At 44.4% G+C, this 144,179-nt stretch overlaps 1 protein-coding gene and 1 pseudogene across 5 annotated transcripts; both read left to right on the top strand.

The window, feature by feature from the left end:
- Positions 1-39,625: 39,625 nt before the first annotated feature.
- On the top strand, positions 39,626-115,287 carry LOC100666599 (core histone macro-H2A.1). 5 transcript variants are annotated; one of them, XM_010590790.3, is made up of 9 exons: positions 39,626-39,756; positions 48,301-48,505; positions 72,391-72,497; positions 72,909-73,106; positions 83,779-83,886; positions 93,192-93,282; positions 97,980-98,069; positions 101,057-101,231; positions 114,503-114,793. In XM_010590790.3, the coding sequence occupies exons 2-9, from the start codon at positions 48,334-48,336 to the stop codon at positions 114,666-114,668; spliced, it is 1,107 nt and encodes a 368-aa protein (XP_010589092.1). In that variant the 5' UTR covers positions 39,626-39,756; positions 48,301-48,333; the 3' UTR covers positions 114,669-114,793. The 5 variants fall into 5 exon arrangements, with proteins under 5 accessions (XP_010589092.1, XP_010589081.1, XP_003404552.1 ...); XM_010590779.2 differs by lacking the exon at positions 93,192-93,282 and adding an exon at positions 91,361-91,460; XM_003404504.3 differs by having other exon boundaries at positions 83,776-83,886.
- Positions 112,742-113,394, top strand: LOC111750925 (large ribosomal subunit protein uL22-like; annotated as a pseudogene).
- Positions 115,288-144,179: the final 28,892 nt, after the last annotated feature.

The raw sequence follows: 144,179 nt of genomic DNA, 5'->3' as shown, positions 1-144,179 counted from the left end.
CCTTCTCCAGGGACTGATCCCTCCTGAAAACATGTCCAAAGTATGTAAGACGCAGTCTCGCCATCCTTGCCTCTAAGGAGCATTCTGGCTGCACTTCTTCCAAGACAGATTTGTTCGTTCTTTTGGCAGTCCATGGTACATTCAATATTCTTTGCCAACACCACGATTCAAAGGCGTCAAACTCTTCTTCGGTCTTCCTTATTCATTGTCCAGCTTTCACATGCATATGATGTGATTGAAAATACCATGGCTTGGGTCAGCCGCACCTTAGTCTTCAGGGTGACATCTTCGCTCTTCAACACTTTAAAGAGGTCCTTTGCAGCAGATTTGCCCAATGCAATGTGTCTTTTGATTTCTTGACTGCTGCTTCCATGGCTGTTGATTGTGGATCCAAGTAAAATGAAATCCTTGACAACTTCGATCTTTTCTCCATTTATCATGATGTTGCTCATTTAGTAGACAAAAAATCTGCTTGGAGGTTGGGGGATGAGAAAAGTTAAAAGCTCTAGGAATGATAGGAGTAGACACTGACAATCTCCTACCTTTCTTCCTGAGAACACTAGCAATCTGGGCATAGAATCCAGGCTTGGCCCCTGGCACAGGCTGAGAAACCAGCTTGGGTTAGAATGAAAAATGTGGAGACTTAAGGAGCGTCAAATGTATTATTACTCTCTCTTTTAGAACTACTGCAAATTCCTGAAAGTAGGCTGGGCAAGAGACTTAAAATCTAAGCCATTGATGTCTCAGAGCCAGAATAATAAGTTCCCATAGTCTCTAGGTGCTGAGAAATAAAAGACATGTTAGTGTCTCAATTGGAAGCTATGGAGGGTCGAAACCTATGAACAAGGGCAAAGACATAAATTGAGTCTTTTCAAAACATCACTCAACCTAGCCGCAACCCAGCTCAGGCTTTGATTAGATTAAGGTGATCAGTTACAGTAGTAGCTGGCTTGATCGTGCACATTTAATTGCAACCTTTCTTTTCTTATCACGTTTCTCCACTTCCCTACTGGGAACACAGTCTACCTTGAAGAAACACTGACACAGTGCATTGAAGTTAATGTAGGCCATAAGGATATCTCAGTGGTAGAAGGAGTGGACTGTAGCAAATGCTGTCAGTGCCCTGATCATATTCCTTTGGGCCATATCATTAAAGCGTAGAATGGCCTTTCAACTGTTTGATGGCTCTGTCTCGATGCTGGAGCCCACACTACCCACGCACACACCAAGCGAGAAAGGCTAGAGAATTAATGTCTCTTGGGAACAGTCCTTAGTCAATGGCTGATGGGAGTTAGTGAATAAATATCTCAGCTACCTCATCCTTCAGGTGGGCTAACTCTTAGGCATATATTCTACACTACCAGAATTCCCCAGCAAAATAAAACTCCAGTTACCTGCAGTGGAAACTTAACATGAAATGTACCTCTCTTGGCTGTCTTTGTTCCTAATCTCACTTTCCCATTCCATTACCAATGCTTTCTGAGATCAGATTTTAAATAAATTAATTGCTCTTAAATTCTTGCCACAAGGTCTACTTCTGGAAAAACCCAAGGTAAGAAGGCAGAACACAGGATTAATAAACTGAAAAACAGATTGATAGAAAATATCTAAACTGAATCACAGAGGGAGTGGTATGAATGACTTTATGACAATGAATTTGATAACATGAAATGGAGGAACTCTTTAAAAAACATACTAAAACTAACACAAGACCAAATTTAAAATATTATCACCCCTATTTCTGTCAAAGAGACTGAATTTGTTATCAAAGTCCTTCCTACTAAAGAAAAGCTAACAAAAAACCTTCCAGATCAAGACGATTTCACTGGTGAATTCTATCAAACATTTAAGGAAGATATAATACAAATCTGACACAAAGTCTTTTGAAAAATAGAGGAAGAATGAACACCTTCCCGACTCTTTTCATGAGGCCAGCATAGTATTGATTTTAAAAAAAAAGACCAAAGCTTTACAAGAATTATAAGCCAACATATCTCATAACAATGATGCAAAAATTCTTAACATAATATCTATCAGCAAATCAAAACCAGCAGTATATAAAAAGTAATAATAAACCATAACAATGTAATGTTTCTTCCAGGAATACAAGGTGGATTTCACATAAACAGTAATGTATTCCACAATATTAACAGAATAAAGGAGTAAAAGCTTATGATGATCTCAATAGATACAGAAAAATCTTTTGACAAATTTTAACACCTAGTTATGACAAAAATTCTTAGGAAATTTGGAATAGAAGGATATTTCTTCCATTTGATAAAGAGCATCAATAAACAAACCTATAGCTAACATCATACTAAACATTTCCCTTGTATAATCAGGAAAAATTAAAGATGTCTCCTCTCATCTGTTTTATTCGACATTATATTGGAGGTCCTAGTCAGTGCAGTAAGCCAATCAAAAGAAATAAATATCACTTATACTAGAAATAAAGAAGTAAAATTGCTCCTATTTGCAGGTGATATGATTTTTTTTCATAGGAAATTTAAAAAATTAACAACAAAAACTACTAGACATAATTAGTAAGTTTTACAAGGCCTGAGGATAAACGGTCAATATGCAAAAATCAATTGTATTTCTGTATATTAGCAACAAATAACTGCAAGATGAACTTTGAAATTGTGTTTAACATAATGGCAAATAAAATACTCAGATGCATTTAACAAAAGACTTGAAAAACTTTTACTCTGAAACCTACAAAACACTGCTGTGAGAAATAGAACATCTAAATAAGTGGATAGATAAACCATGCTCATGAACTGGTCAATTTAACTTTGTTAAATTATTGAGTCTCCCTAAATTAATCTATAAATCCAACATAATCCCAATCATAATACCAGACTTTTTTTTTAAGTAGAAATTAACAGCTGACTCTAAAGGTATATGAAATGCAAAGGACTCAGAATATCCAAAACAGTCTTGAAAAGATGAACAAAGCTCAGGAACTTATACCACCTGACATCAAGAATTAGTACAAAGCTGTAGCAATCAACACAGTTTACTGTTAGCATAATGACAAATAAACAGATGAATGGGACTGAATAGAGAGCCCAAGAATAGACTTGCATTTATGTGGTCAAATTATTTTCAATAAAGGTGCCAAAGCAGACCAATGGAGAAAGAGAAGTCTTTTTTTTCAGATGGTGCTGGGACAACTAGATATCCCTATGCAATAAAATGAAGCTCAACCTCCCTATTCATACTACACACAAGATTTAATTTGGGATGGAACATAGACGTAAATGGAAAAGCTAAAACTATACAGATACTATGGAAAATATAGGAACATATCTTCATAACCTAGGAATCCAAAAACCAAACCAAACCCAGTGCCGTCGAGTTGATTCTGACTCATAGCGACCCTATAGGACAGAGTAGAACTGCCCCACAGAGTTTCCAAGGAGCGCCTAGTGGATTCGAACTGCCAACCCTTTGGTTAGCAGCCGTAGCACTTAACCACTACACCACCAGGGTTTCCAACCTAGGGATAGGCAAAAAAAAAAATTAGATTAAACCAGGAAGATGTAACCATAAAATAAATAATGGATAAAATGGAATTTATCAAAATTAAAAACCTCTGCTCATGAAAAGTCATCACTAATAAAATCAATAAGAAAGCCACGGACTGGAAAAAATATTTGCAAAACATGTATATGAGAAAGAGCTTGTATCCAGAACACATAAAAACTTCTACAACTCAGTAATGAAAAGGACAAAACCTAACAAAAATGGTCAAAAGGCTTGACAGACATATCAAAAAGGAAGGTATATGAACAGCCAATAAACTAATAAAAAATGCTGAACATTATTAGGCATCAGGGAAATGTCAAGGATGAGGAGAAACCAAAGCTCTCATATTGCTGGTAAGAACATAAAATAATACAACCACTTTGCAAAGCTCTGGCAATTTCTTATAAAGTTAAATATACACTTACACTTTGAGCCAGGAATTCCAATCCTAGGTACTTATCCAAGAGATATAAAAACATATGTTCACAAAATAACTGTACAAGAATGCTCAAACAGCTTTGTTCACAATAAGTAAAAAAACAAAAAATCCAAATGTCCATCAACAGAAGAATGAAGAAACAAATTATGGTATAATCATACAATGAACTATTGATACACAGAGATATTATCATGGGCAAAAATAGCTGAACACAAAGGCATATGCTGTATAATTTCATCTAAAACAGGCAAAACCAATCTAAAACAAAAAACATCAGAAAAATAGTTGTCTCTGGGGTGCAAGTCAACTGCAAAGGGACGTGAGGGAATTTTCTGAGGGGATAAAAATGTTCTGTATTGTGATAGAGGTAACAATTACATGGTGTATCCATTTGTTGAAATTGTAGAGTTAAAATATATGCACTTTGTTTTTTGCACATTTTACCTTAAAAGATCTGTTAAAAACTCATCTTCATCAAGTCGGGCAGGGGGTGGGGGGAGCGGGAATGGTTAGAAGTAAAAAATAGAAAACATAAAAGAATTGCAGAATTTGGACATTGTTGTAGCTGGGTTATGAATATGTATGTACTACATACATGGGGGTTAATTATGCTCTCCTGTTTACTTTGTGAATGTTTGAAATTTTCCATAATAAAAACTGTTTGCTATGAAGGTAAAATAAAAGAATTTGAAATAAACAAAACTGAGAGAATTAATTGCCAGCAAGCCAATGTTCAAAGAAACACTAACAGGAGTTTTTTCAGGAAAAAGAAAAATGATACATATGGAAGCATAGTTATGCAAGAGGGAATAAGTGCCAAAAAAAAAAAAAGGTAAACGTGGATAAATATAAATGAATATAACTGTAAAAAAAAAAAATCCTAGTATTGTCTCATGGAGTTTAAAATATGTAGAAAATTAAGATTTATGACAACAAGAATGCAAAATTTGGCCTAATTCAAAATGGATCAAAGATCTAACTATAAAACCAAAAACTATAAAGATCATTGAAGAAAAAATATGATTAATGCTAGAGGCCGTAATACAAGGCATTAACAGAATACAAATCATAAGTGAGTAACAGCACACAAACTCCAGAAGATAAGCTAGATAACTTGGATCTTCTAAAAATTAAACACTTGCACTAATCAAAACACTTAACCAAAAGAGTAAAAGAGAACCTACAGACTGGGAAAAAAAATTTGGCTATGACAAATCAGACAAAAGCCTCATTTCCAAAATCTATAGGAAAATCCAACACCTCTACAACAAAAAGGCAAATATCCAATTAAAAAATGGACAAAGGAAATGAAAAGACACTTCACCAAAGAAGACATTCAAGTGGCTAATACAAACATGAGGAAATGCTCACAATCACTAGTCAGTAAAAAAAGCCAAACCAAACCTAGTGCCTTCGAGTCGATTCTGACTCATGGAGACCCTGTAGGACAGAGTAGAACTGCCCCATACGGTTTCCAAGGAGCGCCTGGTGGATTTGAACTGCTGACCCTTTGGTTAGCAGCCATAGGACTTAACCATTACACCACCAGGGTTTCCCACTAGCCAGTAAAAAAAAAAAAGACGAATGCAAATCAAAACCACAATGAAGTACCATCTCACCCCAGCATTACTGGCACAAATAAAAAAAAACAGAAAATAACAAATGTTGGAGAGGTTGCAGGGAGATTGCAACTCTTACGCACTGCTGGTGGGAATGCAAAATGGTACGACCATTTTGGAAAACGATATGGTGCTTCCTTAGAAAGCTAGAAATAGAAATACCATATGATCCAGCAATCCCACTCCTAGGAATATATTCTAGAGAAATAAGAGCCTTCACATGAATAGATATATGAGCATCCACGTCCATTGCAGCATTGTTCACAATAGCAAAAAGATGGAAACAACCTAGATGCCCATCAACAGATGAATGGATAAACAAACTATGGTACATACACACAATGGAGTACTACACAATGATAAAGAACAATGATGAATCTGAGAAGCATCTCACAACATGGATGAATCTGGAGGGCATAATGCTGAGTGAAATAAGTTGATCACAAAAGGACAAATATTGTATGAGACCACTACTATAAAAACTCATGAAAAGGTTTACACACAGAAATAAATAATCTTTGATGGTTACAAGGGAGGGAAAGCGTGGGTACGAAAAAAAACTACATAGACAATAGATAAGTGGTAACTTCGGTGAAGGGTAAGACAGTACAAAAAACTGGGGAAGCCCGCACAACTTGTCCAGAAAAAGAAAAAGAATGCAAAAGTTGGGAAAGTGTACAATTTAGTTAAAATATTCCAAGATCTTGGCATTATTAGGAAGACGGCTATATATATATTTAAAATATATATAAGTATATATATATTTTAAAGCCAAGGATACATCTTGTAATATCTAAGGTGACCACTAAAAGAATTGTAATAGATCATAGAATAACAAGGAATAACTGGGATCATAAAAAAAATTATTAATCCAAAAGAAGGCAAAAACTGAGAAAAAGGAACACAAAACAAATGGGTCAATTAGAAATCAAATGATAAGATGGTAGATATAAATTCAATTACATCAGAAAAAATGTAAAGGACTGATATTCCAAATAAAAGAAAAAGTGATCAGGCAGGATTTTAAAAATACCTATATGATGCTTACAAGACATATATTTTAAATATGAGGACACAAAAAGATGTAGAAGAACGATTTTAGAAGAAGAAATATACCATACAAACACTAAAAAAGAAAGAAAAGCTAATGCAGCTATATTAATATCAGACCAAGCAAGTTTTAAGAGGCATTATAAAAAAGTAAAGTGTAATAATGGCAAATGGCTCAATCTACCAGGTAACATAATACTTAGTGAAATATTGAAAGAGTTACCAATGATAAAGATGTTCACTATAATCCCTTCCATTTAACATACAGGACAGTCTAGCTGGAGCAATTAAGACAGTTAAAAAGAAAGAAAAGGCATAAAATGTATAAAAGAGAAAACTGTCAGTGTTTACTGACTGTATGATTGTAATGGATTGAGTTGTGTCCCCCCAATACATGTGTTATAAATCCTAACCCCTTTGGGAACCCTGATGGTACATTGGTCAAGAGTTCGGCTGATAACCAAAAGATCACAGTTTAAATCCACCAGCCACTCCTTGGAAACCCTATGGGGCAGTTTTATTCTGCCCTATAAGGTCGCTATGAGTAGGAATTGATTCAAGGGCAACAGGTTTGGATCGGTGGTTTTAGAGCTCTGGTGGCGCACTGATTAAGAGCTTGGCTGTTAACCAAAGGGTTGGCAATTCGAATCCACCAGCTGCTCCTAGGAAACCCTACTGGGCAGTTCTACTCTGTCCTATAGGGTCGCTATGAGAGGAATTGACTCGACAGCAATGGGTTTGGCTTTTTGGTTTTATAGTGGTTATAATTCCATTTGGGAATGGGTTTTTCTTTTTTCTTTCTTTCATTTTTCTTTTTTATTATTGTGCATTAGATGAAGGTTTACAGAATAAACTAGCTTCTTATTGAACAATACACATACTGTTTTGTGACATTGATTACCAAACCCACAACATGTCAACACTCTCCCCTTCTAGAACTTGGGCTCCCTATTAGCAGCTTTCCTGTTGCCTCCTGCCTTCTGGTCCCTGCCCTTTGGCTGGTGTGCCCCTTTAGTCTCATTTTGTTTTATGGGCCCGTCCAATCTTTGACTAAATGGTGAACCTCAAGAACAACTTCATTACCGAGCTAAAAGGTTTTCCGGAGGCCATACTCTCAGAGTTTTTCCATTCCCTGTCAGACTAGTAAATCTGGTCTTTTTTTTTTGTGAGTTAGAATTTTGTTCTCCATTTTTCTCCAGCTCTGTCTGGGACCTTCTACAGTGATCCCTGTCAGAGCAGTCGGTGGTGGTAGCCAGGCACCATCTAGTTGTGCTGGACTCAGTATGGTGGAGGTTGTGGTAGTTGTGGTCCATTAGTCCTTTGGACTAATCTTTCCCTTATGTCTTTGGTTTTCTTCATTCTCCCTTGCTCAAGACATGGTGAGACCAGTGGAGTATCTTAGATGGCCACTCCCAAGTTTTTAAGACCCCAGATGCTACTCACCAAAGTAGAATGTAGCACATTTTTTTAATAAACTATATTATGCCAATAGAGCTAGATGTTCCCCCAAGGCCATGGTCCCCACAGCCATTAGACCAGTAATTCGGTCCCTCAGGGAGTTTGGGTGAGTCTATGGAGCTTCCATGACTTTGCCTTGTACAAGCTGTGCTGGCTTTCCCAGAATTGTGTAGTGTCTTACCCTTCACCAAAGTTACCACTTATCTATGGTCTATTTAGTGTTTTTCCATCCCTACCCCTCCCCTCCCTTGTAACCATCAAAGATTGTTTCTGTGTATAAACTTTTTCATGAGTTTTATAATACTGGTCTCATACAATATTTGTCCTTTTGTGATCAACTTATTTCACTCAGCATTATGCCCTCCAGATTCATCCATGTTGTGAGATGCTTCTCAGATTCATCATTGTTCTTTATCATTGTGTAGTACTCCATTGTGTGTATGTACCATAGTTTGTTTATCCATTCATCTGTTGATGGGCATCTAGGTTGTTTCCATCTTTTTGCTATTGTGAACAATGCTGCAATGGACGTGGATGCTCATATATCTATTCATGTGAAGGCTCTTATTTCTCTAGAATATATTCCTAGGAGTGGGATTGCTGGATCATATGGTATTTCTATTTCTAGCTTTCTAAGGAAGCACCATATCGTTTTCCAAAATGGTCGTACCATTTTGCATTCCCACCAGCAGTGCGTAAGAGTTGCAATCTCCCTGCAACCTCTCCAACATTTGTTATTTTCTGTTTTTTTTTATTTGTGCCAGTAATGCTGGGGTGAGATGGTACTTCATTGTGGTTTTGATTTGCATTCGTCTTTTTTTTTTTTACTGGCTAGTGGGAAACCCTGGTGGTGTAATGGTTAAGTCCTATGGCTGCTAACCAAAGGGTCAGCAGTTCAAATCCACCAGGCGCTCCTTGGAAACCGTATGGGGCAGTTCTACTCTGTCCTACAGGGTCTCCATGAGTCAGAATCGACTCGAAGGCACTAGGTTTGGTTTGGCTTTTTTTACTGACTAGTGATTGTGAGCATTTCCTCATGTTTGTATTAGCCACTTGAATGTCTTCTTTGGTGAAGTGTCTTTTCATTTCCTTTGTCCATTTTTTAATTGGATATTTGCCTTTTTGTTGTAGAGGTGTTGGATTTTCCTATAGATTTTGGAAATGAGGCTTTTGTCTGATTTGTCATAGCCAAATTTTTTTTCCCAGTCTGTAGGTTCTCTTTTACTCTTTTGGTGAATTGTTTTGATGAGTGTTAAGTGTTTAATTTTTAAAAGCTCTCAGTTATCTAACTTATCTTCTGGAGTTTGTGTGTTGTTAGTTATGGTTTGTATTCTGTTCATGCCATGTATTAGGGCTTCTAGCATTGACCATATCTTTATAGTTTTTGGTTTTATAGTTAGGTCTTTGATCCATTTTGAATTCGTTTTTGTGTATCATATGTGGTATTGGTCCTGTTTCCTTTTTTTGCAGATGGACATCCAGTTTCGGCAGCATCGTTTTTTAAAAAGACTCTTTTCCCCATTTGATAGACTTTGGGCCCTTGTCAAAGATCAGGTGACTGTAGGTGGATGGATTTACATCTGGGTACTCAGTTCTGTTCCATTGGTCAATGTATCTGTTGTTGTACCAGTACCAGGCTGTTTTGACTACCTTAGCTATATAGTAGGTTCTGAGGCCAGGTAGTGTGAGTCCTCCTACTTTATTTTTCTTCTTCAATAGTGCTTTACTTATCTGCGGCCTCTTCTCTTTCCATACAAAGATAATGATTAGTTTTTCCATCTCTTTAAAGAATGCTGTTGGTATTTGGATCAGGATTGCATTGTATCCATAGATTGCTTTGAGTAGAAGTGACATTTTCTCAATGTTTAATCTACCTATCCATGAGCAACATTGCAAAGAATGGGAATTCCAGAACACGTAATTGTGCTTATGAGGGAACTTTACATAGATCAAGAGGCGGTTGTTCAGGCAGAACAAGGGGATCTCATTGGCTTAAAGTCAGGAAAGGTGTGCGTCAGGGTTGTATTCTTTCACCATACCTATTCAATCTCTATGCTGAGCAAATAATCTGAGAAGCTGGACTATATGAAGAAGAATGGGGCATCAGGATTGGAGCAAGACTCATTAACAACTTGTGTTATGCAGATGACACAACCTTGGTTGCTGAAAGTGAAGAGGGCGTGAAGCACTTACTAATGAAGATCAAAGACCACAGCCTTCAGTATGGATTGCACCTCAACATAAAGAAAACAAAAATCCTCACAGCTGGACCAATGAGCAACATCATGATAAACGGAGAAAAGATTGAAGTTGTCAAGGATTTCATTTTACTTGGATCCACAATCAAGAGCCATGGAAGCAGCAGTCAAGAAATCAAAAGACGCATTGCTTTGGGTAAATCTGCTGCAGAGGACCTCTTTAAAGTGTTGAAGAGCAAAGGTGTCACCTTGAAGACTAAGGTGTGCCTGACCCAAGGCATGGTATTTTCAATTGCATCATATGCATATGAAAGCTGGACAATGAATAAAGAAGACAGAAGAAGAATTGACGCCTTTGAATTGTGGTGTTGGCGAAGAATATTGAATATACCATGGACTGCCAAAAGAATGAACAAATCTGTCTCGGAAGAAGTGCGGCCAGAATGCACCTTAGAAGCAAGGATGGCGAGACTGAGTCTTACATACTTTGGACATGTTGTCAGGAGGGATCAGACCCTGGAGACGGACATCATGCTTGGCAGAGTACAGGGTCAGCGGAAAAGAGGAAGACCCTCAACGAGGTGGATTGACACAGTGGCTACAACAATGCGCTCGAGCATAACAACGACTGTAGGGATGGCTCAGGACCGGGCAGTTTTTCATTCTGTTGTACATACGGTCACTATGAGTCGGAGCCAACCAGACGGCACCTAAGAACAACAACAACAATCCATGAGCATGGTATGTTTTTCCATTTATGGAGATCTCTTTAGGTTTCTTGCAGTAGTGTTTTGTAGTTTTCTTTGTATATGTCTTATATCCCTGGTTAGATTTATTACTGTTTTACTTTTTCAGGGGCTATTATAAATGGTATTGTTTTCCTCATTTCCTTTTCATCATTCTCTTTATTGGTGTATAGGAATCCAACTGATTTTTGTATGTTTATCTTATATCCTGCTTCTCTGCTGAATTTTTTTATCAGTTCCAGTAGTTTTCTCATGGAGTCTTTTGAGTTTTCTATTTTTTTTTTTTTATGTATAGTATCATATCATCTGCAAATAGGGGCAGTTTTACTTCTTCCTTACCGATTTGGGGAAACCTAGGTGGCATAATGTTTAAGAGCTTTGGCTGCTAACCAAAAGGTCAGCAGTTAGAATCTACTAAGTGCTCCTTGGAAACCCTATGGGGCAGTTCTACTCTGTTCTATAGGGTTGCAATGAGTCAGAATTGACTCGATGGCAACAGGTTTGTTTACCCATTTGGATGCCCTTTATTTTCTTTTCTTGCCTTATTGCTTTAGCTACTGCTTCCAGCACAATGTTAAATAGGAGTGGTGACAAAGGGCATCCTTGTCTTGTTCCTGTTCTCAAGGAGAACATTTTCAGCCTCTCTCTGTTAAGATTGATGTTGGCTTTTTGTTTTGTATAGATGCCTTTTATTATGTTGAGAAATATCTCTTCTATACCTGTTTTATTGAGAGACTTTATCAGGAATGGGTGTTGGACTTTGTCAAATGCCTTTTCTGTGTCAATTGAGATGATCACGTAATTTTTTCCTTTTATTTATGTAGTGGATTACATTGATTGCTTTTCTGATGTTGAACCATCATCCTTGCATACCTGGTATGAATCCCACTTGGTCATGGTGTATTCTTTTTTTGATATGATGCTGAATTCTATTGGTTAGAATTTTGTTGAGAATTTTTGCATCTATATTCATGAGAGATATTGGTCTGTAACTTTCTTTTTCATGCTGTCTTTGCCTGGTTTTGGTATCAAGGTTATGCTGGCTTCATAGAATGAATTCCTTTTCTGTGTTCTGAAATAGTTTGAGTAATACTGGTGTAAACTCTTTTCTGAATGGTTGGTAGAATTCTCCAGTGAAGACATCTGGGCCAGGGCTTTTTTTGTGTGTGTGTGGGTGGGGGGGGGGCTTTTATTACCTTTTCGATCTCTTCTCTTGTTATGGGTCTGTTCAGATTTTCAAAATCAGTTTTTGTTAGTTTGGGGAGGCAGTGTGTTTCTAGAAATTTGTCCATTTCCTCTAGGTTTTCAAATTTGTTGGAGTATAGTTTTTCATAATACTCTGTTATGGTCCTTTTTATTTCAGTTGGGTCTGTTATAATGTGCCCCATTTCATTTCTTATTTGAGTTATTTGCATCCTCTCCTGTTTTTTCTTTTGTCAGTTTTGTCGATTTTGTTGATCCTTTCAAAGAACCAACTTTTAGTTTTGTTGATTCTTTCTATTGTTTTTCTATTCTCTATTTCATTTATTTCTGCTCTGATCTTTATTATTTCCTTTCTTCTGGTGGCTGTGGGCTTCTTTTGCTGTTCTGTTTCTATTTGTTCAAGTTGTATAACTAATGTTTTGATTTTGTTCATTTCTTCTTTTTGATTGTGTGCACCTACTGCTATACATTGGCCTCTGAGCACCACCTTTACTGTGTTCCAAAGGTTTTGGTATGATGTGTTTTCTTTCTCATTTGATTCTAGGAATTTTTTTTATTCCATCTTTGATTTCTTCTATTACCTAGTGGTTTTTAAGCAGGGTGTCATTCAGTTTCCATGTGTATGATTTTTTTTCCCTTGCTCTTCCCGTTGTTAATTTCTCCTTTGGTGGCGTTGTGATCATAGAAGATACTTTGTATTATCTCAGTGTTTTGGATTTTGTTGATGGTTGCTTTATGGCCTAAGATGTGGTCTATTCTGGAGAACATTCCATGTGTGTTGGAAAAGAATGTGTACTTCACAGCAGTTGGGTGGAGTGTTCTATATATGTCTGAGGCCAAGCAGGCTGATTGTGGCCTTTAGATCTTCTGTATCTTTGTTGAGTTTCTTTCTAGATGTTCTGTCTTTACTGAGAGTGGTGTGTTGAAGTCTCCTACTATTATTGTGGAACTATCAATTTCAGTGCTGTTAGAGTTCGTTTTATATATTTTGCAGCCCTGTCATTGGGTAGATAGATGTTTATTATGATTATGCCTCCATGATGGATAGATCCTTTAATCATTACAAAAAGCCCTTCCTTGTCTTTTATGGTGGATTTTGTTTTAAAGTCTATTTTACCTGAGATTAGTATTGCCACTCCTGTTCTTTTTTGGTAGCTGTTTGCTTGATATATATTTTTTCCATCCTTTGATTTTTAATAAATTTAAGTTTTTTTCCTAAGGTGTGTCTCTTTTAGACAGCATATTGATGGATTCTGTTTTATTATCCATCCTGTCACTCTTTCTCTTTATGGGTGCATTTAGGCCATTTACATTCAGTGTCATTATTAATAGGTGTGAGTTATTGCTGTCATTTTGTAGTGCTGTGGTGCTGACATTTTTTTTGTTCCTCTTACACTCCTGTGCTGAATTCTTTTTACTTGTGGATTTTTTTTCATGGCTTTTGTTTTTGTAGATTTTTTGTTTACTGAGTCTTTTCTTCTTTATTTTTATGAGTAGGTTAACTTTCTTTGTGGTTACCTTGAAATTTACCCTTATCTTCCTGAGTTTGAACCAGTCTATTATTACTTGGTATCTCCTTGTCTACATCTCCATTTGAAAGTTCTGTACCTACACCATCTATTCCCTCTTTTATTGCTCTGATAGTGTTGGCATTTACAGATTAACTTCTCTGGTTCCCTGTTATAGATCTTTTAGTTTTGATTAATCCTTGAGAGTTCATTACCTAGGTTTGGTTTTTACATGTTCCCTTAACTTCTGTTTACCTGGAAATATTCTAATTTCACCATCATATTTGAGAGAGAGTTTTGTGGGATATATTATTCTTGGTTGGCAATTTTTTAAATTTCAAGGCTGTATATATGTCAGCCCATTGCCTCCTTGCCTGCGTGGTTTCTGCCGAGTAATCAGAGCTTAGTCTTATTGTTTACCCTCTACATGTGACTCTTCATTTTTCTCAAGCTGCTCTCAAGATTCTTTCTTTGTCTTTGGTTTTAGTGAGTGAGATTAAGATAGGCCTTGGTGATTTTCTTTTGGGGTCTATCCTACATGGAGTTCGTTGAGCTTCTTTGATGATCAGCTTTTCATCTTTCATGATATTAGGGAAGTGTCTGTCAGCAATTCTTCAATGATCCTCTCTGTGTTTTCCATTTTCTCCTCCTGTTCCGGAACTCCAATCACTCACAATTTTTTGCTTTTGATTGTATCCCACATCGTTTCAGGGATTCTTCATTTTTCTTCATTCTTTTCTCTGATTTTTCCTCAAACAAAATGGTATCCAAGTATTTGTCTTCAATTTTGCTGAGCCTGTCTTCCATTGTTTCAAACCTGCTTCTCAAACCTTCTATGACACTGTAAATTTTTGAAATATTTTTGTTTATCTTTTGGATTTCTAATTGGTGTTTTTGTATGATTTCTAGCTGTGAATTTATTTTGACATTTTGTTCCTGTATTATTTTCCTGAATTCTTCCATTGTTTTGTCTATCTTTTCCATGATTTTGTCTATTTTTTCCTCATCTTTGTCTGCTTTTTCCCTCAACTCTTGGATAGCTCTGAATGTTAGCGATTTTAATTCCCTGTCTGGTAGCTCCAGTGCCTTTTCTTCTCCTGGAAGGTCTTCTGGTGTTTTATTTTGGATGCCTACAGAAACCATACTGTCCTGTTTTCTTAATAGGTTTTGATATTGTCTGCTGTCTTCAGGACATTCAGTAACTATTTTCTTCATTTATTGATTGTAGATTTGTTTGTTTTGTCCTAATTTTTTGTTTCATTTGGTTATGTCTGAGGAGGCAGGTGGGGTGTTCTTTGTTGTTTGCTTGTCTGTGGGCATGATACTTCTCACCTCCTTGCCCAATGGGCAGGACCAGTCATTGAGCTATAGTGCAGCAGGGCAGGTCCAGCAGAGGGGAAGTAGCTGGGGTGGGTCATTTGTGGCATGTACTGGAGCTGACAGGGTGGGACCAGGGGTCAGTGCAGGGCAGGTTCTGGTAGACCATGTCTATGCTGCTCGGGGTGTGATGCTCAGTGCACAGTGCTGATAGGCAGGAGGGAGGGTGGAGGTTGTGATGTGTGGAGCTAAGTGGGTACACAAAAGGAGAGAAAGAGGATAGAGAAACAGGAGCCAAAAAAAAAAAAAAAAGTGCTGAGTGACACAGACCAAGGTAAGCCATGTGCTGGTGGCTTTACAGCCATGCAGTGAGGCACAACCCATCAAGAAGGGACAGATACGGCACATGCAGCTAGGTGGGCAGGAGAAAGGAAAGAAAGAGAGAGAGAGAGATAAGAAACAAGGTAAAAATAAAGAGAGAGAAAGGCATACATGGACAGGTGGTCAGAAGAAAGGAATGTAGAACAAGACAGGAAACTGAGGAGAAAAAAAGAAAAGATGCTAGGTGTTTGGGAGGAAGGAAAAAAAGAAAGAAAGAAAGAAATATTCCCCCATGGAGCCCACTGGCATGGCAGCATGGTCTGGGGAAGTGGTTCCCCAGCTGAGCAGTGCTTCACAGCTGGTCAAGACAGAGCAAAGACGGCACACAGAGCCAGGAGTTCAAGACAAAGGAGGAGGTAAGAGAGAGAGAAGAAACCAAAAGAAGCCAAAAAAAGCAACAACTGCAACCAAAAAATGGCACTGAAGGAGCCGGCCAGTACGGGTGGGGCAAATCCCAGCAGCAAGAAGCTGGGACCTCTCCGAGTGACAATGGCCCACTGGAAAACCACAGACGCTGAGCAGGAGGAAGAAGGGTGGGGGTGGGAAAGCGTGTGTCATTTGTTACCAGGTGCTCTGTCTCCTGCTGGAAGCTCTGTGGAGCTGCCTTCCTGTATTTCCCATCTGCTGTTCTCAGTGGCTGAGGAGTCCAATATGGTGAATCCCTGGCTTCTTAGCTAATAGGGGACCTCCACTCTGTATCTTTCCTCACTCTGTTATCTGTCAGTTTCTTATTCCATTTCATGCTTGGTTGCATTCTTTATCCCTTCATCTGACACTAAGGATTCCAGGATTGGCATTTATCTCTGGTTTACTTAGCTTTTTAGGTCTTTGCTGTGGAGGGACAGCATGGTGCTTCTGTCTATAGTGTCATATTGGCTCCGCAGGAATGAGTTTTCTTTGTTATGTTAATGAGCCATTATTAGTGTACAGTGTGCCTTAAATCAATCTCTTTTGAGACACTAATGAGGAGATTAAGTAAGGAAGCAAGCAAGAAAGCAGAGATGGGGAAAACTGGACACATGGAAACAGGGAACCTGGAGTGGAGAATGTGAGAATGTTGACACATCACAGGGTTGGCAACCAAAGTCACAAAACAATTTGTGTATTAACTGTTTAACGAGAAACTAATTTGCTCTGTAACCTTTCACCTAAATAACTTTTTTTTTTTTAATTAGCTTTTTATTTTCCCCAGAAATCCTGAGCTTGGTAGCATTTATAAGCCCAGAAGCCCTAGCAGGCACGTCCTCATCATCTGCCCCTTATATATCTACCTACCATGTCCAAATGCACAGAAAATGTAAGAAGGTGTGTGGAGAGTGAGTTGGGTGTTTTGGTTTCAGGGATGCACTTTTGAAGAGTATGCAGAATCCAAAAAGCAACAGGTTGGCAAGGTCAAACAGTGCTATGTAGACATAGGAGGTCACACAAGGAAGAACATGACTGTGAATATCTCAACTGGGTTACACAACACAAATGGAGTAAATGCATTAACACTGGAGACTAGAGGGAAGGCTCCTTCATTTACTCCAGTTGGCCACTCGTGGAGATGTTGTTATGAGCTGCTGTCGAGTCAGCCCCAACTCACAGAGACCCCATGTACAATGGGACGAAATGGTGCACCATTCCCTTGATCAGTTGTGGATCAGGTCCTTGTGATCCACTGGGTTTTCATTGGCTGATTTTCAGAAGTAGTTCACCAGGCCCTTCTTTCTAGCCTGTCTTATTCTGGAAGCTTTGCTCAAACCTGTTCAGCATCATAGCAACATACAAGCTTCCACTGACAGATGGGTAATGGCTGCACATTAGGTACATTGGCCAGGAATTGAACCCAGGTCTCCCTCATGAAAGGTGAGAAATCTACCAATGAACCACCACTGCCTCACACTCACAGAGAAGGGGTTAAGTTAAAACCAAAAAAAAAAAAAAAAAACATTGCCATCCAGTTGATTCTGACTCATAGCAACCCTATAGGACAGAGTAGAACTGCCCCACAGTTTCCAAGGAGCACTTGGTGGATTCAAACTGCTGGTCCTTTGGTTAGCAGCCGAAGCTGTTAACCACTACACCACTGGGGTTTCCGTTGATAAGTTAGCTTATTTAAAACATTAGGACACTCCTAAACACTACTATTTTTTTTACCAGAAATGAAATTAAACTTTCAAAAGAGAATACTAAGGGCGTCCTCAGAGACCAGTTACCAAACAGAACAAACTGAGGTTCTTACAGAACAGACAAATCAATTCATGCTCTACTGGCCAGGAATCAAAGCAATAGGCTATGCATGTCAAAAAGATTGGTTGAAAATGATACGACAAAAAGAAGATATAAAAACAGCCAATGAATATATTAAGGAATAATCCACTTCACTAGCATACAAAACCAAACCCACTCCCACTGCCGTCGAGTCGATTCCGACTCAGTATACAAAGAAATGTAAATTAAGAGTTGGCACAGGTAAAAAAGATAGTGAAAAAGCTGATCACACAGAATACTGGTAGGAAAGTGGAAAATGGTTACGTTTATAAGTTTCAGGTTGCAGCACAACCTCCACAGCTGCCAAATTGTCACTGGGTCACTCTTGACTGCAAGGTACAGTTGTATTTAGGCTTTGGGAGCCAGAGACACCAAGAATGAGACACCTATAGGTATATCCACCATAACCTGAGGCCCAGAATGACCACAGACTGCTGGAGGGCCTCTAACCTAGAGCTTGACCCTCACATTTTGTTTTTTTCTTAAAAGGGAAAGAGTCTGCGAAAGGCACAGAAACCATTTCAAATATTTTAAAATAATGTTTTAAAAATTCCAGTTTGTTCATTTGGTGATCCCAGGTCCTGTAACAAAGGCTTATAGCGTATGTGTTGGTAACTTCACAGAGCACCTTGGTCTTGAGGGTATTTTTCAGCTTCAGCTGCATCACTCTGACTTAAACAACTCACTGATACCATGTTTGTTAAAACTGGATATGGATGTATTCTAGATCACATTTCAATGTGCTACAGACCAACAGAGCAAAAAAGAAGAAGACGAAAGCAGAGATGGGGGAAGAGAGAAGCCATACCACATGAAGATCATCAAGGAACCAAGAAACAGAAGCTAAAAAGAGACAAGGACTTTATCCCAGAGTTAAAAGACAGAGAAAAAAGCCTTCCCCTAGAACTGGTGCCCTAAGTTCAGACTTCTTGCCTACTAGACTGTGAGAAAGTAAATTTCTGTTTGTTAAAGCCACCCACTTGTGGTTATTTCTGTTATAGCATTGTCTAGATAACTAAGACAATGATTGTGCAAATAGAAAAAAAAATTTAAACCACAAATGATTAGAATAATGAATAAATTTAGGAAGATAAAAGGACAATGCACAAAACTCAACTGTATGTATGCTAGAAAATAAAAAATGGAAAATAAATTTTTAATGATTCATTTTATAATACCATAAAAATATCAGATTCCTAGAAGGAAATCTAGTGTAAGACATGCAAGATCTCTGCACTGAAAACTACAAACCATTATTAAACATAATTTTAACACAACTAAAGAAATGGAGAGCTATAACATGTTCGTCGATTGGTATAAATTCAGTATTTAATTTTTTGGGGGAGAAAAATAGATCTAAATCTAGCCAATTATAGCTAAGGCCATCTTTTTTTTTTCCACTTTTTTTTTTTTTACTGTGCTCTAAGTGAAAGTTTACAAATCAAGTCATTCTCTCATACAAAAATTTATATACACCTTACCATATACTCCTAGCTGCTTTCCCCCTAATGAGACAGCACACTCCTTCTCTCCACCCTTTATTTCTGTATCCATTCATCCAGCTTCTGTCCCCCTCTGCCCTCTTCTTTCCCCTCTAGACAGGAGCTGCCCACATAGTCTTATGTGTCTACTTCAGCTAAGAAGCCCACTCGTCACCAGTATCATTTTCTGTCTTATAGTCCAGTCCAATCTCTGTTTGCAGAGTTGGCTTTGAGAATGGTTCCAGCCTTGGGCTAACAGAAGGTCAGGAGACCATGACCTCCGGGATCCTTCTAGTCTCAGTCAGACCATTAAGTCTGGCCTTTTTATGAGAATTTGAGGTCTGCATCCCACTGCTCTCCTGCTCTATCAGGGATTCTCTGTTGTGTTCCCTGCCAGGGCAATCATCTGTTATAGCCGGGCACCATCTAGTTCTTCTGGTCTCAGGCTGATGTAGTCTCTGGTTTATGTGGCCCTTCTGAAACCCTGGTGGCATAGTGGTTAAGTGCTACGGCTGCTAACCAAAGGGTCGGCAGTTTGAATCCACCAGGCGCTCTTTGGAAAATCTATGGGGCAGTTCTACTCTCTCCTATAGGGTTGCTATGAGTTGGAATCAACTTGACAGCACTGGGTTTGGTTTTGGTTTTCTGTCTCTTGGGTTCAATAATTACCTTTTATCTTTGGTGTTATTCATTCTCCTTTGCTCCAGGTGGGTTAAGATCAATTGATCCATCTTAGATGGCCACTTGCTAGTGTTTAAGACCCCAGATGCCACTCACCAAAGTGGGATGCAGAATGTTTTCTTAATACATTTTATCATACCAATTACCTAGATGTCCCCTGAGACCATGGTCGCCAAACCCCTGCCCCTGCTACACTGGCCTTTGAAGCATTTGGTTTATTCAGGAAACTTCTTTACTTTTGGTTTAGTCCAGTTGTGCTGACCTCTCCTGTACTGGGTCTTGTTTTTCCCTTCACCAAAAATAGTTCTTGTCTACTACCTAATTAGTGAATACCCCTCTCCTACCCTCCCTCCCCACTCTTGTAACCATCAAAGAATATTTTTCTCTGTGTTTAAACTATTTCTTGGGTTCTTATTATAGTGGTCTCATACAATATTTGCCCGTTCGCAACTGGCTAATTTCACTCAGCATAATGCCTTCCAGATTCCTCCATGTTAGGAAATGTTTCATAGATTCATCATTGTTCTTTATCAATGCGTAGTATTCCATTGTGTGAATATACCGTAATTTATTTATCCATTCATCCGTTGATAGGCACCTTGGTTGCTTCTATCTTTTTGCTATTGTAAACAGTGCTGCAATGAACATGGGTGTGCATATATCTGTCCCTGTAAAGGCTCTTATTTCTCTAGGATATATTCCAAGGAGTGGGATTGCTGGATCATATGGTAGTTTTAATTTCTAGCTTTTTAAGGAAGTGCCAAATCGATTTCCAAAGTGGTTGTACCATTTTAAATTCCCACCAGCAGTGTATAAGTGTTCCAATCTCTCCACAACCTTTCCAACATTTATTATCTTGTGTTTTTTGGATTAATGCCAGCCTTGTTGGAGTGAGATGAAATCTCATTGTTTTTTGATTTGCATTTCTCTAGTGGCTGACGATCATGAGCATTTCCTCGCATATCTGTTAGCTACCTGAATATCTTCTTTAGTGCAGTGCCTGTTCACAGCCTTTGTCCATTTTTTAATTGGGTTATTTGTCTTTTGCAGTTGAGTTCTTGCAGTACCATGTAGATTTTAGAGATCAGATGCTGATCAGAAATGTCATAGCTAAAAACTTTTTCACAGTTTGTAGGTAATCTTTTTATTCTTTTGGTGAAGTCTGTGGATGAGCATAGGAATTTCATTTTTAGGAGCTCCCAGTTATCTAGTTTCTCTTCTGGTGTTTGTGCATTGTTAGTAATGTTTTGTATACTGTTTATGCCATGTATTAGGGCTCCTAGTGTTGTCCCTATTTTTTCTTCCATGGTCTTTATCATTTTAGATTTTATACTTAGGTCTTTGATCCATTTTGAGTTAGTTTTTGTGCATAGTGTGAGGTATGGGCCTTCTTTCATTTTTTTGCAGATGGATATTCAGTAATGCCAGCACCATTTGTTAAAGAGACTGTCTTTTCCGCATTTAACTGACTGTGGGCCTTCTCAAATATCAGCTGCTCATATGTGGATGGATTTATGTCTGGATTCTCAATTCCATTCCATTGATCTAATGTATCTGTTATTGTACCAGTACCAGGCTGTTTTGACTACTGTGGCGGTACCATAGGTTCTAAAATCAGGTAGCGTGAGGCCTCCCACTTTGTTCTTCTTTTTCAGTAATGCTTTACTCATCCGGGACCTCTTTCTTACCCATATGAAGTTGGTGATTTGTTTCTCCATCTCATTAAAAAATGTTAATGGAATTTGGATAGGAATTGCATTGTATCTATAGATCGCTTTTGCTAGAACAGACATTTTTACAATGTTGAGTCTTCCTATCCATGACCAAGGTGTGTTTTTCCACTTTTATAGTTCTCTTTTGGTTTCTTGCAGTAGTGTCTTGAAGTTTTCTTTGTATAGGTCTTTTACATCTCTGGTAAGTATTTTAAAAAGTATTTTATCTTCTTGGGGGCTACCGTAAATGGTATCGATTTGGTGATTTCCTCTTCAATGTTCTCTTTGTTGGTGTAGAGGAATCCAACTGATTTTTCTATGTTTATCTTGTATCCTGATAATGTGCTAAACTCTTCTATTAGTTTCAGTAGTTTTCTTGAGGATTCTTTAGAGTTTTCTTGGTATAAGATCATGTCATCTGCGAATAGAGATACTTTTGCTTCTTCCTTAGCAATCTGGATGCCCTTTATTTCTTCATCTAGCCTAATTGCTCTGGCTAGGACCTCCAGCACAATGTTGAATAAGTGTGTTGATAAAGAGCATCCTTGTCTGGTTCCCGATCTCAAGGGGAATACTTTTAGACTCTCTCCATTTAGGATGAGGTTGGCTGTTGGCTTTGTATAAATGCCCTTTATTATGTTGAGGAATTTTCCTTCAACTCCTATTTTGCTGAGAGTTTTTATCATGAATAGGTGTTGGACTTTGTCAGATGCCTTTTCTGCATCAATTGATAAGATCATGTGGTTTTTGACTTTTGTTTTATTTATATGGTGGATTGCATTAATGGTTTTTCTAATATTAAACCAACCTTGCATACCTGGTATAAATCCCACTTGGTCGTGGTGGATTATTTTTTTGATATGTTGTTGAATTCTATAGGCTAGAATTTTGTTGAGGATTTTTGCATCTAAGTTCATGAGGGATATAGGTCTGTAATTTTCTTTTTTTGTGGTGTCTTTACCTGGTTTTGGTATCAGGGATATGCTGGGTTCATAGAATGAGTTTGGGAGTATTCCATCTTTTTCTATGCTCCAAAATACCTTTAGTAGTAGTGGTGTTAACTCTTCTCTGAAAGTTTGGTAGAACTCTGCAGTGAAGTCATCCAGGCCAGGGCTTTTTTTTTTTGTTTGGAGTTTTTTATTTACCTTTTCAATCTCTTCTTCTGTTATGCGTTTATGTAGTTGTTCTACCTCTGTTTGTGGTAGTTTAGGTAGGTAGTGTGTTTCTAGAGATTCATCCGTTTCTTCTAGGATTTCAAGTTTGTTAGAGTACAATTTTTCATAGTAATCTGATATGATTCTTTTAATTTCAGTTGTTCAAGTTGTAGGGATAATTCTTTGATTTTGGCCCTTTCTTCTTTTTGTATGTGTGTATTTACTGATATAAATTGACCTCTGAGCACTGCTTTTGCTGTGTCCCAAAGGTTCTGATATGAAGTGTTTTCATTCTCATAGGATTCTATGAATTTCTTTATTCCATCCTTTATTTCTTCTATAACCCAGTCGTTTTTGAACAGGGTACTGTTCAGTTTCAAAGTGTTTGATTTCTTTTCCTTGCTCTTTGTTACTGATTTCTACTTTTATAGCCTTATGGTCAGAGAAGATGCTTTGTAATATTTTGATGTTTTGGATTCTGCTAAGGCTTGCTTCATGACCTAATACATGGTCTATTTTAGAGAATGTTCCATGTGCACTAGAAAAGAAAGTATACTTGGCTGCTGTTGGGTGGAGTGTTCTGTATATGTCTACGAGGTCAAGTTGGCTGATTGTGGGATTTAGATCTTCCGTGTCTTTATTGAGCTTCTTTCTGGATGTCCTGTCCTTCATCAAAAGTGGTGTGTTGAAGTCCCCTACTATTATTGTGGTGCTGTCTATCTTACTTTTCAATGCTGATAGAGTTTGTTTTATGTATCTTGCAGCCTTTGCCCATTTTTTAATTGGGTTATTTGTCTTTTGCAGTTGAGTTCTTGCAGTACCATGTAGATTTTAGAGATAAGATGCCGATCGGAAATATCATAGCTAAAAACTTTTTCGCAGTCTGTAGGGTGCATAAATATTTAATATGGTTATATCTTCTTGGTGTATTTTCCCTTTAATCATTATATAGTGTCCTTCCTTATGCTTTATGATGGAATTAACTTTAAAGTCTATTTTGTCAGAAATTAATATTGCCACTCCTGCTCTTTTGTGATTGCTGTTTGCTTGATATCTTTTTTTTCCCATCCTTTGAGTTTTAGTTTGTTTTTGTCTTTAAGTTTAAGGCATTTTTCTTGGAGGCAGCATATAGACGGATCATGCTTTTTTATCCATTCTGCCACTCTGTCTCTTTATTGGTGCATTTAGTCCATTTACATTATGGATAGGTATGAGTTTAATGCTGTCATTTTGATGCCTTTTTTGTGTGTTGTTGACTTTTTTCCCACTTAATTTTTTGTGCTGAGTAGTTTATCTTTATATATTGTCTTTTCCTCTTATTTGTGGTTGTCAATTTTGTTTTTGCTGAGTCCTTATTTTTTTCTTGTATTTTACTTTGATCAGTAGTATTGTTAGTCCCCTTTGTGGTTACCTAGCTAAGGCAATCTTGAAGAAGAAAAACAAAACTGGAAGATTTACACTACCGGTTATCACAAACATCATATTATAAAGCTATATTATTTAAGAACATGTATTATGGGCAAAAGAATAGAAAAAACATATTGGACATCCATAGGCCAAATAAATAAATAAAATAAACCTTGACCTAATGAGACTGACTGCAAGTAAAACTGGGGAAATCTGATTAAGATCAAAGGGTTGTATCAATGTCAATATCCTGGTTATGATATTCTATGATAGTTTTGCAACATATTACCTTTGTGGAAAACTGGGTAAAGAGTACAGAGGATCTCTCTGTATTGTTTCTTAAAACAACATGTGCAACTACAATTATCTCAATAAAAATTCCATTGGGGGAAAAAAGCCAATTAAGACACTGAAAAAGTAAAGGCAAACCATAGTGTGGGAGAAGATACCTATAATACATACTAAGGACTTGTATCTAGAACATATAAAGAACTTCTTTAAATCAATAAGCAAAGGACAAACAGCCTAATAGGAAAAAAATGACAATAGTTTTTGTGTGCTTCAAAAATATATATAACAAAACATTTGCCATTTCACTCTTTTTCTTGTGTAAAATTCAGCGACATTAATTACACGCACCACGTTACACAACGATCATCACCATCTGTTCCCAAATATTTTCACCACACTTAACAGAGACTCAGTGCCCTTTAAGCAATAACTTTCCCTTCCTCCCCTCCCACCCATCCTTGGTCAACACGAAGAAACTTTGGTCTCTGTATATTTGCCTATTCTAGATATTTCATGTAAGTGGAATCATACAATATTTGTCTTTTTGTGTTTGACTTATTTCACTCAGCATAGTCTTTTCAAGGTTCATGCATGTCTGTCATAGCATGTATCAGAACTTCATTCCTCTCTATGCTGAATAATATTCCCTTGTATGCATATACCACGTAATGGTCTTGAATAGACACTTTATAAAAGAAAATGTCCAACAAACATAGGAAAAGGTGCTCAATCTCATTAAACATCAAGGAAATGCAAATTAAAGCCACAGTATGATAGCCCCTACGCACAGCACCAGAACAGCTAAAATGAAAAGATAGACAATGCAAGTGTTGTGGATATAGAGGGATTCATGGGAGTGTAAAAGACAAATCCACTTTGCGACACTGGCAGTATCTTCTAAACTAGACCCAGGTTCAGTTCCGGGCCGATGTACCTCATGCACAGCCACCATGTGCCTGTTAGTGGAGGCTTGCGTGTTGCTATGATGCTAAATAGATTTCAGTGGAGCTTCCAGACTAAGAAAAGGAGAAAGGCCTGGTGATGGACTCCTGAAAATCAACCAGTGAAAATCCTATGGATCACAACAGTCCGATCTGCAACCCATCACGGGAATGGCACAGGACACGGCAGTGTTTCATTCTGTTTCGTATGGGGTCACCATGAGTCAGAGGCCGACTCAATGGCAGCTAATAACAAATATATATTATCTATTGTCAAATGATTTTTTTTTTTTTATTGTCAAATGATATTGCATAAGAAGCAACTACAAAACCTCGGAACCATACACTGATAAACATTTATTTTTGCTCACTAATCGATGGGTCACCTGGACATTTTTTCCGTCTTGGCTAGTCCTACAGGGCTTACTCATGCCTTATTCATCCAAGGGTCAGTCAGTCAACTTTGCTTCTCTCGATTGGGCCTTCTCAGATTCCTGGGGCTTTAGCTCTGATGACTTTCCTCCACGTCATGTAGCAGCAGGTTAGCCCAGATTTTGTCTCAGGTTACCTGGGGGCATGTTCTCATGGCAATAATAAAGGAACAGGAGAGTGAAGGAACAGAAGTGCACAGTGCCTCTTGAGGCCTGAACTCGAAACTATCACAGCATCACTTCCCCACATTCTGTTAGCCAAAGCAAGTCACAAGGCCAGCCCAGATTTAAGGGGTGTGGATATAGGCTCTACTTCTTGGTGGAAGAAATTACAATTATAGTGCCAAGGACATGATTATAGGTATGGTTGAAGAACTGATGCCATTTTTGCATTAAATCTATTACCTCCTATGACCCAGTATGGAAATGTGCGTGTGTGTGTGTATGTATACATTCTCAAAAGACATATCCATGAATACTCACTCATAGCAGCACTATTCATAAAGCCCGAAACTGTAAACTATCCAAATGCTTATAACAGTAGAGTGAATAAAGAAATTTGGGCACATGTATCCAATAAAGTATAAATGCAATGAAAAAGAATGAATTACTACTAAATACAATGATGTGGATGAACTTCAAAGATGTAAGACTGAGAAAAAGAAGCCAAACACAAAGGAGTACATACTATATGATCCATTTATGTGAAGTTCAAAACAGACAAAACAAATCTATGATGTTGAAAGTAAGTATAGTGGTTACTCTTGGAACCTAGAAACTGAAAGGGAGCTTCTGGGACGCTGATAATGTTCTTTCTGTCTTTTGGTCTCGGTGCTATTTATGCTTTGTGAGAAATTCAGGGAGTTATACACTTATGATTTGTGCATTTTTCTGCATGTATCGTGCAGTGATTAAGAGTCCAGCTGCTAACAACCGAAAAGGTCGGCCGTCCGAATTCACCAGCCTCTCCTTGGAAACCCTATGGGGCAGTTTTACTCCGTCCTATACTGTTGCTAGGAAACCCTGGTGGCGTAGTGGTTAAGTGCTATGGCTGCTAACCAAAGGGTCAGCAGTTTGAATCCACCAGGCGCTCCTTGGAAACTCTATGGGGCAGTTCTGCTCTGTCCTGTAGGGTCGCTATGAGTCAGAGTCGACTCTACCGCACTGGGTTTTATAGTGTTGCTATGGGTCAGAAGCAACTTGACAGCAAAGGGTTTTTTTTTTTTTTCATGTCATACTTCAGTAAAAAGCCAATGATATAACCCCAAAGAAAGTAAAAACTAAATAATAAAGAAAAGAACAGAAATTAATTAGAAAATAAAGCACAATAAAGTAGATCAACAAAGTTGTTTCTTTGAAAAGATTAAATTGAGTTTTGGCAAGGTTGATCAAGAAAAAAATAGAAAACGCACAAATAACCAATATCAGAAATTTTAAAAGGCACATTCTCTTAGTTTTCTTTTCAAAGGCTGCCATAACAAAACACCAAAAGCGAGTGGCTTTAAAGAACAGGAATTTATTGTCTCAGAGTTTTGGGGGCTAGGAGCCCAAATTCAGGGTCAGCAGAGCTAGGTTCTCTCTCTGCCAGCTCTCAGGGAAGGTCCTTGTCTCCTTCAGCTTCTAGTAGTTGCAGGCAATCTTTGGCTTTCCTTGCTGCTTGTAGACATATCTTCTCAAGGCATTTGTCTTCCCTCATGTGTGTTGCTGATCTTTTTATAAGATACCACTCAGAAATGATTAGGATTAGGAATCCCTTTATCCCACTATGACTTCATTAATGTAACAAATGAAAACCCCTATTTCCAAGCAGAGTCATATTTACAGGTATAGGGATTAGGGCTTCTGAATATCTTTCCTGGGGGACACAATTCAACCCATAACATCTGTGCTACGTCTTGCTGATTTTTTTTTTCCAGTTTGTCATTTGGGTTCTGATTTTGCTTATATATATTTTTTTAACCATGCGAAATTTTTGTTTTTGTTTTTAAATCAGTCAAAGGAAGAGTATTGGAACAATCTTTTCAGATAATTGTGGATACTTTTCTCTGATTTTACACTAAAACTCTGCAAGTGGCAGTTTCTTAAAGGTTAGTAGTTACGTGGAATCTGAAAACACATCATTTTTGCATTCGGTGACGTTGAAATATACTGGTCTGTCTTGCAGTCTGAATGAATCTTTTACCTACAGGTGATTTTGTAACATCACACATTGGTCATTTGGGAAATATTGTTTCGATGAGTTATGCATCTCTTCCAAATGGTGACACGTTTTATCATATGACATCAAAAAATCTTTCAGTTAATGCTATCACTGATCTCGTCGGAAAAGCCTTGATGTGTTGAGAAACTGTCCAGCTCATGGTGGCAAATATGAGTTTTCCATAATTCTAATTTTACTCATTCACTAAGGACATTCTTAATTTTTAAGTGAAATTAGCTTTTTTTTTTTTTCTCTGTGTGAGTGCATTGTGGTGAAGGATTTCATGACTGCTAGTATACGGTTTGAGGCTACTGCTTTGATTCGCGTTAAGGTGCCAAAAGCTTTCCTCACCACTGCTTTTATAACTTCAGTAAAAAGGTCGACACAGTGAAAAGAACAAATAAAGCCCCAGTGTTACTGTGAAAGGCCCATGGGTGTGCAAACAGTTTGTACTCCTCTACTAATTGACAGGTTAGTGGTTTGAATTCACCCATCAGTAAAAAAAAAAATTTTTTTTTTTTTTTGCTGCAGAAAAAAGGCCCGGGAATCTGCTTCCGTGAAGATTACAGCCAAGAAAACCCTATGGAGCACACGTCTACTCTGTAACACATGGGGTCTTCATCAGTCAGAATGAACTTGAGGGCAATGGGTTTGGTTTTTGGTTTTTTATTATTGTGAAAACAGTTTTGACCCCCACAGGCCCCATGAAAGGGTCTCAGGGATCCCCCTACCCCACCCCCGGGGTCCACGGGCCCATACTTTGAGTACCACTGCTCTGCAGGTATCCTAAATCCTTTAAACTGTATTTTCAATCAGCTCTAACCTCAGGGAAAGAGAATATTTAAATCACTCAAAGAGATGCCTCTAGGCAAAGAAAGAGGTAACACGCCCCCTCCCTCCTCACACACAGTCCAAGAAGGTTTCCCTTTGCCCCTTTGTTATGCCCCATTTCGAGGAAGTATTCACCTGACTAAACACTATACTTCCCTCAAAGCAGGGTTGATTGCTGACTGTGAGGCATTAACTGCTTAACAAAGACTGAGGCGTTGCTGAAAACACGGGAATGTGTCAGATGTTGCCGCCAATTGCAGATCAAAGGAAGAGAGCTTATCTCTGTAGTAATCAAATAAGGAAAAAAGCCTTCAATTTGCAAAAATGACAAATGCAATAAAGCTCAAAGTTGCTTGCGGGGCAGAGGATGGTGGGGGAAAGTATAAGAGGTTCACCAGAGGCTTCCTTTCCTGGGGGTCCTCTCTGCACCCTACACGCTTCTAGGCTTAATGTTGTCGATCAGAAGTTGAGGAACTCATTGGAGACCTGCTCCCTGCCCTTCTCCAGACAAGGTCAAGATAGGCTGAGGGAAAGGGGACACTCACACTCAAATGACACTGATCATCAGAGACCTTGGGGGAATACTCAAGGTAGGGCAAGGAGGTGCTGGGGAAATACAGGAATGCTCAACCCTCTTCACTGGCCCTTACCAGTTCTACTTCTCTGGAGGGCTATCTGTTAAAGCTTTTTAAATATGCACCTTTGATCCAGCAATTCCACTTCGAAAAACTTATCCTCCAGAGTCAGCTGTGCACCAAGATGTACGTCTAAGGATATTCATCACATTGTTATAATAGAGTTGGAAACAGCGTAATAAATAAATAAAGCAACAAGGAACTGGTTAAATAAACAATGGTACAGCCTCAGGATGGTCTCAAAGTATGGTCTGTGAACCCCGGAAGGCTACTGAGATCTTTTCTGGGAGTCTGCAAGGTCAAAGCTACTTTCATAATAATAGACCCGTTGCTGGCAAGTTGATTCCGACTCATGGTGACCCATGTGTTAGAGAGTATAACTGCTCTGTAGAGTTTTCTAGGCTGTAATCTTTACAGAAACATCACAAGGACTTCCTTCCGTGGCACTACTGGGTGGGTTTGATCCTCCAACCTTTAGGTTTAGTAGTTGAGGGCAAACCATGAGCCACCCAGGGACTATTTTCATTGTAATACTAAAACACCCTTTGACTTCTTCACTGTGTTGACCTTTGCACCTATGGTGCAAGAACAATAGTGGGTAAAACTGCTGGCAATTTAGCACAAATCAGCAATGGCACCAAATAGAATGAAGTAAGACAACTGCCTTGAGGAAAAGCACTTACATGATTGAATTTCAGGCTGAACTAGCTGCTTTTTTCATGGGACACCGTTTTTACTTAAAAAACGACGATAGCAGGGCTCCATTACGACTTCGTGAACCCTAGCATTTGTGTTTTTGTAGGCCCTTTCCTCACAAAAACATACAAAAATGACATTTTACAACTGTACTGGCATAAAGACAAATATATTAATATTATATATTTAATGTATTTTTGACCTATAAAAACTAACCTTCATTTTTTCCTTCTGATTTTAAAAGAAATTAAAACATTTGTGTGGGCTCAGAAAGTACTATGGCCTCGGCACCGTGCCTGATGGGGAGTCGGCACCAGCCAACAAACTATGTTTATTTAGACTTGGCTTGCTGCAGGGCTGAATGCTCCATTAAAAAAAAAAAAAAAAAAGCCACTCATAATATAGGGTCCCAGACAGAGCTGGAGAAAAACGTAGAGCAAAATTCTAACTAAACAACAACAAGAAAGACCAGACTTACTGATCTCACAGAGACTGGTCAAACTCCTTGTCTTAGTCATCTAGTGCTGCTACAACAGAAATACCACAAGTGGACAGCTTTAACAAAGAGTTTATTCTCCCAGGGATGTGACCTGGTAAGGGTGTTACAATCCCGCCCTAATCCTCTTCAACATAAAATTACAATCACAAAATGGAGAACCACAGAATACTGGGAATCATGGTCTAACCAAATTAATACACACATTTTGGGGGGGGCATAATTCAATCTGTGACATTCCACCTTTTGGCACCCCAAAAAATCACATTCTTGCAACATGCAAAACATACTCAGCCCATCATATATATTATAGCAAAAGTCTTAACTCTAAGTCCAAAATCCAAAAATTCCTCTTCCTCTGTGAAATCTAGAATACAAGTTATCTGCTTCCAAAGTACAATGGTGGAAGAGGCACAAGCTAGACATTTCCATTACAAATGGAAGACATTGGAAGGAAAGAAGGTATAACAGGCACCAAACAAGTCAGCAGAACATATTACATTAGCCCTCAGGGCTTTGAAAATAATCCTCTGTTCTCTGAGACCATTTACACAACAGCCCTGCCCTCCAGACTCTAGGTATTGGTCACATTCTCCAGATTCTGAGTGGAGGCCCCTTGGCCCTGGGCTTCAGCTCCGCCTTCCGGGCCCACCAGGACAGCAACTCTGCTCCCTCCGCTTTAGGCGCACCATTCTCCTATTCCATCTGAGTGATGACTCTACCCTTAGAAACACCAAAGGCCGTGGCTCCACCTTTTGGGACCCCAGAGGTTGGGGCCATACCTTTTGAAACTGAGCTCCTTGTGTTCCTTGTCTCTTCAGCTTCTGCTTCCTGGTTTCTTGGTCTCTTGGATCCTCTGGCCTCACATCCGCATCTGCCCTGCTGGGGCAAGTGTTCCAAAACTCTGTAGCTCCACCAATAAGTGCCTGGAGGCACCCCACTCTGCCAGGAAGCCTCCTGCGCAGAGGCACTCAGCTCTCTCGCTCCGTGGGTCCGCTCCAGCTGTCTGACGATGGTCTTCTTGGTTGTGCTGCTGCCAGTTCTCTGCCGCCGCCACTTCTCTATCACTGCAGGTTCTCTGCTGCTGCAGGTCCTCTGCTGCTGTGGCTCCTCTATCCAACCACAGTTTCAAAACCACTTCCACATTTTAGGTATCTGTTAGTGCAGCACCCCACTCTCTTGGTACCAAATTCGGTCTTAGTCATCTAGTGCTGCTATAACAGAAATACCACAAGTGGGTGGCTTTAACAAAAAGAAGTTGATTCTCTCACGGTACTGTAGGCTAGAAGTCCAAATTCAGACTGTGAGCTCCAGGAGAAGGCTTTCTCTCTCTGTCAGCTCTGGAGGAAGATTCCTTGTCATCAGTCTTCCATTGGTCTAGGAGCATCTCAGAGCAGGAACCTCAGGTTCAAAGGACGTGCTCTGCTCCTGGCACTGCTTTCTTGGTGGTATGAGGTCTCCACCTCTCAGTTAGCAGCCACGTGCTTAACCTCTGAGCCACCTGGGCTCCTTGAATACTCCCTTAAGCACAGTTCTAATATAGGTTATTAATATACTCATTTTTATACCAATGCAGTTACCTTTGTGGAGGAAGAGGCCCACAAAAGCAAAAGTGCCTAGGGCCCACAGAAGTCCTAATGCTGCCCTGTACATGTGGCAGGCATTTTCTTGAAACTGAATGAAATAAGCCTATCACTTCAAGGGAAATAACTGTGATATTATGTTATACTATTACGAACAATAAATTTGAGTTTTCAGGCAAAAATTCAAGTTTTGGTAAATTTGTACCTGCCACCGTGAGCTTGATAGGTTTCCAATACTTAAAAGCCTTTTGGATGAGATTTCTGATACTGTGCAATGACATGTACTGATACCTGGAAGATCTGTATACCTCAGTGAACCAATATTTTCCAAATGACTGATGTTCCTTTTTATAAAATCATTCACAGCGAAAAGGTCCATTCAAGGTGTAAGACAGACCACTGGATTTTAATGTAACTGAGTTTAAAAATTTACAGATTGGTTTCTATATTGTAATCAATCTTTAAGGAACTACAACTTCTTGAGTTTTAGTGTAGCATCAAAGAAGAAAGGAGCCCTGGTAGAGCAATGGTTAAGTGCTCAGTTGCTAACCGAAAGGTCGCCAGTTCAAACCCACCGGCTGCTCCACAATCTGCTGGCGATCTGTTTCCGTAAAGATTTCAGCCTAGGAAACCCTATGGGCAGTTCTACTCTGTCCTATAGAGTCGCTATGAGTTGGAATCAACTGCAAGGCACAAAACAACAACCTCAAAGAAGAAGGTCCCATACGATCCAGCAATCCCACTCCTTGGAATATATCCTAGAGCCTTTACACGAACAGATATATGTACACCCATGTTTATTGCAGCACTGTTTACAATAGCAAAAACATGGAACCAACCAAGGTGCCCATCAATGGATGAATGGATAAATAAATTATGGTATATTCACACAATGGAGTACTACGCATCGATAAAGAACAGTGAGGAATCTGTGAAACATTTCCTAACATGGAGGAACCTGGAAGGCATTATGCTGAGTGAAATTAGTCAGTTGCAAAAGGGCAAATATTGTATAAGACCACTATTATAAGAACTTGAGAAATAGTTTAAACTGAGAAGAAAACATTCTTCTGTGGTTACAAGACGGGGGAGGGAGGGAGGGTGAGAAAGAGGCATTCACTAATTAGATAGTAGATAAAAACTACTTTATGTAAAGGGAAAGACAGCACACAATACAGGGGGGGGTCAGCACAATTGGACTAAAGCAAAAGCAAAGAAGTTTCCTGAATAAACTGAATGCTTGGAACGCCAGCATAGCAGGGGCAGGGGTCTGGGGACCATGGTTTCAGGGGACATCTAAGTCAATTGGCATAATAAATCTATTAAGAAAACATTCTGCATCCCACTTTGAAGAGTGGCATCTGGGGTCTTAAACGCTAGCAAGCAGCCATCTAAGATGCATCAATTGGTCTCAACCCACCTGGATCAAATGAGAATGCAGAACACCAAGAACACAAGGCGATTATGAGCCCAAGAGACAGAAAGGGCCACACGAACCAGAGACTACATCACCTTGAGACAAGGAGAACTAGATGGTGCCCGGCTGCAACCGATGACTGCCCTGATAGGGAACACAACAGAGAATCCCTGAGGGAGCAGGAGAGCAGTGGGATGCAGACCCCAAATTCTCATAAAAAGACCAGACTTAATGGTCTGACTGAGATTAGAAGGACCCTGGTGGTCATGGCCCCCAGACCTTCTATTGGCCCAGGACAGGAACCATTCCCGAAGCCAACTCTTCAGACATGGATTGGACTGGACAATGGGTTGGAGAGGGATGCTGGTGAGGAGTGAGCTTCTTGGATCAGGTGGACTCTTGAGACTATGTTGGCATCTCCTGCCTGGAGGGGAGATGAGAGGGTGGAGGGGGTTAGGAGCTGGTGAAATGGACATAAAAAGAGACTGGAGGGAGAGAGCGGGCGCTGTCTCATTAGGGGGAGAGTAATTGGGAGTGTGTAGCAAGGTGTATATGGGTTTTTGTGTGAGAGACTGACTTGATTTGTAAACTTTCACTTAAAGCACAATAAAAATTATTAAAAAAAAAAAAAAAGAATAAGGTCCCCAGGTGGCACAAGCAGTTTGTGATCAGCTGCTAGCCCAGTGATGCCATGTAAGAAAGGGCTGGCAATCTGCTTTGTAATGATTAGAGCCAAGAAAGCACTACAGAATAGTTCCACTCCATAACATTTAGGGGTACCATGAGTCCGAATCAACTCAACTATGTTTGGTATGAAAGAAGAATATCCATAGTTCTCTGAAATGGTTATTAAAATTCTCTATTCTTTCCCAAATACATATCTGTGGAAGGCTGGGTTTCCTTCATACACAACCAATTGAATACAGAAGAAGATATGAGACTGCAGCTATCTTTTATTAAGCTAGACATTATAGAAATGTACAAAATTGTGAAACAATGTCCCTGCTCTCACTAAATAGTTTGTTTGGAAAGATATAGTTTTTTTTTTATAAATATATTATTTATGTGAATATATAAGTGGTTTATAGGTTAACATCTAAAAAATAGTAAATATTTAAAATTTTTCTTAGTTTTAATTTCTAACAGGACAAATGTTGACAGATACAAGACACATAATAAAAGCTCATTGGGGTCCTCAACAATTTTTAAGAAGGTAAATAGGTTCTGAATACAAAAAGTTTGGAAACTGCTGTTGTAGGATAACTACCTGATAAAATGTTCATAAAAAACCATTAAGCAGGTAAGAAGCACTAAATACAGTAGGAATCCGTCTACGTTTAATATTAAATTGGCACAAATACGGAGACTGGAAGGGAACAGTGGTTCTCTCCTAGTAGTGTGCTTAGGGGGATTTTTATTTATTTATTTATTGTTTATTATTATTTTTTTCAAGTCTTCCATGGTGAGTATGCATTTATTTTGCAATTGGAGGAAAAACAAAACAAAAATAGAAGCAGGTGAAACTCCTTGATTCAGATTGGGGGAGGGGGCAGGCCACTGAAGTGGAAGAACTGAGAGGGCAAGGTGCAGGAGAGAGTGGAGAGATAGAGAAAGCCAAACTTCTGGAGAGAGGTAGGGATAGAGCTGCCGGGTTGAACAACTCTGAGGGACAACATTCCTAGTACATTCTATGAGGGGTGGGGCTGGCACCAAGATTAGCTCTTGGAGGAGTACAGACTTTAACAAGCAAGCGAAAGAAGCAGAGCAGGGTAAGATAGATGCCAAGGCACACGAAGATCTCTAAGAAACCAGGAAGCAGAAGCTGAAGAGCCAAGGGCCTTCTTCCAGAGCCAACAGAAAGAGAAAGCCTGTCCCTGGAGCCAGTACTCTGAATTTGTGCTTCTCGTCTCCTAAACTCGGAGAAAATATCAGTTTGTTAAAACCACCCACTTGCGGAATTTCTGTTATAGCAGCACCAGATAACTGAGACACATGGGGCAGTGGTGATGACCAAGTGGAGACAAAAAGAGGTGCTCTCCATGAGAGGGCTGGGCAGGGGCTGGGCACAGAGGAAACCAAGCATCCCGAAGGTCTCTTTTGAGGCTGGACCATCAGGGCTCCGAGCCAGATGACTCAAGTTCGAATCTCAGCTCCAGCTTACCCTCTCTGTGACCTTGGACAGCTTTCTTGGCTTCCCCAATCTACGGTGTCCGCATCTATAAAATTGAGGTAGTAATGCCCCAGAAGCAGCCTGCCTGTTAGGGTTGTTGTAAGGGTGAAATGACATTGATATATGTAAACTGGCACATGGGAGTGTGCAAGGAGTTGGAGACCAAAGTCACAGAGACACCAACTGGGAAACCAATGGTGAAGGTGGTTCTATTGGACATTGTCCTCTGCATTCGACCTTGGACACTAATGGACCTCGGGTTGAAAAAGCCTCAGGTCTGCCCACCACCAGGACACCGGCAGGCAACACAAGTCTCCCCCTCCCCACACAGTCCTGGCTTCCTCCACAGCCCAGCTTTATGGCTTGTTAAGTTTTTCAGGAAAAGGAGCCCTTGTGGCACAGTGGTTAAAGCTCGTGACTGCTAACGGAAAGGTCGGTGGTTTGAACCCACATCCTGCTTAGCAGGAGAAAGATGTGGCAGTCTGCTTCCATAAAGATTATAGCCTTGGAAACCCTATGGAGCAGATCTACTCTGTCCTATAGGGTTGTATGAATTGGGAACGACTTGACGACACACAACAACAAATTTTCCAGGAGTCCTGTTTACATTTTGACTAGGGCCTGGGCAGTGTTGGTAACACACCCAGAGGGTATCTCTCCTTGGGAAGGAGCCTGACATAGGCTTGGTACACGGCAGGTGCTCATCAAGTTTGCTGAGTGAATAAATAAAGTCCAGCATCCTCCCTACTTGCTGTAGCCCACAGAAACCTCACCTGGTGGCCCCTGCAGGTGCTTGACAGAAGGATCCAGGGAAGAACAGAGCAACAAGGGGATTACTGCCCCTCCCCTATCACCTCTACTCAGCTTCCCCTGGAAATCCCCACACATGCTTATGACTGTTTTGGGACCTGAAGTGTTATCACTTCTCCAGCGTCATTGTCTGTTAGTCTTCCTTGTACTCATTCCACTCCAGCCTCACACTCCCTATTCCTTGACCATTTGGGACATGCTCCTGTCTCAGGGCCTTTGCACTTGCTGTTCCTCATGCTTGGAACACTCTTCCCCCAGATATCCATGTGCCTTGCTCTGTCAATTCCTTCAAATTTTTGCTTAAATGTCATCTTCTCAGGGAGGCCTTCTTTAAAATTTGAAACTCCACCTCTATCTCACTCTCCTTATCCTATTCCCTGCCTTAATTTTCTCCACAGCATTTACACCATCTGACACATTACCTCTATTGTTTATTGTCATTTTTCCCACTAGACTGCAAACTCCAGAAGGGCAGGCATTTTTGCCTGTTATATTCACTGCTTCATGCCCAGCACCTGAATTCGCATACAGACATACATCCTTAGCACTTATTAACTGAATTAATAAATGCATAAACAGCATGTTTTGGAGGCTGATTTGGAAAATTTTAAAGGGCAGTGTAAAGCATTATTGTAAAGGGGAAGAAGTTCCAAACCTCAAACCAAACTCACTGTATTAGAACTGCTCATAGTGTTTCTAAGGCTGTAAATCTTTTTTTTTTTTAATAATTTTTATTGTGCTTTAAGTGCAAGTTTACAAATCAAGACGGACTCTCATACAAAAATTTATAAACACCTTGCTATATACTCCTAGTTGCTCTCCCCCTAATGAGACAGCACACTCCTTCCCTCCACTTTCTCTTTTTGTGTCCATTCACCCAGCATCTGCCCCCCTCTGCCCTCTCATCTCCCCTTCAGACAGGAGATGCCAACATAGTCTCGTGTCTACTTGATCCAAGGAGTTCACTCCTCACCAGTATCATCTTCTATCCCATAGTCCAGTCCAATCCCTGTCTGAAAAGTTGGCTTCAGAAATCGTTCCTGTCTTGGGCTAACAGAGGGTCTAGGGACCATGACCTCTGGGGTCCTTCTAGTCTCAGTCAGACCACTAAGTCTGGTCTTTTTACAAGAATTTGGGGTCTGCATCCCACTGCTCTCCTGCTCCTTCAGATGTTCTTTATTGTGTTCCCTGTCAGGGCAGTCATTGGTTGTACCTGGGCACCATCTAGCTCTTCTGGTCTCAGGCTGATGCAGCCTCTGGTTTATGTGGCCCTTTCTGTCTCTTGGGCTCATAATTACCCTGTGCCTTTGATGTTCTTCATTCTCCTTTGCTTCAGGTGGGTTGAGACCGATTGATGCATCTTAGATGGCTGCTTGCTAGCATTTAAGACCCCAGACCCCACTCTCCAAAGTGGGATGCAGAAAGTTTTCTTAATAGATTTTATTATGCCAATTGACTTAGATGTCCCCTGAAACCATGGTAAGGCTGTAAATCTTTATGGAAGCAGATTGCCACATCTTTCTCCCGCTGGTGGGTTGAAGCGCCTATCTTTTGGTTAGCACCTGAGAGGTTAACCTGAGGGCTGGGAGGAGATTTGATTACCTTCATAGATTCCCTTGCACAAAGACCTTCTTTAACCTCACATCAACCCTTCGGCGTGTGTATTAGTTTCCAAATTTAGTCCACAGCTGGGTGTTGGGGTGAAAAGGAGGGTTAGAGGGGAGGGCCCTATTAAGTACTTGGTATGAGGCACTAATGCCTTGAGGCCAGTAATCAAATTTAGGAACACTGTGTTTGGATGCATTTTGCTGTGGCCTCTCCTTCTACTGCTTGTCTGCAGTTTTATGTGGGCAATGCTAAAGAATCACTATTTATACTAGTAAATGCCAACTTGAGTCCAATAGCAAACGTTTGCTGAATCAAAGCAGCTAACCACTTTGATGTGCAAAGCAGGTCCAGACTTCAAGGGGTGCCTATGAACAACTCCGTGGCGGGAGGGAGCGGGTGGGCAGTAGCTGGCTGTGGGGCACACAAAGGCTTGAGGATGGCTTGTATCCAAGGCAGGGGCAGATTAACCAATGAGCAAAGTAGCTCTGGTTTATATCATATTAAGCAAGGTATGCACGGGTTTACTTGTGTTTACTTACGTGTAGTGAACAATTTCACATGGGTTTCACAGGTGAAATTGTTCACTACAGATTCGTAAGTACGCACAAGTAAACCCGTGCATACCTTGCTTATTGGGTAATCCAGCCCTCATCCGAGGACTGTGGGGGCGCTGAGGTGCGTGGGAGATTGGCCCTTGGTTGGGGAGAGAAACGCGCTCGCAGGTAATAGCAATTGTGCCTCCCTCCCTAAGTTAAGGAGCCCTGGTGGCGCATTGGTTGAGTTCGGCTGCTAACCAAAAAAGGCTGGCAGTTCGAATCTACCAACCGCTCATTTGAAACCTTACGGGGCAGTTCTACTCTGTCCTATAGGGTCGCTATGAGTCGGAATAGACGCGATGGCAACAGGCTTGGGCCCTGAGTTAATGGAAAGGCTACTAGGGCCAGGGCCAGACACACAGCAGGGGCTCCGTAAACGTCACTCGAGACCCAGAGGCTGGGAGGCGTCCTGGAGAAGCGCCTCTCTCGTGGGCCTGACCATTTCCAAGGATTTAGCTTAGGGCGCGCCTTGAGCTCAAGGGCTGGACAGTGCGATGAACAGCCGGGCGGGCTACCTGAGGGCAGAGGGCCAGATGACTGGGCCTCGGTCCAGTCGGGGGACAGACAAACCGACATCCAGGGAGCAGAGCGCGGAAACCCCCGCGGGCGCAGCAGCGGAGTGGGGTCAAGGCCGGGGCGATCGGGTGGCGCGGGGAGGGGTGGCCGGACGCGGGGGGGACGGGATGGGATGTGACGAGCGGCGCGCTGTGCATTGTGGGAATCCCGGGGCCGCGGCGACTGGTTCCAGTTCACTCGGCTGCGGACCAGGCGGAGGGGGCGAGCGCGGGGCGTGCGGGCGGGAAGCGAGGAGGCGGGCGGGCCAGCGAGGAGCGCGGAGAGAAAAGGCGCGAGCGGCCGAGAGGGCACAGGCCGAGACACCTTGCTGCTGCAGCCGCCTCCGCCGAGCCGCCCTGTAAGTGCCGCGCGGCTCCCTAGCCGCGCGCTGGGTCCTCCCAGCTTGGGTCCGGCCGCGGGTGCCTGGGAGCGGCCCGGCCTGGCGCGCACCAGGGCGGCGCGCGGGCTGCGCTCGGCCCGCCGGTCTCGGCGCGGCCCTCGCCCGGGCCTCGCGCGCGCAAGGCGCCCTACCGGGCCGTCTCGGCTGCGCGGGATTCCCTTTGGTTTTGTTCAAAAAGGAAACCCGGAAATCAACTTCTCTTAGAAACGCATCCTCCTACCTGCGCCGTGGCGCTTTTGTGGGAAGGAGACAGTTCTGGCCGCTCCCCAAGCAGTCCCTTCCAGGGGCAGGCCGGCGAGCTGGGCCGGCGGAAGCCCCGCGGCGCAGGCTGGCCAGCCCGGGCCCGGACGCCTGAGAGCTGTTGTGAGCGGAGTTGTACTTGGTGAGGCGTCCCCCCCTCCCCGCGGCCCGCGAGTTGCCGGTCCCGGCACAATAAGTCGGGCCCGGGATCCAGGGGGTCGTGGTGTAGGAGTCTAGCTCAGTACCTGCTGATGGGCGGGGAGTGGGTATTGGGGGATACTTGCTGGCTGAAGCTAGACTGGGGCGGGTGGCGGGCGACTATCCAGGGATGGCCTTGAGAGGGGCCACGGGAACCCACGGTGCTCTCACTCGGCTCCTGCTCACTCAGCCTTTTGTTTGCTTTGTGGCTAAGGGTTTTTTTTTTTTTTTTTTGAGGTGACTCTGGAAGGCCATAGGTTTCCCGGTTGGAGAAGGCCGGGAGGGAAGAGACTTGCTGGGGGAGGGGTGGAGTGAGGAGGCGAGAGTGAGCAGGATGCTGTCGGTCATGTCACCTGACAACAGGTGTGCGGAATGGCGCGCCCCACCCCCTCTCCTGCAGGGACCACAGATCACTCACGGATCCATCCTGTCATTAGATTGCTTGTAAGGTTCTTCTGAACACGATTATTAGGGAAAATATCTCCGAGTTTAAAAGTGAGAGACTGTGCAAACAGCTGAGGCAAACCTTGAATTCAAACAGTACAATTACTATGAAGTCCTTGTAAGACTTTAATGACCCAATAAACAGCATATAAGAAGAGAGAATTAGAGGGGCACTCCTACTAGCTACCCTCTTTTCTTCTAGTTTTCTGGTTTGAGGTTTTACCGTTAAAGAGGGGGAAAGTGCTTTGTTCCAAGGCTTCTGCTCCAGGGAATCGGGGAGTGTTGAACAGCTTTCGGTTTGAGTGAGAGACCCAAGTTGTAAATTAAGTGGAATCCACCTACTGAGGCTGTCTTTAGGGTACTAGTCTGCTGTCAGAGGTGCTATTAACTCTGAAATGGATATCTCATGCCTGCAACTGGAATTAATACCCCATGTAGCTCATTGATCATTCGAGTGGGAATTGACTCCACGGCAACAGGTTTGGTTTTTTTTGGTAGCCCCTTGTATACAACTAAAATTGGGCAGCAGCAGCAGCATCTTGATTTTGTATAAGAGCTTCTCCCATGGGGATGAATGTGTTTTTAAAAACTTTTTTCCTTTTAAAAAACTGAAACGCTCAAGTCTTTAAACTCTTTATTTAGTTTTACAAGGAGAAAGTGAAACCTCTTTTCTGTGCTTTTGTTTTTGATCTGTAACTATTGCTATTGCTCCTTCCTTGATATGGGCATTCAGGAGGAAGGCGAGGAGTTGGCGGGGGGCATAAGTGAAAATTATTAGAGGCCGGGCCTTTAGAGTGAGGCAGGTGGCTCATGTTTTACTAAACTTTGGGAATTGTCAGGAACATCACACAAGATGTTCTAATGCACAACCATAAGTTGTTGGTTTGGTGTATATGGAATGGGTCAGGGTCAGGGGGTATCACACCTCAGTCTTCTGTTTCTGCTAGTCCTGGAGACAGCAGAACACCTGGGAGAGTCCCTCATCCCCCCTCCATAGATAGGCTCTGAGTATATATATTCTGGGACCTGCCTCTAATACCTTCATTGCTAAAGTTGCTGCAAGTTGTTTAAAGGCTATTTATTTAAATAAATGAAAGCACAAACTTACAAAATCCAACAAAATCTGTATGTGGTGTTCATCAGAATTGTTTGAGTGTCCCCCCCACCCCCAAGAATGCATTTTGGGATTTTAAGTGCCCCATTCCTGGAACTCTGGTAGTACAGTGGTTAAAGTGCTCAGATGCTAACCAAAAGGCCAGTGGTTTGAACCTACCAGCCACTCCATGGGAGAAAGGTGCGGCAGTCTGCTTCCATAAAGATTCACAGCCTTGGAAACCCTGTGGGGTAGTTCTACTCTGTCCTGTAGGGCTGCTTTGAGTCGGAATCTACCCGAGGGCAGTGGGTTTGGTTAGGGTTTATTCATGGAACCTGGGCTGGGCAAGAACAGGGGCGAGTGGGGCCCATATCTGTCCTATGGATCCTTCCCAGCGTTGTGCCCTGTAGGCTTAGAGATACATTGGACCCTACCTTAGCTCTTAGGAGTAAGCCCCAGTGGGTTGGCTCTTTGTTTCAGAGCTGTACAGCTTGTTTGCTTGACTCCAGCCTGCCAGATCTGTGTGTTGCATTCTTTCAATAAGTATTTCCTTGATCAGGCACTGGGGACACAGCCATGATCAATAAAATGGTAACCTTGCCAGCAGTGAGCCCTTACCTAACATGGAAGGGCCAAGTAAGCGTTGTCTGGGCAGAGGAGGGAAGGTGGGGAGAAATGTTTGAGACCTGGGCAACCACACGTGCAGTCTTAGAAGAAAGCGTAGAGGTCATATGGGGACCTGCCTGAGGATCAGAATGGCTGGCTGCTAGTGGGGAGTCAGGTAAGGCTGGAGGGGCACATGGGCCACATCACAAAGGGTACTGATCAGAACACACTGAGGGGTTTATTTAGACTTTTTCTCCTGAAAGCAGTAAGGAGCCACAAAAGGGTTCTGAGCAGGTGAGAAATGTGATTGGGTATTCTTGCCATTCTTACTGGGAACTTTTCATCTACTCAACAAATATTGAACAGCTTCTAGATTCCAGGTACAGGGCCCAGCCTGACCAGGGCCCTGCCCTCCTGCTGCTTACATTTTACCTTTTCTCTTGGTGACCTTCCATTGGAGTGGTTACGTTAGAGTTCAGCACAACCTTTAAAAGGGCAAAAAGGCATGGAGGAAAATTTCTTCGTGGAGCAGGCAAGCAATGCCTTGCTCTTGAAATACAGTGCCAGTTCCTTTTACTGCCGCTCAAGAAGAACACCTGGAATGAGTTTGACCAGGTGAAATTTTAATCCCGGACTAGCTTCCCGCAAACTGTTTCCTGCTTGTGGTGGATGACATTCATGTTTGAGTTTTGTTTTTTTCCCACCACTACGAACTCCACACACGAGGAAGATTAAGTCTGCTGGAACAGAACACATGATTTAGGATATATTTACTATCTCAGTTAATCTGTGTTCTCTCCCTGTTTGTAAACCCCTGGTTCACCAAGGGTGGACTGTAGTTCTTTAATCATCCAGCTCACTTTATGATGTAGTATCTTTATGAATGGAGAGAGGTGTTTTTCCTGATTGGCTAGAGTACAGCAGCCAGTCTCTCTCCTAAGCCAATCAGTGCAGCTTGTGAACCCCAGCTCTGTGGTTGATGGTCGTGTAGTATATCCACATGCCTCTGGAGATGTGACAGCAGTGACACTGTTAATCATTTGGTGTGATACGAGTAAACGGAAGAGAATGCTGTAAACAGGATTACTGTCGTACGCTTCAGAATTAAGTGTCTCAGGTTTGCCTTTGTGAGTGGAGTTGATGGGAAGGTGACCAGTGCATGTGAGTACATGGGCATTTATGCCTCTTCAGGGAATGAATGGGGCAATACTCTCATGGACAGCAGTTTGAGTGCCGATAGCTCAGATTCCCCCATCCTCGGGTGCTGGAGATAGGGCTGTCTGACCAGCAGTCCCCAAGCAGCTCTAATCAATATTTTGGTCAGGATTGATTTGCATGCATTCATTGCTTAGATAATAAAAGACTCCACGCTTGACCATTTCAGTAGTTTTGTGAGTGCCCTGATTGTTGAAGGATTTTCTGTGGCTGCAGCTTTAACAGGGGTCGGTCTCTTACAGGTGTGAGGAAAGTAGGTCTCCTCTGGTCTGTGGTACTGAGAGGTCTGTGGCAAGAGGAGAGGTCACTGGAACCACAGGATTGTCAGTCATAAGACCTCTGAGTGTTTCACACTCCAGCTATCAAGACAATTGGGGTGTTGCCTTTCTGGAAATCCCAGGTGGTTCCCTAGGTTCCCTGAAATTTAAGGGTCTGGATTCTCACAGGGACTTGGCCACGTGTATGTTTGTGAATGGCCCCAGAGAAGGTCCCTAACTGGACATCCCACTTGCCGCAACTCTGAGTCCTGTGACCTTTGGAAATGCCGCCTTATCGTTGTCAAAGGAACTGCATCCACGGTAAATGCCGACTAATCAGCACCAGCCAGCCAGCATTTGAGGGCCTCCCAGGTACCAGACCGGATGGTGAGTGCTTGGAGATTCAGTGGTCAGCAGAGCAGACTGGTCCATCCCATCAAGACAGACAAGTAAACAGGCAGTGATGATACAATGTAACAAATGCTAAGGACAGATTAATTGACTTTAGAATTTATATAAGGAGCCCTGGTGACACAATGGTTAAGTACTTGGCTGTTAACCGAAAGGCTGACAGTTCAAACCCATCCCCCAGCTCCATGGGAGAAGGACCTGGTAATTTGCTCCTGTAAAGATTACAGTCTAGAAAACCCTGTGGGGCAGTTCTGCTCTGTCACTTGGAGTCCCTGTGAGTAGAAATTGACTCGATGGCACCTAACAACAACAATAACAGAATTTATGTATAAATTAGACCTAGAGTGGCAATCAGGTTGGAAGAAAGAGCTGGAAACTACATTTGCAGAGTACTGAACGTAAGATTTAGAAAGGTGATTGAACATGATTAATAGTAGGGGTGGGCCGAGGGAGATGACAGGGGATTTTTAGCTGGGTCCAGGGGCTGGAGCAGGCATGTCCTCTCATGGACATGTGAGTGATTCAGCCTGGTGGAGCCCTGGTTGCTGAAATAGGAGAGATGGCCTGGAGGTCTGTAGGACCTTGTCTGATGTCTGGGCAGCAGATTGCCCCAAACTAGGCTATGACTGAGTAATACAAGGCTCAACTGGCACAGGAATGCAGAGGAGGGAGCGCCTTGATGGGTCTGCATCACCAGAGAAGGCATTGGAACCGCTAGGGAGGATTAGCCCAGACAGATGGCTGGAGAGACCATCCCAGACTGAGCGAGTAGCACGTGCTAAAGGGTGGACATAGGAGTGAAGGTGGTTTGTAGTGACAGAGGAGCCTGTTAGGTTCCCTGTTAAAGAGTTCTTCTCGTTTGCATGTCCATCTTATTCACAGGATCCTCACAGCTGCCAGCCTTCTGGTGGTATGAAGACAGACCACATTGCCCTGTCACAGCTCATTTGTTGAGGGGCCTGTGGTCAAAAATTTGCCTCTCACTCAAGCCTGGCTCATCTCTCTGTGTATCTTGGAGTAAATTTTGAAGTTCCACAAACAAAGTTCTGTTTATTGTGACGGATTTATAGCTGGAGGAGTTGTAGAGATGAAGACCACAGAGATCTCCTCAGGATCTACCACAGAATCTTCGCTTCCTGGCAACAGCCGAAAGAGCAGACAAGCTAATGTATAATGATAAGTGGTTGCCAGGGTTGTCTGAAGACCTGTCACTATTTCCAAAGCATTTGGGGCCTGCAACAGGAATGAGGTCACCTGGTTTACTGAATAGGATACCCTTACAGGTGATTATTCCTGGAAGGAAGGCTACGTACACCTTTGTCAGTTTTGACCAGATGGCATAGGTATTTCTCATCTGGTTAATTTCAGTGCCCTGAGGAGAAGCTGAAGGCTTATGAAGTCACCTTTCTGTCTTTACTATCTTTTTACCACCCATCTCTCAGATCAGGCTGGATGCAAGATGTGGGTCAAATAGGGCCCAGCAGGCTTTGGCTGGTCACTCAGACCCTGACTTCAGTGTCAGCTCTTATGTTGATTTGAGTCATGTGAGAGACTAGACGTTTCCTCTTTTCTTCTGAACAAGTAGCTAGAGGATATTTCCCAGCTTCTCTTGCAGTTAGGTGTGGCCATGTGACCAAGTGGTAGTCAGTGGATCATGGACGGAAGTAATATGTCCCACTCCCAGACCTCGCCCATGCAAACCTCCCATGTGTCATCCTTCATGATCTTTTCCTTTCCTTGGCAAACCTGGGAATCGCATGTTGAAGGTGCCAGAGTCACAAGAAGGGAAGAGTCTGGATCTGTGAAACATGTGGTGGAGAAGCACCAACCAAGCATGGAAATTCATCTTGTATTTTTCATGAGCGAGAAATATACTTCAGGGTTTTTCTGTTTCAGCAGCTAGCGTACCTGCACCAATACAAGTGTCCAAGATGAGTTCCATAAAAAGGTGGCCATATTATTATTATTTTTTAATCTTATACACATTGCCATTGTTTTTGTTAACTTTCCTGAGAACTCATTCAATAAGGAGTATCAGGCCCCTTTGTTTGTTGTTAAACAGAATCAGGCCTCTTACATGCAGTTCTTTATTCAGTCCTCCCACTAACCCTTGAGGTCCATTCTGTTGTCATCTCCATTTGACAGATGAGAACATAGACTCAGGTTAAGTAACTTACCCAAGGTCACATAGCAGTAAGTGGCAGAGCCATGATTTGAACCTGACCAGTCTGCCTTTGGAACTCTCATTGTTAACCATGATGCTCAACAGCTACTTCCCTCATAGCCACTCTCTCTCCCCACAGTAGTGCATGGCTATAGCTGCTCACACCCCCACAGAACTCTGAAGAGCAGGATCAGCCTGGCACAGTCATGGTTGCTTCATCAGAATAACAAGAACTACTAGCTTTGTAGCCTCTACAGTCATAGAGGCATGGACTATTGGAGCTGGAGGAGCCCATGAACCATGGGACTTGACCTCTCCAGTTTACCAATAGGTATATGGTAGGCTTGCCCATTTGGTTCAGTGGTTTGAGCATAAATGTCCTTTAGGGAAGGCTTTCCTGGTGCTCTATATGAGGCTGAGGCCCCCTCCTATGCCCTCACCCAGCACCCTAAACTTCCTCTTTGAATCAGTCATTAGGATTATAATTTAAATGACTGTGGGGTTATTTGTTGTCTTTCTCTCTCACTAGCTCTGGGAGAGCAGGGATCACATGTGTCTTGTACACTGTTGTCTTCATTCCCCAGCCTAGTTCCTGATGTGAATGCATGCATGAATTGGATGCCTTTGGCAAACATCTGAGACCCTACTGTGAGGCACTGCGCTAGGAATACATCCAGGGGCAGCCCTCAGTGAGCTTGCAGTCTGATGGGAGAGACAGGAGCATATGCCTGTGGTGTGGGCGCATGGGTGCTGAGGATGGAGCAGCTGGACCTGCAGGTTTGGCAGAGGGCAGGAAACAAGTGTGAGGGATAAAGGAGATCCTGGCAAAGGGAACCACTGCTGCAAAGGCAGGGAGAAAAAAAGCAGGCATTTGAGGGGAACCTTGTGTGGTTCCCTTTGTCCAAGTTTAGACTACAAGTGGTACGAGGCAAAGCTACAACGGTTTCTAGGGCATTGCATGGCAGACCAAGAGTGCATGATTTTATCTTGGGAATCATGGGGAGCCACAAAAAGTTTTTGGACCAGGGCCATAGCATATTCAGATTTGTGTGCACAAAGACAGAGTGGAAGGTGGACTAGAGGAGTTACAGGCTAGCAGTGGGGAGACCTTTTCAGGAGACTTCTGTGATCATTTGGTTACCATAGTGATGACCTGGACCCAGTCCCAGTGGGGCAGAGAGGAAGGGACCAGCATGAGAGGTGTTGAGAAGGGGCCTCCTTAGGATGGGGTGGCTCTTTGGGTGGGGGTTGGGGGAAGGGTCTAGAGAAGGAAAAGACCCAACACCTCTCCCTCTTCTGGATGGCCTGTCTAGTGGACTGGAAGTGTTCAGGGGGCCTTTTATTTCAACATGGTTCTGCACTGAAGTCCTGTAAGCTACTCTTACCTCTCCTAGATCAAGGATCATAAGTTGGGGACACTGTTTTCATCAAGGAACCAAATATCTGGCTTACATCTTCATTCTCAGGGCTGGTGACATAGTTTTGTTTTATGGAGGCTTCGACAAATTTATAACTCCAGTCTCAAGTGTATGAAAATGCAATTATTAAATGAGTGTATAGAATGTGGCCAAGTCATCTCACTTTTACATTGTGTGGCAAGAGGCAAGGCACTTAAAAGCAGTCATTGTCAGTGTAACACTTAAAGGGAAGTGGCCAATAAAATTGGTGTCAGGATATAAAATGTGAAAAGCTGGGCCGTTGTGTTCGGAAGCCAGACCACTCCAGCAGAGCACTGGGGTCTGCAGGCTCAGTGGCTACCGGGCGGTGGCATCTGCCGGCAGGACCTGTGCTTCCAGACGGCTGAGTGGATGGGGAAAAGGGGTCCAGGTGCACAATTCCCAGTAATCCTGACAGGTGTTCTCTTGCCTTCACAGTGTTCTTGCTGACCCATCTCCAGGGCCACTGCCATGTCAAGCCGGGGTGGGAAGAAAAAGTCCACCAAAACCTCACGGTCCGCCAAGGCAGGGGTCATCTTCCCTGTGGGGCGGATGTTGCGGTACATTAAGAAAGGCCACCCCAAGTACAGGATTGGAGTGGGGGCACCCGTGTACATGGCTGCTGTCCTGGAGTACCTGACAGGTGAGTACGCCTGTGTCATCGCTGGCACAGATGGCCGCAGTTTTGGTAGCTTTTCCAGGGCTGATACGACCTTTTTCTTTTACTCTAAAACATTTTAAACCTATAGAAGAGTTACAAGAATAATACAGTGAGCACTTTCACCTAGATTCAGCAGTTATTAACATTTTGCCTCTTTTGCTTGATCTTCTCCTCCCCCCACCCTATGTGTGTATACCTGTGTATGTGGGTGTACATGTATGTATGTATGTTTTTGGCTTATATATTACATGATTCATTTTGAAATCTCAATTGTCCCAATAATATACAGTTTCATTTGTTTCCTGATTCAGGATCCATTTCAGAATCATACTTTGTATTTGGTTATCTGGTTCCTTTGTTAGGTGCCGTCGAGTCGATTCTGACTCATAGCAACTTCATGTACAACAGAACGAAACACTGCCCAGTCCTGAGCCATCCTCACAATCATGGTTATTATGCTTGAGCCCATTGTTGCAGCCACTGTGATAGTCCATCTCATTGAGGGTCTTCCTCTTTTTCGCTGAAGCTCTACTTCACTGAGCATGATGTCCTTCTCCAGAGGCTGGTCCCTCCTGATAACATGTCCAAAGTACGTGACATGAAGTCTCGCCATCCTCTCTTCTAAGGAGCATTCCAGCTATACTTCTTCCAAGACAGATTTGTTCATTCTTCTGGCAGTCCATGGTATATTTAATATCCTTCGCCAACACCATAACTTTAGTCTTATTTAATCTAGAACAACTCCCTAAAACCACCAAAACCAAACCCAGTGCCGTCGAGGTCGATTCTGACTCATAGCGACCCTATAGGACAGGATAGAACTGCCCCACAGAGTTTCCAAGGAGCACCTGGCGGATTTGAACTGCTGACCCTTTGGTTAGCAGCCATAGCACTTAACCACTATGCCACCAGGGTTTCCAGCTCCCTAGATTTTATTTATTTATTTTATGGTTTCATGACATTGGCATTTTTGGAGTCCGGGCCGGTTGCTTTATGAAATGTCCTTCAGTGTGGGTTTGTCTCACGAGTAGATTCAGGTTAAACATTTTTGGCGGTAGAATTGCAGAAGTGATGTTGAGTCTTTCTCTGTGCCTCACGTTAGGAGGCACGGGATGTCTGTGTGCCCTATTATTGGTGATTTTGAGTGTGGTCATTTGGTTAAGATGGTGTCTGCCAGATTCTAAACATTCTCTACCACAATAGTTCCTTACCTAATGGCTTGAGCATCCGTTGCTGATTCCAGCCTGAGCCTGTTATTACTGTGGTGGTAATAAAAGAGTGACTTTCCCGCTTCCAGCGCTCCTTCTGCATTCATCAGCTACCATTCTTCTGTCAAGAAGAAAGTTCCCTCTGCCCTTCTCTTCTTTTTATTTTTTTAGGCTCATGGATTGTTTTATTTAGTGGGTTGTAACCCATTCCTGTCCCTATTCATTTTGGTGCTCAGATTTGTCTAGGTTGAGCCCTCTGCAGGTTGATCCTTATGTCCTTTTTTATGTCTCCATCAGCTTCTGTGCATTTTCTTGCACAGACACAATAAGATGTTTCAGTCTCACCTTGAACTTTCCCTGCCACAGTCCTGAAATCAGCTATTCTGCAAGGAGTCCTTGGTCTTTTTTACAGATAACTTATTTGTGGCTCATTAAAAATCCTGGGAGGGCAGCTGAGTAGGGATACCAGCCCCATTTTTAGAGATGAGAAAGCCAGGCCTCAAAGCATAAAAGGACTGGCCTAGGCCACATACAGCCGGTACAGTAAGAGATTGAGAAAGGGACCCAAATATTGCTTTCCAGTTTTAATGCTTTTACCACTTACTGCTCGATGCATGATCAGGGAAAGTCTGTAGATGGCAGGAGGGAACCTCCTACAGCTGGAAAGAGGAGACCCAGCAAGACAAAGTGCCTCTTCCAAGTCAGGCAGCAGAAGAGCTGGGTAGCATCCTGTTCTCCCAGGTGTCTCAATAGGCAGGGCCAAGGGTTCCCCCACAGCAAACACAGCCACAAGGGATGTAAAGCTCTTGCGTTCTGCTGAAAGCATCTGGACACAAGAATTGGTTGGTGTATTACAGTCACCAGGCATCTGCACACATTTTGAGACTTTTGACCTCTGCTTGGCTCCTGTTGTTGGTATCACGCCCATGCAATCCTGGTAGTGGGTGCACACCAAGTTGGACACCCTGTCACCTGTACATGATTCTCCTCCCTATATAGATAAGGAAATGGAGATCCAGAATTTAGGTGACACACCCAGGAAAGCCATCATGGCATTGGCAGTCAGCCAGGAATCCAGGGGAGAAGTCACTGGGTAGGAAGCAGAGAGCACTTAAGTTCTCACCTGGCAGTTCACATGCTTTGGGACCTCGAGTGAGTCACCGAGCTTTCAGGGCCCCAATTTCCTTCCTCAGATGAAGACAATAGTACCTGCTCTACCGACTCCAGGCTGCCGTGAGAGCAAGGGCTTTGCACATCATGGGGAAGCTGATGTGCTGTGCAAACCCAGCCAGCCCTAGTTACTGGAGTACCGTGATAACTCCTGTCCCTGGGGTGCTCACAGTCATTAGGCCAAGTGCAACGTCAGTGTCCTTTCTATCATCCAGATCCCTTTTTTGGTTGCAGGATAGGGGGTACACCATCGCTTATCAAATCTGAGACAGTTGATGTCTCTGCTACACAAGGGAACTGATGACAGGTTGTACTTTTTCTTTGCTGAATCTGAGTACCTTAGTGATACCCAGCCCAACCGCTGTACCTCAGGCTTCCCTCCTGGGTTGGCCTTTGGTCCTGACTCTTTTTGGATTGTTGCTCCCCAGTAAGCCCTGCGGTTCCCTATGATTCCCGGGCCACATGGCTTGAGGATGAGGAACAGGGGGCCTGGCAGCCACCACCCCTGATGCCAGGCTGCGGATCCCTGATGTAGTGTGGGCTAGAACAAATTCTGGGTTTTCAGAAGCACACAGGCTCAGCGTGTAGGATCTGAGACAGACTGTGGAAAGCATGCAGCGGTGTAGTCAGAAGCCCTGGATTTGCGTTCTGACTCTGTACTTACCAGTTGTATGATCTGGGAGCAATCACGTTGTACCTTTAAACTGTAGGAGTCCTATTTCTAAAATGTGGACAAGCCTGCAAGCCCTTGGGGTAGTTGTGTGCATGAAGTGACATAAGTGAGAAAGTGCTTTGAAACCAAGCTTTTCCTCACTAGGTTCTCATTTCTACCTCCGGCTGGCTGACCACCCTCCTGTGAGAGCCTGGGACTCTTCTAACCTTTCCGTGCAGGCGAGGCCGTGGTCTGTGTGCATGCTCTGCCAGGCCCCACAGGGTCTGCTCTGCAGGGTCTTCTTTGCACACCCCTGCATCGACCCAGACCACACACATCCGCTGTGTGGTTGTCCTATTAGATACCACTGCCTTCCAAAGGGGCTCCGAAAGCTGGCTTTTCCAAGTGGTGGCTGGTCCAGGCTCAGGAGCATCTACTCCATGGGCCTTTAACCAGTTAACTAGAGCCCCCTTCCTTGTCTAGTTGTCACCTAGAGGGCCCTGTGAAAAGTTTTTCCTCTTCTCTGCTCAGCCCAGATTCTTACAGGTGGCAAGTACAATGCAGACTGGTGATGGACTGTGCCACATTGATGCTCTTTGACACAACGGGCCCAGTAGGAGGGTTATGGAGGGGTCTTGATGCTCAGGGATTGCTAATAGGAATGCTGAGCTTTAGGGCCCACCTAGGACTAAGTAAGGAGCTCTGGTGGTGCAGTGGTTAAAACGATCGGCTACCAACTGAAGGTAGGAGGTTCGAAACCACCAGTGGCTCCTCAGGAGAAAGACGTGGCCGTCTGCTTCTGTAGGGATTTACAGCCTTAGAAACCCTATGGGGTCGCTATGGATCGGAATTGACTTGATGGCAGTAGAGTTTGGGGTTAGGGCTAAGTGGTTCTGAAGCAGAGAGTTGACATCTCCTTGCTGACAGCTCTGGGGACCACTATTTGATACCATGTTGAGTGGTATCAGGCAGTAGAGCTGAGTGCTTCGGAATGTGGACTTTGGTGTTAGATCTGCCACTTCTTTTTTTCTAGTTGTGGTAAATAGATAAGTAACAAAACATTTGTCATTTCCACAATCTTCACTGTACAATTCACTGACATTAATTGTGTTCTTAATGTCGTTCAACCCTCATCCTTAACTATTCCCAAATTTTTCCCCCTTAACACAAGCTCGGTGTCCCCTAAGTATTGTGCCCTCCTTTCCCTCTCCCTCCTGCCTGCTGCTCATAATCAGACCTGCCACTTCTTACCGCTGATCTCAGACAAGTCACTACCTCTTCATGCTGCAGTGTTATTGTCTATAAAATGAGGACGACAGCATTTGTCTCATAGGGTTGATATGAGGCTGAATGAGAGAGTGCTTATGCTGTCCCCGGCACACTGGAAGTGCTCAAGCTTAACAGTTAACCTTAGGAGGGAAGTGCAGCAGAGGACGTGCATCCCCAGTAATTCTCTTCTGGCTGTAGAGGTGACTGTGCCCGCCTCCCTTTGGCATGGCAGTGGGAGCTGTCACTGCCTGCTCATCTGGCCACAACCCACTGGACCTCACCAGGGACCTGCAGAATGTCTTGGCCTCCTAAAGTTTCTATCCTCCCCAACACCTTAAGATGCCTTGTTACTAAACTCTTCTGTCTGGTTGAGGACCACTCTGTCCTGGGCTTCTGGCACGTTCATGTAGACTTTCTTGTGGGATTTTCCAGGTTAGCCAGGAGCTGAGCCTGTTCAGCCCTGGGCCTTTGTTAGGCCAAGCTGAGGACCAGCCAGCACAAGAGTGTCTGAACCGGTGATGGCCCTGCAAGCCAGGGGCAATCAGAGTCCAGTTGTCTGCTCCCCTGACCTAGGTGAGGAATGAAGAGCATGTTTTCAAGGGTCAGGGGCCATGCAAGTGCTCCTCCTAAAGGTCTGCTCGAGGCTGGAGTGGATGTGGGGAGGACGTTGTGGCTTTGCATCTTGCTCTGAAACTTGAAGCTGGCATCTGTTTCTCCTCTTGGGTGCAGAGCCCAATCATCTGCCAAACTTAAAAGGAAAAGGCAACATCTGGAACAAGCTTGTGTCTGGCAGCCAGACAGCTCCTTCCCCAAATCTCTGTGTGTCTGGCTTTGGAGCCTTGCTGGGCTCTTCCCAGAGCCTCTTCCTGAGGAATGTGGTGCTGTCTGCTTGTCTCCTCTGGCTGTCTGGACCTTACTCTGCTCTCCTGCCTCCTGTATCTAAAGTATTCAGTTAGCATTCATACTAGGAATTCAATAAATAATAGATAAAAAAAATAAGTGTCATTGTGGGGAAACTGAGGCAGTCAGAGGCAGCTTTTGCTCAGCTGTCACCCTTGCCCCCATACTACTGTGGTGCTTTTTCCTTTAATGACAATTAAAGGAAATGTGACTTTAGTTCTGCTCAGAAAGCCTCTATGGAGCCTCTCCCCTGTGCCCAGCGCAGCACTGTACCATCCTGGGGATGGGGGTAAAATAGGAGATAGGAAATAAGCATGTGACATTGCTTTTGCCGCAGTGGAATTTCCATTGATGTTGGGGACACACAAAAACACAGACCTGTAGGGGAATAAGGCAGAACCAAGGGGTACATTAAAAATACCTGAGTTCCCACTGCGTAGGGCGGGAAGGGGGGAATGAGAAGCGTGTGGATAGTTAGGAAGGTCAAAGAACAAGTATACTTATGAACTGATGATCTTAAATTATGGACCCAAGGCGCTCTGGCTCAACATTGTCAAGCTGTGTCAGCAGAACCTAGGTTTTTGGTGAAATTTAAGAGGTATTCCAACAAAAAACAGGGTTCTGAAATCAGGGACTGCGTAGATTCACACGCACTCTTTGGAGATGGGTATACAAATAACTGATGAGTTCCTCGGTAGAGAAACTAGTTTTAAGTTTGGGAACCACTAAGTAAAACAGCTTTCTTTCCTGTAGGGCTTCTCAGAGCCTTTAAGATGCTGGTGTTGCTGTGAATTCCTAGGAGACGGAGATGAGATACATAGCGGTTCCCAAACTTATATCACAAAACCCTTTTCAAGGAACGTCTATAAACACCTTGCACCGTACAGTGTAGGGAACAGTGTTGTGAGTTAAACTCATGAGAAATGCAACTATGAGGAGGGTTAAGCAAAGAAGCAAAATGAACGGCTGCCATAAGGAATGAACTTCGGTTGGATTTGTGTGCCATTGAGGCACAAAGTTTGACTGATAGATAAGGAGGCCCACATCTTCCTCCTCTGTATTGGTCTGGCACATAGAAAGTACTTAAATATTTGAGAAGTGGAGCCACATTGGGAAGCTGTATACCTCCCAAATCATTTATGCATTCATTTCGGGAGGGCCTATCACACTCTAGGCGCAATGCAGACACTGAGATACAAGACAAGATTCTCTGCCTTCAAGGAACTTACCCTGGAAGGAAGTGCCTTTGGAGCAGGTCACCCAATACCTGAGAGAAAAAGCTTAATGTCTTTTTTTTTTGTCCAGAAACCCTGTTACATGGCCTCATCACACACCTTATTCTACCAACTACCTCCTAGTAACTTAAGACTGTTTGCAAAAATCAAATCCACTCTCAAAGGATTTCTTGACATTCTTGACATTAAAGAGAATGAAAAGCAGTATCTGCCAGCTCTCAAGACTGAATGTTGACATCTTTGTAATAAGCATGGATCCGCCCAGTGTGACCACTTTAAGAAATATGTGGATTTGGATATCTAAGCTCTGGTCTGTTTAAAAACCCCGTGTCATAGTATTGTGTTCCCACCTCTCAGATAGGGCAAGGCTCTGGCTAGAATATTATTTTTTTTCCTGCATTGCTTGGATCTAATCTAGAAAATAATGAAAACATCTGGATTTGCATATTCTTAATTCTCTACACCTTCTTTTCTGTTTTCACAGTTCCTACAACCCTATTCCCCATGTTTTAGACCTTGGTCTCCCATCCCCTGTCTCTGGTCAATGACCAGAACCTCCACACTCTTCTAACAGACCCCCAGCATCCTCTGGTAGCAGATGCTCCGATCTGAATCTGCCTGTGAGTACTTCACTAGCTGTTGTGAAGTTTACAGGGCTAGTATCTGATGTGGGGAAGAGGCAGGGTCCCCTGGGTTATCTTATAGCAACTTTACAGACTGGATGAGGCCCAGCCTGACTGCATTCTGCAATAAAACCTCAAGGAAAAGGGGCAGTTGTTAAAAATACACCTTGTGCCTGGTTTTGGCTAATAAAAGGATCGTTTTTATCCCAAATTTCAGCTTGTTTAACTTCTGATCTATGTCTCGGGTCAGATGTTGCCTATCCCATTGGTGTTAGTCACTGAGCCATGATCCATCCCCTCCCATCCCTGTAAGTGAACTAGGGAGAGCCCTTTCCTATCAGCAACACATACTATTACACAGACACTCATTTCAGGAAATATCCTTCATATTTGGTGTTTCTGGCCTGGGAAAGAAAGGATCCTGTGAGCTTGGAAGGTTGGGGTGGGCAGAGCTGCAACTGGCTCTGCCACCTACCTTGAAAATAAGTAACTGTACCAGGCCTCTTTACAATTTTCCCATTCGGGACACCGTGTGTCCTGAACTCACACAGCTAAAAGCAGAACAGGAAGAAGAGGACAGTCAGACTCAGCTCTTTGATGCTAGAAGTCCCAGTGAATTCCTGCATCTCTTGCCTGTTGGCATGATGACCCCTACCTTAGACTAACTCTTCAGGCCAGGGCCCAGCTAACCCTTGCTAGAACGTCCTTGAGCATTTGTGCTGCCTTGGGCCTCTCAGCATCCCACAGTGCCTACTATGCACAGCCAAGCCCCTCACCAACCTCGTTTTCCTCAAGTTAAAAAAATGCAGAAAGGGAGGACTGAGAATTTTAAGGAGCCAGGGGCTTGCAACTGGAAAAAAGTTGGGAACACTGAAGTTGAGACTTTACTGTAGTGGGTACCCAGTATGTGCAGACTGTATTTAAATGCATGTTCCCTTTTCTGGTTATATGAGTAATTTGTGTTTGAAAATTTCATTTAAAATTCATTCATAATCCCACTGCCCAGAGGTAGCAGCTGGTATCAAGTGCTGTTTGTATGTGTGCGTGTATATGAAAGAAAGTCAGATTTTAGCCTAATTATTTGTTTTTATTAACATCTGCTATTGATGATCTTGGAGCCCTGGTGGCACGGTGGTTAAGATCTTGGCTGCTAGTCAAAAGGTCAGCAGTTCAAATCCATCAGCCATTCCTTGGCCATTCTGCTGTGTCCTGTAGGGTCACTGAGTCGGAATCAACTCAACGGCAATAGGTTTATTGATGACCTTCATTCAGACCACCACTATATATAACCTTGTAAGAAAATTGTGAAGTAATTCGAGGCACTCCCCACATATGCCATATTGTCAGTCCTCCATCAGTCTCCCAAGGGCAATAGATAGATTCCGTGGCGGATCAACATGCAAGTAGCACTTGAAGCAGAAACAATTCAGTATTGTTTTGCTCTAACAGTTCCCTGATGATCTGGGTCAAATGACCAGAAAGTTAATGGACTCAGGCAGGTCAGATCTCAGGGCTCAAGGCTAGAGCCTGGAAGCCAAGGGGTGGGATTACCACAAAACTTCGTTTACTACCTGACCCAAAATATGGAGGTGGCCGCACAGCTTGAGGAAACACTTCTTCCAGGGGGACATGAAACTGCTGTAGAGCTCCCAGAGTTTTTATCTAGTCCTTCGTCCAGTCTGTCTAAAAAATCCGTGAAATTATCCAGGAGAGTGTAAATGTGATCTAGGCCCACTTCGCTGAACAGTGATCTCCCAGTGCTAGGGGTTGAACCTTATCACCTGGAGCAAAGAGGGGAAGGCCTCCTTGCTTTCTTGAAGATAAACTGCGTTGCCTACAAATCCTCATTGGTCAAGGAGTCTCACTGTTGCTTCACAATTTCCCTTTGAACGACAATCTGCAACTTTAATGTCTGCCATCAGGACCCACAGATGGGTAGACAAATTCCATATTAAGGGTTCTGCTTTTGCTCAGGCCAATGGAAAAGCAGACAGCATCACAAAGCCTGTTCTGGAGTCAGGCAAGGAAAAAAAAGTGTGACCAAATCTAAGTGTGCCTTCTTTATGTTACATCTTCCATCTAGGATCACTTTACTTCTGATTGAAGTACATCTTTTAGAATGAGAGTCACTTGGTAATAACTTTCCCAGGCTCTGTGTTTTGAATGTGTCTTTATTGCATCCATAAAGTCCTCAGCCATTTATTTCTTCAAATAGTACCTCTATACTAGTCTCTCTCTGCTTCTTGAACGCGAGTTAGACATACACTGGTGTTTCACTGTATCTTCTGTGTCTGTTAATCTCTTTCATATGTTCTATCTCTGTCTCTCTGGACTACTTTCTAGATAATTACATCTGATCTGCCTTCTAGAACTGTCTTCCAATTTACAAATTCTTTAACTGTCTAATCTGCTGTTTAATTTAGCTTTTGAATGTTTAATTTCTCTTACGATAATTTCCATTTCTAGAATGTTTATTTAGCTCTTTTTGAATCATTTTGGTCTTTCTTCATTCTTGTTTGTTTTCAAAGTTTTCTCTTAAATGTATTACACATAGTTATTTTATATTCTTCATCTGGATAATTATAATATTTCATGTATTTATAAGTTTATTTCTGCTGGATTTTGAATCATTCTTAGAAAAGGAATTCCCTCATGCTTTCGTTTAGTATTTTTATGTTTTCATTTTTTACTTTGGCCCATTTGGAATTTATCCTAATGTATGAGATCCACTTTATTTTATCCCAGTTGGTTACCCAGTTATTACAACACAATTAGTAGAATTTCTCTGATGTCCTGAGGTACCACCTTTATCATATACAACCCTTTCAGATATAATTAGGGCCATCTCTGGACTTGCTTTTTTGTTCCATTGGTCTGTCTAGTTCGGTACTTTACGTTTCTCATATCTGGTAGGTCTTTTATTATCTTTTTGCTTTTGTAGAATTTCATTTTTCTTTAATAATGTAAATTTTCCCTAATTTAAAATTTAATCTGATTTCTCCTTAACAAGTAACATATACCCATGGTAGAAGTCACACGATGCAAAGGGTATAGAGTGAAGTGTGTGACTCCCTCCCAGCTCTTTTGCATAGCTACTCAAGGGGCAATCATTGTTATTAGTTTATTATATATCTTTCTAAAATATTCTGGTTTTCTTTTTATTTAAAGTAAATCTAAAAAATGAAACACCAAGAAATAGTGAATCAGGAGGGTAATGGGAACATGTGGTGTACAGAGAGTAAATACTCACTGACTTAATTAAATCTGAGCCACAATCTCGGTTGGGAGAGTCTGAGGATATATGATCCTGCCTCACCTTCCTCTTGTTTTCTACTAGTCAACCTGCAGTCTTGCCTCCAGACTGTGAGATGAGGCCTGCCTGGATTCTGGGTCCATCATGGGGCTGCTTTCTCCTGGGATGATAGCCTTATAGTTCAGCATTGCCTGCCATGGATCCTGGGTATTTGTTCTAATATATGAAAGCAGACCAGTGCCTTAGAAAATGTCCCTGCACTTCCGTCCTTAATCACTGCCTGACCACTGCAGTGCTTCGTTTACTTGTTTAGCTGTGCATCTGTAGTCACTGTTTGTGGAAGTTACCAAGCCTGATCAGGTACAAGATGCCAGGCTGGGTGCTGGGCATCAAGAGAATCATTGTTGATGTCAACAACCTTTTATTGAGTGTCTGTGATGTGTCAGCATTGGATATTCAGCCTTGAACAGAAGAGACAAAATTCCTACCCACCTGTAGTTTAAGAGAATAAAGAAGCAAACACCAAAAGTATGTCAGTTGATGATAAATAAATTGTGGAAAATAAAGCAGCGAAGGGGTCCCGGAGGGCCAAGGAGTCGGGTAGCAGTTGCACATGGTAAAATTCACAGGATGGTCAGGGAAGGCCTTGCTGAAAAGGAAATGAGGACAAAAGGCATGCTGGGAAAAGTGTTCCAGCAAGATGAAACAAGTGCGAATGTTGGAGTGTAACCAGTGTGGCCGTTTTGGCAGGAGCTGAGTGAGCAAGAGGGTAAGGAGTTGGAAGTGAGGCCAGAGAGGTAATGGGAGGCGTTTGGCTTCTGCTTCAATGAAACAGGGGCGTTGGAGAGCTTTGAGCAGTTCAAAAGGATGATGCGGCTGCTGCACTGAGAATACACTACAGAGAGAGAAGAGGGAGACCTGATGGGAGGCTTTTGTGACAATCCATGCAAAAGGTGATGGTGGCTTGAATGAGGGAAATAGCAGTGGAGGAGGTGAGAAGTGTTCTGATTCTGGATATATTTTGGGAGTAGATTCAATGGGATTTGCTGATAGATTGGATATGGGGTATGAAAAAAAAGAGAAGAGTCAAGAAGAACTCTAAGACTTTTGACCTGAACAACCAGAAGGATGGAGTTGCTATTTACTGAGCTGAGGAAGGGGCAGCTTTGGGAGCCCTTGTCCTTTTAGATCCCACAGAGCAGGGTGAGTGATAAACATGTTCATAGAAGTCACAATACAACGTGCTTGGCATAAAAGCCCACCCACTTGAACACCTGTTCTATCCTCAAGGCTAAACATACTCCAAAGGGAAAGTTTCATTTCCACCTGAAAATAGTCAAGGCTGCAGTGGTTCCTTGCCACTGTATGGGTTTTATAGCATTGGGGATTTTATTTATTTTTTTGGTTAATTTTTTAATTAGGTAAGTCTCTTTTTCATCCTTGACCCCTAGTTCTCTTCTTTAAAGGCAACTAAAGTTGGCTCTTTCTTATGTTTTTCCAAAATGTTCTATGCAGAAATAAGCATGTATGTATCTATGGATTGTGAATTTTATGGAAGTTGAGACCGTGAAGATTTATTAGCTGATTTGGCAAATCGGAACCATGTCCCTCGGGGGCAGAATGGTCCCAGGAACACAAGTCAGTTCCCAGAGAACCCTGAGCAGGTGACCGTGGTGGGAGAAAAAGATGTCAGTAATCCCAAAATGCTACTGTTGGTCCTGCCAGCGACAGAGTGTCTTCCTTCTTCTAACACGGAGCATGCTGGCTAGAAATATACACATATGCAAAAAGATCTAGAGAAAGTCTCAGGTGAAGGTTCATAACTAATTGTTAAAGGAACCTTAGGTCTTAGGTTACACGTGAGCAGTGATGGGGTGGAAGGAGAGCTAGATAAGCTCCCCAAGGGTCTGTAGTGGACCTGTGGGTGGGGGGTGGAGCCATCACCAACAGTGGGAACCAGGAGGCAGGGCAGTTCTGAAAGCGAACCAGAAATCATCAGAGAGAAATGTGGGTGCCCTCAGCCTGAAGGTGGGTGTAAATGAGCCCACCCAGGACAAGCTCCAGGGAAAGACCCGAGTTTAAGGGTTAGACAGAGCCCTTAGGCAGTTAGCAACATGATCCCAGGGCTGAGGCTACGTCTTCCCCATCCTGTCAATGTTATATACCCCGCTCTGAGCATAAGGCCTGACACCCCACAGATGCTTGGTAAATAGTTCTTTATCAGTGAGTTGTTTATGATGAATTTCAGGAGCAGAAGTAGCGGTAATATCAGATGCTGCCCAGAAATTCAGGTGGATGAGAGCCTGACTGATCCTTGAAGTTACTAATGAGGCATACTTAGGATTAATAGCAGGGCATCATGGGCCTGAAAGAGGTCAATGGCTGGGCCACTAGTGACTGCTAGCAAACAGGAGGGAGTGGGAAGTGTTTCAAGGGCTGATCTCTTCTGTCACAAAAGCCACTGAGGGTGTCTCAGCTATACCTTGAAAAGCAGAGAAACCCGGGAACCACCCACATGATTAAAGATAGGAGCATCCCAGGAGGGGTGGGAGGTATCCCGGGGTACCTCTGTGGATGACCATCAAGAGCAGCTTCCAAGAGAACTTACTTACTGAGAGGAGAAAGGAGACTGTAAATATCTCCCCTCCCATTATCTTCCCTTTAAATTATCAGCAGTTAATAAAACATATTTACAGTCTTCTTCCTTTCCTCCCCTTGTCTGAGGGTTTCTATGTCTAGTCAACCCAGAATAAAATACCATGAAAGCAAAAAGCCACTCCTCAGAGCTATAAATAAGTCCCAGCAAGAAGACAAGCCCAAAGGGTATTAATCACAGTTGGTCTCCCTCTGCATCTGTCTCCTCCCATTGCCCCCTCTGGTACTGATTGCCAAGAAGACACAAACCCTCTTTGGATTTGTCAGGCTGCTCAAGTCAGCCTACAGCTCTGACCCTGGCTCCTTCCTTCCCTCCCCCACCATCTCATTGTTCTCTCTCTTCTCACCCCACCTCCTTCCTTTGGAGCCAAGTGTGTCTCCCACCTAGTGGCCAGAAAGGTGTGTGTTCCCTGGTACCCAAAGCCAGCTTTGCCAGAGGCCTGTGATGGTGTCTGATGCTGAGTTGTCTTCTCTTAGGGCTCAAAGAGGACAAGGGGAAACCTGGGGAGACTAACTGTCACCCCCATATGTCTATAGGGGAACATTCTGGGCCTAGAGAAGGCCCATCGCCTGCCAGAATTCCTGGTTTCTTTCCTGCGGAGCTGTGGGAGCCATGTGGAAATCCAGGCCTCTGGGAATGGCTACTCTATTGCCTTCCCTTGCCATCAATATCCTGATAGATGTTTCTTGTGGTAATTGTGAGCTGAGGTAGTCTTTGGCTAATCTTTGGTTTATTTGTTGCCTCTGTAAATCTGGATATTGACTACTAAAAGTCAATATCTGCTGTTCATTCAGAAATGAGGGTACTTAACTTGAGTAATGCTATGGATTGAATTGTATCCCTCCAAAATGTGTGTCAGCTTGCCTAGGCCATGATTCTCAGTATTGTGGGGTTGTCCACCATTTTGTGATCTGATGTGATTATCCTATGTGTTGTAAATCCTAACCTCTATGATGTTAATGAGGCTGGATTAGAGGCAGTTATGTTAATGAGGCAGGATTTAAGCCACAGAATTAAGTTGTATCTTGAGTCAATCTCTTTTGAGATACTAAAGAGAGAAGTGAGCAGAGAGGAGAGGGACCTCCTACCGCCAAGAAAGAAGAGCCAGGAGCAGAGCACGTCCTTTGGACCCGGGTTCTGTATGCTGAGAAGCTCCTAGACCAGAGGAAGATTAATGACAAGGACGTTCCCCCACAGCCGACAAAGAAAGCCTTTCTCTAGAGCTGGCACCCTGAATTTGTACTTTGCCTCCTAAACTGTGAGAGAACAAACTCCTGTTTCTTAAAGCCATCCACTTGTGGTATTGCCGTTATCGCAGCACTAGATAACTAAGACAAGTAGCATCATTTCTCTTGCCCTCCCACCACCACCTCAGGCCTGACAGTCTCAATTCCAGATTCAGATTGTGGCTTGTTGTAATGCTAGGTCGAGGCAAAGGTGGAGCAGTTTAAGTTAGAAGACATCTGCCATGTACTCAGCACTTACTGTGCACCGGGCACCAGCTTCATGCTGTACATATGGTGACTCACTGATTCCTGAAACCACCTATTTTGCTTAGGAGGAAATTGGGGCTGAAAGAGCTTAAATAACTTGTCCGAGGTCACCCAGCACAGTAACCCACCTTCAGAAGAGCATTTCCTACGAGGTCTTTACTGGGCTTGAAGCCTTGGCAATTAAAAAGGGAATTGGGGCCCTGGAGCACTTAGTCCGCTTTGCATTTCCTTTTAGTCTTGAATCAGCCAGCTGACCGCTCTGGAGTACCTGGTACCTGCCCAGTCCTCCAAGGCTGACTCCTTGATGAAGCTGCAGCCTAGCTGAGGAGCCAGACCTGGACTCCTGTGAGGGGACAGGCTCTGAGGTAGTCACGAGTGATTGTCAGAGGGGGCATGGTGTGGGCCTACAAAGGCCAGAGACATTCCTATGGCCTAGGATGGGAGGGAGGACAGGGACTGCAGGACATGGGCCTTGGCAGACAGGTAGATATGGACAGGGATGAGGGAAGTCGAGAGCAGCTGGCCAGGAGATGGGTGTGAGCACAAGAAGGTGATGGTAGCTGGGATGACTGTGCAGAGCTACAGGGAAGGAGAACTCTGGTCAGTGCAGAGGTACTGGCTATCGCAGCAGCAGGATAAGTGAGGCCCTGGAGGAAAAGCACCCAGATGGCCAGAGGTGGCCAGAGGGCTGCCATGAGGAGCCACACACGGCCTCAGAGCAGGAAGAGCTTTGCTTAGTTGGGTGTGGAGAGGTCATATTGCTTAGTGATGCTGAGGAGGGCCTGGAGGGTGAGAAGTTTTTTTGCCCATTCCCGTTCAGTTCCCCCTTAGTGAAGGGGAGTGGAGTCCTTGGAGACAGAGCTTAGCAAATCCTTAGACAAGCATCCCTTAGCATGGGATATCCACTTGGGACCCCATATCAGCATGGGATATACCAGACAGGGCAGGGCTGGTAAAGATAACCCTAGGAGTGGTAGTCTCTGTTGTGCGCTTCCCCTAATATGACACACTCTTATTGCTCTACAGTTAACCACAGAAAGGGAATCTAAAAAGTTTTCATATGCTCAGAACTTTTTTGGGAGAAGCAGGATTGAGCAGGCTGGGACAGAATGTGTCTGAGGGCAGGAGGGTGCTGTCATATAGCATGTAGCATGGTCTCTTCTACTCATACATTCTGCATTTTTATTTTACTTGTTATACTTCGAAAAGATAATATGTGCCCCAAACCAAAACAAACCCTTTGCCATTGAGTTGACTCTGACTCATAGTGTCTCTATAAGACAGAGTAGAAGTGCCCCGTAGAGTTTCCAAGGAACGCCTGGTGGATTTGAACTGCAGACCTTTTAGTTAGTAGTGCCTACCACTATGCCACCAGGGTTTCCATATGTGCAGCAGGTAAATTCAAATAGCACAAAAGAGCATAGAGCAAAATATCTCCCTTAGTCTCCAGTTTCACTCCCACCAGGCAAACGCGGTCCCACATCTCAAAATCATGTGCAATCATGGATCACAGGTCTCACCTCCCCCCCTGCACAACGGCAGCCCCCGACACACTGTTCTGCTCCTTGTTTTTCCTCTTCAAAGTCCATCTGGTAGATGGTACCATGTCGGGGCCCTTATAGACGAGTTTCCTCTTTACATCATACTCTTCAAATCATTTCATTCTAGCAGACATCTCTTGATTGTTCACCCCTTCCTGAGATGAATTAAGAACAAATGGCTCTGATTTTCCATATCAAAACAAACATACCTATTAACCATTTCCTTGTAAATTAACGTAGAGTCCTTGAAAGCAAGTGATTGGTGGGGCAGGGGGCTCCACCCAGCTGCTAGCACAGGTGGTCAGGCTCTTCTGAGCCTTCCCTGGCACGTCTTCCTTCCCTGGGCCGTGACCTCTGCTGCCTCAGCAGCTGGCCACTCTGGTCTGCCCCTGCCATGCATACCCTGCTGAGCTCAGACAAAGGCCCAGACCCCTTCCCAAGACAGAGACTGCCTGGGGGGCCGCCTGGGTGCTGTGTTCCATCAAGGCAGATCTGGCAGCACTGAGGTTAATCGGGTTCAAGTGCATTTTTCAAACATATGTAAACTGTTAAGTGTAACAGCAAAAAGTAAACTATCGGGGAAGGAAACACCAGGTTGTCGATTGCCTTTCTCCTCCTCCTCTTGGTTTTCCCACAAATCCTTTCATCCATCCATCCATCCATCCAATTATTTACATAGAATAAATTGAGGAAAAGAAACTATAGTTCTCTCTCTCTAGAAATAAAGTCTGCTACACTTTTTTTTTTAATGGTATGGTTGTAGCCTCAATAATAAGACCAAAAAAAAAAAAAACAGTTGCTGTCTAGTCAATTCCAGCTCATAGCGACTTATGTGTTACAGAGTAGAACTGTGCTTCGTAGGGTTTCAAGGCTGTGACCTTCTGGAAGTAGATTGCCAGGCCTGTCTTACAAGGTGCCTTCGGGTAAGTTTGAGCTACCAACCTTTACATTTAGTAGTCGTTGCTTACCTGCACCACCTGGGGATTTCCAGCCTCTGATAGTAGCTTACATTTACTGGGTGCTGGTTGTACTAATCATCTCACTTTGATAACTCGTTTAATCCTCACAAGCCTATGAGGTAACCACAATGATCATCTCCCTTTCATAGAATGGGAAACTGAGGCTTAGATGTCTCTTGACGAAGTCTTAGAGCTAAGTGTAGAGCTGGGATTCAAATCTGGGCTGCCTGACAGCAGATCCTGGGCTCTCTGTTCATAGTGCTGTTCATGGTTACTGTCCTCCACTGAAGACAGAGCCCATGAGCTTAACCAGAAGTACCAGTGATTGAGGTAAAGGAGAGAAGGGCTTTCCCCACAGGGAAGCTATCAGGCATTGGTCTGGGTTAGATGAAGGTAATGCCTGCCAAGAGTCATAATACCTTCTTTTTGTTATGCTTAAATGTAAAATTCCTTATTTTTTACTTTGAAATGTGAAAAACAATTAGCAGCCTATGTAAAGTCTCTAGAGACTCTCACAAGCTGTGTTTCTATCGCACTGGGGGACTTTGTGGAGAAGGCAGGAGACTGGACCAGATGATGGCTTCTGAGCTCTCCTAGTTCCTGTGCCCTACAGAGGATTCTGTCATGTGGGGGCTTCACAGAAATGGATACGTCTGTGTCAGACTCAGAACCACCTATGGAGAAGCAACAAGATGGCTCATTCTTGCAAAATACCTTGCATTCTGCACATAAAGTACCACTTCCAGTATGGCTGTAGGTTTTATTTTCTCTGTGGAATCCCTGATTCCTTTGAGGTGCCTGGGGTGGGCAGGCTGGAGAGCTTTGCTGTGGTCCAGGGAGGCCCTGGAACTCCAAGTTGGTGAAAAGGTGGGATATGGGTTCCGAGATGTGGCTGCAAACACTCAGAACTCTGAGGGAATTGGAGGAGGAGTTGGTGTGGTCAGGATGCAGGAAACTCTTAGCCATCACCCTCCGATTGGGGTTGATTGGGTTAAGGCCTTCCGGAACAGTGTAAAACAGTTCTGAACTCAATGAACTGCTGATGGAAGGCTGATGAATTGAAAGAAATACAATAAACAGATTCCTTGTCATGTTGTTGGCTTTGTAGCAAATATCTGTTTTCTCCTTGGGATTATGTGAACGTTTGCTTTTCTTTGATTTCTGCTTGTTGTTTGCAATATTTCTTTTGTTAGATGAGACGCTTCAAACAGCTCTGTAAAAGCCCCTGACTCTTTCCTATTGAAGGTTTGTGTTTAGAGTTTGGCACAGCCTCAACCCATCACCTGTTAGCTGTTAGGAGTCTAATTCTGCAAACCATGACTTCATCTCCCTAAAGGAAGATAGACAAAATGCTTCAATACAACAGAAATGGTTTAGTTCAAGACGTTGGGGGTGGGGGGCTCTAAGCCTTTGGTTTCTGGGTGAACTTGAAAAGTAGACCTGTCGAAGGTATTCGTGTTCAGACAGCTGGTCTGTAGCTGCAAAGACTGCCAAATACTGCCGTTACTCAAGGCTGTGGAAATTTTGTCAAGTGGCCTTATAGGGATCATGTTCGATGAGGCTGGGGAGTGTTTGGCCCAGAGGTGCATCTGCAGTGCTTGCTCTGAGGAGAGAGAATAAGGTCGTCCTGCTGATCAGGCCACTCCAAACAATGGAGCCAGTAGCTCACCAGTTGCCAGAGACTGGTGGGAGCCAGACACCCCTGGGTGTTTTGCAAATTAGACCTTAAAAACAAAAAGTGGCTAATGAGCTGGCCAGTGTTGCTCATCATTCTGTGTGTCCCCTTTGCAAGGCTTGTCATTCAGGAACCATACCATATTACAGTCCTGACCCTACATGCTTGGGACCCCAAACCAGTCCAGCATTGGTTATTGGTAACAGAAATTAGATGATCATTGGCCAAGAAGACTTGGCTTAAGGGGGTGGAGAACCCTGTAAGGGGTCCTGTTTCTTCTCCTCCTAATTATTCTTCCCCCAGTTTCCTCCTGTGGTTTCTTATGGATTGCATTTGTTTTGGTTACAACCTCCAGGGCGGTGGCTCCTGAAAATTCTCTCCAAGGGAGTATGCAAGAGTTGAGCTCTGGAAACCAGGGAGAAGGTGGTTTGCATCTGTAGACCTGTGCTTTCCTGGTTCTCCTTCTCAAAACTCCTTTTCTCTTAAAGCAGCTATAGGCAAAAAATTCAGAGAGGCACAGATCCCTCCAGAATACAACATGCATTGAATTCAGGAAAACCAATCTTGTAGGAAGGCGTGGGTTCTATTCAAGTTGAGGCAGAGGCCAAAGCTGTCCTGGTTTAACCCAGGAAGTGGCCTTTTTTTTTTTTAATTGTGCTTTTTTTTTTTTTTTTTTTTGGTGAAAGTTTACAGCTCAAGTTAATTTCTCATATAAAAAGTTATACACGTATTGTTATGTGATCCTTTCCACCCCGGGTTTCCCATGTCCATTCACCCAGCTCTTATGCCTTTCTGCCTTATCCTGGCTCTGGACAGGAGCTGCCCGTTTAGTGTGTCTACTTGAAGTAAGGAGCACAGTCTTCATAAGTATTATTGTATGTTTTATAGTCCAGTCTAATCTTTGTCTGAAGAATTGGCTTCAGGAGTGGTTTTAGTTCTGGGTTAACAGAGAGTCTGGGGGCCATGTTTTCTGGGGTTCTTCTAGTCTCAGTCGGACTGTTAAGTCTGGTCTTATGTGAATTTGGGTTCTGCACCCTGCTTTTCTCTTGCTCATCAGGGACTTGTTGTGTTCCCTGTCAGGGCAGTCATTGGTGGTAGCGGGGTACCATCTAGTTCTTCTGGTCACAGGCTAATGGAGTCTCTGGTTTATGTGGCCCTTTTGTCTCTCGGGTTAATATTTTCCTTGTGTCTTTGGTGTTCTTCATTCCTCTTTGCTCCAGGTGGGTTGGGACCAAATGATGCATCTTAGATGGCCAGGAAGTGGCCCTTCTTGCTGGTACCCCCAGGGTTCTGGTGGGGCTGGTCACGGGTTGTAGGGCCCATCACAGCTTCCATGGGGTGGAGTGGCAAGGAATTGATGTATAGGTCCAAGCATGAAGCCTCCATGGCTCTCTGCCTTCGGATGTAGAAGATAACATTTGCAAAGCAGAGGATCATTTACTTGACAGAAAATGTAATCAGAAATCTCCTTTGGTGATGATGCATCCCTGCCCCAATTCCTCTGCAGTCAGTCACCCTCTCCCTCTTCCTCCCTCCAACATGCCCTAGGTAGCAGATGGGAAGTGTTGCGCTAGCATTTTGTACCTTTCCTCTCCCCTTGCGGCAGGCAGCCCTCTCTTAACCAGGAAAACCCTTTATGATTGCTGCTTCTAAAACCGGACTGAGGATAAAAAGACAGGTAATACTGAATACTTGGCAAGGCATGAGCTCATGCTGAGTTCCTGCTTTTGTTAGCAGCCAGAATGAGGCCGCCATTTTCCTTGGCTGTTGTCAAATGTCCCAGCCCTCTGCCTCCTGCAGGGGAGGAGTGGGTGTGGAACCAGAAACATGCTTCTCATAAAAGGTGTGTCTCCGAGGTGCTCTGTCTTGTGTGTCCCTTGAGGATGGAGTTACTATGGTAACTATCCATCTGGAAAAAATGCAGGAGTAAACAGAAGAGAAAGCTCTTGCTCAGCTAGCTGAAGTATGCCACTCTTTGTTATCCCTACTTGACACAGTCCCTTCTCTCCCTCCCCGGGGGCTGAGGGCCCATTCTTTGGTGGTAGAGGGCAGCGGGGCAGGAGTTATCTTGGACTGAGCAGATCAAAGATGAGCTGAGGTTTTGCAAAAGGAAAGGTGCCCTAGATTTTCTCGCCCTTGGTGAAGAAGGCAGCAGCCTGACACTACAGCCCAGCTCTAACCAAGGAGGTGAAACGCTCCCATCACTCTCCACACACCTCCCTAAACCCTCCACATCCATTTAGCTACTCATTGTCACTTCCGGGTCCATCCAGTTTAGTATCCTTAAACCTGAACAGAATTAGCAGGAATTCTAATAAGGAGCACAGTCCTTGAATTTTCCCAAGTGGAGAAACTAAGGCTATTGAAGTTTCTGCCACAAAGTGAGAGAGCAGGGGAAAAAAAGCTCTTAGAAGCCAGAGGGAATTTCCTGAAGTTCCCAAATTTCTCAGCCATGAGTGCCTATTACTTACTGGTCATTTCACTGCTTTATTTCCTTGTTCTACATACTGCCTGCCCCTTACCCAAGTTAGGGACACTCACAGTTCTGGGGACACCCCCAAGGTCTTTATCCTTCATCACCATTTTCCCTGAACAAAAGAAGTTGGGATGACTCTGCAGAAAATGAAAAGACATCCTTCCTCTCCTCCCCCACCGCCAGCAGCCACTGTGCCTTCTCTTGGGGAGAACCTTCCGCTACCACTCTGGGCAGGAAGAGCAAGCAGGCCACCTCCACTTCCTCAAGAGACATTAGGAAACTGTAACTTCAAACAATTTCTTGGGGTGGGCTTAGCACTTAGCAGAGCAGGTTCCCACTGACAGAGGGTGGGTGTATTCTCTAGCTCTCTGACTGTAATGAGGAGCAGATAAAGCATTCTTAAGCATATTATGAGCAAAAGATTGTAATGTATATTCTGCCTCTGCAGATACTGATGGCTTGGTGCTTCCCTGTGGCCCCCAAAAGGGGGCGAGGGAGGCTGGTGAAGGGAGGATATGGTGGACACCAGGAGGCCAGCAACTCTGTGGTGCCAGATGCCCCTTTCAGGCCCTCCTGCCACATGGGTTCCCAGCCCCAGGATGGCTGTGATGGCTCTCCTCCTGCTCCCATACTCCCAGGGTCTGGGCTCAGGCTCCTACTCTGGCTCCTTCCCAGGCCGTGGGCAAGACTACAGCTTTGCGGATGTGCTGCCTGCATCATGAACACAGGCTGGTCAGGCAGACATCCTAGGGCCTGTTAGCATCCCAGCACCCTTTTCTGTTTGCCCAAGATGGATCCATCTCTGCTGGGCATTGGGACCCACTGCCATGATCAGTCACAGGGAAGCTTCAGTGACTGCTAGGTGGGCCATCTCCCTAGCAACCGGTAAACTAAACTGTGCTGGGCTTTGGGGGAAACAGCCCTTTTGAGACTGTCAGGTGAGGTGGGAAATAGGAGCCCCCATCCATATTTCATATAAGTGTTGTTTAGTTTCCCTTCTTCCTTGGCCTTTACTCCAGCGACCCTCACATGTGCAAATCCAAGGGGATGACCCTGTGGCAATCTCTATCCACTGGCAGGTATAGCCCTGCTGGCCTGGGAACATGGTGAGTGAGGGCAGGGCCTCATGGTGCCTCTGGTGCCCCACTGTGCCAAGCACAGGGCTGTCTGTCTTCGGATGGTGATGACTAAGTAGATTCCTGCACCAAAGTCCTGGTGGCATAATGGTTAAGCGCTCAGCTGCTAGCCGAAAGGTTGGCAGTTTGAACCTGCCCCGCAGCTCCGTGGGAGAAAGGCCTAGTGATCTGCTCCCTTAATATTACAACCTAGAAAACCCTATGGAGCAGTTCTACTGTCACTTGGGGTTGCTGTGAGTTGAAATCGACTTAACAGCACCTAACATTGGATTCAGGGAGGGAAACCTGCTGTTTCAGGTGTGAAAAATTCCACACACCCCACCCCCCCGCCCCGCCACCAATATGAGAGTTTACATGAGTAGCCAAGCATGACATTGTTTTCAGCTTTACACACACAGCAGTTTTTGCCTTGGGTTCAGCTGTGAATAGCCACTTAAGAATTTATACCATGTAATATTATCAATTTCAAGTCCATGATTTTTATGTTAAAAATTTTGCCTAGTTATTTCATAATGATTTCTCTGCTGGAGAAATCTAGTATTTACAACGTGATGTAGAATATTAAAAATTGTTTAGTATCAGGAAGAGGTGAGTCTTGAGTTGGACCCAGAAGGATGGGCTGGATGGATATCACAGGCAAGGGCCTGGCATGGGCCAATAGTGGAAGTGGGGGAGTGTAAGACACATTCTGGGACAGTCTGCACACCTGTTAAGAAAACAGGGAAACAGTGATGAGGTTGACAGGTTATCATGTGAGCTGTATTGCCAAGAAGAAAAATATCTGTTGCCAAAGGGCGCTTCTTAATTTCTACCATCTTCAGTGCTGTGGAAGATCTGTCTTCTTGTGGTATGAGTCTGTGCCCCAAATAGCAACTAACTAAGCTCTAATTTAGTACCAGTTATGGATCCGACACAGAGCCCTGGTTAAGAGGTTGGCTGCCAACCAAAAGGTTGGCAGTTTGAATCCACCAGCCACTTCTTGGAAACCCTATGGGGCAGTTCTCTGTCCTGTAGAGTCGCTATGAGTCAGAATCGACTTGATGGCAGTGGGGATGGATCAGACTCATATCCATCCTTCTAGTTTTGAATCCAGATATGCAGGTGTTCAACACTGATTCAGTCAACAAAGATTTATCAAGCACTTACAATATGCTCCTCACCACTTGAAGCCCTGTAAACCCATGACCTGTTACCCAAGATGCTCAGTGCACTCTTAGGGCCTTACTGCTGAATGTATCTTGCCCAGGACATCACAGGGTTAGCTCTGGTGGAGTGCTGACTGCAAGCAGCCCTGTTCTGGGAGACAGCAATCTGGGTTCAAGTCTCAGCTCTACCACTTGCTTACTGGCCCCTTTTCCTCTCTAAGCCTCAGTTTCTTCATCTCCAAAATAAAGGAATCAGACCGGTGAGCCTCCTAAGTCCCACTCAGCTTTGCCATTCAATACCTGTGATTCAGCCCAAGGTACTGCCAGGGAGACCTGCCTACAGCTTCCCAGTAAGAGCAGCTGCTTTGTGAAGCAGCTGCCTAAGCCAGTTCCTGGCACCATGAACAGACGGGACCAGGGGGATGTGTGCATCCTCTGATGCTCTGATGGGACCATATTCTCTTTCCTTCTCACAGCGGAGATCCTGGAGCTGGCTGGCAATGCAGCAAGAGACAACAAGAAGGGACGGGTCACACCTCGGCACATCCTGCTGGCAGTGGCCAATGATGAAGAACTGAATCAGGTATGGGGCTCTCCCACCCAGCTGTCCATTTTTACAGAGGGAGGTTGGCATATGGCTGGCTACCAAAGGTGTAGACTGCATTTTGGACTATTAGCAGCTTCCCTATCTCCAAAACCGTGACAGTTTTTCCTCAAGGCTTTATTAGGGGTAAGTGTATGTGGGGAGATGGGATGAAACAAGGTATTTGGCTCTCCCTGGAGGAAAGATATTATCTAAACTCCATCTGAGTGAGGGCTCTAAGGACTTGACCCCTGTGTAGTGAGCCTGGGTCCTGTCAGCATCCTTGGAGATGCCACGGAGGAAGGAGCCGTGTCTACCAAAAGCAAGAGCGTGGATGGACAGGGCTGGCTTCTTGAAGGTCAGGGTTGGGGTGGTCTGATTCACCATCTGGTACTTTGGTTTTCCTGCAAGCTGCTAAAAGGAGTCACCATAGCCAGTGGAGGGGTGTTACCAAACATCCACCCTGAGTTGCTAGCCAAGAAGCGAGGATCCAAAGGAAAATTGGAAGCCATCATCACACCACCCCCAGCCAAAAAGGCCAAGTCTCCTTCCCAGAAGAAACCGGTATCTAAGAAAGCAGGAGGCAAGAAAGGGGCCCGGAAATCCAAGGTATGTGATTTGGCAGGGATGTGTGGAGTCAGGTGGGGAGGTACAGATGGGATCATGAGGGGTTCCCCTTTTCTCTGAGGGCCCATACCCACAGATGGATGTGGGGCCCTAAGGGAGGTACATGTAGGAACTAGTTACATAGGGATTAGTCCAGCTCAAGTGGCCAGAGTCAGCAGGGATTCCCAGAGTTTGGACATAATAGGAGGAGTGAACTCCTGATGGCAAGGAGGCTGGATGGGCCTTCAGGGTTAAGGAGGGTGCTGGGGCAGATAGCCGCACCCTAGAAGGGTACCGTGCCTGGCCTTCCAGGGAGATGCTTATGCTTGTGGGAAGGAGCCTGTGTGTACAGGAGCTTCCCTGTGCTAGGGAACAGCTGCCGCCGGTCCTGCCCAGAGGGACTGGCTGCCTATTGGCCCTCATGCCCAGTTGTACAACTGTCTTGTGTTGCCATGGCTGTGTGGCTTCTCTGAGCATGTTTCAGCAGAGATGGTCCAGACAGTCTGCTATTTAGAATGGTTGCCTCTGTCGATGAGGAAGACAGACATATTCTTTAGGCTCTTCCGTCTGGACCCTCTTTGGTCTAAAGACTAGTTCTTGGTTCTGATTTTTTCTGTGGTTGGTGAAACCCTCTCAGCAGTGTGACCTTATGTCTTCTTGGCTGGGAAATGCCAGCAATTCCTGGGCCGTGTACCTCAGAGCACAGGGGAGCAGCAGCCCACACTCAGGAGGTCCAGGCCTGTGGGTAGGTGGTTGTACTCACCTGTCTGAGCATCAGCAGGAGACTATAGGGCTACTGGAACACATTTTCTTTGTTCCTTTTGTGCTGGGCCCTGGCCCATCAGCTGTTGTCACCAGGCTTTAGATCAGATAAACAAGGGACAGCACAATTAAAGTCTCAGCTCTAGTCTTTAATAAAATGGAACCTCCAGGCTGCCCTGAGGAGCCCCCTAAGGCATCCTTCTGGCTGGCAGCCAGCCAGCTTAGGAGGAAATGACCTCTGCAGAAGGTGACCTCCTTAATTTATAAGAAGCCACCATAAGTCCTTGGAAGTGCCTTGTGATCTAATAACCCAGGGTCAGGAGGTTCTTCCTAACATGAAGCCCACATCCTCTCACCAGAGTGAGATAGCGAGGAGTCCTTCCCAGGACAGGCACAGGGAGCAACGTTAACCAAGAGCCTGCCTGCTGCCCAGCATGTGTCCCTGCCTCAGAACAGGTTCCAAAAGTCAGGCCCACCTCAGGCAGACTGGCTTTCACCCACAAGTGGGAGCATCTTCTTTACCTCTGATCCTCATCTCCCACCCCCACTGTTCATGGGCCTTTCTTTAGTTGAGTTGAAAAAGGCTGTATTTCTTTGCATAGCCTTCTGGGTGCAAATAAGCACTTCTCTAAAAACAACAAAATCTTTTTAATTTTTATTGTGTTTTAAGTGAAAGTTTACAAATCAAGTCAGTCTCTCACACAAGAACTTATATACACTTTGCTACATACTCCCAGTTGCTTTCCTCTCAATGAGACAGCCTGCTCCCTCCCTCCACTCTCTCTTTTCGTGTCCATTTTGCCAGCTTCTAACCTCTTCTACCCTCTCATCTCCCCTCCAGGGAAGAGAAGCCAACATAGTCTCAAATGTCCACCTGATCCAAGAAGCTCACTCCTCACCAGCATCCCCCTCCAACCCATTGTCCAGTCCAATCCATGCCTGAAGAGTTGGGTTTGGGAATGGTTCCTGTCCTGGGCCAACAGAAAGTCTGGGGCCCATGACCACCGGGGTCCTTCTAGTCTCAGTCAGACCACTAAGTCTGGTCTTTTTATGAAAATTTGGGGTCTGCATCCCACTGCTTTCCTGCTCCCTCAGGGGTTCTCTGTTGTGTTCCCTATCAGGGCAGTCATCGGTTGTAGCTGGGTACCATCTAGTTCTTCTGGTCTCAGGCTGATGTAGTCCCTGGTTTATGTGGCCCTTTCTGTCTCCTGGACTCATAATTACCTCATGTTCTTGGTGTTCTTCATTCTCCTTTGATCCAGGTGGGTTGAGACCAATCGATGCATCTTAGATGGCCACTTGCTAGCGTTTAAGACCCCAGACGCCACTCTTCAAACTGGGATGCAAAATGTTTTCTTAATAGATTTCATTATGCCAATTGACTTAGATGTCCCGTGAAACCATGGTCCCCAGACCCTTGCCCCTGCCACGCTGGCATTCGAAGCATTCAGTTTATTCAGGAAACTTCTTTGATTTTGGTTTAGTCCAGTTGTGCTGACCTCTTCTGTATTGTATGTTGTCTTTCCCTTCACCTAAAGTAGTTTTTATCTACTATCTAATTACTGGATACCCCTCTCCCATCCTCCCTCGCTCCCCCATCTTGTAACCATCAAAGAATATTTTCTTCTCTGTTTAAACTATTTCTCGAGTTCTTATAATAGTGGTCTTATACAATATTTGTCCTTTTGCAACTGACTAATTTCACTCAGCATAATGCCTTCCAGGTTCCTCCATGTTAGGAAATGTTTCACAGATTCATCACTGTTCTTTATTGATGCGTAGTATTCCATCATATGAATATACCATAATTTATTTATCCATTCATCTGTCGATGGGCGCCTTGGTTGCTTCCATGTTTTTGCTATTGTAAACAGTGCTGCAATGAACATGGGTGTCCATATATCTGTTTGTGTAAAGGCTCTTATTTCTCTAGGATTTATTCCAAGGAATGGGATTGCGGGATCGTATGGTAGCTCTATTTTTAGCTTTTTAAGGAAGCGCCAAATCGATTTCCAAAGTGGTTGTACCATTTGACATTCCCACCAGCAATGTAGAAGTGTTCCAATCTCTCCACAGCCTCTCCAACATTTATTGTAAAAACAACAAAATCTTAAATTCCCCTTCTCACCGACCCATCCTCCTCAGCCCAGAATCACTCCCGGCTCTTTGTGGAGAAACCCGATATTGAAGAACGCCCTGCAAGGTTATTTCCAGAGCTTGCACTCCATCTAGCTCAGGAGGCCTGGAGGCAGCCCGCTGCCAGGCAGGGGTTTCAGGGAATGCTCCCTTACTCACTCCAGCTAGCTATAAAATTAGCAGATTGAACTGTTTCTTTCTCCCCTTTCAACATTTGCAGTTGCAGGGAGGGGGCGGAGCAGGAAAGGCAGGGGGAGTGTGCCTGTGCAACCCTTTTTAAATGTTAAAAAAAAGACGCCAAATCCATCATCTCTGGAAATTGGGCCCAAGGGATTTGGCTGCCCGCAGAGCGGGGTGTCTGCACTTGGTGCTGGGGACCAGCAGGGGCAGAGCAGGCTCGCTGGGCTCAGCCTCCACGCTGGCTGTGGCCAAGCGGTTGCCCTCTCCTTCAAGTAGGCTGCTTATTGATTTTGAGCACATTCCTAAGACACCAGCATCTGCCAGCAAACCTGGGCTGAACCTAGTTTCCTTGTTACCTCTAGCCTTCCCCTCGTAGTTTTTGCCCCATGACTCTGAACTTTCCAATTTACCAGACACTAGGAATTCTTTTTCTTTCTTTTTGGACTTGAAATATAGGTATAGCTCCTAGTAGCTATATTTGGAACTTAGTGTTTCTAATAACCATATGCCAATAATCACTTGAGCGCTCAACTTTTCCCTTGATTACAAAAGCAGGAAGTCTGTTACGGTGGTCTGTTTTTCTTCCACACAATAAAACACATTGTCTGCTTACTGTACCAGTAATTTGGCTAACATTAAACCCTGGGGGAAGCTGAAATTGGAACCGTGAACAGCTAATTTTCAAAACATTTGTTTAATGTAAATTGTGGTGTCAGCTCCCAGAAACAGCGGAGAACCCTGCATCTCCAAGTTTAAGTGGAATGTTCTGAAAATAACCTTTCCAGGGACGCGCAGAGAAAGCCTTAGTAACATGCTAAAGCACTTGTAGTGGAAGGGAGTTGGTATTTTTCAAGTGTCAACACTTGAATTCCAAATCATAATTTTCCCCCAATTCTATGTAATTTGAAAGTTTTGAAAATCTCCAGTTGTGACAGCTGAGTCAGCTATAGTGGAAATGGTTAGAGAAGGCAACAAAGCCCACTGAGGTCTGGGAGTCTAGAGCCCTGGTTGTGCCCCTCGGGCTTCTTCCAACTTGGGTGGCCTCAGGCAAGTCTGTTCCCTGCTGTGCCTCGGTTTCCCCCCATAAAATGATGTGGTCCATTACAGCCGTACAATTCAATGACTTTCTCTAGGAATATTTGTGTAATGTGTTCTTGCGTTAGGTAACACGTTTAAGAGTTTGGAAAGTACAAAAGAGAAAGCAGTAAAAAAATCTGGCACTCACCACCACAGCCCCCGCACGTCTTCTCCCTGGACAGTGTCTGTAGTTAGTTTTTGTGTATCCTTTTAGAAAATCTATGGATATAAAAGCCTATGGATGTATAAACCCTTCCCTGATCCTACCTGCAATGAACACATTTTGAATATAAGTTACATTGCCTGTTTTGGCGGTATGGAATAGTGGTTAAGAGTTCAAGCTCTGGGGTCAGCCACTTGGCTTGTATTTCAATTCTGCCATTTTCTAAGCTGTATATGATCTTGGCAAGTTACTTAACTTCTTCTGGAGTCTCAGGTTCCTTATCTTTAAAATGGGGATGTAACAGGGTGGTTGAGAGGCTTAAATGAGAATTCATGTAAAGGGCTTAGAATAGTGTCTGGTATAAATGTTAACTGTCGCTTTTAATGTCTTGGCAATTCTTCCGTACCTCTCTGCACGTAGAGCCACCTTAGTATTTCATAGTATGGCTGTACTTAACTTGTGTAATATGTAAAGCCAGTGTAACCTGTCCTCTATGAATGGATGTTTAGATTGTTTCTATTATTTGCTATGACAAACAGTGCCACAGTGACGTGTAGGTATCCTTGTATGTGGGTCTCTGTGCTCATGTACCAGTATATCTACAGGACAAATTCCTCACAGTGAACTTTTTAATTTTGATGGCTATTGCTCACATATAAAGCGTTTTACCTCATTAAGAAATTTCAAAAGCTGCCCAGTTATTTAAAGATAAAGTCATTCATTCATCTGACCAATATTTATTGAGTGCCTCCTTTCCAGATACTGAGGATACAGTGGTGAACAAAAAGTCCTGCCCTTTCTCATTGAGCTTTGGTCTAGTGAGGGGAGACAGACAGATTCTTTATAGAAGATAGGAGGGAGTAGGTGCTGTGACAGAAATAAAGTGGAGAAAAGGGCATATTGACGTGTGTGGGCAGTGTTATTTTATATAAGGGTGGTCAGGTGAGGCTTTTCTGGTAAGGTGACACTTGAATAGAGACCTGATTGAGTGATTGAGAGAAAAGAGCTCCCAGCAGAGGGAACAGCCCTGAGGCAGGAGTGTGTTTGGCGCCTCACAGAAGAGAACTTATATACGGAGTGGTAACATTTCCAGGGAAGCCCTAGTGGCGTAGTAGTTAAGAGCTATGGCTGCTAACCATAAGAAAAAGGTTCGCAGTTTGAATCTACCAGGTGCTCCTTGGAAACTCTACGGGGCAAGTTCTGCTCTGTCCTGTAGGGTTGCTTTGAGTCGGAATCGACTCCACAGCAATGGGTTTGGTTTGGTTTTGGTTTTAACATTTCCGTAACATGGATCCTTCTGACAATCACGGAAGCCAGTGGACCTTTTTCAAAGAAAATAACGTAAGATTCAAAGAAAATAATTTATGTGGAAATCCTCCAGGTTAAGACCCCTTGTCAGAGTGCTTACTAACAGTCATAGGATAATCTTTAGAGGATCTTTAAGAAGATAGTTTTTGTTAAGAATTTGAATAAAAAATTGTTTCATTTAGGATTTTTCAAACACAAACCCCACTCCACCCTCATGAAAATCAACCTCTTGGATCTTGAAAATAGTCTTTGTTTCTCACTGTCTGGGAAAAATCTGAGATGATTTTGGTAGAGTACCTGTTTCTTTTTTGAGAAATAAATATTTAAACTGAAAATTAAGTGATTAATGTTCTGGTAAGGGATGCCAAAGAAAGGGCTTGGTTCTCTTGAAAAGCTGCCATCCTTACGAAATTTTGTTGGCCTTTTAATGAAATTTCAAGCAGTTCAAACATCAGAGCAAAGAGACGAGGTATAGGTAAATTTGGGTTGATGATTTCACATAAGCCTTCTGGGACCCTGAGTTCTACAGATTCTTAAATATGTTTTCCAGCTGACTCTGACCTTATCGTTTTCTACTGCTCAAAGCAAGGCTGGATAAGTATACAACATGGGAGAACTTTTGGGTTTTATAGACTAATACACAATTTTAAAAAGTAAGTCATTTTGGAGATTGTTTGCTTTTATTTTTTCCAAGCTGGGATATGAAAAGAATCTATGTATCACTGTTTCATAAAAGAAAGGGCATTTTAATACCAAAAAATTAGGAAAGGACATAATTTCAGACTATAGGTTTTAAGAAAAAGTTAGGGCACAGTCATTATGTTTTGAATGCAGTAACATCTCACAAGACAGCTGTGCCGACCTTAAGCATCCCCATTGCCCGTGGGGTGAGAGAACCTTGAAGGTAAGAGGCAAACGTTATCTGCCAAGTAGCTGTCTAGAGAGAAACAGGAAGGAATGGCTTCTACCTGTATAGTATTTTCCCACTTTCACTCTTGGCTGCTCGTTTTTAATCAGGAGCTCTCCAGCCTTAGTCTCATTTCTGGATAAGGAATCTAAGGCTTAGTGAAGATGAGCCATTTGCCCAAGGTCACACAGCTAGCAGAGCAGGGACTCACCTGCAGAACTTCACTGTATCAATTGCATGTCCTGTGACCAAGGACCACCTCCTTTGGCAGACACCTCTCTGTTCTGATGGTGGAGGGTTGCAAAGCCACCCACTACAGGGTGAGTGGGAGCAACAGTTCTAATGGAGGAGGCCACAAGCAAATGAATTATTGCTAAAAATGACCAGTATCATCCCAGGCAACCCTTATAACCTGCTGCTGACTTGTATCAGGGGCTCAAAGAAGCTCCCTGCCCCCTTCTTCCCAATAAAACTAGTTCCCACTCCAGGATGCCTGAAATTCTATCAATTAGGGCTTTGTCACCTCTTAAAATCAAAGTATCTTTGGGAGAAAACACTAAAGCCTTACCTTTTTATTCTGCAGTGTGAACAACTGCATCCTATTCCCTTGCATTTCCTGAGCACCAGCTGTATGCATGGTGTTGCATTGGGTTGAGTTGAACAGTGGCTTTCAAACTTTTTTGCTGGCATACATCCTGAAAGAATTATGAAAATCTCTGTACCTCACACATTTTCAATTTGACAGCTAAAATTTTCATAATAAATTTAAATAACTGTGCATAGTATAATTTTTGGTATACTGTAAATATTGATATTTAAAAGTAAAAATGTTTCATCACTCATTTAAATGTATTCAGTGAAATCTAAATAACTGTGATGATTTGATACACACTACCATCCATTTTAAAAAATGCGCAAACAAGCTCTTTTATAACCGCTGGAAAATTTACATTTTTTCTTCTGAAGCCCTTATTTCCCTTTTACTTGCCCCCCCCCAGTTTCATCCTAATATAATGAATTTTAATGTTTATAGTATTTACTGATCTCTGCAATAAAAATAATGTATGTAAGTTTAAACTTATTTTGAAAAATTTATGACCATAAAGCACTAAATGTTTTGGATTTTATAGGATTGGATAATTATCAGATTTGTTAATATTATGCATTTGATTAAATTGATCAGTACATTACAAATTTTGATAATTATTAAAGAAAAGGAAAAAATTTTATTAAAGAAATGGATCTTGTAATGGGTTGGATGGAGATAGACTTTTTTCCAATTACCTTCTGTATCCTAAAATGAATGTTACTTATTGCTAAAATGAGACAGGGATCAACATCCTCATTTTACATATTTATAGATATAAAATCTTGTTCACAAAAAATCTTGTTCACAAAAATAAGTAAATAGAAATGGAAAGAGTTTTGTTATAGAAATATCCCTCAATCTTCTGAACTCTTTGTGAGTTACATGCCAACAAGACATAGTACTTGGTCATCAATTTAGTCTTTTTTAATAAACATTTTATTTTAGAATAGTTTTAGATTTACAGAAAAATTGCAAAAACAGTGCAGAGAATTCTTGAGCATCCCTCACCCAGTCTCCCCCCTTGTTAAAATCTTACCTAACTGTGATACATTTGTCATGATTAAGACACCAACACTGTGCGTCACTATTGACACCATCAGTCTGTTTTTTAATGATCTATCAGCTGTTAACTCAGATGCTTCTTCAGTTTAGTTGAAAGCAAAGAATTGGAAACACCTGACTTGCAAAAGGATTTGTCATCCAGCCTTTCCCTGACTTGGTTCCTGGGAAGTATATCAAAAAAGGCTTTGCTAAAACTTACCATGTAATTGTTGATTCTACCTGTTCCTTTCTCACTTAGGGACACCTTGTTAAATCTCATACATTCAAAGTATTAGGAAAATAAAAATGGTGGTAATTTTAATATGTTTTTGCCAGTATACTATTTCTTGATAAAATGCTTTTTAAAAACCCTATCTTTTATATCAAAACCTTGGAGCTTCAGATTTAGCTCATGTAATTTATGGAAAATGTCAGTCATGTAACTTGTCAAATGTGTCCTTATTGTTAAAGCAATCAGCAAAATTAGACCTCATTTTTCAGTGGGAGTAAAAATGTTAATATGTTCATGAATTTGAATCCTCAGACAAATAGTACACAAACAGTGCCCTGAGTTTATGGCCCGGGTGAAGGAAGGCACGGCCGTCTTCACTGTTTCTCGCCCTGCTTTCTTGATTTATTTCCATGGTATCCTATTTTATTGTGTTTTCGGTGAAGGTTTACACAGGAGTTTAGATTCCCCTTCAACAATTTCTACAAAGATTTTTCAGTGACATTCATTACATCCTTCATGATATGTGAACATTCTCATTACTTCCGTTCTGGTTGGCCAGTTTCTATTCATCTAGTTTCTCTGCTGCTTTACATTCTCATCCTTGTTTTAAAGTAATTGTTGACAGGTTGGTCCTCATATAGATGATTTTTTAAAGGAACACAGTACTTGTGGGTGATGTACATTATTTTGTGAGCTAATCTGTTATTTAGCTGTAAGGTGACCCTAGGGGTTAGTTTCTCTTCAAAGTTTGAAGAGTATCTCAGGACACTAGTCCTGGGGAGTCCTCCGTCTCAACTAGTCCAGTAAGTCTTTTTTTTATAAATGAATTTGAAGTTCTGTTTCACATTTTTCTCCCATTCTATTAGGGTCCATCTGTTATGGTCCTAATTAGAACAGTTGGTAGTGGTAGCTGGGCACCATCTCGTTTTTCTGGGCTTGGTAGATGAGGCTGTGTTTCATATAGGCTGTTTGTCCTGTAGGCTGGTTTCTTTGAATCTTTGGTTTTCTTCTTTCTCTTTTGCTCTGGATGAGCAGCGATCAATACTTGTATCTTAGATGGCTGCTTGCAGCAGCAATGTACTTTTTGAAAATAATTGGCAGAAGGGAAAAGATGAAATGTTTAAACAAAAATTGCCATTGTTCTCACTACGCTCACCCTGTACTATATCTGAATGCAAAAAATCCCCAAATGAGCCGCATTGTCCATATGTAATACAAGCTTCGCCCTTAACAGAAATATACAAACAACAGGGAAGGGCATGCAGCCCAGAGCAATGCACCATACTACATGCTGGGCAGTAGGAGAAGGGTGAAAGGAGAACCAGCATGAAGCTGAGATAGACCACCCTTGTTGTTGTTAATTGCTGTTGAGTCAATACGAACTCATGGTGACCCCATGTGTTACAGAGTAGAACTGCTCCATCAGGTTTTCTTGACTGTAATCTTAATGGAAGCAGATTGCCAGGCCTTTTCTTCTGCAGTGCAGCTGAATGGGTTCAAACCACCAGTCTTTAGGGTAGCAGCTGAGCGCTTAACCATTGTGCCATCTAGGGACCTTCAGGGCAGATCAGTTTTAATATATTAGGAAGTTGAGGATCTAGAAATTGATTTGTTTAAAACTCTCTATGCCCACATACTCCTTGGAAGGCTCTTGGGAACCCCAGGTTACGTGTACTTCAGTCAGAATGATGCTGGGGAGGAGGCCAGACAGCATGCTGTGGTCTGTGCCCTCTGAGGGGATGGTCCTCAGGGAGACACATGGAGTTCCCAACAGCCACCAAATGGATCCTTTTCCATGACTGGTTTTAATGAAGGAGAAGGGAAGAGAGTCTTAGCTCCTGGGTGAGGAGGGTTGTGGTCCTTGGTCTGCTTCTGGGCTTTTTGAAAACTAATGACCTAGAACAGTTTTTTGGTTTTTACCCCACAAACCTGAATACTTTTCTAGAAAGAAAGAGACTTAAAGGCCCCTAATTAAGACATTTACTTAGTCTGAATTTATGAGAATGTTTCTATTCTAAATTATCATGTCAAAGTAAAGTTTTGCCTTTTAGTGGCTTTTTTTTTCAAGATTAAAAAGTGGTGAAAATACAACTTAACGCTCTTCATGTAACTCTTGGACCCCAAAAGTAAGTCTGCAGACCCCACGTTAAGAAATGCTGATCAGAATTGGTTGTGGTTCAGTTTCCTGTTTATTATTGAGTATTATGGGCAAGGTCTGTTAGAAAAGCAGCCTCTGCCTGTGTGGGCTACATACCGACTCTTACACATTTGTGCAAGAAGAAGCAGGGAGAAGTCAGCAAGGCAGCCAGCGCCGACAGCACAACTGAGGGCACGCCTGCCGATGGCTTCACCGTCCTCTCCACCAAGAGCCTCTTCCTCGGCCAGAAGGTAGGCAAATACATGGCTTTGGTCAGCTCGCAGGGCCACTGGGAGGCCTGGGGATTCCCGGAGGCCACTTCCTGGGCCTATTGGGAGGGGAGAGTGGGCTGGGGGCTTAGGAGTGGCCTCAGGGAGGGCCGTGGAGGGAGTACTGAGGAGATCATGAAGCTGAGGGGAGACTCTGGCAGGTGGGGAAGAGGAGATAGTGGTAAAGAGGGAACTAGGGCACCCCGTGGGGAGTCGGGAGGCTCCAGAGGAGCCGTTTACCTGGGATAACTTGGTCATCAGATAGCACCAGCTAGAAAAACATCCAGAAGTCAAAAACCCTGTCCTGGGAAGCAAAAGATCTAGCAGACAGCATACTCTCTGATGGGCACTGGAAGCAGAGCCTCCTGATCGGGGGGTGGGGTTGTTTTTAGACATATGGAGTGGGTGCACTGGGGGTTTCGTCACTGAATCACCAGACGATTCTTCAAACCAATTGTTTGTTTGTTTTAACCTTGGGCAATATATTTTCAGCCACCCCAGTGATGCAACTTTGCAAGGATGCCATGGTTTTGTAAAAGATGATTTGCTTTTATTGAAAATAAAAATGATGCAAAGGCTTTTAAGAGCTGAGAATGAGAATTATTAATTAATATTTCTCTATTCAACATCAAAAACGGGGGTGGCAAAAGAGGAAATTCAACTTGCTTAATTTTTTTATTCTACATTAAACAATTAAAGGCATGAATTTGACCTTCATGTAAATTGTGTTTAGTTTTAATGTTGTTGACAACTTGGTTCCAAAGCTGCATCATTTTTAAATCCTCACTGTCAATTTTCTTTTGTATCACAGTGACACAGTCCTCTTGATCACGTCATTGCAAGTTCTCCTTCTACCCTTTCCCCTCTTCCTGTCACCAGTTGCACTCAGTCTTTCATGATGCAATTCCTGTGATGGACTCTGTGTTCCAGAAAATAACCATTACAGTTTACATTTTATAACCATTATCTGTATTTTGTATGCATTTTTTAAGAGAAAAAAAAAAAGCAGTACTAGTTGTCATCTTAAGGTCTGGGGCTTTGAAAGATTTTGTTTAAAAAAAAAGTCATTCATTAAAAAAATTTAAACTCAGCAGTGAAGGCAACCACCTGGGTCTAGTTTCACACCCTTTAACATGTCCTTTGAGTAATATATTGAAAATTAATGTGACCTGTCAACCAGAATGCCTTGGTTTGAACTGAAGGGTGAAAAACACACACTACTTAGGAAGAGCTAGCTTCAGTGTGTTCTAGATCCTTCATGCAGATGATATCCAGGACTCAGCCTGTTAAGCAGGTAGAACCCTTGAGCTACCCTCCCTCTCTCCTTCCTTACTTGCTCTGGGCAGCCCTAGACCCTGGCTTCTCCGTTCCCTGTGTTCATCTTGCTACCTCTTGCCGACCCCCTAAAGCCAGCCTGAAACCTGAATTCTTCACACCCCTCTTCCTGGATGATCTCAACTGCCTTGAACATAGCAGCACTGTGCTATACAAACGTCTCTGCACAAATGGAGATACCTTCTTGTTCTTCTGCTCTTCAGAAAGAATGGGATGGGTACCTTGTCTGGGCATGTGAGCCCTGGAGGAGAAGTGGGCAAAGGCTGCAGGCCCCTTGCTGGCTCCTCTGCAGAGCAGGGCATACGTCAGCTACCCTCTACAAAGACAGAACTTATCTTTGCCTCCATTTTGGGTATACCTGCTTTCAGGCCTCAGGACCAGGGACCACAAGAATAAAAGTCTCATAAAGTACAAACCTGGCAAATACTGAGTGCAGCCCCCTTAGAGTTGTGGTGGGCAGGAGGGTGTCAGGAAGCCATAGAGAAGTACTGATACTCTGTAATAATTTACAGACCTGCCATCTAATGCTATTTAAGAACAAGAGGCAAATGAAAGAAAGAAGCGGACTTGACAATGAAACTACTGTCACTGTTTGATTTTTGGAGAGACTGAAAGAATTGGTTGAGCTGTAGCCCAGTGTAAAATGGTTAGCTCTAAGCAGAGCAGCTGAATGCAGGACAAACAGACCACCCAGCCTTCTTTCCCATGTCACCCATTTAAGTCTGTTAGTGGTGAAAACAAAACACCAAGCTGCCCTGAGATCACTTTTCTTGTTAACATGCTTTTCCAACTTAGTGGGCCAAGACTCACAAACCCAAGGAGAGATACCCCACAATTCAGCACTGCAGACGCCTTTTAGCAGAGTAAACTACATTTCCCCAAATGCGGCCTCACAAAGTAAAGCCACATCTCACGTCAGGCCAGCCACCAGTGTTAGAAACAACGGTACCAGCTGCCTTTACTGGAACCCTGTGCCCCTTAGCCTGAGGTAGTGAATGTTTACATTTTCAGGGTGTTATTTGTGAAGCCATACTTTCTGGCCCTTTATTGGCTGTTAGTGTCGGGTGAAAGTCATGCCATATAGTACAAAAGGGGCAAGAGTCATCAAACTGACACAAATGCATTTTTACACAAAGCAAATTTTAAATGTTATTATTACAGACATTAATTTTGACTAGGATTTTAGGAAATATTTCAAAAAGTGTAGTTTAGAATGATGACTGTACGGTACGCCTGTGTTCTAGGAATCTTATTTTTCCATCTGCAACAATGAAACCAGTGCTTGAATTTTGCAACCAAGCTAAGGGTGGAGAAAGGTGATACTGTGTTTGCTACAGCCCTGTAAGGCATGGTTGCTAGGCTACTCACTGGAGAATACAGGTCCAGAGCTTAGGAGGGGACCTAATTGTTGTTAATGATGTTGTATTCCATATCCGGAAGTCCCAGGAGTTATCACTTTCATTTTTCTATGATTTTACCTAATGTTCACACACATTGTTGAATTATTATAAAAAGAAAATAGTGCTGTGGCTCTGAGTCAACTAAATGTTTTTGCATTGTGGTTCAACCAAGATTTGCAGTCCTCTCAGAGGTTTTAGAACCTGATGGTTTGATTAAAAAAAAAAAAAAAAAAAAAACTTTCTATGTGTATTTCTATAAATCTGTGTCAAATGGGAGTAAATTGTTAAAGAGTCAGGATTGTCTGCAGCAGTTGGGCAGGCAGTCTCAGGATGGTGTGAGTCTGCACATTTCCCAAACTTAATGGGGTCCCTGCCTGAGCCCCTTAGGCCACTGAAGGCAGAGGAGGAGAATGTGAGCTTTCTCCCTCTCACCCAGACACCCTTCTCCTGGAGGATGGAAAACTGAAAGGAGAGAGGGAACTCTTGAAGCAGCAAGGAGGAAGAGAGGGCAGCTCACCCCTTTGCACTGCTATGGCTGACGATTGGCTTCTGAGACAGTTTAGGAAACTGATGAAGCCATGAAGAGATACCTTACTTGGTGGGTCTCCTGGCAGTGTCCATACGTATCTTATCTTTGTGAGGTAACGGTCTACCCTGAAACCTATCAGGTCCCACCGCCAGGGCCAAGGCCTCCTGAGGAATTCAGGCTGGGGATAAGTATAAGGTGGGCAGCACAGCACAGCACAGATAAAGGAGCCTCTTTGCTCCTGAGTTGAGGGCAGGAGTAGGCCCACAGGGAAAACGTAGTTCTCTACTAGGGAAGTAGGGACAGTTCTGTGGATGACATAGCCATTTCCATCCCATTTAGCTGAAATGGACTCTGGAGACAGAAAAGAGTTACATTTCATGTGGCTAGCGCAGGGACATAAGACCAGCCAGTCTTCCCTCCTCTTCCCGTTATGAGGGAATGAGAGACACCAAAATTTGACAATTACAGGCTAGACTATATATCACCCAGATAGTCTTTAACAGTCACCTCACTTCCTAAAATTGAGTTTCTAATCCTATTGTGTTAAAAAAAAAAAAAAAGGATTGTACTACTTATTGCAGCCAAGTAGGTCATGTCAAGGCAGCCCAGATATCCATCCAATAGCTCCAAGCCACTGGCTCCATCCCTGTCATCATCACCAACCCCCCTCCTGACCTGCCCTAAATGATGCTCACCAGGCCTCCCTTCCAGATGAGGCTGAGTTGGCTCTGAGCCACCTCATGTCCAAGCTAGGCCAAGGGCCCAGTTCCTGAGCTCTGGCATTTGCATCAGCCCTGCTTTAAGGGAAGGCGGGGAAAAGGGGATGTTCTCAGAATTATGTTTGAGGATGTTTGACATTCATATCCAAATCTGTGTACCTACAGAAACCCTAGCACTGTGTTAGGCATTATGTGGCACTCAGGGCAACACACAACACACTCCCCGCCTTCAAGGAGATTATATTCTAATGAGCAGACATAGTGATAGAGAACAAGCATCAATGTGGGCGTGACCACTATAGGGAAGACTTGGGTACTGGAGACATCAGACACTGGCTACAGCACAGCCAGTTGAGATTAGAATAATCAAATCCCAGTAGTAAAGGGATCTTAAGGCCACTTGGCAAAGTCCCTTTCTCCCAACTCCAGCAGCCAAGTGGGACCCTCCCTCCTGCTTTATAACTGGCAATACCCTTTGGTTACTCATTCTAGTGGCCAGCAATCTTCACAACATATTCTCCATGCTGTGGCTTAAAACTTTTAGTTTTCCGTCTTTCCCAATGATGGGACAAAGAAGTAATCACCTTGTTCCAATTCTGACATAATTTAATGACCCTCCTCCCTCCCCTGAAATAAGGCTAATCTTGGCAATTTTTAGTTCCCAGAAATCTGATTTCCCAAACCACAAGTATCACTGCTTGCTGTGAACTCAGACAGCCACATGCCCCTTTGGGAGAAGCCCAGCTGAATTTGACCTGCAAGGTGGGAGGGGTGCTGAGACCTCCTAGGATTGGGCCTCTTCATTTGTGACCTACTGGGAAGTTGGATCGTATTCAGACATGTGCATACATGTTCCACTAGACCCTGTATTCAGGGGTTTTCTTCTCCTGTCCAGGGGAGCTCCTGTCTTTGATGGTGATCATTTCACTGTTGGCCCAAGCCAAGTTCATTACCCATTTTATCTTCCCTAAGTGCCTGAATCAATTTTGCCTGTCTTCTCCCTCAGTCTTCTGCAAACTGGTCCCTACACAGACCCAGCACATACTTTCTACTCCAGTGGATTTAAAAATACATATTTGTATGTATTTATCTAATAGCAGCAAAACTATTTTGTGGCTCAGCCCCCACGCCCTGAGGACTTCTGCTGAGCCCGGCGCACAGCAACGATTAGTTGGAAGATCTTGACTCTAGCTTCCTCCCGAAGATGTGAGTGAGAGAGTTAGTTGGTTAGCTGGAAATTTTCAGTGCCGAGTAGTTGTTGCTCCTGGGCTACCTTTACCTTTGGTCAGAAGGGAGGGCAGATGAGAATTTACTGAGAATTCTCCAGGGCACTTGAGCTCTGTTTGACACTGTTCCCTCCCTTCAGCAAAGCCATGGAACACCAGTTTCCCTAGAGAATCCCATTCGCCTAAACAGAGGTAGCGGTTCTCCCCAAGACAGAATCAGAGACGGGTACTGGGGATTTTTCCTGGCTAGTTGAATTGGAACCCTTGGCAATAGTGGATTTTCCAGTGAGGCATTTATGAATAAAAATTCTGGAGCATCTATACAATTGGAAAAAAAATAGTGTGAATTTTAAGGATTTGAACATGTATAGTTTTAAAACGAAATGTCTTAAAAGTATATTCATCCATGCTACACTGAGGGAAGTGTTTCTTTCCTTTTTTCTCCTTCACCTTCCTCACCAACCTCCTGCCTCTTCACACAGTGCAGGTTTTTGTTTTGTTTTGGTGGGCGGCAGGGAATATTGGCTTAATTTGAGTTTCTTAAAACAGCATTTGTATGGAGTCAAATGCAATACTTGAATGATATAATAAAATCCTCTACCTTGTTCTGAATCCTGAATGTTCACTTGCCTTACTCTGAGACCTCCTCTAGTCTGTGCCCACCCCCTCCCCCTGACCCCTGAGGGCAGCAGTCACCTAGCCCTGACGCTTGCCTTCCTGTGGCTCTGTGTGAGATCGCCCTGCAGTGCTCGCAACAATAACCCAGGAAGTCCAAGTGGATGAGGCCCACTGGCCCGTGTCAGGGCCTGACCAGAGCCCTTGCCTGGCCATATGAGCAGTTAATTTCCACAAGTGCTTTCTCACAGAGGACGATTTTTAAGCAGGTTCCTTTTTAAAAAAAATCTACTCATTGCCTCGGGAAATCAGAAAGGTGGGTTTATATTCCTAATGCTTACAGAGTGTCAGGTTTTTTGTTTGGTTTTGAACAAAATTTTTGGCCCCAGAAACTCCGCAACTTGGTGTTCAGTTGCCAGAAGCCTCCCTGCCAACCTGCCAAGTGTCTGCACATGGATCTCTCCTTAGCGTAAACGCCTGGGCAAAGTCTCCTACCCTACCGGGCCCTGCAGGTGGCCACAGTCAACTCTCCAGCCTAGATCACAGTCTGTCTCAGGCACCAGCTCTGTTGGGGGCTGCTTAGACATTTCTCTTTGCTGCAGCTGTTAGAAGTATGTGTCACTGAGGAATGAACGTCTTCATTGAAAGAGAGAGACAGGACTTTCCTGCAGGCACTTGTACCTAGAAACAGAAGGGGGAAAGCAGGACCCAGGGTGGCCGCCGTAGGCCAATTCATTTCCCTTGCCCCCCTTACAGCAGAGTCTAGAACTCAGGATTTCTCTCATACTGAGATGCTAGGGGTTGCTATGGCAACAGAATGAAAGGAAAGTGGGGAGGAAGGTAGTTGAATGGCTCTTCAGAAAGAGCCAGTTGGTTGGGTAGACAAAACTCACTTAAGGAAAGTGCTCAATAAGCTGTCCATTGAGGCTCAGAATAACCTCACTAAAAAGGTGAAAATAGTTTAAGAGACACATTGCCCTACTAGAGAAAACTGCTTTTTCTCTCCTTGAGTTTTACCAGAACTTCAGCATTACATGAGTAACAGGCATGTAAAATTTAGATATTACTAAGTAATGGACCATTCTAGCTCCTTGTCACCCCCAAGCAGGGCAGGGGAGCCAGCCAGCCAGCCAGTAGTCACAGTGATGGGGACAGCCTTGCAGACCCACAGCCACTCAGAGGACAATGGCAGAGCTACCAGGGGTTTACCCAGACCACGTGGGACTTCTGCACTGGCCTAGTGCTCAAGGGAAAGAACAGTCACAGATACCACCCCTACCTCAGCAAGGAGCATTTTGATTCTGGGTCTTGACAGCTGCCTTAGTTTGGCCCTCAGATCAGAAGTGCCTTTAAAGGGAAATGGATCCACAGGTCCAATATAATTTATACTTTTATCCCAAGCCTCACCCAACACGTTTCTGAACCCTCAACCTAGCTTTCTTCCTTTCAACATCCTGAGAGACATTTGAGTCTTAGATTTGCAATAGATTGATTTTAGCCAGTGACTCCATATTCCCTTTTGTGCCTGCTGCACCTTGAGGTGTCCACTGCCCTTCATCTGTATCCCAAGGCTCACTTCTCTGTGACTTCCCGGCTGTCCTGTTATTTCCCACCTCATGCTTTTCTTTTCAGCTGAACCTTATTCACAGTGAAATCAGTAATTTAGCCGGCTTTGAGGTGGAGGCCATAATCAATCCTACCAATGCTGACATTGACCTTAAAGATGACCTAGGTAATTGGGGATGGGGTTTGGCACCACCAGCTGTCAGATGAAAAGTTATGGAACCCAGAATTTAGGCTCTTCATCTTCTCAAACTTTAGAGTGGTTAAGCCAGATTCCCAAATCAGAGATTGACATTTGAGCATAGAAAGTCAATGTCTAATTGCACCAAGCCATTCCAAATGGAAAAGGTCTGATACATTTCATTAAGTGCAATTGGCTATTTTCCCTTCGATTGCAAATATATTGCCATCTAAATTCTCTTCCATAATGATCATACTGACTGCTGGTTACTTGGGGGGAATTTTTTTTTTTTTTAAGAACTGAACAATTTCAGGTAACTACAAAATGATAGTTTCTCCATTTAAGCCTTAATTAGGAATGACAAACAAAGCTTGAAAGCACTTGAAAAGGGAGACAATTAACCTGCATTCAATATAGCATTAAGCTGTCTTTAATCCCCAAGCAAATCAGTTTCCCCCAAATTTACCACCTATTGTCACTTCTTCAACTTTTTCTATAACAGAAAACAGTATACTACTGAGTGCCACCTTTGTGAATTATTTGGATCAAGCATGATACGAAAGAGAAGGGCAGCATCTTCTGGGCCAGTCCTTATACAGGAGAACTGCCCAGAGCCATGGAGTCCATTGGCTTAGGAGGATGGATGGCTCAGGGCAACCTGACAACTGCTACCTCTCAGAGTCCCTCCTCTGTGGGTTCATCTTTGCATACAAAGAACTATCAGCTCAGAGGTATAATAACCCTCCTGTCATCTTGGGTGTAGAGCCTTGCCAGGACAAATAGGCTATACAGATGCTCACAAAGGCAGTCTCATCCCCAGTGTTGACCTAGCTATGTTTTGTGTGCCCTTAGCTTCCAGGTTTGGCTGTTTGTAAGATGGCAGACCTCCTTACTGGAAGAGGTGCTCATTCTAGAGCCCAGGCCTGACCCACACAAACTGCATACAACAGTGGGCCGAAGACATGGGAATGGGTACTCAGGAATGGCCTTGCTCAAACTTGTCTTCCAATTGGCTTATACACATACTTTCTTTTTAAAAAAAACAAACATGAAAATCCACAAGGTAAAGAAAGCAAGGATCCTACCAAAGTACGTTTTAAATGTAAAATACATTAAAGTAGGATTGGCTAGAATAAGAGGTAAGCCTGGAAAACTATTTCTAACTTTGAGAGGGAAGTAAAGTCAGTTCTCCACACAAACCTATACTGTTTCCTTGCTTTACAAGCAATAATCCCTTGCAGGTAGACGAAACGATGAATGTTACAAGAATACAAATTGAAGCCTGCAAGTTGATTGCTGCAGACAAAATGGAGAAACTTGTTGTTTTGGTTGGCCTGATGGTCCACATTTTTTTAAAACAGATGCCATGTTTTAGTAGTTCTCCGTGGGGTGCCAGTTTATAGGCTTTTGCAAAGTGAACTGGGGCATTCGTTTTTTGTTATTTCTTTTAACCTTTGGAAATGATCTCATGTGTGTCTTTCTCTTTTTTTGGACTTGTCATTCAACGGTTTGATTTAAACATGTCACATTTGCTATTCCTCCTCCTCCTCCTCTGCCCACCCCCATCCACACGTGCACACTGCGTGGACTGGTTGCCCCTTGGGCTCATATGTTGGAATCGACCAGGTAGGCCAGCCCTGCCATTGGGGCGTTAGTAAATGTGCCTGTGCGTGGGTCTCGGTCCAACACAGTTGATATACATTTGTTTACCTGTTATAGTTGCAAGTTGTACAGGCTGACATTGCCTCGATCGACAGTGATGCTGTCGTTCACCCGACAAACACTGACTTCTACATCGGTGGTGAAGTAGGTAATGCCTAGCCGGGTGCTGCCGAGTGTGTGTGTGCATGGTCAGTCGGCCGCCGCAGACAGCTTGATCCTTTGACAGCTATGCAGGCTGCATTCATTTCACACTTCCAGCTGTCCTGACCTTCCGGAGGTCCCCTGTCCCTGGGTTGTGAACAGAGAAATACAGCTGTCAGCCAGGAGGCATCATGCAGCTCATAAACGGGCACTTCTGGCTTGGAAACTGGTTCAGCAGCATCACTTCTTCATTTTCTTCCCGAGGCATGGCTTTGCGGGAGCCTGGGTTCCCAGGTGATTCAGTCTCCAGGAGCGTGCAGGGAGACCAGGTCTGTGTCCTCCAGGGAACAGACACACGAGCACATGGGCAAAGGTCTCTGCGCCGCACACGTCTCTTGAATCAGAGCACACCTACTCCTAATGATGGTCTTAAAGCCACGGGTGCACAATGGGACCCTTTCAGAGTGCTCTCCACCTCCAGGGGTGCTCAGACTTTAAGAGCATGAAATCACCTCACTCCGTGTGGTGTCCTCTCCCCTGGCAGCTGACAGTGCACGGTTGGTTGGCGTCTGGCACATTTCAGTAGTGGAGGGCAGGCAAGGCAGAGAGAGCACTCAGGATGCCAAACCCTGTAGCTGCAGATTTGCCAGCCCAGCATCAGGTATGCTAAGGGGCTTCTACAAGGAGACGGCATCCAGGTGTACTGGGAAAGAGTGCAGGGTTGGAGATAGGCAGAAGGGGCTTGCCTCCTGGCCTCGCCGTTTACTTGGTATGGGGCCTGGGTGAGTCACCTAACTCCTCGATGCTTCAATTACCCTACCTATAAAATAGTGGTAATACTGAGGATTACATTAAATAGTGTAAACAAAGCACCTCGTTTTGTGCCTGGCTCATGATTGTGCTCACTATAGGGTCTCACCATCATATGTGTATATGATTTTAAAGTAAATATGATGGTCTCAGAAGCAGCATTCTAAATATAAATTCAAATACCAGCCTCCAAAGAGAATGGTTACATTTCTAATAAGCACAAAAGTAAAGTCATTCTGAAGGATAAGAGTATCAGAAGTTTCACAAGTGCCCAGGACACTAGGTGTGCAGTAGCTCAGCCGCCTGTGCCTGTCCAGCTCTGTTCAGTGTCATTAGCAAAGACTGCTGCTCACAGTCTTCCTCTGCCACTGTGATTTGGACTAATTACTCTCCTGGGCATTTTGGATTTCCGACATGGATGAAGGACAAACTGGATGGAAAGTCAAGATTTGCCAAGTCTGCCTAGCCAAAATAAAGTCAGGCTGTCAGCAATTAAAATAAACTCCCCTTTCACAAGACTTTGGAGGAGTTTAAGAACTCCTAAATCAGGCAGCTTAAGAGAAAGATGCATCCTTTCTTAACCAAATGAAAACTCAATGGGAGAGAGGTACTTAATCTGGAGAAAAATAAACAAACAGCTAAGGGCTTGTCTGTATTTCAGCCAGGAGTGACTAAGTCCTGAACTGATCCTGCCATGCAAGACATTTGGTGAAATGGAAGTTATGAAATTTCTTGGGCAAAAGTATCTTAACAGGCCCAGGGAGAGGAGAAAGTCCACCAACCTGCTGTGGCCCATGGAAGGTGCATGTTTGGCAGGATTAGCCAGGACAGGATGTAGAGCTGGAAGCTTTGAAATGCGGCTTGAACCAGTTGGGAAGAACAGGCAGAGCCAAATGTGCTTACCCAGAAAAGCCCAGTCCTTCCTGAACTCCTCTCATGGAAATAATGACAGTACTAACGCTCTTCCCTCTGTCAAGCTTGCCTTCTGCCTATTGATACGCACAGGGCAGAGGTAATTAGCCTCGGTTGGCGTATAAGCAGCCTGAGTTCAAAGTTTGCCCAGGGTCATGCCACACATTACTCATGACACTGTCAGAGCTGGAAAAAACCTCAGCAGGTCCAGGCATCCCAACTGGCAGAGGAGGAAAGACTGTGCCTGGACGAGAACCCAGGTCTTCCAAAGCCCACCTCGGTGTTTTTCCTGCCCAGCGAACCAGCCCAAACCAGTACTGAACCCAGATATTTTTACATCGCCCAAATAACGACAAACCAATTTATACATGGTCTCAATTGGTTCCAGCTCCCACTTTGATGTGTTAGAGGGGGGAAAAGGAAGTTAGGACGTAATTGCTCCATTTCTCATATTTGGTGTGAATTCCTGAGTCCTGAGACTGCTGGAAGAAGGAATGCGAGTGCAGGAATGCTTAGCCCCAATGATTAACTTTGACCGATCCAAAGTTCTTTCTAACAGTGAAATAGACCACAGGCTTAGCCTGACATTTGTCCAAGCCTAAATTTTCGCTTAGGCTGTTTCGAACACTGATACTTATGCCTGCTTTCTAAGCATGAAATAATGTTCTCGTTCTCATGGGAGTAACACAAGTTTATGCTTGGGGGCAAATAAGCCAATTGCTTTATGATTAACCCTGAAGTTAAGCCTAAAAAGCAAGAGTCTTACATTAAGAGTGTTGACAATCCAGTTGAAATGGGCCTGTTTCTTGTTAAAAAGTACACGTGTGTCTATATGAACATGTGCATACATATGTGTGTGTAGGAGTCAAGTCCTGATTGGGTTGATTGCCTGCAATCTAGGGTGGAATTTTAAGTTTGGGACATGTATTAAGTGTATCTTAACTTGCAAGTTTCACTTCTAATTAAAGCAGTGTTTAATTACAAGTAAAAAATTTTAAAGTAAACACTCTTCCTAAGATAAAACACCTTTAATTATAAATCAGCCCATTTTCCTAAATATTTCATGTTTTAAAAAGTATATGATAGTACTAATATGGTACTTATTTTATTGTGCCTTCCAATTTTGCCAGTTCTCAACAAAGAGTAGATACCCTAGAGAATAAGGACCTTAAATGGTCCAGCCCATGCATACTGGTTTGCCTGTCCGTCAAGATTGAGATCAGGCTGAGAGGGAAAGCTGGACCAGTGGTAGCTGGGGCAGAAGTGTATAGGTCCCGGCTAGCTGATTCAGACTCCAGATTCCTTTTCTCAGCTGCATGGATATGTTGGGTGAACCTGTATTTGGGTCTCACCTGGGTTGTATCTTCAAAGCCTCCACTTCTTGGTGGGTAGGCCCAAGTCTGCTCCTGGAGCACATGGCCCATTTTGCTGCCATCTTTGATGCTGGACTTGAACAGAAACACACAGCAGCAACAGATGACAGTCTATGAGTGGAGTGTTTTTCCCTTCTGATACCTCTGCCACTTAAAGACTATTTGCTGCTTTTTAAGATAGGTGAAGGCATGAGGGCAGCCTGGGTGATGGGGAGGGATATGAGATCCCACCTCAAGGACCCTAAGTTAATATTTCTAAAAGCCCAGCCTTCTCTTCAACATCTGAGCTCCTTGTGGGTAATGAGCTGCTGGCTATATGCCTATAGCGGGGCAGCTTCTAGGTCTAGTCCCTGCCTCTGGCTCTGTCTGATTTGTGACAGTGCCTAGGCAGCTTGCTTCCAGCCACTTCCTGAGGTTCTTCCCCCTTGCAGAACAAGCATGCGAATGGGCAGGTTTCTCTAAGATAATCAGTCCTAGTCATTACAGGTTGAATACACAGAGAATTTGGGCTGGTGCATTCCAGTGCACCCTGCCTGGCCCGTATCCGAATTGTGCCAGGTGCACGTTGATTTTTCCAAGACAAATGGTGAATCTTAAGGGGAGTATTTTATCCTTTCCTGAGGAAAAGTACTTTAAAATGTGGAAAACTGAGGAACCAGAGCTTAAGGAAGGATTAGACCCCATTCTGGCGAAACCTTAATGGATGATGTTGTCACAAACTTGGTCTGTTGATCACTGTCCCACATAAGATATTCAATTCAAAGGTCTTACAGATGTTGATAATCTTGTTTGGGAAACTGGTTTTCATAACAGAAATTGATTACTTACAAGTATCCTAATTCAAGAAAACACAGTGCTCCCGACCAGCACTGGATTTTTTTTTTTTTCCAAATCCGGTCCTGAGCTGTTAAGACATCCTTCTTCCTAAGCCTTTATATAAGTTTATCTTTAAGCTCTGCTTCTGATGTTGCTCTCCTTTACCTAAAATGAGTCTGAATCATTGGTGTAATTAGGAAATACACTGTCTGAGGCCTTTTTTTTTTTTTTTTTTTTGGTATTCACATATGACACTAAAGCTGCAAAATAGGAACTAAGCATGGTAATAATGCTGGTCCAAAGGTGGCCATATCTGATCACCCTCTCCTGGGCCTTCTGCCAAGAGTAGAGCTAGCTGCTTGACGGGAGCATGGTCCCATTTGGGGGTTTTCCCCAGAGACAGAGAAGAAAACTCAGGGGAAGCATTAGCCTTCGAAGCCGGCACCATCTGGTTTCTCACGCCACTGAAAAGCATGCAGGACAGGAGTGTATGCAAAGAACAGGCGGCTCCCGTCTCCCTTGCATCTATGGTGCATCCGGCATCGCCCTGAGTTGGACCCAAATAAGTGAAGTAAAGCAGAAATGCCACTGAGTGGTAACTGGCTAATGATAGTAAACCCCCTCTAAATTCCACCTTCCTGACTCAGCCAAGGTTTAGTTCCTGTTTTGCAACCTTATGGAAGTCTAGCTGGTCAGATCGTTTGAAGTATATAGTCACCTGACATGCTAAAAAGTGTCTGTGTGTGCCAGAGACACAAGGATGGCCGTCTGATCTAGTCCTGTCCTTACCTAGGAAACACGCTGGAGAAGAAAGGTGGCAAGGAGTTTGTGGAGGGTGTTCTGGAACTCCGGAAAAAGAATGGGCCCTTGGAAGTCGCTGGAGGTGAGGCGGGGAAGCCGCTGTGCTTGTTTGGGTGTGGCACTTGCAGTTCTATGGAAACCATTTTATAAGATAGCTTAGAAGTCAGATGAGCGGTAAGGCAGATGTGTCTTCACAGTGGAGGCAAGGAAAAGCCCATTCACTTACAAACTAGACTTCTATCACGTGCAGATGGTCAGGGGAACTGAAGGTTCGGGAAAATCACCTTTCCAATTTTTTTTTTAAATTACTGAAAATAACTCCTAAATATTTGCTGTCTAGACCTCAAATTTTAAGGAATTACAGGAACCCAAGTCTGACAAACCTAAGAGCATTACATTACAGAGAGCGATAGATACTGAACTGTCTGCGAACTGCTGGTGAGAGATGCAAATTAATAATCTCACTTAGCCATCTGTGTTTTTAATTGGAAAACTATAAATATGCATTTCTCATTTGCCAGTCACACCTTTCCTGATACGAGGTGGAAGAACAAAACCTGACTTGGAATCTGATGTGAGGAAGATTGTTGCAAAGAACGGGAGACAAGTTACTTCTTATTCACTGATGCAGGCCTAAATTTGGGGATTTTAGGTGGTCAGCTCTATTCTGTCCTATAGGGTCGCTAGGAGTTGGAATCAACTCGACAGTGCTGGGTTTGGTTTTTTTTTTTTTTTTTTTGGAGGTGGTCAGCAGGGTCTGCAGGGCGGGGGCTCCTGAGGGCCTGAGAGTACGGAGCAGTGGATTAAGGCCCAGCTCCCCTGACCAGCCATGTGAGGAGATTCCTCTCTGTGGGCTCGGGTTTTCTCTTCTTACTAGAGCATCCTTGATGCCCATTCTGTCTTTCAAGTCCTGTTTGTTTTGAAAATGAATCTTAATTAAATACAGACATCAGTCATTACTACATAACACAAGCTCTCTCTCAAGGCCCAGGGATGAACTGAACAGAGGGTACCTCAGACCCTGCCCCTTTTTCCCCATTGACCACACTTCCCATCTTGGGCTAGTCACAGGGCCTAGTGGGATAAGAGGGTGGCATTCCCTTTGCTAATTTGTGGGTTTGACCTCTTTTGTGCCAGTTCTATTTTGCCTGCAACGGGCCTGGCATGTTGGGAGATGGAGAACCACTAATTATAAAGTCCTCCAGCCAGGTCCATCAAAGTCACAACCGTGCAAGGGAGGCCACACAGGGTGTTTAATATGCAGCCAGAGGCTCCTGGCCTTCCCTCAGCCCCTTCCCAGCACTTCCTCGTGCCAGCCTTGGTCCTTTCCCATCAGTGCTTCTCAAATCATGCCCAGGTAAGCCTAGTCAGTGATGCTCAGCACGTGGCCTGAGGAGAGGTGGCAGTGGTGCTGCCACCCAGCTCTGCTGGTGAAACCTGAACCGCAGCTCCTGCAAACTCATTGGATTTAGCCTGGTCTAAGATGTTTTTTGCTTGTTTTAATAATACATTTTTTCCCCTGATTTTAAGAGCTATTTTAGAAAATGTTTTAAAATATTTTAAAAAGTGTAAAGAAGATAAACTATACATACCTCTACTCTCCTAACCAAAGATAGCCACTATTAACATGTTTCTTTTCAGTCTTTTTCCAGGCAGTGTTTAGTAATGACTTTTCTATGGACAGACCAGTGAATTAAGCCCCACCCCCGGGATTCTGTAGATCACCCTGGCAGCCCAGAGTTCTTGCACCCAGTCAATGAGCAGAGCCAAGACTCAGGCTCACACCCCATGACTCTTAGTTCATAGCTGTTGCTGCCACAACACAAAACGCCACCCACGAGTCACTCTTTCTTCAGTATGTACTAGGGATGACCTTAACAGCCTGTACCCTTGGGAAATGCTGCTGGGTGTTCCTTAAAATATGGCTTCTGTAGTTCAAGTAGGCTTGGAAACTTCACTTGATCAAACAAAAAAGTGGGGGTTTTCCTGTAGCAGTGGTGCAGAGACTCCAGAGTGCTCCTGCATGCCATGCTCCTCTAGCTGTGGCTTGCCAAACCCACCGGGCCCAGAACCCTGCTTGTGCAGGGCTGCCATGGGACAGTGATCCTTGAAACATGCTCTGGGAGACCCTGGGCTGGCGCCTGACGTTCCCTTGTGTGTAGGCAGGCAGAGGCTGGTGTCTCTAGATCTGACAAGAGAGTGACCTTGAGGAAAGGTGGGTCTGTTGCGGAGATGTACAGCTGACAGGAAAAGAAAACAGTTCTATCTAAAAAAAAAAAAATCTTATTCTGTCAAAACTAAACCAGATCAGTTGGTCACACAGTCCATCAAGGTCGTCCTTAACAGGGAACAGAAGATGGCAGCAGAGATGCTGCTCAGGTTGCTTACCAAAAAAAAAAAAAAAAACAAACCCATTGCCGTGGAGTTGATTCTGACTCAAAGCAACCCTATAGGACAGAGTAGAACTGCCCCATAGGGTTTGCAAGGAGCAGCTAGTGGATTCGAACTGCCAGTTAGCCGCTGAACTCTTAACCACTGAGCCACGAGGACTCCGCTCATTAAAAAGGTTGCTGTTTATCCTGATTTGTGTCTGGGAGATTTATAGATACCTCATAATTATTTATATATGAATCCACTTAAGGAAAAAGGGACTGGAAACCCAAAAAAGGCAATTAATTCAAGGATGCAAGCATTTGGACACGTTTAGTTGAGTTAGGTGGTACACACCCTGCCTTCTGGGAGCACCCAGCATGTTTTCTGAAGGGAGAGAGAGGGCTTGCTATGATCCTGACTAAAATTTCTGGTGGTGCTGCATCCCAAATGCCAACTTTCCAAGGGTGGGTCTTGACTTGCCTGTCCTTTGGCGTGAGAAGACTAAAAGATGAGCAGTTCCAGCCCCAGAGCTCATGTGGGGGGTCACAGCACAGCAGGAGCTGGGTTCTTCCCTGGCACACAGGCCACAGAAGGGCCAGGAAAACACTCTAGCTGGACAATGGGTCTGTCTGGTACCTTGTGCCCGTGCACCTTGCAGAGGAATAGAACTCACTGTTTCTGTTTCGTCTTTTCCAGCTGCTGTCAGCGCAGGCCATGGCCTACCCGCCAAGTTTGTGATCCACTGTAACAGTCCAATCTGGGGTGCTGACAAGTGTGAAGAGCTTCTGGAAAAGACAGTGAAGAACTGCTTGGCCCTGGCAGACGATAAGAAGCTGAAATCCATTGCGTTTCCATCCATCGGCAGCGGCAGGTAAGGCCACATGTCAGTGGCGGATGTAACTCTCCACGTTTTTGCTGTGTAGTTGTGGAGCTCCAACTCTGGGCAAGGTCTTCCTGAGGCTGCTTTAGTGCACCGGCCTTGGTCGAGTGGACCAGAAACATGAAGTAGGACAAATGCAACATTAAACAACCATGAGAGACATTTCCAGACATGAGGTCTGATTCCCATGCATCCTTCACCTCAAGAAAACCTACTTGTTCTGCTTCTGCCCATCTGTCCTGCTATGCTAGGTGACTCTGATGGCCTGCTAAAGAGGTAAAGGTAGAACTGAATGAGCAATTATGTGATAATGAAACAGGACTGGGTCCCTGCCCCACCTCCCATCCCTGAAGTATTCCCAGAGTTTCAGAGGCCTTCAAGAGCATCACAATTGCCCCTAAGACAGATACCCAATCAGAGGGCCACCACTAGAAGAATGAGTTCTTTAACAGCTGATGGGGCAGATAGGACTCAGTAGCAACCCCAGTCACCCCACCTACCTGGCTGAACAAACAAAAAAAACAAACCCAGTGCCATCAAGTCAATTCCGACTCATAGCGACCCTATAAGGACAAAGTAGAACCGCCCCATAGAGTTTCCAAGGAGCACCTGGCGGATTTGAACTGCTGACCCTTTGGTTAGCAGCCGTAGCACTTAACCAGTACACCACCAGGGTTTCCCCTACCTGGTTGCGTACCCCTAAATACCAGTAAATAGTCTACGAGGTTCCTGCCCGTCGAAACAGCACCAAGCTCTGGCTTGCAGGGTCAGGCCTGGAGCCAGAGGCCTGGCCACTAACCAGCTGAGCAATCATGCATAAATTAAGCCCCACTCTGAGCCCAACCCTCTGCTCTGTAACATGGGCATCATAATCCCATGTGTGGCATCTCAGAATTGCTCTGGAGATTAAAGGAGCTCTTACAAGAATGTTCTGAGAACTCTGAGTCATGGTCCAGATGCAAGGGCTTGTCGGCCACTCTGCCTCTGAGGCTGTGGTCCACTGTCCATTACATCACTGGGGTCCTCCCTTCCAAGGGTCTTCAGTTGCAGGTTCCTGGAAGGCTCTGGGTCTGGATTGGGCCCTAAAGCCAAGGAAAAAGTTTCCGAGGCCACAGATGCTAGTCTCGGGCCTGAGAGGGGCCACCATCTAAGGCAGGTGATTTGGTTTGGAAGGCCTGCCACTGTACCTGAGGCTTCCTATCCCAGATCATGAATCTTCTCAGTCTCTGCCCCTCAGTTCCTCCCAGAACATGAGGAAGGCAGGGTTATGTGGCAGCAGCGTGAGTTTCCGGCAGACTGACTTCCCACGGCAACAGCTTCCTGTGGCAGGGGCTGGGCACTGCAGGCTGAGTAGCTGTCCTGGGTGAAGCCTGCATAACAATCCTCATGACCATTCCTTGATTTATCAAAAGCCGCTCTTTTCAAAGCACTTCCCTTCCAAGCTCTCCAGGGAGATGGAGAGTAGATTTTGCTCTTTTCCTCTCTGATAGTCCTCATAATTCAGCCTCCCTGAGTGTTGCCATCACTGAGGTCCCACACCTGTAATGAAAATGATGGACTAGCACCAATGGGCTTCCTCACACCGCACTGGGACATATCCTCAAGCAGAGTTAGACCGTGTACCAGCAGATGGCCTTGCCCACAGGCAGCTGGGCACCACCACTCTTCCCCAGGTCTTTCTATGGGCCAAGGAGGTCCCACGTGACTGGCCAAACCCACCAGAGGACCCAATTATGTGACAAGATTGCTGGGTGTGCTCGAACCTTCTCTTCCAGCGCCTGTGTCACTGCCCACCTGTGTTGACAGCAGAGCGCATTTCCCTGGCAATCCCACACTGGTCAGTGAGCTGTGGGCCTTCTGGACCAGTGCTCTTTTGGGGGAGGTGCCCTCAGGCCTCTGCCCTTTCAGAGCAGGACTTCTCCTCAAGGCTTCTGGCAAAAGGAAGCTGGGGTGCTACAACAAGTACATCTCCATAGTGTGGAGGGGACTCTGAGCAGAAGAGAAATGAAAACCACTTTCGTAGCTTTAGGATGGACTCCTATCATACACTGGTGCATGCCTGCACGTGCACACTCTGCTCTGCACGCTCCAAGTTCAACTTCACTGCCCAAGTGCAGGGCAGACTAAGTGCACCCAGCTGAAAGCTGACAATCACGGACATGTTTTGGACTGCTGTCTATATTTTCAGTTACTATACTTTTCTATTCCCTTTATAAAAACATATGTTGAACATCATTTTAGAAGTCAACATCATTTAAATGCATGTTGAAAATAAAGCTCACAGAGACAGAGCACCTAAAAGCCCTTTCACTTGCCTCTAAGAGCAGGTGCAGACAAACTGACTTCATAAGGTGGTCAGCCAACACCCTACAGATTGATCTTCCCTGGAATTATGGAGACATGTGATAGGTGCCAGGCCCAGCCCCAGAGTAGATTCAAGACCATTTTTGGACAAAGTGCTTTTGGATCAGAGATTAAGTGGACATGCTTCCTGCTGCTCCCACCCTACTATCCCCTGCCTCCCACAAAAGATCTGCCGATTGCCACTGTGCTGTGTGACCTTCAGTAAAGGAATGAACCTCTCTGTCCCTGGCTTCCTTATCAGCAAGCAAGGCTGTGGGGGACTGCCCTTCCTCAGATGGTTACGAGGCTCAGTTAATTAGTACTTCAGATGCACTTTGATCTTCTCTGATGAAAGGTGCTTCCGAAGAGAGGGGCAATTGGAGTCTTTATTGGAGGTAATAATTTCACGTTCTTTCATATGGCTATTGGGAGATTTTTAATTGAAGCATAAAAGTAATTCCCATAAAAGAGCATCTGTTATTACAGACTTATTTACATTTTTCACGGAGTAAAAAGTTTTAAAAAATAATAAATTGCAATCTTTTAAGAAGGCAGAATGCCAAAGGCACACATGTGCACAGCCGCCTGGCCCCGACATCTGTCAGGCAGACCTCGTCCCACAGAGCCGTGTAAACAGCCGCCCTCTCTTTCATGAGTCAAGAATGGGATTACACCAGAGCCAGCCAGTAAATCATGGTGGGCTTTAGGAGGGGAAATAAAATGGCTTGTCTGTGGCATCCAGTGTCTCTGGCATAAAAGTCATGTTGGAATTAAAATGATATTAATGCAAACATGTTGGGGAAGAGCTGTGGGATCACTTTCTCCTTGCCGAGGCCCAGCATCTGTGGCACCTGTGGAAGGATGATGAGCCTTGCCTGTGTGATGGCACCCGCTTACCTGCTCCCTCAGCCCGTTGGCCCTGGGCGCGCACTGAGGCACTCAGGACCCCCAGTGTAACCCCGGCCGCAGGAAACTGCGTTTGGCATCTGGACACCCTGTCCTCAGCCAGTCTGGTCATGGTATTTATTGATATCCCTGCTCCTTCAACTCTGTTTGACATTAGGGGGCGACCCCTCTCTGGAGGGGCAGTACACAGGGACTAGCTAGTTTGGAGTTTTGATTAAAATCTCCTTAGATTTATGAGCTTAAAAATAAAGCCAGTTTGTTTGTTTCCAGCTACCGTTTGTGAGTTTTCAGTGAGTCCCATGCTAATCCCTTTTTCTGCATTATCTCACAACAACCCCAACAGGGGAGCACAGTTATTAACTCCACTCCAAAGGTGAGCCACAGCCGCTTGGAGGGGCTAAGTGACTCACCTGAGGTCACACGGCTTGTGTTGGTACAGCCAGAGTGAGTTTGAGCTGAGGCCCTTGGCTTCAGAGCCCCTGACAGTAGGCACATGGATCCCTCCCCTGCCTTCTGTCCCCCCAGGTCAGACAGACCCTTGTTCCCAACTCCTGTCACCCAGCCAAAGGATGGCCCACTGCCTGTGCACTTCTGTGTGCATGGATTTTATAGGGAACCTGTGGAAACACCACCCTGGATTTTCCTGACCTGCACAGGGCCTCTCTACCTTTCAGGCATTGTCCTTAGAGGAGACAGAAAAGGACAGAAACAAACTCAAAGGCCTCTGGATTGGGGAGAATTATGAACCCAAAGCTTGTGAGCCCTGGCAGGAGAGATGAGAAGAAGCCACTTTAGGGCTGTGCTGCCCAGCCCGTCTCTAGCTGCAGGGCAGAGCCCCAGAGGAGGCATCAGACCTTCCCTACCCACCCCCCTCTGAATGTCTGCTTCCCCATCTTCATGCCACTGCTCTCAGATCAGGACCCTAATAGGCTTGCTCTTTACCCCTGGCTGGAGAGGCCTCTGGCTGGAACAACTTCAGACAGCCAGGCAGTTACTCAAAAGCAGGCAGAACATGGAAAACAGAAAGACCCAGGAGCAGCCAGCACTACAGTGTGAGGGAGACCTAACCTAGCAGATTAGTGTCTACACACGGGGACGGGGTAATGGACATTTTCCCCACATCACCCAAGCTTCCAGGACATCCAGCCCTACCTGTCTCCCAAACAGACAACTAGTTAGGTTGATTGGCCCAGCAAGAAAGCTAGACTCCACTCTTACTCCTACCCAGTGTTCAAGGGCAAGCTCCCCACCTGCCTCCTCCAGGAAATCTCCTGGATTCTGCCCATAGGATACAGCCTCTCCCACTGGAAGCTCCACCCTCCCTAACCTGTCTGCTCCTCAGCTCCCGGCCTGGTCTCCTGTGGACCCACCCTGGAGACTGAGCTCACTGAGAGCAGGGACACCTGGCAAAGCCCCACATGGAGGGGCACAGCAAGAGGTGGAGAACCTAAACCTTCTCTGGAATGCGGCCTTGGTGAACCCAGAATCTCTGCACACCCAGATTTGGGACAGTAGGACAAGCATCAGTGTGCCCCCTGGCCATCACTGAGCAGGCTGATAGCACCAGATGGATAGCACATGGGGTCCCCTCACTCCAGCCTAGGGAGGCTGAGGCTTAGGACACTCAGGTAAGCTCAAGACACGACTGGAGTGGCTGCAGGGAAAGCTCAGACGTCTCCTTAGTCTGCTTAAGGCAAGGCCTGAAGTGAGGGGCAGGGAGGGGCGGTCAAAGTCTAGGATCAACTCCTTGTGGGGAGGAAGCACTTGGCTCCAGAGGAACTTAAGACACAGGCTGTCACAACAATGCACAGCAGAAAATAGGTCAGGAGCTGAAAAGAGTGGGAATATGAGGAGCACCCCATCTCTTGAGAGTTGGGGGAACTGATGGCAACAGCAGCAGCAAGATCATCATCATCATGTGTACCCTTGAAGTACCTATTTTCCAGTCAAGGACACAAGTGCTTAGGTTAATGACCTTGCCCATGGATAGCTGGGACTCAGACCTGACTCTGACTCTAGGTATAAACTCTTAACCCCTCTTGCTTGATTGCATCTTAGAGGACCTGGCATCTGGTTTGGTCCAGAAGGCAGACACAGTGCAGCTCTAGGATGGAGTGACTGTCACAGAGGCAGTAGGCCTGAAATGGGGAAGGAAGACAAAGATTTGGCTAAGTAGAATGGCCACTTGGAGGGGCTGTGGTTGTGCGGTGATCGTGGGAACCCAGCCAACTGAGAAGCCAAAGAGATGAGCGAGATGCAGAAAGCAAGCAGTTTCTTGAAGGCAGTCAGTGGCGCACCAGGGAGCCCCTCTGGAGCCCCTGCATGCATGCCTCTGACCTGCCAATGGTCGTGGTCAGTGTCCTCCAGGAGAACTGGGCATGGCAGACACAGACGGCAGTCCTCTGGGGACCTGAGGCCAACACTGTTAGTACAGTGTAACTGCCTGCACAGGGCAGTGACAACAGTCACCCAGTACAGGGGTCACAGGGCCTGGGGTGGGGAGGCAGCTTTCCTGTGTGAGCCCTTCTTTCCAGAAGCTGAATGAATTATTAAGGATGTTACAAAGAACCTTCAAGTCTGCCCACTTTAGAGATAACTACCATTGACTGAGGACTCTCTGTGCCATGTCCTGGTGCTTAATGTGCATTATCTTGCCCAGTACTCACACCATCCTGTGTCATAGGCACTCTGATTACCCCATTGCACAGGGTGAAGAGACAAGACACAGAGACACGGCCAGGATGTAGGTATAAGCCAGAGCTCTTAGCCACTCTAGGGAGGGGTAGGAGCCACCTAGGCCACTGCATCTGCCCAGCTGCCCTGTCCTGATGGCACAGGGGTCTGTGTTTAAAGAACTCTTGCAAGGGCATCTGTTTATCCATTCCATTTTGTTAGAGTTTTTTTTTTTTTTTATGCTTTAAGTGAATGTTTACAAATCATCAGTCTCTCATACAAAAATTTATATACACCTTGCTATATACTTCTAATTGCTCTCCCCTTAATGAGACAGCCTGCTCCTTCCCTCCACTCTCTCTTTTTGTGTCCATCCCTCCAGCTTCTAACCCCCTCTGCCCTCTCGTTTCCCCTCTAGATAGGAGATGCCAACGTAGTCTCAAGTGTCTACTTGGTCCAAGAAGCTCATTCTTCACCAGCATCTTTTCCTATCCCATTGTCCAGTCCAATCCCTGTCCGAAGAGTTGGCTTTGGGAATGGTTCCTGTACTGGGCTAACAGAAGGTCTGGGGGCCATGACCACCAGGGTCCTTCTAGTCTCAGACCATTAAGTCTGGTCTTTTTACAAAAATTTGGGGTCAGCATCCCACTGCTCTCCTGCTCCCTCAGGGGTTCTCTGTTGTGTTCCCTGTCAGGGCAGTCTTCGGTTGTAGCCGGGCACCATCTAGTTCTTCTGGTCTCAGGATGATGTAGTCTCTGGTTCATGTGGCCCTTTCTGTCACTTGGGCTCGTAATTACCTTGTGTCCTTGGTGTTCTTCATTCTCCTTTGCTCCAGGTGTCTTGAGACCAATTCATGCATTTTAGATGGCCGCTTGCTAGCATTTAAGACCACAGACGCTGTTCTCCAAAGTGGGATGCAGAATGTTTTCTTAATAGATTTTATTATGCCAATTGACTTAGATGTCCCCTGAAACCATGGTCTCCAAACCCCTACCCCTGCTACACTGGCCTTTGAAGCATTCAGTTTATTCAGGAAGCTTCTTTGCTTTTGATTTAGTCCAGTTGTGCTAACCTTGCTTGTATTTTGTGTTGTCTTTCCCTTCACCTAAAGTAGTTCTTATCTACTGTCTAATTAGTGAATACCCCTCACCCTCCTCTCATAACCATCAAAGAATATTTTCTTCTCTGTTTATTTCTCAAGTTCTTATAATAGTGGTCTTATACAATATTTGACCTTTTGCAGCTGGCTAATTTCACTCAGCATAATGCCTTCCAGATTTCTCCATGTTAGGAAATGTTTTATAGATTCATCATTGTTCTTTATCGATGCGTAGTATTCCATTGTGTGAATATACCATAATTTATTTGTCCATTCATCCATTGATGGGCACCTTGGTTGCTTCCATCTTTTTGCTATTGTAAACAGTGCTGCAGTGAACATGTGTGTGCATATATCTGTTCGTGTAAAGGCTCTTAATTCTCTAGGGTATATTCCAAGGAGTGGGATTGCTGGATCGTATGGTAGTTCCATTTCTAGCTTTTTAATGAAGTGCCACATTGATTTCCAAAGTGGTTGTACCATTTTACATTCCTACCAGCAGTGCATAAGTGTTCCAGTCTCTCCACAACCTCTCTAACATTTATTATTTTGTGTTTTTTGGATTAATGCCAGCCTTGTTGGAGTGAGATGGAATCTCATAGTAATTTTGATTTGCATTTCTCTAATGGCTAAAGATTGTGAGCATTTCCTCATGTATCTGTTAGCTGCCTCAATCCTCTTTAGTGAAGTGTCTGTTCATATCTTTTGCCCATTTTTTACATTGGGTTGTCTTTTTGCAGTTGAGTTTTTGCAGTATCATGTAGATTTTAGAGATCAGGCACGATGAGAAATACCATAGCTAAAAACTTTTTCTCAGTCTGTACGTAATCTTTTTACTGTTTGGGTGAAGTCTGAACGAGCATCCCACTGCTGTCAAGTCGATTTCGACTCATAGCGACCCTATAGGACAGAGTAGAACTGCCCCATAGAGTTTCCAAGGAGCGCCTGATGGATTCGAACTGCTGACCTTTTGGTAGCAGCCGGAGCACTTAACCACTACGCCACCAGGGTTTCCTGGATGAGCAAAGGTGTTTGATTTTTAGGAGCTCCCAGTTATCTAGTTTTTCTTCCGCATTGTTAGTAATGTTTTGTGTACTGTTTATGCCATGTATTAGGGCTCCTAACGTTGTCCCTATTTTTTCTTCTATGATCTTTAACATTTTAGATTTTATATTTAGGTCTTTGATCTTTTTTGAGTTCGTTTTTGTGCATGGTGTGAGGTATGGGTCTTGTTTCATTTTTTTGCAGAGGGATATCCAGTTATGCCAGCACCATTTGTTAAAGAGACTGTCTTTTCCCCCATTTAACTGATTTGGGGCCTTTGTCAAATATCAACTGCTCATATGTGGATGGATTTATGTCTGGATTCTCAATTCTGTTCCATTGGTCTATGTATCTGTTGTTATACCAGTACTAGGCTGTTTTGACTACTGTGGCAGTATAATAGCTTCTAAAATCAGGTTGAGTGAGGTCTCCCACTTTGTTCTTCTTTTTCAGTAATGCTTTACTTATCACAGGCCCCTTTCCCTTCTGTATGAAGTTGGTGATTTTTTTCTCCATCTCATTAAAAAATGTCTTTGGGATTTGGATGGGAATTGCATTAAATCTAAAGATCGCTACAAACAGACTTTTTAACTTGGAGACTAGAAAGCATTTTGGGTCCCCACCTGAAAACTTGAGGAAAGCCATCACCTCTGTTGTTTCTTCTTGGCAGTCTGCGTGGTCCAGAGTGACCACGACCCCATGGCCTGGTTTCTTCTTTAGGCTGTGGTTACCTAGGAAAGAGGATGGGCTTGTCAGCAAGAGGTTTTCCTGGAAACAGATCCAGATCCATGTTCACCCAACTGCAACCTTGGTGGACAAGGCCAGGTACATTCTGGCAGAACAGCCTGCACTCTACTGCCAGTAGGGATGCAAGTGTGATCCAAATGGTTTTCATAGGCTAATTGCATTGGGCGCATCTGACCCAAGCCATGGTCTTTTCAGTCACCTCATATGCATGCAAAAGTTGGATAGTGAAAAAGGATGGCCAGAAAAGAATTGATGTGTTCAAACTGTAGTGTTGGCAAAGAATATTGAATATACTGTGAACTGCCAAAAGAACGAACAAATCACTCTTAGAAGAAATACAACCAGAATGTTCTTTGGAAGCATGGATGGCAAATCTTTAACTCACTTACTTTGGACATGTCATCAGGAAAGACCAATCTCTAGAAAAGGACATCATGTTTGATAAAGTAGAGGACCAACAAAAATGAGGGAAACCCTCTATAAGGTGGACTGACAGAACAGCTACAACAATGGACTCAAACATATCAAGGAGCATAAGGATGGCACAGGACCTGGCACCATTTCATTCTGTTACACGTAAGGTTGCCACGAGTCAGAGCCAACTCAACAGTAACCAACAACGTACAGATACCGGCACTGAGGTCTAAATCTTTTGATCGCTGTCTTTCTCTCTCACCTGCAGGTTCTTAACCTTTAGTGCCTCTCCGCAAGCTCAGGTGGTAAAGTCAGTGCTGGCTGCATGGAGAACAGTGGCTCTGAATGTGTGGGCCCCAGACTGCTGGACCAGAGTCAGGGCTGAGCCAGCAGTCAGTTTGACAAGCCCCTTGTGATTCTGATAGAGGCTGAAGTTTGAACACTAGTGATGTAGAGGAACAGGGAAGAACATTCCCTCACTGAAAGTCACACACCCTCTTTTAGGGGTCCAGATAGAAGAACCAAGAGCTTTGGGAGAGGGTCTGTCAGAAAGCAGTGGACACAGGCAGGAGTGGCAGGCACATTTTTGAGGTCTTACAGTCAGCAAGGGCAAAGGGGCCAGGGCACACACTGCACCACACCACGTCCCACCCGGCATCAGCCTGGCATCTGTAATGCTGAAGACATAGTAACCTGTGGCAATTCGAGCAGCTAAAGAAGCCCTGCACCAGGGCCAGCTCCTGCAGGGCAGGGGAAACAGGAGTGGGTGGGACCATGGCCATCAGACCACATAAGAGATGGCAGCTCAGGGAAGTCTCACAGGCTCGCCCCTCAGCCAGGGCTTTGAATCCCTGCTGAGAATTTGCATTTCCACCCTACACCAAAAGGTCCTTAACCAGCAGCATTAGCATTGCCTGGGAACTTGTTAGAAATGCAAATTCTCAACAGGGCTTTGAACCCTATTTAAAGCTCTGCTCTCAGCCCAGCTCTCCTGTGCAGGTGTGAGGCAGGCAGACAGGCAGGAGGGTGCCCTCACTGAGGGAGCTTGGAGCCAGTGGGGCATGGTCTTGGGCTTCACATGCAAAGAACGCTGCTTCTCACAGCCCGTCTCAGCCACCTTCAGGTCAGGCCCACCGTCAGCTCTGCTCGATCTCCCAGGCCCTGGAGCTCCCTTGGCCCAAGTGCGGGCTGTGTCCATCTGTGGGCTGGGCCCCTGTCCTGCCGCAGCCACCGGACGTGCCCCACTCCTGCCCACCTGACCACTTGCTGCCTCCTCAGGCTTTTCTCATCAGGGATGAAATTAATGGGGCCATTGTAATCTGATCAATCCTTCTAGCAGCAGCTGTATTTACAGCAGAAAAATGAACATTCGTTCTTTGTGAGACACTTAAAATGGGCCCTTATTCCAGTGACCCTGTGACCTTGTGCCTGCACACAAAAGCAGACCTGGTCCCCCCTCTCAGGGGAAGGTCCAGGTGGAGGGAAGGCAGCCCTGCCACCCCACACTTCCCCCAGTGGATATGAGTTCTGCTCCCTATGGGACTCACCTGTGCACACTCCCTTGGGTACATGCCTACCAGGGAGACAGCCACAAAAACTGGAAGGCCGAGTTAACACCTTCAAGCAGTTCCTAAGGTGTGTCTTGTTCTAAGTTACCTATCCCCTGTGCTCCTCAGTCCTGGAAAAATAGTCAAGGCCACTGTGTCAGGTATGATAAGAAAAGCTTATTGCCAGACTGAGCTTTCTGGTCCAAGGATGTGGATGGGTGTGAGGGGAAAGGCCTGCCACATGCAGTCTCATCCCTGTCCTCTCCCTGCAAACCCTTCTTCCTGTACTGCCCCTCACCCACCTGTTGGTCACTCTGCCCGATCCGGTGGGACGCAGAGCCACCAGGATTTCCTCAGGAGGAAGCCGTGCATACCCTGCTCAGAATGTCTCTGAAGCTCTCTGCTCAGCCCCTGAGCCGCCTTCCTCATCAACAGTGTCTTGTGCGCTGCCTGCTTGGTGGGTTCTCTGTGTGGCTGAGGAGGAGCAGCCTGAGTGTGAAGGAACCCTGACCCCGGTTCACCGCACTAGTCACATGCTGGCTTCTCCACACAGGCTAGGGAACGCCCGTGGTGACATCCCTTTGTTCTCTAAAAATGAGCTCCATTTCTGAAGTATCCAGAAGTTACTAGGGGTCTGTCTTCTAGATGAGTGAAGCCATGTTTGATCAAAAACAAGTCACAGGAATGGTTTTCAGCTGTGGCTCTGAAATGCTCTACGTTGACAACAATGGAAGAAGTGTGGCTGTCCAAGGACCGGGGACACATTCAAAACCCACAGACATGGTCTTCCCGTAAGAGACCCAAAAACCTCCACAAAATCATGTAAATCAAGAGGTTCAAATCTTCAGGTCTATTTTAAGAACACCCATGAAACTGCCCAGGCCATCAAGGGTATGCATATCCGAAAAGCCACCAAGTATCTGAAAGATGTCACTTCACAGAAGCAACGTGTGCTGTTCCAACATTATGGTGGAGTTGGTAGGTGTGCCCAGGCCAGACCGTGGGGTTGCATACCGGGTTGGTGATCTAAAAGAGTGCTGAATCTTTGCTGCACACGCCTCAAAATGCAGACAGTAATGCTGAATTTAAGGGCCTAAAGTAGATTCTCTGTCATTGAGCACATCCAGGTGAACAAAGCCTCCGAGATGTCGCACGTACAGAGCTCATGGTCAGATTAACCCGTACGTGAGCTCTCCTGCCATGCCATGTATGATCCGTACTGAGAAGGAACAGATTGTTCCTAAACCAGAAGAGAAGGTCACACAGAAGAAAAAGATACCCCAGAAGAAACTAAAGAAACAAAACTTACGGCTCGGGAATAAATTCAGCTTAAAACTCAAATAAAAGTTTAAAAAAAAAACAAAAAACCTACAAACTGTAGTGAGTGAGGAGCACCACAAGAAACCTCAGGTGTCTGAAAACTTCTCCCCAGCAGCAGGAGCCTGAGCTGTGGGGTGGGCCAGCACCTCAGTGACCAACTATAGATCTGCCAAATAAAGAAATCCCAATGAGAGCTGGCCCCAAGCCCTTACCCTCAGTACCCTTAAGTGTGAAATGGGACCGGTAAGGGATTTAAGCCCAGGGCCCTGACTCCAAAGCCCATGTTATTCCCACCATACAGGCAAGTCGCCATGCTGACGGCCATCCCCCTCTGCCCCAACCAGGTCATCTGGCCATGCACACATGGTGTGGACCAGGAGCACCTTGGCGCCCAGGCAAAGGAGTACCAGTTTTCCTGTCCTGATTTCAGATTCTTGCTTAAGTTCTGAGTCCTGAAAATGTTGCCATGCAATAGTTACTTTAAACGGAAATGTATAGGAACTCTAGTAAAATTGGCCTGGAGAATTGGATGACAGCCACTGAGATGAACAGACCACTTGACCCAGAGTTTTCCCCTGCACCGTGGCTCCCCAGTGCCCTGGCCTTTGGGCTGGCACAGCTGGTGTGTGTTGTGGTGGATTCCTGGCCATCAGCCCCTGCACTCATGAAATCTGGAGGCCACTATGAAATTTGTAGGCCCCTCCGCTTTCATGGATGGAGGTCATTGCCTTCCTGGAGAGCCACCCCCTGGGAGTGTCTCAGCCTGGGCTGGGTGTCAGGCACCATGCTGGTGTCCATGAGGTTGGGAAAAAACATGTGGGAGCCTGTGCTGCCCTTGTGGGGCTTCAAGCACACCACACACCACAAACACACACCTCCTGTCTGGTCACCTTTCAGAAAATTTCCTGGTGCGCCTCCTTTCTCTGAAGGCACGTTCTCCCCCAGCTTGTAGTTTTCTGCCCACTTGTCTGTGCCTGCACCTGGCAGGGACTGGGTTTTCTCACGCCTGTACTGAGCAGCCACTGGCCCAATACAGCTCATGGAACATGACCCAGCATGAGGCCACTGCCGCACAGAAGGCCTGGGGGTGGGGGGAGTGACCCGGGGCAAGTAAGTCCCACAGCTACCGTGGCCTGCTAGCTGCTGAGAGCTTGTGTTCTCTCCTGCAGGAACGGTTTTCCAAAGCAGACAGCAGCTCAGCTGATTCTGAAAGCCATCTCCAGTTACTTCGTCTCAACAATGGCCTCTTCAATCAAAACAGTGTATTTTGTGCTTTTCGACAGTGAGAGTATAGGCATCTACGTGCAGGAAATGGCCAAGCTGGACGCCAACTAGGCAGAGGAACTACAGAGCCAGCCCACATCGCGTCCCCTGCCTCCCATTTGAAAGAAAGAAAGAAAAAAAAAAAAATCCCTTCACTCCTGGGAGGCGGGAACCCTTTCATTTTCAATTTTGCTCATCTAGGGAAAATAAGGTTTTGGTTTTCAGTTTGTTTTTGACCTTCTAAAATGTTTTTATGTTAGCACTGATAGTTGGCATTACTGTTGTTAAGCACTGTGTTCCAGACCATGTCTGACTTTAGTGTAACCTAGGAGATTTTATAGTTTTATTTTAATGAAAAACCCTGATTGGTGCAGAACAGTGGGAAGAGCAGTGTCTTTCACATGTGGCAGAATCCAGGAAGCCCCATTTTGTAACTGTGTGTTGTGGTGCTTTATTGTACACCCAGTGGCATTCTTTTTACTATAATGTTCTTTTTTTTTTTTTTTCCTCAAGAAGAAAAGAAAAGTCATGAATTTGCAGCAGACCTAACTGTTTTTTTTGGTTATCGTCTTAATGATGTATTTGGAAAGGAAAGATTTAAAAGACAGAACAGAACCTGTTGTCCTTAATTATATTTGCAATTTGGAATTTGTGTGAATTGATTTAGTAAAATGTTAAACGGTTACTGTGACTGCTGTGTTTCAAGTTATTGTGCCTGTGAGTCCTAAGTCTGGGGGTGAGGGGCCTGGCTGGTGCCCACTGCAGCCTGGGTGGGTGGTGTTATCTTCAGTCCTCTAGTGGTTTGTAGAAGGTGTTGATGAAAAACCCCCTCCTTCCATCCTTGTACCACTTGGGTTAGCATGTTATCCCCACTTTACAGATGATGAAGCAGACATGCCCAAAGCCACACAGATGGCAAGTGACAGAGCTGGTACTCCAGCCCAGGTCTTCAGACTCTGAGCCCAGGTCTCTCCTAATGCCCTCTGCTCCTGACAGTCTCTTCATGGCTGGGCCTGGGTGCCTCTGGGCTGTTTGCCAGAAGAAGCTGAAGAGGCCTTGAGCCCTCTGCTGGGGCTTTGTTGGGCCTATTGTCCCTGCAGGCCAGAAAAGAGGGGTGCCAGGAGCTTTCCAAGGGCAAGCTGCCACCACCCAGGTCCCCAGGATGTGCTACCAACTTCTACATGCCTTCTCACAGCTGAGGGTGTTTAGGGATCTAGTTTATTTAGAAAGATCCCAGATGGACCAGAGTAGCTAAAAATACATTAGCAAAACAGACACTTTTTGCTTCAAAGGACATTTTGCCAAAAACACAGAAGACTGCTTCCACTTCTTAAAAAGAAAAGTACCTACTTCTAAAGCAGACTAACCAGGAAGAAACAGCAGTACCCTGCTTATCATGGATGAATGTCAAAGGTCATTTTTCCTTTCCATACTCTGCCTAATGAAATAGAAACAGGGTACGAAACTATCATGTGGCTGATCTCTTTTTCACCAAAAAGGCAGACTACTAACTCAAACCTGATAATTTCCAAGTTTCTTCTAAATACATTATTAAGACTTTTAAATTTCTTTTTCCAAGATCTTTGCTGGGTTTAGATTATGAATTACTATTTCTTCATTAGAGTTTGACCAAAAAGAGAGAAAAGGTTTAGCAGTTGTCTTTTCAAGAATATGTATTTTACAGTGATAACACTTCATATAAGACATCTGCAGACTCCCAAGAGCATTGTCTACAGGTAGGATCTGCAGTGACCCAAGGAGGGTGATGAGAAATAAACAGTGGCTGTCAGTGAAAACGAGCCGTGGTGGTGCCATAGTTAAGAGCTCGGCTGTTTAGTAAAAGGTTAGCAGTTCGGATCCACCAGCTGTTCCTTGTAAACCCTCTGGGGCAGTTCTACTCAGCACTGTAGGGTTGCTATGAGTCAGAATCAACTCAATGGCAACCGTTTTTTTTTTTTTTATCAGTGAAAATGGGGGGAAACCTCAATGAAATGACTGACACAATAGCACAACAATGGAATCAAACATATCAAAGATCATGGAGATGGCACAGGAGTGAACAGCATTTTCTTCTGTTATAATAAGGTCACTATGGGTTGGAGCCAAATCCATGGCAAATAACAACATTGCTAGTTGTAATACACTGTGTTTAGTCATTTATGGGCATCGTTTTGCTTTATTCTTGCAATGATCCTATAGGACAGGTTCTGCTATTAGGTCCATTTTACAGCTGAGAACACTGAGGCTGGGAGAAGTAGCTTGCCTACGGTCACACTGCTAATAAGTGACCAGATCCAAATCCACAGATACTGATCACTGTGATATAGGGTACCTGATGGCACCCTCTAATATTAAAAAACAAGAGTCCATTTGGCCTCGATGGTATTTCTAATTTGGAGGCAGAAGCACAGATGAAAATATAAATGGAAACAAGGTTTAAATGGCTTCCCAATGAATCTTAATTCCTTAACTTTGGAGAAGGAACACCACGGAACTAAATTCTGTATTTTGCAAAGATCCTCCACTAGATGTCGCTAAAAGGATTGGGAAGAAAATAGAGGAGGGGCAGCCAGTTTCTCCTTCCTTGTGATGGCACAAAAGAATAAATTGCATTTGTCAGGGTTTGCATGAATTATTTACCATAATCACCTAAACGTTTCTAAAATTTCAATAATCCAAAGTGCATCGTGCCCTGAGATGTGGCTTCATTGAAGGAAATACTTTTCAATGAAACCGAAAGAAAGGGAGCCAATAAACCACCTGGGATTCCCATCATCTCTAAACCACCCAGTTAGTTTTTAAAACTGGGATCAGAAACTGTTTTCTGATGTCAGCCTCATGTTTAGAGGGGGATGAAAAAGCTTATTACTATAAAAAATTGGTGCAACTGCAAGGAGCCTCCTGAAATGCACACATGCCTCTATTCAAAAGACAAGTTTGCAGTTAGTAAAATTTACCAGAAATGAAATTATTTTGTGAGGGGAGAAGTCCAGCAGTTCCTAGAGAGGTGAGTGGTATTCCCCAGGCCTCCCCTTCACTGTAAGCTGTGTCGGAGCCAGACTCGAAGCAAGTGCTATGGAGCAGAGCCACCTCATTACCCACTGTCACTGTGCCTGAGTGTCCCCCCTCCCCAAGTCCATGCCACCCTGGGATGGACGGGACACTAAGCAGACAAAGCCCCTCCCCCTTGTTTCTGAGGAAACAATCCTTGCTCTTAGTAGCAGGGCTCTGCCCTGAATTATCCAGATGATTTCCTCAGCTCTCCACCACGAGCCTTTTTAAATGACTGTCTGAGAACTAACAACTCCGTGGCTCCAGCTGGGACTAAAGTGACAATAGTAACTACAAAGCCTGTGTGTGTACATGTGCACACACACACATCGGCCCTCTGCATACATCATTTCATTTACTTCTCATCACAACCTCATGAGGTAAGTAATACCATCCCTGTGTTACAATGAGGGACACAGAGGAGTGAAGCATATTCTCCAAGGTCACACAGCTATGAATGGTGGAGCTGGGATTTGAGCCCAGCTCTGTCTGACTCTACAACCAGAGCTCTCCCCACTCCCGTGGAGCTGGGCCCTCCTTTGGTATCCACCCAACATTCTGTTCTCCGGTTGGAAAGGGCTTCTTGCCTGTTCACAGACAGGTCCTGTGTGGCCAGCCCTGGAGGATTAAACAGAAGCTGTTGTGATAGACAAATAGAAATGTGTATTTAAGGAAATCTAGTGGCCAACAAGGATTCATTGAGTGCTCACAGTGAATGACACCTCAGAATGGGTGCCTCTGACAAAAGCGTTGCCTCTCCCCAGTGGAGGGGGGAACCCACAGAGAAGCGCCTGCTGAACAGGCTTGGGGCTCAGAGGAGGGAATATTCTGCTCACCAGCTCAGAGGACTCAGGGAAGGTTTCTTGAAGCAGATAACCTCCAGCTGGACTTCATTGGAGGGGTTAGAATTTTCTAGGCCAAAAGAACAAGGTGATAGGTGGCAAGGTGGCAGATGGGCTGCTCCCCCCAGCCCCAGTGGGGGTGGAGGGTTGTTACCCATGGTCCCTCTACTGAGAGCCCCTCAGGACAGAACCACTTCAGCCCTGGCCTCTGCTGCTAGCCGCTTCCCCGCCCCCCCCCCCCCCCCCCCCGCCGCATTTGGAGCTATCCATCCATGGACTTGTTTATCTGACAGAATTCCTCCCTCACATTCAGGGTCAGGTGGCTGTATTTGGTCACAGCTGCAGTTAGCCCTGACAGAAAAGCTGGCTTACACTAAGGCAAAAAGAGAGCGAGAGATAGGCAGTCTTCTCTGTTTCTCATGGGTCACGTCACTCCCCTCCCGTTGCACACACACACACACACACACATGCACACACTCTCCCAGGGTGCCCATGGCTGTTGGTGCTCCCCAGTGCCAGCCTTTCTCAGGAGGGTAGAAGCCTCGAGGGAGCCAGTCAGTGCTGGGCAGGCTTTCTTCTCAGTTCTGTTTGTCACTGAGGCTGTGTCATCAGGCACCTGAGTGGTCTGGCTTCCCTCTCATGGGGCAACGGTATGTGTGGGAGGGTGGGGAGTGCTTGGATGATTTTTTTCATTAGCAACTGAGGTGTTTAATTTTCCCTGCTTAGGCGCCACAGGCCAGCGTTATCTTGGGAGCTGGCCTTGGTGCCGCCTTAGAGCAATCCACCTGAAGGCGCTGGGGAGGGAGGAGGGTCCCGGGCCACTCCCAGCCAAGAAGAAAGGGAAACGCTCAATGGCAAGGGTGAGGCCACCTTTTCTTTGGGTTTTCTTCTATTTATAACCGAGCCTGTTGTGTTTGCTTCTGGGGGCCCTGATATCAAAATAATATCACATGACCCTCCTGACAGGCAAGGCAATAAAACTGCCCATTAATCCCCAGCCCCCATCACCGCCCCTCCATGCTGCTTGGCAAAGGTGTGTAAATAGATTGGCCTTTCCCTGACCCCTAAAGCCCAACCCAGGCTGGCTGCTTTGTCAAACTCAGAGAATAAGCGTCTGAGAAAGTCTCCCCATAGAAAGCACTTCCCTCCTCACTCCCTCATCCCACACCAATGTGACCGTGCGCATGCACACACGTACACGCACACTATTGTACACACCCAGACTTGCATGCTTACACACTCAACATTCTCACACTCACACTTGTACACTTGCATACACACGCTGGCACATTTTCACACACATTACTCACATGCACATTCACACACATTCACATATGCATTCACTCACTCACCTACATTCACATAGGGAAACTCCAGAGACCTTCTGTGTCAGCAGAGCACAGAGCTAAGAGACATGCAGAAAAACATGCTGAGACCCTGAGGTCTCTGCCTCTTGCAAAACATAACTGGAATTTCTCTGCGAAGTGGCCCTCCCTGGCCTGTTTGACCCTGAGATGACGAGAACTGTGTACAGATCTTCTGCTCACAGCCACCTTGAGAGCATTTAGACCTCCCCGCCCCCAGGGTCTGCCAGGAGCCAGATGCCCTCAGCGGAAGCAGCAGTCGCAGTGCCATTAGGACAGAGCTCACTTGTCTGTGAGGATGTCCCCAAAGTACATGTGTCAGGTAATGTGCTCACTGTGGAATAAGCCCTCTGATTGCCCCTGTGGGCAGAGCAGAAAGTGGCCCAGTGTCACAAGTTCAAGGTCACTGCCTCAGCTTTAGGTTGATGGTCACACTTTAGGGAGGGCAAAAAGCTCAGAGAGTCCAAGAGCAACACCCTCTAAATCTTCTTGTCTCCAAAGCTCTAAAACCAGAGTGACACTCACAGTGTGGAATAACCAGAGGCCCGAAGGGCCCCAGTGGCAGCAGGTCCCCACCAGCTCCCTCCCACCCTGAGCCCTTGGGCAGGCGACTTTGATCCAAACTTTGATCGGTTGTTATGTCGCCTCCCCAGCCCCACCCAGCCTTCCCATGGATGAGCCTGGCTTCCTTTGAGACAGGTGATGGCGCCTCCCTTGCTGACCACCACACGGTGGGCCCAGGTCGAGATCCAGGCGCAACCCTCTTGACCCAGGTGCCTGTGCACTCCCCTTGCCAGGCTATCTGGGAAACCCGATATTTCTGTACCTTGAAACGACAAGGCTTCCTAAGCTTAAGAGAATAAATTAAAGTTGAGTTCAAGTAGGCTCAGCTGTGGCGGATGGGCAAATTGATTTGCTTCCCATCTGGGAGATTAAATTCCACTGCCCAAAAATGGAAGCGGGGTAATGAGCTGTCAGTCAAACAGTGCAAAGCCAGGGCCGGACGCATAATTGAAACCTGGCAGCTCCTCGTTAGGTCCCACGAAGGTGCTGGCTGCAAACTCCCGCCTTGAGGAGTTCCCCTGAAGCCCAGGAGAGAACCTCCTCAGAGCAGCCAGTGCTTTTTTCCACAGGGAAACGCACCTTGCACAAGGGCTGGGCTAATCTTAAGGAACTTCCACTTAACCCAAAGTGCTCATAACGTATTCATCAACAACCATCGACAGCCTCGCCAGGATTGAATTACCAGCAAATCCAAACAACTGGAAGTGTGGTGCCTATTTCCACTGAGATTACACCCAAGGGACACAGCTTCCCATGGGCCTGAGGGCCAAAGCCCTCCTGTGCCTCCTCAGGCATTTCCCCAGTCACCCCAGGGCTTCTCGAAGGGCAGCACCCCCAAAACCATCACCCCACCCCACTCAGCCCTTTGCAGCATATAAAACACGTGTGCAGATTCAATCCCCCAGCACTCTGGGCTGATAGTGCCAGTGTCTGCATTTTAGAGATAAGGCCCATAGAAGTTCAGAAGCTGCCATCTAACGTCTAACTGGGTCCAGGAATGGAGAGACGCTGTCCACCCCTCCAGCCTGCCCTCATACTTTGCCACCAGCACCTTCTCTACCACACTCTGTTACAGGCCGCTTAGATCTCAGTTTCAGATCTCTGCACATGCCTCAGCCCAGAACACAGCACTGCCTCCCGTATCTGTAAACCTCCTCAATCCTGCAGGTCTCTCCTCTTAGACATCCCCTCTGTCTCCTCCAGAAAGCATTCCCTGACCCTACGGCCTGGGTTCAGTGCTTTCTCCGTGAGCCCTGCACCCCCACCAGTCACAGCAGTCTGCATGCTGGACACTTGTCATGTGCTTACATGGCTGTGAGCTCTGCTCATCCACACTCGTTCCCTGAGCCCTCTGGCCAAGTCCTGTACTAGGGCTCCAGGGTCATGGAGGTGAGAAAGACGCAGGTGACCCTGCCCTCTGCTGCTTGGTGCCTCGCCCAGAAGGCATGGGCCCAGTAGGGGTTCTCCCATGGTGACTGCCTGAATGATTGGTCAGGCTGAGCCTGCCAGGGTCTCAAAGGCCAGTCACCAGGTAGAATGCCTGACTCAGAGAAGGCAGGCAGAAGGTTGAGGGGAACACGGGCTTCTCTTCATGCCCACCTCGAAGACATTCCTGACCCTCCAGCCCTTGGAAGTTAGCCCAGGGTTAGCTGCGAGCTGCCCACCACCACAAGGCACATGGTGGCTTTAGAGAGAAGCCTGATGTTGGCACTAGGTCCCAGCTCAGCATCCTCTTGCCACATCCACTAACCACAGCCTAGTCACATGGCATTTGGGCCTTCTACTTTCCCTGGCTTCTGACTTGAAAAGGGAGTGACATAGGACCTCTCTGGCTAGATGCTAAATCCACATTATCAATAAACAGGGGAAGCACTGACACTGCTTTGCAGGAAAGACTATGAGCTACTACAGCCAGAGAGGTCCTGTCTGCAGGCTAGTGAGCTTGGGTGTATATATTTTACAGACAGGAGTATTGGCCACAGGGCAGGTGTCCTTAGTGGGTCACTAGCTGCATGTCCTGGTGACCTTACACACACACCGGAGTCAGGAAGCTTCTCCTCACAGCCCCATAGATGGACCAGGTCCCACTGCCAGCTCAGTCCAAGGCCCTAAGCCTGGGTCCTGGTACTGTCAGGCTCCTACACCAGTAAAGGGGCTTCTGATCACAAGCACAGGCCCAGTGGACCTGTGGGTCTCTGACAATCCCCTGACAGGCCATGTGCTGCCCCCTGATGCCCAGAGGCAGAATCACCATGGCAGCAGGGCCTTCAAGATCTGATAGTGAGACTCAGAGGTATCTGCCACCTCCATTCTCAGGTGGAAAACAACAGAACAACACAGCCGAGGTGTGCCTGCACACTGAGAATAGCAGTGGTGTGAGCACTGTGTCGATAGACTAAGGAGTGCTAGCATGCATTATCCCCTCAAGTCCTCCTACAACCCTGCAAAGTGGACGGTATCCTTTCCAGGTGAGGGAGCTGGGATCAGAGAAGTGAAGAAACTTACCCAGGCTACACAGCAGGAACCTGGCGGAACCAGGATGCAAAGCTGTGAATGGGTAACCCTGAAGCCCATGCTCTCATTCATTCTGGAATGCTGCTTCCCAATGACTTTGAAAGGTATATTATCCCATTTTACAGATAAGTAGAAATGAGAAGAGGAGAGGATCAGCACCTGGTTCAAGGCCACAGTGTTAGTAAGAGGAGGAGGCCAGGCCTGCATGCCTTGGGGTCCCCAGGGTTCATGCTTCCTCCTGAGCCTCCTGGGTAGAGACCCGCCTCCAGCAAAGCCTTAACACAGAACCTGCCTGAGCTCTGCTCCTCCACAGAGTGGGGTCCTGGGCCGAGGCCTTCCAGTAATTAGTGGGCTCTCGTTAAGACCCAGTCGCGCCGTTCTCGGGCCAGGGCTTGTTTTTGTTCCCATGCGTGGGCCCTGGCAGGAAGGCCAGGCGCACGTGCACAGCCCCATAAATCCAGCCAGCATCGCTCATTACAACGTTCCGCTTCACAACTCCGCCAGCCCCAGCCCAAGCGGCTTCGCTGGGCAGGCGGGCCTCTCTGCAGCCGGGCTCGGCTGCCCCGAGCTGGAGCTGCCCGTAGCCTCAGACATGAGCTCATCCAGAGCACGGCGTGTGAGGAAGTGGCCGGGCGGCGCACTCTGCAGCCGGGGGACAATGTGCCTATTAAGGCCTGTCAGCCCCCCACCACCCCACGCTGCCCCGCCCCGCTGAGGCAGGACCACCCCACTCTCCGCCCTGCCCAAACTCCGGAGGACCACGCTTCTTGAAGCCAAATCATGAGGCTGTGGTCCCATTGTGTCCAGTCCACTCGGTGAGTGGCTGCAGGAGGTCAAAGCAAGGCAGGGTGGATTTGTGGGGCGTGGGGTGGGAGAGGTGGGCTCAGAGACAGAAAGCCCCTGAGCACCGTCCTGCCCGCCCAGTGGACTGGCAACTCCCTGTGGATCTTGGGCTGGCCACTGACACCTCTCAGCCTCCATTCCCACTGCTGTTAACTGGGAAGCTACTCTCTGCACTGGCTGCTTCACTGTATGAGCACTGCCAGGAGAAAATGACAGGACAGGACAGTGGATCAGGTGTCCCATATTTGGGGCAGCACTGTAGAGGTGGCAGACAGAGAGAGGCGCCCAGCAGGCACCTGTGTGCTCTGGCTTTCTTCAGTACAAAGCCTGGCGGGCCTTTTGTTTATGTGGTCTGAGGAACTGGCAGGGACATGAAGAGGTAGGCACCCCACTGAGTGATCTTGGGGCAAGTCAATTCACCTCTCCTGGGTGTGGTTTCCTCTTCCGCAAAATAGAGTTGGCAACATGATGTTGATCACAAATGCTTAATAAAAATCAGTTGTCATGGAGTTGGTTCTGACTCATGGTGACCCCCATGTGTGTCAGAGTAGAACTGTGCCCCATAGGGTTTTTAATGGCTGATTTCTCAGAAGTAGATCATCAGGCCTTTCTTCCGAGGTGCCTCTGGGTTGACTTGAACCTTCAACCTTTCAGTTAGTAGCCCAGCATGCTAACCACTTGCACCACCCAGGGATTCTCAATGCTTAGTAAACGTAAGCTATTAATTTCCTTGGCTCTAATTTTTTTTTTTTAATCCCCATATAGGTTAGAAGCCATGTTCCTGCCATGGCCAAAATCCAAACTCTGGCTATGGTCAGTGTTTGAGAGTAGCCAGCTCATCTTCCACACAGGCCAAGTTCAAGGGAGCATGGTGTTATCAATACCATGTACCATGAGGATCCAGCCATGATTGTATGTGGCTGACCATAGTGGAGTCATCTGTAAGTTCCTCTCCATCAGGTGCTGTCTTGGCTAAGAAAGGGAACCTTCTAGAACTGTGCTAAAATGATAGCCACTAGCCACATGTGGCTATGTAAGCTAAAATTTAGCTCTTCAGCTGCATTAGCTATATTTTAAGTGCTTGGTAGCCACATGTGGCTTGTGGCTACTATATTGAACAGCCATGATTATAGAATGTCTCCAGCATTGCAGAAAGTTGTATTGGGCAACTCTGCTCTAGAACATTGAGGCCGTGGAACCCTTCAGAGCAACAGCCCAAGTTTTTCATGCTATTCGATTTAGAGCAAGGAGCAAAAACCACAGCCAAGGCATTTCCCTGAGCAAATGGTTCTATGTTGTCAATAACAATAAATGCAGTGATACTCATGATGATGGAAGCAATGATACCCATGTAACATTTCCATGTTCCAGGCACTGTGCTAGATGCCTCGCATTCATGATTACATTTAATTCTCCCCAAAAATACTTTATTGTAGTGACATATCTCCATTCCACAGATAACAAAACAGAGAGGCTGACATTCAACTAGGTGGGGGGAAAGAGTGGCAAAACTGGCCCTGTCTGACTTCAAAGCCAGCCTGCCCTTCAGGTGCAGGACCCGTCTGACCTTTCCCTGTGTTTTGAATAGATTCACACCCAGAGGGATGATTGTTCTTTCCAAAAGGTGCCCGTGTTTCCCTTCCTGCCTTTCATTTATCTTTGAAGGTTTCCTTCTCTCAGGAAAGTAAGCTCAGACTTATTGGAACATGGGCGCAGGGTCACGTAAGTCCTTGGTTGCTAGGTAGAATTTTCTGCACAGGCCTGTGAGGGGCTACTCTCAGCCAGTGGGGCTGCCTGGCCCCATCAACCACCCCAGTTCCGTTCTGGGAACTGGTCACTGCCCTGCTCCATGGTGGGGACGATGGACTGAGGCCTCAGCAGTGGTGCCAAGCCCCTTCAGGGAGCATGGCCCTCGGCAAGGCTCAGGCCTGCTCAAGGCAGTAGCCGTGTGTACACCAAAGCACAGAGAGCAGGGCAGGTAGGTGGCTGTGGCCAGGCTTTTAGCCTAGCACCTCATTCATCCATCCAGCGTTAGCTATCCTATGAACAAATGGGTGCCAAGCACTGGACTGGAGGCTGGTTCCCCTGGCCAGCCCTGCTGGCCTTCTCCAGGCCTGACCCTTTGGGCCACAAAATGCCTATCCCACGATGCCCAAACCCTCTCTCTCGTGACAATGCTGAGAGGCTGGCAGACAAGAGAGGAACTGACTCCCAACTCAACAGATGGGGAAACCAAGGCTTGAGGAGCAAATGTGGCTTCCCAAAGCCTGCAAACTGCTCCCTCCAGCTGCCCACAGAGTTCATCATCTGCTTATTAAGTCGCCCTTTAAAAGGAGTATAAGGGCTCAAGGGGCCAAACAAGGATACCAGAGGCATCCCCGGCTCTCCATCCTGGGCCTCCCATCCTCTCCCCATACTCACAAGCCACATGGGACCCAAGTCACCAGGGAGGATGATTGTTGAGCTTACCTGGCGTGAGTACTGGGCACATTTAGAAATCCTGGGATCCCAGGTACCTCACAGGGACAAGGAAATATTCCCAGGCAAGGGGAACTCTCTCATTCACCATTCACACCCCAAAGGGCCACACAGGCCAGCCAACCTTCACCACAAACTCACAGGACACAGCCTACAGGCCTCGGGCAGCCCCACAGCCAGAGCCCTGTGCCCGCTGACATGACTCAACCTCAGTCCTGTTTGACAAACCAAGGCTTCAAGGCACCAAGGCTCCTAGGCTCCAAGGCTAGGAACGCCTTAACAGACTTACACCTTGGTGCCGAAGGCAGAGGGAAGGCCTGTGCCCTCCCCAAAATGATCCTACATTTGTCTCACTGAAGCCCTAGGACTCTGGTTTAAGAGACTTTTTATAGACTCCTATAAAGGAGAAAGTGAACTTTTAACATGTTTGCACTCCACTAAGTCAATACGCATAAAAGCGACAAGAGCTGAGCTTCCTCTGCCCAGATGCATTTAGCTGGAGCTGGAGGGCACCTTCGGTGCCATCCCGGCTCCTGTGGGCATTCCGCAGCTGCTCCTTCTTGGTTCTTGGCCCTGGGGCACAGCCCCCAATTAGTGGGTGTCAGTCTACCAGGGCCACGGGTGGGCACTAATGAAGCCGGAAAGCCTCCCCTGGGCCAGGCTAATGGGTGGCTCCTGCCCTCACTCAGCCAAGACGGCCCCCCAGACGCATGGTTTTCATGGGAAGATTTAGAGAAGGGGAAACGAGGAAGCTATAAAGTTTAACTAGGAATTCTCAACCATCCCTCCTTTGGCCCCGACACTCGTGTTACCCTTCGTTTTTAAAAGAGCTTCCTTTCTGCTTTGAACTTAGTCCTTAAATCTAAGCAACCCCATGCCTGCCTCTAGGATCTAGAGCTGGGCTCCAGTGCCCAAGGTGCCTGCTGCCTATCCAAGAGGAAGGGGAAGAGAATGCTAGAGGCTCCCCAGAGGGCATTCTACTGCCTAGCCTCACCTGGAACAACCTCCAAGGACAACCATCTGCCTGCCATCACATCAAGGCCACGGGCATAGGGTTTGATGCTTGAGACCTGGCTCACGCCTCAGGGCTGGGTTTGCAGATGTGGTGACCAGTTTTTTATGTATTCACTCATTTTTACTGAGCACTCATCATGTACAGGGCCCAGACTAATAATGCTAATATCAGCTACCGCTGATTAGGCCTTATTGGGAGCTTGGCATGCATCAACTCAATAGTTAAGAGAGTGGACATACAAGTCAGTTTCTGGGTTTAAGTCCCAGCTCTGCCACTTACTAGCTGTGTGATCCTGGATGAGTCACTTAGCTTCTCTGACTCTATAATTTATCTATAAAATAGGAAAAGTAATCCCCCCTGCAACACACAAACACACATACCCCATGAGGTTGTTGTGAAGATTAAATGAGATGATATATGCGTTTGGCCTATAGTAAGTTCTCAAGAAATGGTAGTTTAGAGCCTAACATCTCTGGGAGAAGATACCATTATGCAGTTTTTGAAATTGGGGAATGAGGCTTAGGAGGTTAAGTGACTTATCCAAGGTTCTACAGTGAGTAAGACATAGAACTGGATTTGAATGCCAGCTCTCTCAGACTCCAAAGCCCACGACTTTAACCACAAAACACTCCAGGTTTGGTATGAAAACAGGCACCCCAAACAAATGAGAAAGACTTAGTGCCAATAGAATAGAAATTTACAATGAACAAGTTTATAAAGGAACTATTTTAGCTTCAGCATCACTAAGTTTCCTGTATGGTTTACTGTATTTTTATGTAAATAACACACACCTTCTAATTTTGTTTGCCAACCGTGCCCTCCCCCTACGAGATATTTTCATAAGCACACTCTGCTGATTTTTTTCACAGAAACATGTAAAAAAAAAAAATTGGCATAGCAGTGTTCATATAAAAACCTCGAGGGGGGATTGTGGTTGGCAAACAAACATAGAATGCATGCGTTATTTACGTAAAAATACAGTAGTGTTGTTCCTATTTCGAGTTAAGCACTGCTGATGGTGGGGGTGGAAGAGGAACGGTGATATGTTTTTAATGCTTAGGAGAGTCAGTCTAGTACATGGGTCAAATTTTTACTTGCTGCAAAAGACCAAACCCTTACTCTATGGACAGTTAACTGTGGTATCCCAGCTCATGAAGCCTGGGCCAGTGGAAGCGCTCTGGCTGCATGTGCACTCAAGGAGGGGTGGGGTGAGGAGAGGCTGCAACCAGGAGCCAAGGCTGCCCGATGTCTTCCTCCAAGAGCTGGCATCTCGGTTTTACATTCTGGTCTAGAATTCTCTGGAAAATTGACATCTCTTTGCAAATTCCAAGGACTGTCTGCTAACTACTTTTGTGGAATTCTTACTTTCTAGGAGATTTTTTTTTGAATCATTCATGGACTATTTTCTCCTTGTTCTTGAATGGATTAAGAACAACTTGATGTAAAGTCATGCCAATGTTCCAGCCTGGAATCCCTTAATGGTCCAAGTCAGGAGTGAGTGGAACTGTGGGCAACATCTGGGTAGCAGATAGGGAAACTGAGGCCCAGAGTGCACAAAAGACTTGCTTAACAGCCAGACCAGGCTGATGTCAGTACCAGAAAGGTAAGTCTCATTGTCTCTATCCCTCTGTCTTGGTCTGTCTGACTTTCTGTCTTTGCCTCATCCTGTTTGATAAAAAAAAAAAAATTTTTTTTAGCAGACTTGAAATACCCAAATCTCCTGGTAGTTGTGTGAAATTCCTCTTTGGAGAAAGAGTTGTTTTTCTAAGTTGTTAAAAAGGTCTAGGGATGTGAGGATCAAGCAGGTTCCGGGAGGAGGCCCACAGTCAGGAAAGGCTAGAGTATACATGGAAGATTCCTGGGGCCTTAAAAAACAATAAAACACCAAAGCTGACCGTCCCTACCATCCCCCACCTTGTCTATCACTGCTCTCTGACTGTCTCTCTCAACAAAGTCAGTTGCCCATTACACAGCTCTCTTCTTTAAGCTGAGATGAAAATGTTGGTTTAGCATGCTCTCTCTCTGAGTACTATCAAAGCCAAAAGGTATTTAAAAAAAAAAAGCTGACAGATCCCACCACTGTTTTGACTGTATATACAGGTAGGCATGAAAGTGGAGTGAATTCTCCTTGCTATTCCCTGACATCACCTGTGGCCCATCTTTTGGTTGGCATTCAGCTTCTGAGAACTTCAGCTCTCCACAGCATAGAACCAGAAATAGTTTAAGAAATGTAGCTGAATGGAGAGAAATAGTTGTCACAAAGTTCATAATTCTGAGACCATAGGACAGTAGTGACACCACCCTTGTGAACAAGCCGAAGATTATCTCTGTTACCTGACACCACCTCTGTTCGCTCCTGATCTACTGTTAGATGTAGCTTCAAAAGAAATCAAGGCTGAGAGGATGGAAGATGCTAGAAAAGACACACCAGCAAATGTGTCAGCCAATAGCAAGGGAAGAGACAGGAAAGAGAAGAGACAGGAATCTATACAAAAGAACTGTAAAGGAGCAGTGGTCTGGGACATTTCAGGTATGACAACTGGGAACACGGAGGGAAGAAGAGCTATAGCAGGAACCAGGAACCAGGCTTCTACTCATGGTCTCTTTTAACCAAAGCTCCCAATGTTGGTCTCAGCATGTGCTGGTCTTGGTGTGTATATTAGCTTCCTATCTCTGCTGTAACATACTACCACAAACTTAGTGGCTTAAAATAACACAAATTTATTATCTTACAGTTGTGGAGGCCAGAAGTCCTAAAGTCAAGGTACTGGCAGGGCTGCGTTCCTTCTGGAGGCTGTACGGGAGAATCTGATTCCTTGCCTTTTCCAGCTTCTAGGGGCCGCCCCAGTTCCTTGGCTCATGGCCCCTTCCTCTATCTTCAAAGCCAGCAGTGCAGCATCTTCCAGTCCCTCTCACTCAGCTTCCATGGTCACATCTCTCCTCGGACTCTGACGCCCCTCCTCCCTCGTAGAGGGATCCTTGTGATTACACTGGGCCAACTCAGATAACCCAGGATAACCTCCCTGTCTCAAGATCCTTAACTTAATCACATCTGAAAAGGCCCTTTCGCCATGTAAGGTAGCATAGTCACAGTTTTGGCGATTAGAACATGGACATTTTGGGGGCCTTGATTCTACCTACCAGTGTCATAGGCCGTTGGACTGTAAGTGCCCCTTGCACCGCCAGAAATGGAGATCTATAGAAGGTCGTCATCAGGAGAGAGTTCAGTGGGATCTCGATGTTCTGCTCTCCGAGGGAAGGGAATCCAGTTGATAATACAGCACTTTCCCCACCAGCACTCATTACCCCCATGTCACTCACTCTGGGATACAGTGTCCCTTACCCCCTGTATGAATGCGACTGTGAGGGCATTTGTCAGTCAGAGAGCACAAAGCTCTCCTGTGGCTGGGCCGGCCCCAGGTTCAAGCAGGTCCTCCCCACTTGCTGAGATTAGGACTCGGGCTCTCTGCCACTTAAGCCCTATCTCCCTACACCAGGCTGCCATACTCATTTGCATCTTTCATAGTCCCCAGCTGACAAAACTCCCAATATTGGTTCTGGCCACTTGTATTTTGAGTCAGTTCTTTATACTACAAATCTATGGCAGGGTGAAATATGGGTGATGCGGAGCTAGAGATGCCCAGGGAGCGGGGCTCTGGGCTCTCTCACCCGCAGCAGCCAAGGCAGCCCCTGTGTCAGTATTGTACACCGGGCTCCCTGTGGGAGACAGACGAGTGTGCTGGTGAGAACCTGGGATCCAGATCCCACGTGCTTGGGTTGGAGTCCTACTTCTGCCACTGTGCATCTGAATGCCTTTGGGGAAGGGCCCTGAGCTCTCTGGGCTGTTTCCTCATGCCCTGGGGATGTTAATGGTCCACTACCCAAGAGCTGATGTGATAACTAGATGAGGAATGGGAGGAGCCCAGAGCAATTAGAGGCAGAGTACAGCCCACAGTATCGTGAACATCAGGGTTCTTTTTTTGTTTTTTAAATAACAGCATTTTGGCATGAGCCTGCTTCACAGGGCATACTTATTTAATATTGGCCATTTTACTTGAACAAGCTTTATTGTTCTCATGTTATGGTGCCCCGACTGGCAGAGCGGTGGTCTGGAAAGTAGACAGGCAGGCACCGGTACCTGCAAAGGGTCCATCTTGACCAGACATAGATAGCTTTCTTTTGACCCTCGATGCCAGGTCTCTGCAGCTTCCTCACGACCTGCACTGAAAGGAGGTGGGGGCAGGCAGCATGCCTGGCCAGGCTGCACAGAGACCACAAGGGGGATGGGTGTCCCCACCACCGGCCCTCTGGGGCTTCTCCCTGCTAGTCTCCACTCTGCTCCTTATGTGCCCAAACAAGGACGGCCATTCCTGACCATCAGTCAAGCGGCCATTCAGGACATATCTCTGCCTGGGATGATGGGGGATGTGGACAGTCCAAGCCCTCCTGTGAGGGGACCTCCTTATGACCTAATGTGCCCTCATTAGCCTCCTCAAGTGTGCGTCAGAGAGCGCTGGCACTGTTCCCTGGCTGAGCCCACAGGGCCCAGAAGTATCGAATAACAGGCACAGTGTAGCCAGTAGAATGAATAGCTACTCTTTTCCAAACATCACGCTGGGCCGTGTTCTAATTCTCTCTGGGGTCCTAGAATGCCTGCTTTCTCTCTGGATTCTGATCCCCAGCACCCCAAGCTCCTCTTCAGCCTTCATTTAAGAAAGGCCCTTGCATGGATAGGCATACACATGTAACTAGAGCCTCCTCACCACCCAGACAGATGCAGAGCCAGGTGGGGCCATCTGAGGGGGTGGAGGGCACTGATTCCTCCTGGTCCTTGATGAAGCTTTGGGAAGGGGCCCTCCCACCTCCAACACCTGTTCACCCCACTCAGCTTTGCAGACACCCTCCTCATGACGCTGGAGGGCCCCCACCTGACCAATACTGATAACTTATTTTGTATATCAATACTCTGAGTCACTGGGCGGTTTCATCTGGACTTTCCTCTCATCACTTGGGCCAAAGCCAACAGAACACAGGACCATGGACCCCAGGAGTCCCTTCAGCACCACCACCACCAACAACAAAAAAAATCGCATTTATTGATTGCTTGCTATATACCAGATTGTATTAAAGGCCCTACAACAACACTAAGGTAAATATTACTATCCTCATTCTCACAGGTGGGAAAACTGAGGCTTTGAGAATTTACAGAACTTTCTCAAGGCCACACAGGCAATGGACAGAGCTGGGACTTGAATCCAGGTCTATCTTACCCCAGAGATCACTTTCTTTCTCTCTCTTTTAACAGCTTTATTGAGATATAATTCACATGCCACACAATTCACCCATTTAAAACATACAATTCAATGGATTTTAATATATTCACAAAGTGGTACAGCCGCCACAGTCAATTTCAGAATATATTCATCACCTCAAAAAGAAATCCTGTACCCTTTAGCTCTTACCTCTCTATCTTTCCCTCCCTCCCAACCCCTGGCAACCACTAATCTGCTTTCTGTCTTTATAGATTTACCTATTATTCAGGACATTTCATATAAATGAGATCATAGAATATGTGGTCTTTTGTGTCTGACTTATGTCACTCAGCGTAGTTTTCAAGGTTCATCCATGATATAGCACGTTTCAGGACCTGATTCTGTTTTATGGCTGCATAATATTCTATTGTATGGATACATTTTCTATTCATCACTCCATGGACAGTTGTATTGTTTCCACCACAGTCCACTTTCTTAATCACCATGCTTCCCTCCCTGCCCTCCAGGCACAAAACTCTACCCAGAGACCTTAGCTTCAATGCTAAGAAATTCTTTCTGAAACTAAAGCTAGCTCAACCCACTGCACCAGCAGCGGGGTTCCCCCAGGCCATCCCTATGCATGAGCAGAGCATCCTACTCCTGCCAGCTTGGGAGAACTGAGGCTGAACATAGTATAAGGACCCCTCAAATTCCCTGAGGCTAAAAATGAAGTCTGTTGTCTGTTGGCTGCTCTGAGCAATTTGCTTTTGTTCAACCACTAACTTCTGCTAGGCCCTTACCTCTTACTGACAGGAGGCATCCTGGTTATCAACAGAGGTGACTGATCCAGATGAATAGATGCCGGGGAGAAGAGATGAAAATGTGATGATCTCAAAGGAAGAGGTGCGAGAAAAGACTATTGGGGGGAATGATTTAAAACCGAACTTGAGTGATAAAGCTACCATATTTCTTGGGAATGAATCCCAATCATAAAAACCAACTATTGGGTGCTGAACTACTATCCTAAAATTGGTGGTTCACACCCACCCAACAGTGCTGTGGAAGAATGGCCTGGCAATCTGCTTCCATAAAGATTATGCCCAAAAAGAGCAGGGAAAAGAAATCAAACACTTGGAAACTGAACAATACCCTGCTCAAAAATGACTGGGGCATAGAAGACATCAAGGATGGAATAAAGAAATTCATAGAATCCAATGAGAATGAAAACACTTCCTATCAGAATGTTTGGGACACAGTGAAAGCAGTGCTCAGAGGTCACTTTATATCAATAAATGCACACATACAAAAAGAAGAAAGTGCAAAAATCAGAGAATTATCCCTACAACTTGAACAAATAGAAAGAGAGCAACAAAAGAAACACTCAGGCACCAAAAGAAAGCAAATAATAAAAACTAGAGCAGAATTAAATGAAATAGAGAACCGAAAACCAATTGAAAGACTTAACAAGACCAAAAGCTGGTTCTTTGAAAAAATTAACAAAATTGATAAACCACTGGCCAAACTGAAAAAAGAAAAACAGGAGAGGAGGCAAATAACCTGAATAAGAAATGAGATGGGCGATATTACAACAGACCCAACTGAAATTAAAAGAATCATATCAGATTACTATGAAAAATTATACTCAAACAAATTTGAAAACCTAGAAGAAATGGATGAATTTCTATAAACACACTACCTACCTAAACAAACACAAACAAAGGTAGAACAACTAAATAAACCCATAGCAAAAGAAGAGATGGAAAAGGCACTTTAAAAACTCCGGACAAAAATTAAAAGTCCTGGCCCAGACAGCTTCACTGCAGAGTTCTACCAAACTTTCAGAGAAGAGTTAACACCACTGCTACTAAAGGTATTTCACAGCATAGAAAAGGACAGAATACTTCCAAACTCATTCTATGAAGCCAGCATATCCCTGATACCAAAACCAGGTAAAGACACCACAAAAAAAGAAAATTACAGACCTATATCCCTCACGAGTGTAGATGCAAAAATCCTCAACAAAATTCTAGCCAAAAGAATTCAACAACATATCAAAAAAATAATTCACCACGACTAAGTGGGATTTATACCAGGTATGCAAGGCTGGTTTAATATTAGAAAAACCATTAATGTAAGCCATCATATTAATAAAACAAAAGACAAAAACCACATGATCTTATCAATTGATGCAGAAAAGGCATTTGACAAAGTCCAACACCCATTTATGATAAAAACTCTCAGCAAAATAGGAATGGAAGGAAAATTCCTCAACATAGTAAAGGACATTTATACAAAGCCAACAGCTAACATCATCCTAAATGGAAAGAGTCTAAAAGCATTCCCCTTGAGATCAGGAACCAGACAAGGATACCCTTTCTCCCCACTCTTATTCAACATTGTACTAGAGTTCCTAGCCAGAGCACTTAGGCTAGATAAAGAAATAAAGGGCATCCAGATTGGTAAGGAAGAAGTTAAAGTATCTCTATTTGCAGTTAACATGATCTTATACACAGAAAACCCTAAGAAATCCTCAAGAAAACTACTGAAACTAATAGAAGAGTTCAGCAGAGTATCGGGATACAAGATAAACATACAAAAATCTGTTGTATTCCTCTACACCAACAAAAAGAACATCAAAGAGGAAATCACCAAATCAATACCATTTACAGTAGCCCCTGAGAAAATAAAATACTTAGGAATACATTTTACCAGAGACATAAAAGACCTATACAAAGAAAACTACAAGACAGTACTGCAAGAAACCAAAAGAGACCTACATAAGTGGAAAAATATACCTTGCTCGTGGATAGGAAGACTTAACATTGTAAAAATGTCTATTCTGCCAAAAGCCATCTATACATACAATGCAATTCAGATCCAAATTCCAACGACATTTTTTAATGAGATGGAAAAAAAAATCACGAACTTCATATGCAAGGGAAAGAGGCCCCGGATAAGTAAAGCATTACTGAAAAAGAAGAAAAAAGTGGGAGGCCTTACTCTACCTGATTTTAGAAACTACTATACCGCCACAGTAGTCAAATCAGCCTGGCACCGGTACAACAACAGATATACAGACCAACGGAACAGAACTGAGAATCCAGATACAAATCCATCTGCATATGAGCAGATGATATTTGACAAAGGCCCAAAGTCAGCTAAATGGGGAAAAGACAGCCTCTTTAACAAATAGTGCTGGCATAACTGGATATCCATCTGCAAAAAAATGAAACAAGACCCATACCTCACACCATGCACAAAAACTAACTCAAAATGGATCAAAGACCTAAATATAAAACCTAAAATGATAAAGATCATGGAAGAAAAAACAGGAACAATGCTAGGAGCCCTAATACATGGCGTAAACAGTATACAAAACATTACTAACAATGCAGAAGAGAAACTAGATAACTGGGAGCTCCTAAAAATCAAACACCTATGCTCATCCAAAGACTTCACCAAAAGAGTAAAAAGACTACCTACAGATTGGGAAAAAGTTTTTAGCTATGACATTTCCGATCAGCACCTGATCTCTAAAATCTACATGATACTGCAAAAACTCAACTACAAAAAGACAAACAACCCAATTAAAAAGTGGACAGAAGATATGGACAGTTCCCTAAAGGAGACATTTAGGTAGCTAACACATACATGAAGAAATGCTCACGAGCATTAGCCATTAGAGAAATGCAAATCAAAACTACCCTAAGATTCTACCTCACTCCTGTTTAACAAGGCTGGCATTAATCCAAAAAACACAAAATAATAAATGTTGGAGAGGTTGTGGACAGATTGGAACACTTATACACTGCTGGTGGGAATGTCAAATGGTACAACCACTTTGGAAATTGATTTGGCGCTTCCTTAAAAAGCAAGAAATAGAACTACCATACGATCCAGCAATCCCACTCCTTAGAATATATCCTAGAGAAATAAGAGCCTTTACACAAACAGATATATGCACACCCATGTTCATTGCAGCACTGTTTACAATAGCAAAAGAATGGAAGCAATGAAGGTGCCCATCAATGGATGAATGGATAAATAAATTATGGTATATTCACACAATGGAATACTACGCATCGATAAAGAACAGTGAGGAATCTGTGAAACATTTCATAACATGGAGGAACCTGGAAGGCATTATGCTGAGTGAAATTAGTCAGTTGCCAAAGGACAAATATTGTATAAAAATATAAGACCACTATTATAATAACTTGAGAAATAGTTCAAACAGAGAAGAAAATATTCTTTGATGGTTACGAGAGTCGGGAGGGAGGGAAAGAGGGAGAGGGGTTTTCACTAGTTAGATAGTAGATAAGAACTATTTTAGGTGAAGGGAAAGACAACACTCAATACAGGAGAGGTCAGCATAACTGGACGAAACCAAAAGCAAAGAAGTTTCCTGAATAAACTGAATGCTTTGAAGCCCAGCGTAGCAGGGGCACTGGTTCGTGGACCATGGTTTCGGGGGGCATCTAAGTCAATTGGTGTAATAAAATCTATTAAGAAAACATTCTAGAGGAGGCAGAGCCAAGATGGCAGAATAGACAGATGCTTCTGTCGAGCCCTCTTTACAACAAAGACCCGAAAAAACAAGTGAAACGAGTATATTTGTGACAAACTGGGAGCCCTGAGCATCAAAGACAAACTTAGATAACGAACTGAGAGGCAGGGGAAGGAAGAGACCATTCAGAAGCGGAGAGGAGTTACCAGACCTGAACTGCGGGGAGCCCTCAGGCACCATTCCCGGAGCAGCATCGGTGGCGGCAGAGGCGGCAGGCTGGTACTAGCATTTGCTGCAGTTTCCTCAGGGAGAATCAGCCAGCCACACAGCCCACTCACACCTCCGGAGCCTGAGGAGAACCGCGCTCTCAGCAAAAGCTAAGTGCTTGCGTATATTTTACCACCCCCCCCCACCCCCAAGCTGGCTTCAGCGGCTGAATCCCTGGGCCTGAGATAGACCCTGGTGCACACCTAGAGCCATCCTCCTGCCTTGGGGAAGAAAAAAATTTGCAACTGGGGGGAAAAGATAATTTGCTAGCTCCATTAACCAGGGGAGCTTAGGACAGAAGCGGCTCCTGTGAAGGCATAAACCGTCCGTGGACCTTGAGCACCTTTCCCTTCTGCATGGACCTGTGTGGGCCTATTTTGGGAGAATAGGCCCTTGTTGGCAAATTCCAACCATTTCAGCAGTGCGGTGGAGAGGTGAGTGTTTGACGTTTGACGTTGCTTTGCCTATTAAACAAGGTCCTCACCTACCCACATCAGGTACCTAAGGACTGGTAGCTCCACTCAGGTCACCCAGCTACCCACGACAGGGGTCCATAGATAACTGGTACCTCCCAGTCCTTACAACCAAAAATTTTGTGTGCCCATGGTCCCTCTGCAGAACCCACCCACCAGCACGCTCTAGGGAACAGAGACACGTTTTCCTCAGAGACACTTGGGGATCGGTTCTCAGCCCCCTGCCTTGTTCAGAGTGTGACCCCATGCTGCAATCAGATACCAGTATATACACCAATCACCTCTGCCTGTCTAAGACTGTTGGACAGAGCCCGTACTACACACTTGATGTCAGCTACCTGGAAACCTGAGCTGAATTCATACAAGAAAACTGAATGGACTCCTAGACTGATATACCTGATAACAGCTCTAGCCAGCTGGGGACAGGACACCAGAGCTCCGAAGGCAAAAGTAATCAAGCTAGCTCACTCAAGCAACCCACAGGGGTATACCAAAACAAAACAAAGCGAGAAGCTACGACACAGTAAGCAAGCATAAGCTAATACAATAACTTCAAGATGGCTCAGAGACAACAGTCAATATCAAGCAAGTCACATGAAGAAACAGACCATGATCACCTCAACAGGCTCTCAAAACAAAGAATCCGGGGATCTGCTAGATGAAAGTGCATTCCTGGAATTACCAGGTGCAGAATACAAAAGTTTAATATACAGAACCCTTCAAGACATCAGGAAGGAAATGAGGCCATATGCAGAACAAGCCAAGGAACACACAGATAAAGCAACTGAAGAAATTAGAAAGATTATTCAGGAACCTAATGAAAAGTTTAATAAGCTGGAAAAATCCATAGACAGACAGCAATCAGAAATTTAGAAGATTAACAATAAAATTATAGAATTAGATAACTCAATAGAAAGTCAGAGGAGCAGAATTGAGCAAGTAGAAGCTAGAATTTCTGAACTCGAAGATAAATCACTTGAAGAAAAATCAGATAAAAGAATTGAAAAAAATGAAGAAAACTTAAGAATCATGTGGGACTCTATCAAGAGAAATAACCTACAAGTGATTGGAGTACCAGAATGGGGGGTGGGGGGGTTACAGAAAATTGTTGAAGATTTGTTGGCAGAAAACTTCCCTGTTATTGTGAAAGATGAGAAGATATCTACCCAAGATGCTCATCAAACTCCAAACAAGGTAGATCTTAAAAGAAAGTCACCAAGACATATTATAATCAAGCTTGCCAAAACCAAAGACAAAAAGACAATTATAAGAGCCCCAACAACAACAACAAAAAAACCCAATTTTAAGAGCAGTGAGAGATAAAAGAAACGTCACCTACAAAGGAGAGCCAATAAGAATAAGCTCGGACTACTTGGCAGAAACCAGGCAGGCAAGAAGGCAATGGATGACATATTTAAAAAACTGAACCAAAAAAAAATTGCCTGCCAATAATCATATATCCATCAAAGCTGTCTCTTAAATATGAAGGTGAAATTAAGACATTTCCAGATAAACACAAGTTGAGGGAATTCGTAAAAACCAAACCAAAACTAAAAGAAATACTAAAGGGAGTTCTCTGGTTAGAAAATCAATAATATCAGGTATCAAACCAAGACTAGAACACTGGGCAGAGCAACCAGAAGTCAACCCAGACAGGGAAATCCAAAAAAACAAAGCAAGATTAAAAAAGAAAAAAAAAAAAGCCCAACACAGGGTAATGGCGATGTTCTTATATAAAAGAAGACAACATTAAAATAATAAAGAGGGACTGAGAAATGTAATCGTACCTCTTCCATATGAAGAGGAAGTTACGGAGATACAAAGAAATAAAAGTTAGTTTTAAATTTAGAAAAATAGGGGTAAATAATAAGGTAACCACAAAGGAGACAAACTATCCTACTCATCAAAATAAAATACAAGGGAAAAATACAGACTCAGCAGAAACAAAATCAACAACAACAAATATGAGGAAAGGAGAATATATAAAGAAAATCTACTCAGCACATAAAATCAAGTGGGAAAAAGAAACTGTCAACACACAAAAAAAGACATCAAAATACCTATCCATAATTACCCTGAATGTAAATGGACTAAATCCACCAATAAAGAGACAGAGAGTGGCAGAATGGATTAAAAAACAAGATCCATCTATATGCTGCCTACAAGAGACACACCTTAGACTTAGTGACAAACAAACTAAAACTCAAAGGATGGAAAAAAATATATCAAGCAAACAACAATCAAAAAAGCAGGAGTGGCAATACTAATTTCTGACAAAATAGACTTGAAAGTTAAATCCATCAGAAAGGATAAGGAAGGATACTATATAATGATTAAAGGGACAGTACACCAAGAAGATATAACCATATTAAATATTTATGCACACAATGACAGGGCTGCAAGATACATAAAACAAACTCTTTCAGCATTGAAAAGTGAGATAGAATACTCCACAATAATAGCAGGAGACTTCAACACACCACTTTCGGTGAAGTACAGATATCCAGAAAGAAGCTTAATAAAGACATGGAAGATCTAAATGCCACAATCAGCCAACTTGACCTCATAGATATATACGGAACACTCTACCCAAAAGCAACCAAGTATCCTTTGTTTTCTAGTGCACACAGAACATTCTCTAGAATAGACCGCATATTAGGCCATAAAGCAAGCCTTAGCAAAATCCAAAACATTGAAATATTACAAAGCATCTTCTCTGACCATAAGGCCATAAAAGTGGAAATCAATAACAGGAAAAGCAGGGAAAAGAAATCAAACACTTGGAAACTGAACAATACCCTGCTCAAAAAAGACTGGATTATCGAAGACATTAAGGATGGAATAAAGAAATTCAGAGAATCGAATGAGAATGAAAACACTTCCTATCAGAACCTTTGCGACACAGCAAAAGCAGTGCTCAGAGGCCAATTTATATCAATAAATGCACATATCCAAAAAGAAGAAAGGGCCAAAATCAAAGAATTATCCCTACAACTTGAACAAATACAAAGAAAGCAACAAAAGAAACCCACAGGCACCAGAAGACAACAAATAAAAAAAATTGGAGCTGAACTAAATGAAATAGAAAACAGAAAAACAATTGAAAAAATTAACAAGACCAAAGGCTGGTTTTTTGAAAAAATCAACAAAATTGATAAACCACTGGCCAAACTGACAAAAGAAAAACAGGAGAGGAAGCAAATAACCTGAATAAGAAATGAGGTGGGCAATATTACAACAGACCCAATAGAAATTAAAAGAATCATATCAGATTACTATGAAAAACTATACTCAAACAAATTGAAAACCTAGAACAAATGGATGAATTCCTAGAAACACACTACCTACCTAAACTAACACAAACAGAGATAGAACAACTAAATAGGCCCATAACAAAAGAAGAGATTGAAAAGGTAATCAAAACACTCCAAACAAAAAAAGAGCCCTGGTCCGGACTGCTTCACTGCAGAGTTCTAACAAACTTTCAGAGAAGAGTTAACACCACTACTACTAAAGGTATTTCAGAGCATAGATAAGGACAGAATACTCCCAAACTCATTCTATGAAGCCACCATATCCCAGATACCAAAACCAGGTAAAGACACCACAAGAAAAGAAAATTATAGACCTATATCCCTCACGAGTGTAGATGCAAAAATCCTCAACAAAATTCTAGCCAAGAGAATTCAACAACATACCAAAAAAATAATTCACCATGACCAAGTGGGATTCATACCAGGTATGCAGGGATGGTTTAACATTAGAAAAACAATTAATGTAATCCACCACATAAATAAAACAAAAGACAAGCATCACATGATTTTATCAATTGATGCAGAAAAGGCATTTGACAAAGTTCAACACTCATTCATAATAAAAATTCTCAGCAAAATAGGAATAGAAGGAAAACTTCTCAACTTAATAAAGAGAATCTATACAAAGCCAACAGCCAACATCACCCTAGATGGAGAGAGCCTGAAAACATTCCCATTGAGATTGGGACCCAGATGAGGATGCCCTTTATCACCACTCTTATTTAACATTGTGCTAGAAGTCCTAGCCAGAGCAATTAGGCTAGATAAAGAAATAAAGGGCATCCAGATTGGCAAGGAAGAAGTTAAAGTATCTCTATTTGCAGATAACATGATCTTATACCCAAAAAACCCTAAGGAATCCTCCAGAAAACTACTGAAACTAATAGAAGAGTCCAGCAGAATATCAGGATACAAGATAAACATGCAAAAATCAGTTGGATTCCTCTACACCAACAAAAAGAACATCGAAGAGGAAATCACCAAATCAATGCCATTTACAGTAGCCCCCAAGAAGATAAAATACCTAGGAATAAATCTTACCAGAGATGTAAAAGACTTATACAAAGAAAACTACAGTACACTTCTGCAAGAAACCAGAAGAGACTTACAGAAGTGGAAGAACATACCTCACTCATGGATAGGAAGACCTAGCATTATAAAAATGTCTATTCTACCAAAAGTGATCTATACATTTAATGCAATTCTGATCAAAATCCCAGGGACATTCTTTAAGGAGATGGAGAAGCAAATTGCCAACTTCATATGGAAGGGAAAGAGGCCCCAGATAAATAAGGCATTACTGAAAAAGAAGAACAAAGTGGGAGTCCTTACTTTACCTATTATACCGCCACAGTAGTCAAAACAGCCTGGTACTGGTACAACAACAGATACATGGATGAATGGAACAGAACTGAGAATCCAGTCATAAATCCATCCACATATGAGCAGTTGATATTTGACAAAGGCACCAAAACAGTTAAATGGGGGAAAAGACAGTCTTTTTAATAAATGGTGCTGGCATAACTGGATACCCATCTGCAAAAAAATCAGACAAGACCCATACCTCACTCCATGCACAAAAACTAACTCAAAATGGATCAAAGACCTAAATATAAAACCTAAAATGATAAAGATCACGGAAGAAAAACTAGGGACAACACTAGGAGCCCTAATACATGGCATAAACAGTATACTAAACATTATAAAGAATATAGAAGAAAAACTAGATAACTGGGAGCTCCTAAAAATCAAACACCTATGCTCATCCAAAGACTTCACCAAAAAAGTAAAAAGACTACCTACAGATTGGGAAAAAGTTTTTAGCTATGACATTTCCGATCAGCACCTGATCTCTAAAATCTACATGATACTGCAAAAACTCAATTGCAAAAAGACAAATAACCCAATTAAAAAATGGGCAAAAGATATAAATAGACACTTCACTAAAGACATTCAGGAAGCTAACAGATATATGAGGAAATGTTCACAATCATTAGCCATTAGAGAAATGCAGATCAAAACTACAATGAGGTTTCATCTCACTCCAACAAGGCTGCATTAATCCAAAAACCACAAAATAATAAATGATGGAGAGGCTGTGGAGAGATTGGAACACTTATACACTGCTGGTGGGAATGTCAAATGGTACAACCACTTTGGAAATCAATTTGGCGCTTCCTTCAAAAGCTAGAAATAGAACTACCGGTCCAGCAATCCCACTCCTTAGAATATATCCTAGAGAAATAGCCTTTACACTAACAGGTATATGCACACCCATGTTTATTGCAGCACTGTTTACCATAGCAAAAATATGGAAGCAACCAAGGTGCCCATCAACGGATGAATGGATAAATAAATTATGGGATATTCACACAATGGAATACTACGCATCAATAAAGAACAGTGAGGAATCTGGAAACATTTCATAACGTGGAGGAACCTGGAAGGCATTATGTTGAGTGAAATTAGTCAGTTGCAAAAGGACAAATACTGTATAAGACCGCTATCATAAGAACTTGAGAAATAGTTTAAACTGAGAAGAAAACATTCTTTCGTGGCTGGGGGGCGGGGAGGGAGTGAGGGTGGGTGAGGGGCATTTACTAATTATATAGTAGATAAGAACTACTTTAGGTGAAGGGAAAGACAGCACACAATACAGGGGAGGTCAGCACAATTGGAGTAAACCAAAAGCAAAGAAGTTTCCTGAATAAACTGAATGCTTTGAAGGCCAGCATAGCAGGGGCAGGGGTCTGGGGACCATGGTTTCAGGGGACATCTAAGTCAATTGGCATAATAAAATCTATTAAGAAAACATTCTGCATCCCACTTGGAAGAGTGGCGTCTGGGGTCTTAAACACTAGCAAGCAGCCATCTAAGATGCGTCAGTTGGTCTCAACCCACCTGGATCAAAGGAGAATGAAGAACACCAAGGACACAAGGTGATTACGAGCCCAAGAGACAGAAAGGGCCACGTGAACCAGAGACTACATCATCCTGAGACCAGAAGAACTAGATGCTGCCCGGCTATAACCAATGACAGCCCTGACAGGGAACACGACAGAGAACCCCTGAGGGAGCAGGAGAGCAGTGGGATACAGA

The sequence above is a fragment of the Loxodonta africana genome, chromosome 2 (assembly GCF_030014295.1).
Source record: "Loxodonta africana isolate mLoxAfr1 chromosome 2, mLoxAfr1.hap2, whole genome shotgun sequence".
NCBI classification, from domain to species: Eukaryota; Metazoa; Chordata; class Mammalia; order Proboscidea; family Elephantidae; genus Loxodonta; species Loxodonta africana.
This window is presented reverse-complemented; position numbering and strand designations above follow the sequence as displayed.

What these genes read in the sequence shown, in the direction of transcription:
- LOC100666599 (XM_023549216.2), top strand. Translation starts at nt 48,334, where the DNA reads ATGTCAAGCCGGGGTGGGAAGAAAAAGTCCACCAAAACCTCACGGTCC. An exon ending in TGTCCTGGAGTACCTGACAG is followed by an intron (nt 48,506 to 72,390) that starts GTGAGTACGCCT and finishes TCCTTCTCACAG; the next exon opens with CGGAGATCCTGGAGCTGGCT. An exon ending in ATGATGAAGAACTGAATCAG is followed by an intron (nt 72,498 to 72,908) that starts GTATGGGGCTCT and finishes TTTTCCTGCAAG; the next exon opens with CTGCTAAAAGGAGTCACCAT.